We start from the raw sequence: 139,465 nt of genomic DNA, 5'->3' as shown, positions 1-139,465 counted from the left end.
ATTAGGAGGAGATTTTAACACTGTAATGGACGGGAGTATGGATTATAAAGGGCCAAACATATCAAACTCTAGGTTTAGTGCAGTTTTGAAAGAATTTTTGAATAAGTATGATTTAGAAGATATATGGAGAAAAAGGAATCCTAATGCTCGACAATTTACTTTTAGACAAAGGTCGCCTTTAGTCCAAAGTCGTTTAGATTATTGGTTTATATCATGCAGTTTAGAAAAATTAGTGAATAAGTGTGAAATCTTAGTATCAGTAACACCGGATCATTCGGGCATTATTCTACAATTTCGGAATTTGAAAGAAAATTATGTTTATGGAAATTCGTACTGGAAATTTAATAATAGTCTTTGTATGGATAAAGATTTTATTAAAGAGATGTATGATATTATATCTGAATTGAAAAATGAATGGGCACCTAGGTTTTCGAATAAATTAGTCTTTTGGGATTTCTTAAAAATGAAAATGAGGGAATTCGCTATGAAATACTCTCGGGAAAAAGCAAAATTACGAAAACGCGAAATAGAAACAGTAGAGGCTGAAATCAAGATTTTAGAAAAGCAGATACTCGAAGGATCATCGGGATCTGTGATTGATACAATTAAATTGAAAAAAGATAAGTTAAATGAATTATATAATTTTTCTCGGCAAGGAATTAAAGTTCGCTCTAGAGCAGATTGGTTTGAGGAGGGGGAAAATAATATGAAGTACTTCGAACAACTGTTAAAAATAAATAAGAGGAAAAGTGTTATTAAAGAATTAGTCATTGAAAATGGAGAAATTATTAGGGACAAAAATAATATTTTAAAAGAAATAAAGATTTTCTATGAAAAATTATATTCTTTGAAAAATGAAAGTTATTATGATAACACTTTATTTTTTAACGAAGTCTTAAAGTTAAGTGAACAGAACAGAGAATTATGTGAAGGTAAAATAACAAAAGAAGAATGTTTTAAGGTGTTAAAAGAAATGAAATGGAATAAGTCACCTGGAAATGACGGTTTTACCGTAGAATTTTATGATACACTTTGGCCAGTGTTAGGGGATTTGTTGGTAGAAGTATTAAACGAAACATATATAAGAGGGGAATTAACAATTTCTCAAAAACAAGGGACTATCACATTGATAGAGAAGGAAGGAAAAGATGCTTTATATATTAAAAATTACAGACCCATTACGTTATTAAATGTAGACTACAAAATATTATCCAAGGTTTTGGCAGCAAGGATCAAACAGGTTTTAAACGAAATAATTCATTATGATCAGGTGGGATACATAAAAGATAGAAATATTGGGGAAGCAGTTCGACTAATAGAAGATATATTATTTTACTCTAGACATTACTTGGAGCAAGGACAAGGATTTTTGATTGCGGTAGATTTTGAAAAAGCGTTTGACTCTGTTTCTCATCAATACTTATTGAAAGCACTCAATTTTTTTGGTTTTGGGGAGTCATTCTGTTCTTGGGTGAAAATACTATATAAGGATATAAGTAGTTGTGTTATGAATGGTGGGTATTCCACCGGTTACTTTAATGTAGAAAGAGGGGTCAGACAAGGTGACCCACTTTCGCCCTATTTGTTTTTGATTGCAATAGAATTACTGGCACATGAAATAAGAAGGGACAAAATTATTAAAGGGATAAGTTTGGGGGAGCATGAAATAAGACAGGTCTTGTATGCCGATGATATGACAATTTTTTTGAAAGACATGGATTCAATAAAAAGGTTGCATTATATTTTTGAAGAATTTGAAAAAGTCAGTGGCTTAAAGGTAAATATGGACAAGACACATTTTATGTACATGGGTAAGGAAAATGGAAAAACAAATGACCCTGTATATGTATTTGGCAAATATGTTAGGGAAGTTAAAATTTTAGGAGTAATATTTTCAGTTGACTTTAGATTAAAAGATGATCTGAACTATAAAGAAATATTAAGTAAAATAAAAAAGCTTTTAGGTTGGTGGAAACAACGAGACTTGACTATTATGGGAAAAATACATTTATTGAAAACATATGCATTGACAAAGTTAAATTATGTTTCATCCATCCTTGTTGTCCCCTCATGGGTGTATATAGAAATCGAGAAATTATCATTTGATTTTATATGGGGAGGGAAAGATCGTATTAAAAGAAAAATTATGTATCAGAATTATAATTGTGGTGGGGTTAAAATGATAAATTTTGAAATATTTGTTAGAACGCAGCGTATAATGTGGGTAAAAAGACTTTTGTATGGAGAAAGAAATCTGGGGTGAAAGTTATTTTTTGATTATTCCCCAAGTTCAGTGGGAGGAAGGTTAATTTTTCTATGTGATTATGAAATGAAAAAGATAAAAAGTAAGTTGAATATTCCATCTTATTATTTGGAAATGCTAGATGCTTGGCAAAAGATTGATAATTTAAGACATTTCAATGGTTCTAAAAATCCAATCATTTTCAATAATAAGAATATTTGTATAGAAAATAAAATGATATTTGATAAAGATTTATTAGAACGAGGATTAATTAAGGTTGAACATATCATTGACAATGGACATGTTAAACCAGTCGCATATTTTTTGAACCTTGGTATGGGAAGTGATCTTTTGTTTATAATAGGTGAAATATATCATGCAATTCCAAGTGATTGGAGAAATGATTTAGGTTCGATACAATTTTGTGAGATAGACTTAATTAATTATAATATAAACTTGCTTCTGTTGGGGAGGGAAATTAGCTTTAAGGAGGTATTATCAAGAAAAATATATGAATATTTTATTAAAGAATTGCAAAAGTCATATGATTTACAGATAAGAGATGGACAAAATAATTATAATTATACAGAGAAAGAAATTAGTGAATGTTTTTTTAGACCAAGAATAACATTATTAATTGGAAGACAGAGGGAATTTCAATTTAAACTTCTGCATGGGGCAATTTACACTAAAGTTAATTTGTTTAGATTTGGATTTGTTGAAGATAATCTCTGTTCGTACTGTAAACTGGAAACGGAAACATATTCACATATATTTTTGTCTTGCTTAAAGGTCAAACTGATATGGGAAACTTTGATACAGCGATTTGAATTAGATGAAATAAAGGACTTGAATTGGCGGGATATATTTGTTGGTTTGTCAGGCAATACAAATAGAATAAAAAGTTGTAATACTATTATCTTTATGGTAAAATATATATTATTTATATTTAGAAAGGAGGGGGTTTTACCAACCATTGACGATATACATAAACTTATTTTAGAATATAAGGATCAAGAAAAGAAAATAGCTATTAAAATGGGGAAATTAGGGCGGCACTTGCAAAAATGGGAAACAGTAAAATTGTGACAAGGTTAAGTTGTAAGTCTTTATTTACTTTCAATATATGTAATGCTTCTCCCGTGAGCTTGTTATATTCAAAATTTTTCATCGAATTGTTTACTTTTAAACATGATTTATTTATAATGAGTGTGAGCAGATCTTCTGGGCAGTGGTGTGTTGGGTGTGTGTGTGTGTGTGTTTTGGGTGTGTTTGTGGTGGGGGGGAGGGGGAAGTTTGGTCTTTAAGCATTTTTATAATAACTGATTTCATTGTTGATTTTTTTAAAGATATATATGACTCATGATTTTGTTAAGTTAGTGGAAAAAAGTGAAAATATGAAGTGTAAAGTATTATATATGATTTGAAATGTTAAATTGAAATGTTATGTTCATGAAATCAGAATAAAAACATTATTCAAAAAAAAAAAAGGCGAGAGAGAGAGAGATAAAAAGAGTGAGAGAAAACACATAGTAAAACAGTCAAAATGCATGACCAAATTTTTGTTAATTGTGGTGGTATAATGAATCAGAATATATTCCGAGGGTGACTATTCTTCATTCCAAGAAGTGGGCGTGGTCAGGCCATTCCACCCATTGTGACGCATCGATAGTAAATAATAAGATCATATAATATCACACTCTATAATGTATTGTTGTACGCACGTGTTTCTATGTGTGTTTTAATTACACTGTACACACCCGAATATTATTCTTTGCATTATGAAACTATGATACATGTATGACTAATTACGAACGATCATTTCTGTAGCTAGACGCATTTATAATTTATGATTTATAATTTATAACGAGGTTTTTTTTACCTGACTGCTAAGAAAGCATGGATGCATGTGAGCAAGCAACCATGGGACCAACGGCTTAAGGTCCTCTCCGAGGGACCTGGTAATGAGGATAAATGCCTTACCAAAGGGCACTAGCTTGGATTGACTCAATCATATTCATACAATTGCCGGACAAATGATAATGTAACTTAATGCCTAACAGAAAAGCACAAATCAGGTTGTAGTTACGAATTGACCGAAAGCAGGTTTGATAATTAAGCTATCGAAACTATTTGTATAATGTACGTGCTAAAGTGCATCTTATAACAATGCTCTCCTTCTGCACGCATACTTTCTATCCAGACAAAACTCCTATTTTATTTTGCTCGTCTTCTTTGAGGGTAGCCAGTTGAGTGATTGAAACACTATGTCAATCATATATATATATATATATATATATATATATATATATATATATACATACATACATACATACATAAAATAATCATAAGAACGTATTACATACAACACACATGAAGTCGACATTCTTACATTACAATACAGTTAAAAGAGTGAATGATTTGGTAGATTGAAAAAGAAACAGCATTGGAAATTAGCAGGAAATCTAGGAAATATATTTATTCATAGTTATACTATTTATATGTAACCTGCTTTGATTGGACAAATTCACTATATTTACGTATTTACATTATGTCTACTTAAAAAAATGTTTCCATTATGTCTACTTAAAAATACCCATTAACTGGCTAATGATGCTTAATCACACAAGCCAAACCGATCCAGGCCGATCAAAGCTAGTACGTTGTTTCCAACGGCATACTGTCGATCGGTTTGGAGTCGGTTTCGTTGGTGTGACTGCGCAGAGCAGTGCCCCCACCCCTCATCAATCATGCATTAAAGAATGTTAAACAAGTTATATTTGCCCACACACAAAAATCCCCACAGAAATATGTAAGAAACCCTAGTATGATTAAGGATGAATCATCTTAAGACAGTCGGGCTTGATATACCCCTTTCGGAAATTTTTGAAAGAAAAATATATATAATTCCAGAAATATGTTCATGTAAATGTATCAGAATGAGGGCGTCACAATTAAGACACCGACAACCACTACCACCCCCATCGTTTTTCTGGTCCTTTCATCTTCATTCGTGTGTGAATTTAGTGACCCTCCCCCTTTTTCTTAAATGAATACGTTTTTCTTAGTAGACCTATTTTTTTCATCAGAACCTTTCCACTTGTAGGTCTATGATGAAATCAATCACCGTTTCACTAATGAATGATGATCTTATTCTCATTAACGCCAGCTGTTGGTTAGGCGTTGTTAAATGACCTTTATTATGCAGATATTAATATACATACATAACCGCTTTACTATTCAGGGGCTTTATTATACAATGGAGCTGCCATTGGCTCTATGATTATGCAAGTAATTATGATCATACAAGCACTGGTATCATTTTAGCAACTATGCGTCATGCATTTGAACAATTATAAGTACTGATTATTATTTAGAGTTTAAAGAATAAAAGCCCATTGGTCGGCGGTTGTCAAATTCTTAAATGAGAGGAAATGAGCACTTTTAATGCAAGGTATTCACTCAAATTTGGCTAATGTTAACAACAGTCATATACGAGCATTTCTATGAAACCATTGTACATTATTCTCATGTGGTATTCGGAAACGATCTGAATGAAAATGATTTGTTTGATTTCTCACTCACAAAAGACAACCTTGCTTATATTCATAACGCTCCACCAACTGCAAACACAAAGCTATATTTATTCACACATATTGGCAAACAATGAAAAATGATTCACGGCCTAGAGTAATACACCACAACCTGTATTCAGCAGCCGATAATTTCATATAAAAATTTTTGTAGCCAGAAAGAAAAAGGAGGGGGATGACTAAGACTGAGGGAGGGGTGGGGGTAAGTGAGCAAGGGGGTGTGTGAGAGAGAGAGAGAGAGGGGGAGGGGAGAAGGGGGGGGGGGCATAAGAGGAAGAGAGAAGGGGACGGGGTGGGTGGTTGGGAGAGAGGGTAGCTATATCAAGTAATTTCCATTGTATTTTATAGTAAACAGGGGCGTTCCAAGGGAATTTGATGGGGGGGGGGGGCAAGGTGATTTAAAAAAATATATGGATTAACAGCCCTTCGTTGAGTCACACAATCAATACCTCTCTGATACTCTTCTTTCTCCTTCTTCCCTTTTCTTTCTCTTTTGTCACTTTTCCTCTTTTTTCACTACTATATTTGAAAAAAAAGTCATTGGTGAGGCGCCACACCCCCTTCAGCGCCACCTCTGACATGTCTGATACTGAAATAAAGGCTTTATATTATTGCTTGGGACACATCATCCAGATGTCTTATTACATTGCTCCGAGTTTAATTTCAGGAACGCGGCAATGAAAAGCTAATACAAAAAATAATAATAACAATAAAATAAATCTGCTGACAATTCATATTTGGGTTTGGAATAGCCATCGAAATTATATGGTTTCTTTTTTCTTCAAAATAGAGGAATACAGCAATACGAAAAATCCTATACTACGGAGAACACAGACTATCACACACTGTGTTTACAGCTCATGTTGGGAAATGTGAAAATGTGATCCCCACTGAGAAAATGCTCAGATTTAACAGTGTGATAGTGATTTCTTATTGTGTTCCACACTGTAGGACATTGTGTTATTGTGTTCCACACCGTGAACAAAATGTGGAGCATGTGTCATAGTGTTACACAATGTTAACACACTGTGTTCATGTCTTTTGTACTGTGAGCAAACCATGGTATACTGTTCCACACTGTGAACGCACTGTGGGGGTACTGTGTTATTGTGCTCCGCACTGTGAACAAACTGTGGGATACTGTGTTATTGGGTTCCACACCATGGGATACTGTGTTATTGGGTTCCACACCATGGGATACTGTGTTATTGGGTTCCACACCATGGGATACTGTGTTATTGGGTTCCACACCATGGGATACTGTGTTATTGGGTTCCACACCATGGGATACTGTGTTATTGGGTTCCACACCATGGGATACTGTAATATTGTGTTCCACACCATGGGATACTGTGTTATTGTGTTCCACACCATGGGATACTGTAATATTGTGTTCCACACCATGGGATACTGTGTTATTGTGTTCCACACCATGGGATACTGTAATATTGTGTTCCACACCATGGGATACTGTGTTATTGTGTTCCACACCATGGGATACTGTGTTATTGTGTTCTATACTGTAAATACACTGTGTTATTGTGTTCTATACTGTGAACACACTGTGTGCCACTGTAATATTGTGTTCCACACCATGGGATACTGTGTTATTGGGTTCCACACCATGGGATACTGTAATATTGTGTTCCACACCATGGGATACTGTGTTATTGTGTTCCACACCATGGGATACTGTAATATTGTGTTCCACACCATGGGATACTGTGTTATTGTGTTTCACACCATGGAATACTGTAATATTGTGTTCCACACCATGAGATACTGTGTTATTGTGTTCTATACTGTGAACACACTGTGTGCCACTGTAATATTGTGTTCCACACCATGGGATACTGTGTTATTGGGTTCCACACCATGGGATACTGTAATATTGTGTTCCACACCATGGGATACTGTGTTATTGTGTTTTACACCATGGGATACTGTAATATTGTGTTCCACACCATGGGATACTGTGTTATTGTGTTCCACACCATGGGATACTGTAATATTGTGTTCCACACCATGGGATACTGTGTTATTGGGTTCCACACCATGGGATACTGTAATATTGTGTTCCACACCATGGGATACTGTGTTATTGTGTTCCATACCGTGCACACACTGTGGGATACTGTGTCATTGTGTTCCAGACTGTGAACACACTGTGGGACACTTTGTTATTATGTTTCATACTGTGAACAAACTATGGGTTACTGTGTTATTATGTTTCACACTGTGAACGCACTGTTGAATACTGTTTTATGTTCCACACTGTGGGATACTGTTTTATCATGTTCCACACGGTGAACACACTGTGGTATACTGTGTTATTGTGTTCCAAACTGTGAACACACTGTGGGACACTTTGTTATTATGTTTCATACTGTGAACACACTATGGGTTACTGTGTTATTATGTTTCACACTGTGAACACACTGTTGAATACTGTTTTATTATGTTCCACACTGTGGGATACTGTTTTATTATGTTCCACACGGTGAACGCACTGTGGTATACTGTGTTATTGTGTTCCAAACTGTGAACACACTGTGGTATACTGTGTTATTGTGTTCCAAACTGTGAACATACTGTGTTATTGTGTTCCACACTGTGAACACACTTGGGATAATGTGTTCTTTCCAACAAGGAGTTGTGCCTGGTTAGTACCGAGCTGTATAGAATTTTTTATTTGCAAAAAAAATCTATATATTCGTTGATGTTACCATGGCAATCGGCAAACATCTTTAGGATAATGTCCCGCCTGCACCAGTCATACCCGGCAGTCATGCAAATTGCATATTCCGAGAATGGCGGGAGATTATCAAAGACAAAATTGAATGACGATTTCGATCATAGACACTATAGTGTACTTAACATTACTTTCACATTCGTCCATGGTTATATTTGGGAATCATTCATTTCCAGATTTGAGCCATAAAAATGTCAAGGAAGATGGATTAGTTTTCTGATGCAAGACCTCTATCAATAGGGCTCACAGGCCTAATTCATTTCCCATAGACTCTTGTGTTAAAGTGGCACTTAAAAAGAATTCATAAAAATAAGGAGGAAACTCGAGGGTTGAATGTTTATTACCCGTGGATAGGATAATGTCTGACATTCCATATCTGACCAGAAAAGGGTACTTCGACCGGCCCATTTTAAAAATAAATCAGCATTTATGACGACTACACCTGACGGAATCAAATTCATCACTTGAGATAGTAAAATGGCCTTAAATCTTCTGCCAGTAAAAATATAGTTCCATAGTGGTGATATATCTTTCCAATTTGGAAAAAAGGAAGTTCAGTAGGTACCCTCCCTAAAATCAGTGTTATTGTCAGTCATATAATTTTGGTCAATCAGCAATACCATTAAAAAATTAAATTATGGGTTGGCTCGAATGAATATCTTCGGCCTGGCAGTTGTAGTTCGGCCCGTGTATCCAGTAGTGTATACCAATGGCATGGTTTGCATGGACCTCCAATGAGAAGTATTATGTCCGACTTATTTTGCCTGTGCTATTTCAAAGGAAAATTCCCAAATCAAATACTTTTTTTTCTTTTTTGAAATAATCTTGACAACCGTAATCCTTGTCCCACTTGACAATCATTGACCAGGAGCCCTTTGTAGAAAGAGTTGCAATCAAACGCAACTCTAAAAATCATGCACAACTTCGTTTTCAACCAATCAACAGCACGTATTTTGGACTTGCGATTGATTTTTTCACTTGCGTTTAAGCGCAACTCTTTCTGCAACAGAACCCAGAGCAGTCATGATTAGCTCATATCTAATCTTGAATTTCATTGATGCTGTCATGCTGACGTAGGTAAAGAAGGAATTTTTATTGCAATTTTCAATGTGGTAGGGACGAGATAGAAAGGGGAGGAGAGAGAAAGTCAGAAAGAGAGAGGGAGAGAGGTGAGGGGGACGGGAGGGGGGGGGAGAAACTTAATAGAGAGTATAGGATGTTGGTATAATGGAAGGAGACGGAGGGGGGAGGCAAGGTAAATTTCTTAAGATTTTCTTTATCTGCTACGCCTCTGATACAGGCAATTTCAGATTTCTCAGAAATGAACTTGATTAAGTTTAACGACAAGGATTCTGTACTATAGTACCATAAAACTCTGTACATATTGAAATCCTTTATAAATGCAAATATAACTGAAATGAATTTTACATCGATCGTTTTGGACGGCATCGCATTGCATTATCTAAATGGTATGAATTACCCATAACTACTTTCATTTCATCTTGATATATGTCAGTATTTCCCCGGGGGGGGGGGGGGCAATTCCATTCACAATTGGATACCATGCACGACCATAGGGTCTCGAAAAGCACCCTAAACACGTAATTTCCATAATTATTCTAAAAATGCATCCCTTAACAAGTATTGGCGTGTGAAACCCTACCCTTAACACGTATTGGAAACAAAACGATACTCTTGGCAAATATTCCCTAAAATGAACCCCTAAACAAGTACAGGAATGTTTTATTGTTACGGGTCCTTCGGTCGTCGGCTTATTACCTTATTTGGTTTAGTACGATCCCAGCTTCTACACCTCGCGCAAATCGGACTCTAAACACGAAGTGTTGGGGCAAAAAGGACATCCAATATAAAACATTTAATTTTGTTTTATCATCCCCGCAAATTTGACCCTAAACACGTTATTTTCCTAGCGAAATAGAAACCCTTTTTTCATTATTTTGGTGTTTTTGACACCCTTATCACGTTACGTACGTAACGTGCCCTATCGTGAAAAAGACATCCTTTTTTTTTGGTCGCACATGGTATCCACTCGTCAATGCAAGTGGCCCCCCCCCGGGTATTTTTCCTATACCAACAAATTTACACTAGCATGACTAGTAAATTAAGTGAATATAATTTGCGCACTTATTTACATCCATCGTTTTGGACAGTATCGCATTGCATTATCTTAATGGTATGAATTACCCATAACTACTTTCATTTCATCTTGATATGTCAGTATTTTTCCTACCAACAAATAACACTACAGTAAATTAAGTAAATATGATTTGTGTACTTATTTGCAGCACTTAGATGTAAATGAAATAACTAAAATGTATTATCCCGACTCCTTTTAGTAACGTGTATCTAACTTTGCCTTATTTTCAAGTTACAAAGTTGCTTTTTCTTTCTTAACACCAACGCAATCGAAACAACGTAATAGCTTTGAAATCGGTTTAATTACTGTATTTTTCTTGCACTTTCACCCAAAATATGTTTTTAAACAAAGAAAATATGGGCGTAATAGCCTCCAATCATATATTTATTTTATAATGCGACTGTATCGTGTTACGACTACATAATATTTATGTAATTGGGTACTATGGAAACCAAGAGCAGTGTAAAAAGTCATAAAAAAATGGTTTCAGGATTAGATTTCAACTTAATTTCTTTCCCGCATCACAGGAAACGGCTGCAAAGCGGATAAACGATTCTAATTTCCAATTAATTCGTATTGATTAGGTCTAATTATTGTAGGTTTTGTCATAGAATTAATGATGGGAGCAATGACAAACGGCTATTCAATTATACAGTGCGTATCAAAAAAAAGTTTACACTTTGAAAAAGAGCTGGGAATTCAAAAATATACAACATGTGGGTAATTTTTTCACATATGATATTGATTTGGGTCTCATCTATCCAATGGAAGTAAAAGTTTTGACAGAATGTTACAATTGAGTGAGCACTGTCCATTTCTGTAAAGCTCGCAGAAATCTGTTTGCGCAGAAATGTTCGTTTTCACGCTGTGTCAAGGGGAAAGGGCAAAATTAAACTTACCCTGCGAAACATTTCTCATACATTTCCCTTGCACTTTAAGTCAACTGAAATAAAACGGATACATTCAAGCATTTTGTAACAATTTTGCCACCCAAATTGAAATTTCAACATAGTAAGCACAACCTTTACCCTTTTTGTGCCAGCTGGATCTGAGGACATAACTGAATCTGAAAAAAAGTTTATATCAGACATCTCCAGCATTTTTTTTTCAATTTTTTTAATAATTTGAAGTGGGTTTACATTTTATTTTTCATCTAATACTTGTTTCTCCACACTCTCCCCAAGCTTGACAATGATTAACAAAATTAAAATCAAGCCTAGGCCATTTCATGTAAATCACATCTCAGTGTAAAGCAAATAACGTCTCGATAGCCTCGGTGTGTGGGGGAGTGGGATGGGGCGCAATGTACTCTTTGAAGTGTTTTGGGCAAGGAAACAAGTTTAAAAAGGTAAAGGATATCTTCAAATCAATTTTAATAGCTAAATTCCACGTTTTCTTCATGATTTAGGTCTACTTTTATTTGCATAACTATTTCAAAGTTCTGCACAAATCACTTTTCACTAAATTTTCAAAAGCAAGTGGTGCTCACTCAAGCGGAAATATTTTTTGACAGTTATATCGTCATTTTCTTTAATGGACATGTATCAATGTAAAAATGTAGAAAAATCTTCAGGAAACTACAAATGTATAATTTTACAGGATTTTTTCAAAGTGTAAACTTTTTTTTGATACGCACTGTATATCCAGAACAGAAAATACTTACGCAAAGCCTTGAATATTGGGAGCAACTATAACAGTTGGACACCTCATTAAAATTTAAATTCATATACCAGGGGCACCAGAGCAATGTTTGAAAGTGGGCGGAAGGGGGGGGGGGAGAGGCTGAGCCAATACTCACATATTTGAGCACTTTTTGTACTGAAAAAATATATAAAAGGGATCACCTCTGTCAGAGACTCCCAGGGCTTTCTTTTTCCTCCTCTTCTTCGATTTTAGTTATCAGAAAATGTTTGTCCCTCGACCCAGGTGACGTTTTCCTGGTACCCCACTGCACAGCACCCCCTCCCCCATACAATACTCTAAATTTCCTGCTACGTGACTGTTGAAGGATCGATTGTCATGATTGTGCATTTTTTTCTTAAATTCATCAGAAAGTGAAAGTAAATCAGAATAATACTTAAACACGCAAGTAAACGAATAATAAAAGTCACGCCTCTATACTATACCGACAACATGTCTGTCCAAATGTCAATCGTCATCATTGTGCCACGATTTTTCATATTTTAGTATGATAAAATATAAGTTATTTTGAAAAAAAATGCTTATAATGAGCTTCATACACAAAATCTTTGGCTTGGATACTGGAGTTAGCGGAAAAATATGCGTATTTTTTTTTATAGGTTTTTGTTAAAATTTTTTCTGCATTTCTAATTAAGCAAGACTCTTTAAATCGCCAAAATAAGGTGGTTCACCAAAAAAGTGTAGGGGAAGACGGGGTAAGTTGATCGAGCCACCATCCCCAGTTCGATAATGAGTCAGACATTGTGGTGGTGCCATGTATTGATGACCCATTGCATAGCCCATAACCCCACCACAATTTTTCAACGTTGAAACAAAAAAAAAAAAATCAGAAGGAATAATACGAATTTCATTTAAAAAAAAGTATTTTAAACAAGGCAAAAGCGATTTTGTGTCTCGCCCACTGATGAATATAACGAGAAATATCGTGATTTGCGAGGGCAAACAACAGAATTGTATCGAAACTTCATTGTGAAATGACTACGATGGAATAACACTTGTCATAAGAGCCTTGCACGTAAACGTAAATGCTGACCTGAAAAATTACCTTTGACCTAACCATGTGACCTCCGGCTGCTGCATAACATGCAGGTCACGTAAGTACATCTACCATCCAAGTTTGGTTGAAAAGTGACTTACGGTTGTGGAGTTGGGTGTCATAAGAGTCTTGCGTGTAAACTTTAACGTTGACCTGAAAATGACCTTTGACCTTGTCATGTGACCTCCGACTTCAGCATTACATGCAGGTCCCCCAAGTCCATCTACCATCCAAGTTTGGTTGTAAAGCGACTTACGGTTTCGGAGATAGGTGTCATAAGAGAGTCTTGCATGTAAACTTTGTTGACCTGAAAATGACCTTTGACCTTGTCATGTGACCTCCGACTGCAGCATAATATGCAGGTCCCCCAAGTCCATCTACCATCCAAGTTTGGTTGAAAAGTGACTTACGGTTGCGGAGTTAGGTGTCATAAGAGAGTTTTGTATGTAAATTTTAACGTTGACCTGAAAATGACCTTTGAACTTACCATGTGACTTCCGACAGCAGCATCACATGCAGGTCTCCCAAGTCCATCTACCATCCAAGTTTGGTTGAAAAGTGACTTACAGTTGCGGAGTTAGGTGTCATGTAAACTTTAACGTTGACCTGAAAATGATCTTTGACCTTAACATGTGACTTCCGACTGCAGCATAACATGCAGGTCCCCCAAATCCATCTACTAGTCAGGCAGCATATGTCATGATTTACCGGCTACTTCGACAAATTGGCTAAGTCTGATTTTTCACTTTTATGTGATTGGTGACATCACAAGGAACAACTTCCAACTTGGTGACAAATTTCTAATGGTCATCTTGACCATGTTAGGGGTCAAAATGTGGTCGATAGGGGTCAATTTTTTAAATTGCCCCAATTCTGTCAAATGACACATCAAATTGTTTGTCTTGTTATACTGAACAAAAAAGTGTACACAATCATATACTCTTGACCTCCCGTTAAAAAGTTATGACCGGAAATGTCAAAGGTCAACGAACTTTTGTTCAATGGCAAATTACATTGAAGGTGTTAAGAAAGCTCATTTTTTCCGTGTTTTTATGCATGTGTGTACTTTTTTATTTTCGATTTTGATAAGTCCATCGTCAGAAGTCCTTATCCAGAAGATATAAAGGGTCAAGACAAGGTCAGGGAAAGGTCAAAAGGTCAACAAACTTTCATTGGAGGCCAAAATACACGTCTAATATAGCGGTTAGAAGTTAAGAAGTCTTATTTTTCGTGGGTTTTTTATTTTGAGTCTATATCTAAGAAGATATTTTATATACAAAGGGGTCAAATATGCTTATTTAGGAACAATATAGATAAACAAAGATAGACGTCAAATACATTCAGTGTGGTATGGTATTGCAGGAATACTTTGAAAAGACTTGACAAACCCTTATGCCCTTAAAATCTTATGATCTTCAAGATGTGATGAGTGCAACCAGGGTGTTTTTTATTTAGGAATTCATTCAATTCAAGTTCAGTTCATTTTCCATTTTCTAATCTTTGATATGTAAAGAAGTATTTCCTTCATTTGCTTTGTACAGAATATCTTAATTAACAGAAATTATTGTAATGTATTGGGGTATAAGTATAATACTATGTTAACAGAAAAAAACACATCGATTGATCAGTGCTCCCAGCTCCTAAGAAAGATGCCCAACATTTCATTTGGATTATCTTGCAAATAAGATAATGAGGTTAGGATTGAGGATGATAAGTTGGGCTCCAATTGCTCCTCAATTAATTCTAATGTCTGACGGTTATATTGTTTCTGACAAAGAAGCAACATCGTGTATGCATGCTCATTGTAGTCATGGATGTCCATTATGCTGATGTAATATATTCTGACCATTACTCGATCTCTGGAGTCAAGAAGGACTATATTCACATTTATGGTTCATGTGCTGTTCTAAGCTTATCATTGGGCCCTTTTGCATTTTGTAAAGTGAAAATTTATAAGGATTTCGTGCATACTTTTGGTCAATTGTATTTATTTTTTTAGTAAAAATGCAAGTCTTCACAATTTCTGGGGGCAGCTGCCCCCCCCCCCCCTTCCCGCTGCGGTATGGCTGTGGTTTACTTCAATTATATAATTATTCTTTCTAGTAACATGCAGGTAATTCAGCAAGTAGGAAAAAACAAGAACGACAAAAGAACAAAAACAAAATCGGCATCTTGTATTAAGTTTAGTTTCACGTTGTATGCTCTGGAAACACACACTTGATAAAATAGTACAAGCCGCGTTAATGTCAGCACATAATCAGGAATGTGTAGTCGTTGGCTCCAGAGATCGAGTAATGGTCAGAACATATCACATCAGCATGATGGATACCCATGACTACAATGATCATGCATACACGATGTTGCCTCTTTGTCAGAAATAATATAACAGTCACACATTAGAATTAATAGCAATTTGAGTCCAACTTATATCATATCATCCTCATTCCTTACCTCATTATCTTATTCGTAAGTTAATCCAAATAAGATGTTAGGCATCTTTCTTAGGAGCTGGGAGCACTGATCAATCGATGTGTCTGTTAAAATAGTGCACATAATTATATTCCCCATTACATTACAATACACTCTCTATTGATTAAAATATTATGTACAAAGCAAACTAAGTATTAAATGTATCTTTACATATCAAAGACGAGTAAATTGAAAATGAACTGAACTTGAATTGAATTCCTAAATCCAGAAACTCGGAAAGAGCTGGTTGCACTTATAACATCATGAAGATGATTTTAAGGGCATAAGGGTTTTTTCAAGTCGTTTCAAAGTACCACACTGAATGTATTCGACGTCTATTTCTGTTTATCTATTTTAAATAAGCATATTTGACCCCTTTGTATATAAAATATCTTCTTAGATATAGACTCAAAATAAAAAAACCCACGAAAAATAAGACTTCTAAACTTCTAACCGCTATATAAGACGTGTATTTTGGCCTCCAATGAAAGTTTGTTGACCTTTTGACCTTTCCCTGACCTTGTCTTGACCCTTTATATCTTCTGGATAAGGACTTCTGACGATGGACTTATCAAAATCGAGAATAAAAAAGTACACACATGCATGAAAACACGGAAAAAATGAGCTTTCTTCACACCTTCAGTGTAATTTGCCATTGAACGAAAGTTCATTGACCTTTGACATTTCCGGTCATAACTTTTTAACGGGAGGTCAAGAGTATATAATTGTGTACACTTTTTTGTTCAGTATAACAAGACAAACAATTTGATGTGTCATTTGACAGAATTGGGGCAATTTAAAAAATTGACCCCTATTGACATCATTTTGACCCCTAACATGGTCAAGATGACCATTGGAAATTTGTCACCAAGTTGGAAGTTGTTCCTTGTGATGTCACCAATCACATAAAAGTGAAAAATCAGACTTAGCCAATTTGTCGAGGTAAATGACATATGCTGCCTGACTATACCATCCAAGTTTGGTTGAAAAGTGACTTACAGTTGCGGAGTTAGGTGTCATAAGTGAGTCTTGCATGTTAACTTTAACGTTGACCTGAAAATGACCTTTGAACTTACAATATGAGCTCCGACTGCAGCATAACATGCAGGTCCCCCAAGTCCATCCACCATCCAAGTTTGATTGAAAAGCGATTTTCGGTTGTGGAGTTATGTGTCATTAGGTTTGTGACGGACGGACGAGGGATCGACGGACAACGTTTAGATCCCTAGGTCTCGCCTTCACCTCTGGTGGGCGAGACAAAAAGTGTGAAATAGATAAGCGCATTTTACCAACACGCATCGTTGAATATTGTAATAAAGACACAAGAACAATATTAATTGTTAGTGATGGTATGGGGATTCTTGTCATAATCTTTTACATGATGGATGCATAAAATATGTATGGATATGAAAATATCACAATAAGTGATCGGACTGCGGTAAGTTGAGCCAGCCAACATGGGGCAAGTTGAGCCATGGTAATTCATATGGTATTATATACATGTAGAAAAAAAAGAAAAACATTGATAAGCCGGGAATAAAAGGACCAAATTCATAAGACAGTTGTTTTACTTTTAGAGGATGTCAGTATTACTAAAGAATTAACAAGTGAAAAGAAAAAAAAATGACATGCTGGTTCTTGTCCCATACCTTCGGTACATATTTTTTGTGGGTCAACTTACCCCAGAAGGTGGCTCAACTTACCCCATGGGTGGGGCATGTTTAGACATTTTACTTTTTTTTCAAGGGAACGGTGAAATTCAGTGTGGGGGTAGAATGTTTATTATAGGTAAAACTGTTTCCCCAATAAATAAATTTTAAGGAAAGGTACGTATTTCCACAAGATATGAATCATAAACAAAAAAAATGGCCCAAATTACCCAGCCTTCTCCTACTTGGGTTGCGAAAGACTAGGGGTTGGCGTATATTTTGTAGCGTTTTGTGCAAACGAAACGAATTCGAACGAATTCTTCACTTACATCACATCACTTAAAACAAAGAAAGAAGAAAATATCCACTCTTATACGCCTTCCTGCACTTTTCAGGGTTCAAACTAAAGTGCCAAATAATATCATCGATAATATCGAGAGGTTTGCATATCTTCAATCTCAATTGGTAGTTGAAAGAGAATCTGAATTTCCAAGGCCAACGTGACAAAGAGAAAATGGATTGAACATACAAATCGTTTTATAAAAGGTTTCCTGTAAACATGATCGAAGCATCTATAACATGTGAATAATTAACTTTTGTTTCGAATATCAGTCAATTGTGCCTCATGTTATATTGTCCATTTATTTTTGTTTCTTTGTAAAACGTGAAACTGCTCTTTATGAGGTGTATAGAGTACGAAAAAAACTCTTATTGTATTGATCGTGATGTTTTTAAAAAGGAAACGAAGTCATGAATATGTGACACTAAACGGCAATAATGTAACTTTTAATAGCAATTCTCTTTTGTGACCATACAATGATAAAATTGTGTTTGTATTAAATTAATCTGAATGAATAGCCATTTCAATTATGAAACTGCTCTACTAGCGGGTTATATAAGCAAATTTCAACAATAAGACACTGCCCGTGCGTGGTTTATAAAATCGGGCTTGTAATAGTAGCCACGTTCACACTAGAAATCTTAATTTCGAATTCATCTCAACTTCGAAATTAAATTCACTACGATCGGGTTCACACGAAATTCTGACTTCAAAATTACGATGCACGCTGGCACAACACTGTATATATAGCAGAAGCTATTGGGTGCGGGGGTTAGGCCGGGGGGGGGGGGGGGTCGCCATTAATCTACGACAGTCGTGGTTAAAGGTCAAGTCCACTCCAGAAAAATAGGATAAATAGAGAAAATCAAATTAGCATAATGCTGAAAATTTCATCAAAATCGGATGTAAAATAAGAAAGTTATGACATTTTAAAGTTTCACTTATTTTGCACAGACATATGCACAACTCAGTGACATGCAAATGAGACAGTCGATGATGTCTATAACTATTTCTTTTGTTTTTTATTGTTTGAATGTAACATTATTTATTTTTTTTACAGATTTGACAATAAGGACCAACTAGTATTAAACAATGCTAATTCCACATGTTCAGGGAGGAATTAATCGTTGTTTCACTTGACAATGAGGAGAAAATTTCATATTTCATATAATAGCATACAAAGAAATAGTGAGTGGATGACGTCATCAGTGGTCTAATTTGCATACCGACTAGGATGTGCATACAACTGTTTTGTGAAATTAAGCGAAACTTTAAAAACTTTCTTATTTTACATCGGATTTTTCATTATTATGCTTGGTGGATTTTTCTCTTTTTATTTAAATCAACTTTTTGCAGTCAGGGGTGCACGGATCCAGCATTTTCTAAAAGGGGTACATTTTGTACAGGAAAAAATTGTCAAGCAAAATATAAAAAAAATGGTCCTCACTTGCGTATGCATTATATGTTTCCCTAAAAAAATATTTTTTGTTTGTGCCTCTCAAAGAGGTGGGGGGGGGTGGATGGGTTCAAGGGTAAGATGACCTAAGGTGATGTCATATTTTCTCCTCAACTGAATTATATGTCCCAGACCTCTCCCTTCTATAAACGTGTCAGGGGCGGATCCAGCCTTCGCCAATAGGGGGGGGGGGGGTCGGATTTTTTTTTTCAGCCACATTTTCCTTGATCGGCCGCTTGAAGTTAATTTTTGTTTGTTTCTTTGCAGTTGCAGGGGTCATCCTAATAGTCAATTTTAAGCTTTATAATGGATCCGCCTATGCGTGTTTTGATACCTTCTTCCCTTTTCTCCTTTTTTATTTATTTTTAACACCTCTGTATTGGGGGAATTATAGGGGCAGTCGTATCTCTCTCCCCTGAGCTAGGCTATATCATTATCGTATTCTTATCAAATAATATTTTCTTTAAATAAAACAACTATTTTTGTTGGGCCCTTATTTCACAGAAGGGAGACCTTTGAAGGACCTTTGTTAGACAAAAAAATGGCTCGGTCTGACAGCAGTCTCCAAGATCACTGAAATCTGTCATCTCCGTGGAATGGTCCGAAAGAACCCTCAAAGAACTCTGAAAGACTGATTGATACTTCTCGTCTTCAATACTGGGCTTAGACAAGTGTCCTATAGAGATCTTTCAATGATCTTTTTAGAGATATTTTATACAAGTGATATTTCAGAATTCTTTCAATGGATTTTCCTGGTCATTCAATTATCTTTCAATGATCATTTAATGATCTCTCACGAGTCTTACAGTGATCTCCGCAAAAATATTGAGAGACTGTCAAAAGATCATGGAAAGACTAATAAGAACTTTGAAATCCATCAAGAGACCGCTGCAGCTGCGACTCAGTTTAGAACCAACCAGTTCATTGTCATGACATTGTGACGTCACACTTCGGTACTCCATTAAGTAAAATATGTTATTCCTATGTCATTAATATAGAGACATGGCCATAACCACAAATACATAAAAAGCAACAACATATAACCCACACCACACATCAAAAAAAAAAATATTGCAGACATCCACTTGTGTAAATGTTTTTACCATTTTCTTAATACGTTGTTTAAGAATACACTAATACAATTAAGTGTACAGATGATTTCTTTTTAACAGAAAAAACTTAAAGAACATTAAAGAACAAATAAAAAAGACACGTTTTCCTAAAGCATTAACATCTGAATGAAAATATCCATCTGCCTGTAATTTCGATATAAAAACTTCCTCAATCAAAACTAAGAGCAAGATTGAATCATGAAGGTACATATAGCTTGCTATTCTTATCAAAGCACCAAACATATTCTTATCAATTAATATTTTCTAAAAAAAACAACTATTTTTGTAAGGCCCCCATTCCAGAGAAGGGAGACCTTTGAAGGACCTTTCTCCAAGATCACTGAAAGTTTGACACCTTTGTGGACTCGCTCCGTAAGGCACCTCAAAGAACTCTGAAAGACTGATTGTTACTTTGTCTTATACTGGGCTTAGACTGGTGTCCTATAGACATCATTCAATGGTCTTTCAGAGATCTTTTATGCAACAAGTGACTGATATTTCAGAATTCTTTTCATGGATTTTCCTGGTCATTCAATCATCTTTCAATGATCCTTTAATGATCCCTCAGGGGAAGACCAATGAAAGTTCATCAAGAGACCGCTGACTCAAGACTGCTGAAAGACCATAAAAAAAAACTTTTCCTGGAAGGCTGTTTTAAACGGTTTAAAAGGTTCTGGAGAATCATGGATACCGCAAAAAATCACCGAAAGATCAATCAGGAATTATGAAAGACTTCAGAGATCATCGAAAGTTCATTGAATAGACATCTGAAAGATCAAGCAATTTTCATAGTCTTACAGCGGTCTTTCAGTGGTCTTACTCGATCTCTGTCAGTCTGTGGGATGGAGATTTAAAGCATGCCCCTTGAAGAAATGGACCAGTGTTGTTTATTGATAAATATTTGACCATAGCTATTATTAGCATTATCAAAACAAAACAAATTTGTGCACATGATTGGACAAGCAGCTATTGTAATAAACTAACGTGAATCATAACATTACTGAACATATCTTGTCTGAAATGTTGATTAAATTCATATCAAAATTTTATGTATTACAATTTAATTGAGAGGGGTGCAATTAAGTTGTGAAAGTACATGAAAACGTTGAATAATCCACATGGCAATAGTCAAGAGGCTATCAGTTTGGATGATATTTCGGCAGCAAATGATGAAGACACGATAGCCACCTTGAATAGCGCCATCTCAAGGCCTTAACTGCCTCAAATTGTGAACCCTGCATTCTTATCATTGATATTTAAAAAAATGGATAGAACTTATTGTATGCTGTCTTACGTATGATCAGGAAGCTATGAAAATAATACTCCATAACACAATTAACAATACGTGGGGCAGGCTAACACACACACAAGAGAAAAAAGTGTGGAAATCTCCGGGGAAATCTGTGCATCCTTGACCTTTAAGAGCACTCTCAAGCGGTTCCAGTGCCTTCAAAATGGCGGGTTGTTGCTCTATCAAGTTTTTTTTTAAATATCAATCCGCATCCAGGATGCAATATATTTTTAAATGGTAGTCTGATAATACAATGACTAGTAATTTCATTCCAATTTTCACAACGTTCACACTGTGATATTTGAGAAATAATGTGCTTTTACATTATGCTTTCCACGTATTCCCGTTTTTAATAAAGATCACATGATCATCATATTTTTCTAACACTAAATTCACAATATATTTATGATTCTTTGATGAAAGGAGATATACATCAAGACTATCTTAAATAATCCTACGGAGAATCACTGTTTTTTTTTTAGTCCAATGCCCTTTAATACATCAAGACAATGTAAAACTGGTGAATTAGGAAAGATGAGGAAAAGAAAAACTGTACATGTAAGCGGATGAATTGCATCAACCCCTTGCACACTGATGCTGCAATCTTGCACAATCGTGCAATTAAATTCAACAATCGTGATGATTATTTTTTGCCCCTACCTTAAATTAGATCAGCTGATAAAAGGCAATAGTTCCAGGATAAAATCTATTTAGTAATAATAAGTATTAGAGGTACAATATGGAAATCTTGAATTAAGAAAACAACATGGAAACAATTGTCATTACTTAGTATCCCCTCAAAATTAATTCAGCGTGCAAAGAGTTAAACTACAAGCAAGATACATTCATGACTGGAAACAATAGATGGAATTAATACATAGGCCTTGAATGGGCAAATGGATAAACAGCGTGTTTGCAAATGCCATGTATCATAATCATCATCAATTTTTAGAGCGGTCCGAAGGGTTTAACAGAAACATTATTCGATATGAACGTGTATAAAGTGTACCTTTTGTTTTGTGGCAATGAAAAGTGTGTTATTAAATTATTTTTTTATATACCATGATAGTGCATTGTCTAAGGAATCAGGTAAAAATTATGCAATTTGAAGATTGTAGACATTGAATAACATATTTGGGATATAAATAAGAAACTAACTTTTTGATTTTTCATTGATCATGCAGGCATCCTGAAACACTATAGGATAATTGTGCCAATTAGAAATGTACACTGCTTCTAAAACAGGTTAATTAAAAATGGTTATTAAATGTGAAAAGCAAAGGTGCAAGTGTTAAAGGATGACATTGCTGAAAAAATTGGCTTTTTTCCTTGGAAATGGATTGACCACAAACATATTTTTGTTTATCTTAACCGAAAGATGGAAAATTCAAATGCAATTATATTTTAGAGTTGTGATATCTCAAAGCTTCAGTTGGTGTGCAAATGAGGGGTCTTATGGTGTTACAAACTCTCTATTTCTTTTGCATTTTGACATATCATGCTAAACATGGTCCGATTTCTTTGTCAACATGAGGAGACGTCATTGCTGTGAGATCATGCGATTCAATCAAGATGGTCATTATTGTCAAATCTACCACCGCCCCCCTCAAAAAAAAAAGGACAAGTCCAACCTCACAAAATGTTGATTTGGATAAAAAGAGAAAAATCCAACATACACAACACTGAAAATTTCATCAAAATTGGATGTAAAATAAGATATATTACTTTCGTATTTTATTAAGATGAAATATTCTTAATTTTCTCCTCATTGTCCTGTGAAACAAAGTTTAATTTCTCCCTGAACATGTGGAATTAACATTGTTTAACATTTTATGGTTTAGTCAAGTTGGTCCCTATTTTCAAATCTGTAAAAATTGAAATATTGTGTAATTCAAACAAAAATACCAAAAGAAATAGTATGTGAGGGACATCATCGATTCTCTAATTTGCATGTGACTAAATGTGCATATGACCATTTTGTGAAAAAATAAGTGAAACTTCAAAATTTCATAACTTTCTTATTTTACATCCGAGTTTGATGAAAATTTCAGCATTATTCTTGTCAGATTTTTCTCTATTGATTCAAATCAACATATTTCTAAGGTGGACTTGACCTTTAAAATTCATATATGATAACAAAAAAAATACGGAGTGTGAGAGGTCACCTGCTTGAGTGTGTTTTTTTTTTGGGGGGGGATTGTCAACTGTGTTGTGCGTATAACTGTTAAGAGAAAATAAGCAAAACTTTGAAATGCAGAGGCCAATTTCAGGGGGCGGGACCAAAAGACCCTTAATTTCTTTTTTTTTTTGGGGGGGGTGTTCGCAAAAGAATTTTTGATACAAATACATGTGCCCCACCTTCAAAATCTGCAATTCTGCAAATGAAATGTTGTAACTTATTTTACATTCGAATTTGAGTTTTTTTCTTTTGCTTGTCAAAAGAAATTTCGACAGATAAAGTATCCCCCTCCTACCAGGGAATCCTTGATTCTGCCTCTGAAATGCCAACAACTTTCTTTATTATTTTACATAAACTTTGATGAAATATAGAGCATCTATATAAAATGTAAGCTTTATTGTGATTGCAATGATATTTCATAATATGTAGCATTTGATTATTTTCCGTTTCATCTATCTCATTCTAACAGGAGATTCATTTTCGTCATCCTCTACCCATCATGAGCCCTCGCCAAACTTGATGTTAAGGATTAAATTCACACAATCATTGACTCCAAACTGACCGATGGTCAAGCCCAGCGCACACTATGCGACCCAATACGACACAATTTTTTAATAAAATCACATTTTGCATTAAATGTGAAAGTTCCAAGAAGAAAAATATTACTTTATTTGAAGTTTGGGATAACTTAGGAAAACAAAATCATGATTTTGCTTTGCGGCAAGCCCTGCTGTCTGAAGAAAATCAAAATCTGATTCAAGTCGGAACCGATGATGATGTCATTCTGATTTGGAATTGGATTTGCTTTTATCCCTTAAAGGACAAGTCCACCCCAACAAAAACTTGATTTGAATAAAAAGAGAAAAATTCAACAAGCACAACGCTGAAAATTTCATCAAAATCAGATGTAAAATAAGAAAGTTATGGCATTTTAAAGTTTCGCTTATTTTCAACAAAATAGTTATATGAACAAGCCAGTTACATCCAAATGAGAGAGTTGATGACATCACTCACTCACTATTTCTCTTTTCTTTATTATGTAAAATGAAGTTTCATTCCTCCCTAAACACGTGGAATTCCATTATTTTAACATTTTGTGCTTCAGGCAAGGAGGTCCTAATTGTCAAATTCGTAAAAATTGAAATTATTGTATAATTCAAACAATAAAAAATAAAAGAAATAGTGACTGAGTGACATCATCGACTCTCTCATTTGGATGTAACTGATGTAACCATTTTGTTAAGGGAGGCTCGAACTGGACTAAATTTAGATTTTGGTAGTCCTACCACTATTCTTATCTCTGATCGCTAAGATTTCATTGGTTGGAATGTACATATAAAATGTAATTATATTTTCTTTGAAAATCCGATCACAACGAATCGCATAGTGTGTGCCGGGCTTAAGTCATTGGTTGGTGATATATTTGGTCAATCTGTGGTCCAATTCACAGGTCAACCTGCCTGTGGCTTTATCAACGATGCAAATGAATTGAATACTTATGAAATCATCACAGTAATCTTTGAGCACTTTTCACCCAATTCTCATTCTCATTCGCTCCTTACCGCTACAGGGACACCAATACTCTTCGTTTCCGCGACCTTTGACCCCCAAGGGACAGTCTGGTTTCCGCCCACTGACCTATGACATTAGCTGGGATAGTATGGGAGAAGAAATAATATTTCTTGAATGGAATGGAAGTGAAATGTATGATTAGTCAACAAAAGTGAACTTTTATCATATAATAGAAATGTTAAGTGCATGTTTAAGAAATTCTAGCCCTGGAAGATGTTTCCTACAAAACTGCATGAATTCAAAAGAACAATTGACTGAACCTTTTCTACGTTCGACCACCATCATTCTCCAGTCTTAATTCACTTCAAAAACTACTCCAGCCATGATAATTTGAGAGCATCAAAAACTTTCATATGAATTAGAAAACAAGATAACATCATTACAAGAAGGTCTCCTATCAAGGACATGGACGTTTTGTGTTGCCCCGACCTAAATTTGATCCCTCATCAAGTCAGAGTTAATAAATTGCTCAATGAGAGAGAAAGAACTAATTAATAATATTATGAGTTGCCTGAAGAAGCAAAATAATAATTGGCGAAACATCGCTCTCCATCAATATTTCTAGCAGCTGGATATACATGTATAAACCATCAATTATCATATTCTTATCTATGAAAGATATGATTCTTAATAATAACAAATTAGTCTACATTTAGATTACAGCACTAAATTTATGTGCCTGTATAATCTAATAAATGCAATGCTGTAATTATAATGTAGAATCATAAAAGACTCGTTGAATCACAGAGATTTCGACAAATAATGGTTTTATTCTATTCACGATGCATTTTCTTTGAACAGGAGATATTCATGTATATTCTCAGAGAAAGAGAGAGATAGAAAAGCTCATAATAATGAACCCTTTGCAATAAACACATTTAATCTTTTCTTTATAAAAAAAAAATGAAGATAGGAGTGTCAAAATGCATGATGTTGACAGAAAGGAGCGTTCGTTGGAAAAAAAAGAGTTCATCATCACGAGGTTCCACAATCAAAGGGGAGCCTTTCATGAAAGCTTTGTCAGTCATTTTCACACACTAATTTGCTCTCAGCCACTCAGCTGCAAGGATTTGTAGTAGCTTATAACAACAGCCAGTGGAAATGACTGACTTGTTTCATGAAACACTCCACATGAGTGCATGGGATGCCCCTTTCATGAAGTAGGCATTCCTACATTCCCAAAATATTTTCAGGCATAGACGTCACCTTGAAGTGTTCAATGAATAGGCCTACGGTGGTGCTTTATTAAGGACAAATCCATCCCAACAAAAACTTGATTTAAATAAAAAGAGAAAAATTCAACAAGCATATCACTGAAAACTTAATCAAAATCGGATGTAAAATAAGAAAGTTATGGCATTGTAAAATTTTGCTTCATTTCACAAAACAGTTATATGCACATCTCAGTCAAAATGCAAATGAGGAACTGATGACATCACTCACTCACTATTTCTTTTGTATTTTATTATATGAAATATTTTCAATTTTCTCGTCAGTCAAGTGAAATTAAGTTTCATTCCTCCCTGAACACATGGAATTCCATTATTTCAACATTTTGTGTTTCAGGCAAGGAGGTCCTAATCGTCAAATTTGAAAAAATTGAAATATTGTATTATTCAAACAATAAAAAACAAAAGAAATAGTGAGTGAGTGACATCATCGACTCTCTTATTTGGATGTAACTGGCTCGTTCATATAACTATTTTGTTAACAATAGGTGCAACTTTGAAATGTCATAACTTTTTTATTTTACATCCGATTTTGATGAAATTTTCAGCATTGTGCTTGTCTGATTTTTCTCTATTGATTCAAATCAACATTTTTCTGAGGTGGCCTTGACCTTTAGAATGATAAAGATGTTTATTATTTACAAAGGATTTTGAGAGCAAATGGTGACTTTACTCTGGAATTAAGTCAATGTCAATGATTTAACTTGGGTCACCAGTCAATAGAAAGAAAATTCATGCATAACTTTGAAACAGCTGTTAGAAATGCTGCCCTGGGCGGTCAATAGGGTTGCAACTTGCGAAGCATGTTTTGTGCAATGCACAAATTACTATTTTAATTTCATATTTCATTTCATATACATATAATTGCATGCAATACACTACTTGAGTATAATGGTTCTGTACTTATTTGTTGAACTCTTTAGTTACGACATATATGATAACACCAGGGGGTATTTAAGGGGGGGGCAGGGGTGACTACCTACAACCCCCCCCCCCCCCGCCATTAATTCTTCATTTCTATCCAAGATTTTTTTTAAATTTGAATCCCATGATTTTGGCTTATCATTTTTACTATGTTATGCTTATGTTACATTAATTTTTTTTAAAATGATGATCCTTCAATGTCAGGATTTTATATCAATAAACTTTTGAATTTGAATTGAATTTGAATTGGTAGTTAGAAAAAAAAAATTAAGAAAGAGCATCAAAAAAGTAATGTCATGTACCGGTAATTCTTTATCATCCCTGCGATTCAATTAAAAGAAAAAAAGTTGTCTCCCCCACCCCACCCACGACAAAGTACCCTGGTGATGCCAATCCAGTAACCATTTAATAGTTACCGGTAACCTAGCGCAACTCGCAAAGGATAAACCTAGATCTATTCTCAGGTAACACAATTTTAATCCCACCCAAAACATTCCTTTACCTTGAATTAGAAACCGGTAATTTGGCTGAAAGTGAAAGTGTAATGGACTACACAAATATGAACATGTCTGTAATTCAGGATCTTTTAGATGGTCATAGAGTATAATATAGTGACTACATAGTACACTATATATAGCTTTTTCATAGCAATATCTTTCAGATACAAAAGTGATTTATTTTTCTAGAAAGTAAAAAATAAGATTTTTGATTTTTTTCTTCACAAATAGTAGAGGACAAATAGGACAAATAATTTCATACAAAAATATGAAGTATATAACATATCTTTAAATTTATTATTGGTAAACTTCTTTCAAGTATTTCATAATTTGGAAGAGTCCTTTCATATGCTAAAGGGGCACATTAAATGAAAATGTTTAAAAATATGTAACAAACAAAAAAACCCAACCAAACATTGTATCTAGGAATGAAATTGTGAATAAGTGAAATTATAGATCTAATAGTGTAACAATTATTGCTTTGACAAGCTGGAATGCAAATATCAATAATCATTCAATTTGAATAGAGCAAGTATTCATTCTTCAGAGCAAATCAGGGGGGGGGGGGGAAATTTCCCACTCTTTTTGGAAGGGGGGGGGAGACATTCCATCTTAGCACTTTTTGGGAGGACAAGTGTATACAAAATATATACTCCATGATTCACTAAAATTTATGAGATTGTACATTAAAGCTTGTGTATAGTTTTGGTAAATCCACCAAAATGCACCTATCACTATTCCAATTCATTGCTAGCTAATATGAATGGATATGCCCTATAACAGTTATGATGTGAAGGATATGAAATGAAAATGTGTTTTACAGGATAAATTTTGCGATTTTACATGGAAATTTAACTTGATCGGGTCACCCGATCAAATTAACATATCTGTGTGTTTTTGTCTTTCAATTAAATCCTATTCCAAATCATGGAATGGGCTGAAACTTTCAAGATATGTTCTTTGTAACTTTTGGATATCTAATCACTAAATTTATAAGATAAGTGCTTGAATGCCCATTTTTTTTAATTAAAAAGAAGCATCGCCGAGAGAGGGCGCTATATATCCAAGATTTGAATATTTGAAATTTTCTCAGAGAAGTGCAGTTGGAAAAATATCTAACGGTCTCTACGCTTCAGTAAGACTGTCATATTAGATGATATTCGATTATCAATCACATTATTGACCCTTTACCAAAGCTATACACAGGCTTTAATCGTCACTAGGATGGGATGAGGTGGGGGGGGGTGGGGGAGGCAAACTAATTCAACTTTACAAGAGTACATGCATTTCCAACAATCGCTGTTTCAAGGAATAAAGCTTTGTCATCAAATCTTTCTAAAATGGCTTTCATGCATTCCATAAGACTTGAAATAACTTGCAATAACTTTGCAAAAGTGAAGTGAAAATGCTTGCGCTAAATGTGATATCAAGTACCCTGTATGAAGAATTAAAAACATGAAGTGGAATTGCCATCTCTGTAAATGAAATGCAAATTTGTAACTGCCTTTTGAAACTGAGAGTAGTAGCGTTAGGCCTGTGAAGCATGTGATCAACATTTCATAAACATACTGGCCCGTATTCTGAGCTTGGGTTAAATTCAAACTCTGGTTTAAATGTAGTTTAACTATGGATATAGCCAATCGAGGCTGGTATCTTTAACAGTACAAGTTCATCTGTCAACTCATTTGACACTCGAATCATTTATAACTATCTGGAAATAATTACTGAAATAGTTCTCTTTGTCATTAAAACATGACAAAAGTGAAAACGAAAACTAGGAAATACAATGAAAAGAACAATGCAATTTCACAATTGTTGGCTCCCCATAATTTTAACACAGAGTCAGACCGGGGCATAAAGTTAAACTGGGCTTTAGAATACGGGCCACGATCCTCAGTGAGAAATACCCTAAATATTTGCTGAAATTTTGCTCTCAGCAAATCAACCACCAATATCCTTGAAGCTTAGAACATATCATTTTACCTCTTAATGAGAACAATGTTAAAGCCCTGGGGCCCGTCTTACAAAGAGTTGCGATTGATCCAATCAATCGTAACTCTATGGAAATCCATCAGTGTCATAAATTTTTCTACAGGAAATTTGCACAATGTCCTTTGTAAACACAGAGAAGCACAGTGAATTGGAGAAAACAGTTTATGTATAATTGTACATCGTAGCTAGAAAGTATTTTGAACAAGCATGCATTTTAGATGTTGACATTGCTGGCCGTCCATAGTTGCGATTGATTGGATCAATTGCAACTCTTTCTAAGAAGGGACCCTGGTCTACAATTTTTATTTTGTCAAAGACATCTTCTAAAACAAGACCAGCATAAGAATATCCTCTCCCTGTGTAAATCTATCGCTTAGGCTGCCCCTATTGCAGTGTATTCATGCGGAACACAATTGACTAAAGAAAAACAATGGCATTACATGCCTCAAAAAACAAAAAAATAATACAAGACACCTAATCTCCTTCATTTCTTTCTCTGAAGTAAAACAAAAAAAAATTGTAAAAAAATATTTTATATATAACATGGAGGTTTTGCAATCAACAGAGCCCTCATCTGAGGAAGTGGCAGGCTAAATATAATGCATCAAAATATTCTGATGTTATGTGCATGGTGACCAACATTTGCATGAATTAGCAAAACCAGAGAAATTATCCTCAGGGGGCGATTTCATAAAGCTGTTTGTAAGTTAAGAGCAACTTTAAGAATGACTGGTGAACCTTTCTTACCTGCTAAATAATCACCATTGAAGATTAAATGGTGAAATTCATTTACCATAAGAAAGGATCATCGGTTGTTCTTAAATTCGCTCTAAACTTACGATCAGCTTTACGAAACACCCACCTGGATTGCAAGAAGGTCAAGCCTTCCAACCAAACTTTTTTCCCAGACATAATATCTTCTCTGAAGAATGTCATGAGATGGAGTTGCTCCATCATGCAAAAAGGGGATGTTCATGTGGATATGCATTGTTCTTTATGTTACCATCTACCATGCTATCCTTCTTAAAATAGAAAACTCCCTAAAGATATCACAAGTACCTTATAGAAAGTCTAAGCCTCTTTTGACTGTGCCTTACAACATGGATCCTGGGAAGCATTTCATGAATAGTTTTCGTCAGTGATTCTCACCGACTTAACTTGCTTTCAGCCAATCAAAAGCATGGCTCAGACCTGCCAACCTCTGGGAATGAAAAATTGTATTCTGTGATAAAAAAAAATGTATTTCCCCCAAAAAATGTATTTCATGATAAAATGCGTGGCGCGAGTGCTCATCGCGGCGCTCAAGCGGCATGCAAGCTAAAATGCGCACTGCATCTTGCAGATGAAAAAAGACCATTGAAATATGTGTATATCTCACCCTGGTTGTAACAAAATGATGGTTTTAACAAAATGAAAAAAAAAAAACACAAGTTACCTGAAATTACATTAATCCAATAAGCATATTTGTGCAAGTTTCATGAAATAGAGACATATAGAGATTGTTTTCTCAATAAATTATAATTATTTTAATTTTTTTCTTTACAAAATCGTATTTTTTAAAGAAAAAACATACTGGTTGGCAGCTCTATTTGCGGTAGCTTGTAATATCATCGATGACAATCACTGACTAGAATTTTTATGAAACCTTCCCCAGCTCGGTGTCACTTTCCTCCAAATCTTCCCATTTCAGCATCTAAGACAATTGGTTATCGTCAAGCTGATGCCACTTATTGCTCGCAGCATAGCTGGCAAAACCTAACGGATGTACCAACCCATAGCATGATCGCCCCTTAAGTCACGTCAGCCGTTTGAGTGTCTTACTCCATCTAGAAAAACAAAATTAACTGAGAAATGATTCCCATGTTCTCACAATTCAATTGATGCACTTCTTGCTGCATCTGCCAGCATCCAAAGCAATTTGCTTTCGGACAAATAATAAAGTCTTTGGACACTGCTCTGTGTCTTTTCGAAAGCATACAATAAAGAAGTCTTAGGACACTGCCCTGTGTCTTTTTCAAAGCATGCTGCCCCCAACAACCAATCTCTTTCTCTTATCATGTAATCGCTCTACCTCCTTCTATTCCTTGGGCGGAGTTCTTCGGTGGCGTTTCCTCGCAGGAAGATGTAGTTCTTCTTCTGTGGGTTGTAGAACTCGTGTCCCTGCAGGAGAAAAAATATAGAGAAGAGATTCTTACTTGGTTGGATGTTTTAAAGAAAAAAATTCTTCTTTACACAATTAAGAAAAGCTATCAAACATGGGATTATATGATTTTATGACCCTCAAATAAACTGCCTATCAAATTTCAAAATAAACAACACTTAAATCTATTTATTATCAAGAGTCTCTTTCAGTGATGGTAACTACACGGCAAATTTACCTGAACTTGAGCCAGATCCAGAGGCCTGACTCCATCTTAATTTTTCAAATGCGTTTTGTGTGCATTGTCAATGAATGTGACTCGAGTTGCAGTTTGCGACCCGCATGATATTAAATGGTGACAACAGAAAACATATCTGGGGCCCGTTTTACAAAGCTGTTCGTAAGTTACGAATGACTTACGCACGACTGGTGACCCTTTCTTGTGCTATATATCCCTATGTAGCTGACTTACGTAAAATTATAAGAACATGTTCCAGTCGTTCGTAAAGTTGTGCGTAACTTTACGAACAGCTTTATGAAACACCATCCAGGACCCTGTCTTACAAAGAGTTACGTTTGATCCAATCAATCGTAACTCCATGGAAATCCATCAGTGTCATTATTTTTTTTTACATAAATTTTCAAAATGTCCTTTGCAAACAAAGGCAAACACACCAATTGTCAAGAAAACAACAAATGTATGACATTTACGTCATATCTAGAAAACATTTTGAACAAACATGCATTTAGATGTTGACGTTGCTGGCCATCCATAGTTGTGATTGATCGGATCAATCGCAATTCCTTGTAAGACGGGCCCCTGGTGAGCCCAACTTACCTTTGACCAATCGTAGCTGACAGCGTAGGCAAATATCTGGCCCTTGGCGTCGAAAGCACCACACGTGATCGGCTGTTCCATCTGTTCCGAGGTCTTCAATTTTGTCCTGGCGTCCTTGTCCCAGAAACTGAACTTGCCGTCGGAACCTGATGTGGCCAGTGTACCATACTCTGGGTGGAATGCTATTGAGTTAACCTGTCAATTATTAATGGTAGTATAAGTAGAAGTAGTGCTAGTAATAGAAGTAGTAGTATTAGTAGTAGTAGCAGTAGTAGAAGTAGAAATAGTAGTAGTAACAGTAGTAGCAGAAGTAGAAGTAGTAGTAGCAGCAGTAGAAGTAGTAGTATTAGTAGTAGTAGTATTAGTAGTAGTATTAGTAGTAGCAGTAGTAGCAGTAGTAGCAGTAGTAGTAGTAGCAGTAGCAGTAGTAGTAGTAGTAGCAGTAGTAGTTGTAGAAGTAGTAGTAGTAGTAGTAGTAATATTAGTAGCAGTAGTAGTAGTAATAGTCGTCGAAGTAGTAGTGGTGGTGTTGGTGGTAGTAGTAGTAGTGGTAGTAGTAGCAGCAGTAGTAGTAGTAGTAGTAGTAGTAGTAGTAATTGTAGTAGTAGAAGTAGTAGTAGTAGTAGTAGTAGTAGTAGTAGTAGTAGTAGTAGTAATGAAAATAATGATCATAGGCATTTATATTGCAGAGGTTATATAGATTTGAATCAGTGACAGGTCAAAATGCTATCACATGACAAGAGATGCAAAGATCACTTTAGTTATGCAAAGGTACAATGTTTTTATGAGCCTGTTATGAATTAACAAGCCCTCAGTTTGTGTGGACACATGACATTTTAATGCACATCGGTGGGCTTATTTACATGTAACCTTTGGTAATAGGCCTCAATTTAGCAATATGACAAAGATTTGTAATTATTGAATATTTTCTTTATACTGGTATATGCACTGAATTGAGCATACATGTAAATGCTGAATGAAATATGTATAAATCATTGTTTCAAACTACAGACTTGAAACCATATTTGTAAATTGATGCCATGGTGTCAATATGAATGAATGAAACCACATACAGGTGCAATAACAGGAACAACAGATTTCCAAGATTCCGTAACACAAAAGGTAGCAATAAATCATACACATGATTTTCCCAATTAATTGTACATTGAAGTCAAGCCAATCAATCGTAAAAAAAAGTTCTACAATGATTGCTAAGCTTTGTGTTACGGACCCCTGGTATTTAAACAACACTTACTGCATAGATGTCTTGGCTGTTATATGAGGTCCCATTAGTCCTATGACATTTGAAGGTGAAGTTGTCTTTCCTGTAACGAACAAATCATAATGGTACATGAATATTCATAAGTTATTGCTTACAGATATTTTTTATTTCATGATTTGTGATTTATTTAGGGTTTCACCCTTCAATGTACCAACTTCATAATATTTCAATCAAGGAAATATTTCATTAAGTATTTATTGTTGTTCAAGAAAACAATGAATGCATGAATATAAATCATACTTAGAAAATATTTTGATTAAACATGCATAATAGATGTTGATGTTGCTGGCCATCCATAGTTGTGATTGATCAGATCAATCACAACTCTTATTAAGAGTTGTTTTACTTTAGATTCCTGGAATTACTTACGGATTTGCTGCCTGGACAAACTGGATTGCACATCTGCCTTCGATGCTCCCCAAGGCAAACCCAGTCGGAACGTTCTTCTTGGTATCCTTGAAGATGGCAACACATCTCAGCTGTATCAGAAAAGAGAAATGATGATGATAATGAGAAGTAGGAAGAGGATGATGATGACAATGATGATGATAATGATAAGATGATGATGAAGGCTGTGCCGAATTCAAAATCCTCCTCCTTACTTTCAAGGCTGTGCATGGTTTAGCTCCAGGATACGTGACCTCCCTTATAGTAGGGGTGGGCAAATAAAACCTTTTTTGGGAAATTCAATTTCAAACGAGTGGATTCTGTTGCCATTTTGGCTGCTGAACACAAATCTAATAAGTATTTTTGTTTTAGAATACGTCTGATATTGGTTCCGAGCGATTTTTCAAAATGGCCGCCGAATTCCTCAAAAATCAGTGTTTTCACTTGTAAATCCTTAAATATCTGTACAAATAAGGGTTGCAACATATCTTACTATATGTTTTCATGGTCACTGAGCACAAAAATACATGAATGAGATGAGTTGGGTCATTCAAAATGACGTTTTGGGGTGAAAATCAGCATTTTTTGGTCATTTTTGGTAAAAATTGTCCTCAAATCACATTTTTTGTACATAAATCCTTAATTATTCATTCATCTGTAACTTGTTGCATGTCTAGCTCTATGTTTTCATGGTCACTAAGCACAAAAATGCATGAATCAGATAAGTTGGGTCATTCAAAATGACGTTTTTAGGTGAAATCAGCATATTTGGGCCATTTTTGGTATGAATTGCCCTCAAATCACAATTTTTTGACATAAAACAGTAACTATTCATATATCTGTAGTTTGTTACATATCTAAATATATGTTTTCATAGCCACTGAAGCCAACAATCAATAAATTAAATCTGTTCCGACATTTGTAAAGTTTTTTGGGGGGTGAAATCAGCTTTTTTTTATCATGTGGTGATAAATGATCACAAATCACTTTTTGCATTCATAAAAAACCAATATTCATGCATCTGTACCTATACTATAGTATGAATTGATATTTGTGTTCATGCTATTTATTTGAAAAATAGATGATTCATAAATGATGATATAATTTCATTGTCTCTCTAGAGAAAAATCCCAGAAATTGTCAGGCAATGGGGGGGGGGGTATACATGTATGTCACTTTGAAATATTTTTGGTGTACAATGTACATAACGTAATAGAACAAGTAGATGAAATACATGTATAGCTCCTATATTGCATGTTTTCATGATAAGCACTAGATTAAAGAAAATGAAATTCAAAGCAGGAGGCTATATGAATTACTTGTTAGTTATCAATGTTTTCCTTTGAGGATTTATATATTTCTGTTTTAGATTTGGGGTAATGCTTGGCTTGGTAAAATTTTTGCCAGATATCACCTTGATTTTAGTCAGAATTATAGATGTACTTATTGCATCTGTTACCAATATGCAGTATTGGGTGCAGTGATTTACAAGACCATCTCAACACTAGTAAAACTGGAACATAATTTTTGACTAATACGATTGCCTACAAGTACTCTGTGTCAAAGTTTGGGAAAACGAAAATATTTTGACAAATGAAAATTGTTTACATGAAACTGTAGAGTCTGAGCACAGAGTGTACTAATGTGTGTACATGTACGTGTATAATGAATTAATATATGAACTTTTTCATTCAGCAGCAGAGCATCCATTTTTTAGTCTTTTGGTACTCTTAGTGCATTTCTTATCAAAACTTTCAATTTCTCCACAGAACATTTTTCCATCTTGTATGTCATCTGATCCTTTCACACACCTATTTGACGAATGTCTGGAGTTACTGTGAGACAAAGATAGCCAACTTAATTCTGAAGCCATTTTCACTGAGATTTGTTAACATATCTAAGTTGTTAAGAGTCAGTGGGCCATTATGGTCTTTATATCTTTCTAAGATTGTTATGAGTTTTACAAGCTTTCTTCTTCTTTAACTCCTCGTTCTTATGCAGTGCAAATTTCTGTGCAGATACAACAGTTGCATTAAAGTGTGCTTCGAGCTTCTATACTGTGTTCACCTCTTCAGAACAGCGAGCCCACTTCCTCCTTTCCTTCCTTTCTTCTATACTCTTACTTTCAAATTCAGGGTGTACCAGAAGACCACCAGATGCCAGCAGATTTTTTTTCTGGACAGAGTCTGGACAGAAGAACTTCCATCAGTAACTTTGAATCTGTGCACTAGCTTTGAAAATTCAGTTTCACATTCCAAGTTGGTAAAAGGAGCTTAAATCATGCCATCAACATCCGATAAAGTAATCGGTCCTGGACATCTGGCTCTTCACTGTACTAATAACTTCTTCAATCACATCAGCATCTAGCCTATCTCTTCCCGATCCTGTTTCTTTTCTCTTTGTCCACCATAATTTTGTCTTACCCGTTTAGTTTTTCCTCAAGGAATCACCTGCCACGTTCTATCCCCAGCATTTTGCTCACCCATCTTGTTGATGCCCAGCAGTTCTTTCATCAGGAAGATGTTAAGATAACCTGTCATTGGGTAAATTTCTCAACAGCATGTGAACCACTCATTCTGAATGAATGTAGCCACTGCAAGAACAAGTTTGTAGTTGTTGGTGTCCACATCTGCATTGAAGAAAGCTTGGACGAATTCTCATCATGACAGGTACTCCTTAGCAAGTTCTGCAATTCTACCAAATTTATTGGCTACAAATCCTTTGAATCCTTGGCACTGAATATTGTTATTTTCCATCCAAGAGGGACACTTATTGCTGATTATGGCTAGGAGACAATAACTTGGAGATTGCGATTAACCCTGGTATGGATTGAAAATCCTGGAGATACAAATATCCCCTCACCTGCTGATACCTCCAGTAACTGGTGGATGCAAATCTTCTGTTCTGTTATGTTTCTGCACATCTATTGCATGATCTATATGCAAAATTATATGAGCGCAGCATTTTAGGATTTTAGTAAGGTCCACTCCAAGAGCCTGAAGAAGGACTTCTGTCAGCAGCTCGATCTGTCATCCAGAAGTCTTTTTCTGATTTCAATTCATCATCTGTGGAGTTGGCAAGAATGGCTATTAAGCACTTGAGCCTGAACCCATAAGCTTTGATCAGCCCCATCTTGACCACTATGCATCAAATTTCCCGCATAACCTGTGGTCAGGGATGTCCTTTTACCTGAATGTCCAGTTATGGTGATGTGGTCTGCTTTCATGTTATTCATATCAACTGTATGCCTATGTATTTTCAACATTGATTCATTAAAGCAGCTGGTCTGCAGATTATTAAATCTTTGATTTTGTTTTGTTTTGTTCATAACTACATGTATGATGATTTTTACTAAACATGAAATTCACTATTTGCATTTATTTTTGCTTACAATGTTGATCTTACCATTTATCACCATGCCTGTACCTCAATAAGTATGCATATATTTCAACTCAGTACCCTAAAAAATAAAGAGACACGTCGCACACCCCTTTTATGATGTTTAATGTACAAATATGGCCAAAAGGCCATTTTCCCGCCATTTTTCAAAAAATGGCGGGAAAACAACTTCATCTCACCCAGCCTATACATCTAATGTCCTATATGTATGTGCAGATATTTGAACTCAGCACCCTCAAACACATAAGACATATCACACAGCCCATTTTATGCTACTCAATGTAAAAAACATGGAAAAATGCCATTTTCCCGCCATTTTTCAAGAAATGGAGGGAAAATGGCAATTTTTTACCATGGCTATACATCCAATGATTTACATATTGAGATAATTGAACTCAGCACCCTCAAAAACAAAGAGAGAGACAAATACACACCCGTTATATGCCGTGATATATAAAAATAGGGCAAAAAGGGCAATTTTCCCGCCATTTTTCAAAAAAATGGCTGGAACCAATATCAAACCTCATTGGAGGTCAAAATGGTTGGCGGATTTGTGTTCAGCAGCAAAAATGGCAATAGAATTCACCCGTTTGAAATTTTTTTTTGTCATTTGCCCACCCCTACTTATAGAACAACGCCATATACATCCTGGCTTGCGGTCATCTGGTACTGGTGTCACTCGTCATGTACTCATCACACACCTAAGAGGATTTGGAGACCGTGCCTTTTCTACTATTGCTCCACATCTTTGGAACTCCCTTCTTCACTTCGTGGAATTGACAGCATAGAACTCTTTAAACCGCCTCTAAAAACTCACTTATTTCGGCAGATGGGTAGTGATTAACTTATTGGATGAGCCTGCGCCTATGATTGTTTTTAACAGATATATGGCTCAATATAAATGCTAAGGATCATCATCATCATCATGACGATGATGATAATGATGGTAATAATGATGATGATGAAGATGATAATAGTTAAATCAATATACCACTTAATACATGCTTTCTAGTTGCTTTACAGTTACATGTAGTTATTATTACCCCAGTGTATTGGAGTCATCACTGTTCTAAACTTAAATTGCGCTATTTCCACCAAACCAGGCAACCATTTTTCTAAACAGTCCACACTTGCCAATCCGATTACACTGACATTCTTATCCTACCAGTACTCAGTTAACACCTAGGTGGTGAGAGCTAAGTGTGAAATGATGCCTTGCCAAAGGACACATGGTTTATCATTTTATTGGACTCAGCATAAACTCATCTTGAAATCATTACAGCTGGAATTTATCTATACTACATGAACACAAGAGGGAGCCACATACCTGATATTTCAATGGTGAATCCATACGTCTGAATTCTGAAGGCTGGTTTTCAAGCTGGTAAATAATGATGTTCTTGTCCGCTGTACCCACCACCGCCATTGGATACATCTGAGTGGATTTTAAAAAAAAGAAGAAAAATTAATAATAAAGTTGTGGGGGATTTAATAATAATATTCCGCATTTATATAGCGCTTAACACATCGGAATGACGTATTTTGGCGCTTTACAGATATATTATTACCCCAGTCATCGGATCCTTGCATGACCGCATACAATGCATGAACCTTCTCGACTCTCTGGGGAGTATTCCAACATGAGTTCCAAGACTTGATTGCTAGGTATACTACAAAGGCTTTCGCATCCTACCGAGTGCCCATTTAACACCTGGGTGGAGAGTGGCAAATTGTGGATTGACGCCTTGCCAAAGGACGCTAGGCCATGGTGGAATTCGAACACACGACCCTCTAATTATAAGGTGAGAGTCAGAACCGCTGCACCACAGCACTTTTTATTTCTGGTATAAGATAAAAATCAAATTACAATAATATAACGTACATAAAATACCAGAATTGCTAAAAAAAAGTTAAACTTGTAAACAAGCAACCATCGACAAGTATGTGACCACTTAAATTTGTTGAAGCCTAAAAATCCCGGGGGGATCCCTCTGTTTTTTATGATAAATCTATAATGCAAAAAGCTAGAACAATATCGTTTCATAACATTTTAAACATTTTTCTTTCAAGTCTCATACAACTTTTGATACCAGATTCAGAATGCCCAGGTACACAGTTCTGAAATCATGCAACATTTCAGAAGTGTATGTCAGACCAAAAATCATTACTCTGATTTCAGCTTAAATGGAAGTCAAATGCTTGAGAATCTGTACCCAAGAATACATTGCATTTCTTGGTTAGGGTCAACCGCTGTATGGAAATAAAGTCTGATACGCTAAAAAAAAAGTTTGTAGAGTTCCTTACCACATCAGCACAATAGCACCTCTCAGGAAGTTGGATGCTGAGGATAGGGTTGGGTGTCCGGGTGTCCCAGAACTTGATCGTTTTATCCCAGCTGCCGGTCATGACGCAGGAGTAGTTGGGGGCTTTGATCCAACGGACACACTTTATAGGTCCCTCGTGCTGAAAAAATATATATAACATGCAAACATACCACGTTTTGTCAGGAAGAATAATTCCCTCTTTACTTTCACAAAAAATGCATTATACTTGTTTTACATCATTTTCTTAACAAGTTAGAACAATATGATTAGTCCCTGCACTGTTCCTTCATCAGACTTGGCGTCAGAGACCTCGCTGACCGGTACATCCAAGAGATTGCATGATCTGTGATGTCGATGATGGAATAGTGCACTATTCCATCATCAACACCATGGAAATGCAAATATCCTTCTTGGCCATTTCAACAGCATAGCTAGAATATATTTTGTCACATGATACTCCTTGAACCAATCACTATACAGGATTTAATTCATGTAGGATATAAAAGAAAATATTTTCATACCAAATGGTTATGTGATGATGATTCATAGTATCGGTATGGCACCACTTAATGATTAAACTGATGGAGGTATATAGTATTCATTAATTAAAGGTCAAGTCCACCTCAGAAAAATGTTGATTTTAATCAATAGAGAAAAATCTGACAAGCACAATGCTGAAAATTTCATCAAAATCGAATGTAAAATAAGAAAATTATGACATTTCAAAGTTTCGCTTATTTTCAACAAAATAGTTATATGAACGAGCCAGTTACATCCAAATGAGAGAGTCGATGATGTCACTCACTCACTATTTCTTTTGTTTTTTATTGTTTGAACTATACAATATTTCAATTTTTACGAATTTGATGATTAGGACCTCCTTGCCTGAAGCACAAAATGTTAAAATAATGGAATTCCATGTGTTTCACATGACAATGACGAGAAAATAACAACATTTCATATTTCATATAATAAAATACATGAGTGAGTGATGTCATCAACTCTCTCATTTGGATGTAACTGGTTAGTTCGTTCATATAACTATTTTGTTGAAAATAAGCGAAATTTTAAAATACCATATCTTTTTTATTTTACATCCGATTTTGATGAAATTTTCAGTGTTATGCTTGTTGATTTTTTTCTTTTTATTCAAATCAAGTTTTTGTTGGGGTGGACTTGTCTTTTAAACAAGATTAATCTGTTTTTATCCTAAAATTGGCAATAATTGCCAATTTTCTACTTACTTAAATACTTTTTAATTGAGTATGGATATAACAAGAAGGAATATTAATGATGAAAGCTAAATTTCTGCACTAAAATACAGACCATACTTTTACAGATTGGGTAATGATTTGATTTGTTGATTTCCACATTCCAATAACAAAAGTATATACAGTTGTAATCACTTTTTCTCAGCATAACATAATAATAAGCAAATGACATAATGAAGAACATATGCATACATACATTCTAACAATCAATTTGAAATATATTTATACCTGATATACCTAATAATGCACCTAATATTTCACATAACATAACCAAATCTCTCAAAAAGTGTAATTTTGGCAAACATGAAATGCACATGAACAACAATGATTTCCTTCCTTAGCACATACATACAGAAAGTCTCTATCTATAGACGGGTTCTATAGCATATGGACATTTTTTTTTCAAATGGGAGACAAATTTAGTGACCACTAAATATAGGCTTTTCACTAGACAGGTGGCCGCTGTTAAATTTTGTTTAATACACCAACGCCCTTTCTTCATGAGCAATATACATATATTCCCCCCCCATAACCCCATACACATACTTTAGGTGGGGCTAAATGACATGCTAGCCTCACCTACAATGTATAGTCCGGGGAGTAAGCTAAGTGCACTTTAGTGCAGGGTTACTGAATTTTGTGTGAGAAAAGCAAGTATTTTCTTGGTCAGACAATATGGCCTGTGTGATCAGGAGAAATCATATCGTGGGTATTAACTATGCTTTTGGGAAATACCCTTGTGAGAAAGTAAAAAAGATTATTTCAGTCAGTACGCATCATTTACCTGAGCAATTTGAATGGCTTGATTACTGTTGAGATCCCACATCTTGGCTGTATTGTCGCAGGAAGCAGTGAACACTTTGGTGCCATCCTGGTTTTCCCCAAAAACGCCAAAAAAAACAAAACAAAACGCAAACATCAAATGAAAACAGGATTTCAAGAACGATTTCAGCAAAGTCCATTGCATCAACTTTGCTGAGTGTCAGACTATTTCATAAGGTGAGGTATTCATGTTTGAAATGAAATGATGAGCTATAAAATGAGTTATTCTTGAACTTTATATCATCCCAGTCATTGGTTTCCGGCACAATCTCCACTATGGGGAGTATTTCAGCAATTAGCAGTCAAGGTGCTCCAATTGTTAAGCCAATAACTTTGACATTCACATCTTACCATGTACATCAGTATTCAGCAAACATATTTCTTTGTAAACTCCTGGTCCCAACCAACAACTCCCAATGCTACATTTTGATTTCAGCTTAATGTATTATTGAATATCATGGGAGCCTTTCAGAAAACAGTCAGTAATATTCTCTGGCTTTTGTTACAAGCTACCAAAATCCTTGAATCTAATTGGTCAAGAGCAAATTTAATAATGAAAATCACTGTCTATTCTTTCATAAACACTTCCCACGTCCATAAGGGAACATTTGCAATCACATCACAGGGCTGTCAACCTGAACAAGAACATTTCGGTATTTTAAATGCTGAAAAACAGAATCTTGGCGAGGAAATCGGTATTTTCATAGAACTGCCTTAGGACAACACATAAAACTGAATCTTTGGAAATTAATTTTTTCATGAAACAGTCAGCATGCTGAAAAACAGAATCTTGGCGAGGAAATCGGTATTTTCATAGAACTGCCTTAGCAGAGATGCCAACTTTTGGAAATCAGAATTAGGGAGGATTTGCAACCGCCACCAAATTATGTGCGCGTAGCGCACATCTCGAGCGCGGAGCGCTCGACCCTTGCGGCCGGGGTCCAGGGCCCGCCTTAGGGCCCTGGAAGCTCTGGGTTTCTAGATGCTCTCTGGTGCAATCTGACCCTTATTTTGGGGCATTTCACATGTTTTGAAATTAACATTGTTCCCACTTTTTTAACATAAAAAATATCAAATATGCATTTTTACATGTAAAAAAAATGAGGGGACAAAGTAAAAAAAGAAGTACCTGTTCAACTAATAAGGAGGAATTATCACTATCGGCTATAGGCAGGTTATGTTCCACTATAAATCCAGTAAAGAAGTACTAGTGGAGCTCGAAGATCTTGTCTAAAAAGTTGCAATGTCCGTAGGCATATGCCGTTTGTTCCCTAACGTTAAGTGCTTCCGAATTATCATCACGACCTCCCTGCTCAACTGAAATGTCCACGCTGCAAATTGCGCAAAATGCATGGTAAATTCCTCTTTCCGACTTCCGAACACACAGGTACTGGAGACTGTATTCAGTCTTATACTTCTGAGACCATTTCTTGGTCTTCTTTTGTTGATTTTCCGCCATTTCGTGTCAATATCAACCCATTAATACGCCGAAATCACACACCGGTATTCCACCGCACGACTCGACAAATCCAGTGGCCGCGTGCGCTCACGCCTCGCGAAGCTAGCCGGGCCTACCGGCCTGGTGCACAGTGGATTCCCGTTGGGCATATCACATGCACCAGCTTTTCGCTGCTTCTTATTTGTCTACCTTTCACACAGAATTTAGTAGCAGCGAACGTAATGGAGTTAATACATGCTAAAGCTAGCAGACGATACATGTACTTCCAATCCAATTTGATCAATGCAAAAAAATCGTAATTTCGGGAGGATAAGGATGGTAATCGTAAGGGCGGGAGTTGGGATGAATTTTCGGGAGCCTCCCGATGAAATCGGGAGGGTTGGCATCTCTGCCTTAGGACAACACATAAAACTGAATCTTTGGAAATTAATTTTTTCATGAAACAGTCAGCATCCTTTGCATAATCAGTAATAATAATTACTGAAAATAAGTACTACTTGGCAGCTCTGGGTCCCCTCTTACAAAGAGATACAATTGATCCGTTTAATCGTAACTATAGACGGCCAGCAACGTCAACATCTATTATGCATGTTTGTTCAAAATATTTTTTAGCTATGATGTGTATTCATGCATTCATTGTTTTCTTGAAAATTCACTGCACTTCTCTTTGCATACGAAGGACATTGCGAAAAATTTTCATAGAAAAAAATTATGGTATGGATTGATTTTCATAGTTACGATTGATCGAATCAATCGGTACTCTTTGTAAGATGAGGCCCAGATATTTATGTCAAGACATGTATGTGAAAAGTACTTACATCATGCCAATCTACGTCCATGACGGGACCTGTGTGGGTTTGTTGTGCCTTGGGGATCGTCTGTCCATTACTCTGGATCTCCCAGCAGCGAACCTGTAAAAGGATGATAAGGGTTTAATTCTCGATGATCAATTTTTGTACTTAATAGAGATGTTCACTCCAGAGTCAATGTGATTTATAGTGGAAGTAACATACTAACGACAGTTTGGCAAAAGTCTGTCAAAGTGTTTATTGCATTTTTCTAGTTTCGAATTTGTGATGTCTCATGCAAGTAGCTCCTGTTTCATGTGATATAAACTCTATGAAATCACAATTCTCATGACATGTCAAACGATACTACAGTGCGTTCAATGTCTCACCTGACAATTCAATTTTTTTTTAATATTTCTATGGAAAAGATGCTGTTTACTCATCATTGACAATTTCAAGAATTCATATTGACATAACGAAAATGCAAATACAACTGATATCATCAAAATCTGATAAGAAAGTCACTACATCTTAAATGTTTTGCTGAAAAGGTGTTACATACACTATATTTCTTGTTTCAAAAAAAGCTCTAGATCGGATTATTCATTTGGCGATTCTGCATTTTCATGGAGTAATCACACTACAGCATGTCTTTGTTTGAAGGTGGGACAAAATCATATTACACAAAAATGAAAATACAAAATAATTGGTAAACTATACAGAATATGCCATCACATCATTCATTCACAGACTGTCTGAGCATATCAAGCAGCAAGTGAAAAATTCCAAAATTATAGATTTTGAAATGTCAAAGTTTCTTCCTTGTACAGTCCTACCTCTCTTATCCTGACACGTTGGGACCAGCACCTATCCAGATAAGGGATTTATGCGGATCTGGGAGACCCAATATTAAATACACGCAGCTGCGTTGCCGGTTGCCTCCCCAGGCCAACGGCGGTAGCTACACTACTGTAGTGGGCATACAGACAGTATTCACTGCAGTGTCAGTGCATATTTTAGGCAGTGTTTTTACAGAAATTAAATCGATTGATGGCCAAAACTCTTGGATAATTTACCTGCTAAAATGACTGAGGTATACATCAGGCATACCTCGAAAGAATGACTCGATGGAACCAAGTTTTACAATTAGATCATCGCAGCTTCGCAATGTCAGCCATTGTTACACTGACTGTAGGCTCAAACATGATAGCTGGCGCTGTCCGTATTGAGGCCTAACGTTAGCTAGTGAGACAAGTGTTGTTTTTCCCGCGAAGAAGAGAAACGTGATGAAATGTTTGCGCTGCACCCTGATTTACTGGTTATTATCATGCCTAAGTTCTTTTGGTGATTTGGGTGAGATATTTAACTAATTTTGTTGCAGATTGATTATGTAATCAAAGTGAGTTTACGTATAGGATCGAGTTTAGATTGAAATCTCATTTCCTCACGTACTAGATTGAATTTAAAAAAAAAAAATCTTGGCAAGTGTGGGTCCGGATAATAGAGAGATCCGGATAAGGGGAGGCCGGATAAGAGAGGTCGGTCGGACTGTACATTCAATTGTTATGAAATATTCAGCTGCAAACTATTTAATATTTCTTTATACAAAATTGAAATAAAGTTACAGTTGATGCAGAAATGGACGCTAGTACTTTGTCAATGAAATGTGTCCGATTTCATAACATTTATGGAAACTTTGTCAAGATGGTAACTACCATGGTAACAGGGCTCAGCAGCCAATCAAATCAAGGTATCCATGGCAGTTACAATAATTGAAAGTCTTTATGGCACAAGGGTCCCGGACTGGTTCCTTACATTGTTATCCCAGGATCCTGCGATGAGGAATGTGTTGGGGATAGAAGCCGGGCTGAATCGCAACGAGCTGATACTGTCATCCGGAGGGGACGTGACTTCAATATCCTTCATCGGGTTGTGTGATCCAGTGTTGCTCTGGCCGAAAACACCCGAGGAGCTGGAGCCAAACGCTGTTGAGGTTCCAAACATGACAGAGGACCGGACGAGTCGACTTCAACAAGAAACTGAGAAGAGAGCATAAAAATCAACAATGTTACAGATCTACAGGTGGGTATTTCTTATAGCCTTCAAAGACAGTCTCCCATAATTGACAATGCAAATCAGGAACCTTGTCTCAGTAATAACACATTTCAATTGTGGAGGGGTTTCGCCTAGATATAAACAACATACATGTATGAAAAATTACCATCGCTGATCGCTCTCACTCTGGCCGATGGTACTACTACCAGCCTTGTAACAATGCTTTTCCTAATACTTTGACAAAATGATGATTGACATCTCGATAAGTCCAAGATTACATCAAGTTGGAAACATCTACTTCTTCCACAAGCTCTAAAAATATGCGTATTCCATTTCATAAAGATCAAATAGATCTAGATCTACATTTTTAGTTTGTTTTTAGACTAGGTCTACATACACTACTCAAAAAAAGTTAAGGACCACTTTTTAAAACGTATATAATTTTTTTTATACAAGGTGTTTTATTTCTGGAAATACCTCAGTACAACTGTCCTGAATGTCCTTAAACACGCTGTAATCAATTTCACGCATGGGTGGTTTCAGTTGTTGCACACCGTCGCTCTCATCACTGCACATCCTGAAAAGTGGGTTCACAGGGGTATCAACTATCGACATGAAGAGGAAAAAACGAATGTCTGAGTGTCTTTCAGGCAGCCTAGTATCGCGTATGACCTCCTCCTACAGCAATAACGGCTTCACAGCGCTGTCTCATGGAGCTAATGAGGTGATTAATGTCTCTGACGACCAGTGCATCCCATGCAGCCTCCAGAGCCACACCCAGCTGCTGCAGTCCAAGTGGATGGGCTTTGAGCTGCTGGATACTTCTCCCCATCATGTCCCAGACGTGCTCTATCGGGTTCAAGTCCGGGACCTCGCTGGCCACTCCATAAGCTCAATTCCATGGCCCTCAAGGAACTCGGTCACCACCCTAACTCGGTGGGGACGGGCATTGTCATCCATCAAAATGAAGTTTTCACCCACATTTTCAGCAAATGGCACCACAATAGGTTCGAGGACTTCATCCCTGTACCTCACTCCTGTCATTGCTCTCCCTGGGACCTCGTAGAGACGAGTACGGTTGTCATAGGTGATGCCTCCCCACACCATGATGCTGCCTCCCCCATAACGGTCATGTTCTGCAATACAGGGGTCAACAAATCTCTCTCCTGGTCGCCTCCAGACTCTCAAACGTCCATCATTGTGGTCAAGGGAAAATCTGCTCTCATCTGTGAACAGAACTCTACGCCATTGCTGTCTGGTCCATCTGACATGCTGCCGAGCCCAGTTCTTCTGTGAGCAGGGGTGAGTGGGACACACTGAGCTGGCCGTCTGGCATTCAAATTTGCTCTGTGAAGTCGGTTACGGATTGTTTGAGTGGAAACAATCACTCCAGTTGCTGTTGTGAAGTCATTATTGAGGCGGCGTGCACTGTGAAAGCGGTTGCGGAGACTGAGATTCGTCAAGTAGCGATCATCTCTAGGGGTTGTTGAAACTGGTCGGCCACTACGGGGTCTCTCAGAGTATAGCCCTGTCTCTCGGTGTCTTTCACTTGCTCTGCTAATGACACTGTGTGACACGCCCATCACTCTGGCTACTCTTCGCTGACTGAGGCCAGCTTCGAGCATCCCTAGGGCTCTGGCTACATCTGTTTCACTTAGGTGGTGTCTTGGCATTGCTGTTGTAGGCAAGTTGTTGATTTTAAAGACAGTAATTGCTTTGGAAGCCACTTTTATACGGGCCCACTGCAATGATGTGAGAAACATCGTGAAAGAACTGCATGTTTGAAATTGATTTCATTGTGTTTGAGGATATTCAGGACACCTGTATCCTGGCATTACTGTTGTCAGCAATTTGTTGATTGTAAAGACTAAAGACAGAAAATGCTTTTGAATCCACTTTTGTACCACTTCACAATGGGCCCGCTTTTCAGGATATGCAATGATGTGAGAGACATCATGCAACAACTGAAACCAAATTGATTACAGTGTGTTTGATGGCATTCAGGACAGCTGTATCTTGGCATTGCTGTTGTCAGGAAGTTGTTGATTGTAGAAACACCTTGTATATAAAAAAAAAAATTACATACGTTTTAAAAGTGGTCCTTAACTTTTTTTGAGTAGTGTAGTTGTTATACTCTAAAACGAGTTGGTAACCAACATTACATTATTTGAAACTTCTTGTAAAAATCTGACTTTTGTTTCCAAAATTTTTGGCAGAAACATTATCAATTATTTTGTCTGGTCTTGTCTTGAGGATTATCATGCAGCTTGCTGTACTCTGCCACTTTGTTGAAAAATTATCACTTTATCAAAAACATACCAAGACATAGATTTCTTAAGTGTAAGAATGAATGAATGAATGAATAAATGAATGAATTAATCTATTTATTATCCAATGCAATTATAATAATAATTTACAATTTAACAGACAATCAATTATGAATACATAGAAAAGCAAGGGTAACAGGAACCAGAAAATAGCATGAATGCTAGTCAAATCTGGCCCCTTCTAGTCCATGTAGTCTAGATGGATAGAAGCATGTTTTTAAGAATGAAAATCACGAGTCTATACTCTAGCAATGACTACATAAACAATTTAACAAAATTAGTTAACAGTATTTGAGGTGAGAGCAAGACAAATCATGTATTACAAATTGACTGATTGAGTGTGCTAAAATAAAAATAGATTCAGCAATCTTATTTTCTTTATGAGAGGACATCCTTTTTAACAAGTTCAATTCATCCTTGAACTTATTCCTGGTTGTATGATACGTATGTGCTGCGGTTGAGAACCCCATTTTCAGCCTAAATTAAATTCAGTTCAGAGCATCACTAATTCAGAAAGCCATAGATATTGCTATATTTCCCCATTCTGGAGACCTTCAAATTTGTGATTTCCTGTTCCAACGCACGCCAATTATGAACTACCGGTACTCAGCCAGCCAGCGCAGCGAGCTCGATCAGCACAGAGCCATAGGATGGCATGGTCATGCCTCATGGATAAGAGTGATCGATACAAACATGACAAAACAAGAAGAATCAAGACTAAAGTAAACATGGTAAAGAGCAATACACATAATTGGAGGAGAGCTCGAATCGAGACTTCAGAGCTCGGAGAGCAAAATCAAATGCGTTAAAGTCTCTGTTAGCTATATTTCTAAGCTAACAGAGACGCGTGCTCACTGCTGGCTCCGGCCGCTACAAAGTTTAAAGTGAGGAAAGGCTTCCATATGTCCCCTCCACTAATTTTTAAAAATATTTCTACAAAAAAACCCTTCTTTCGTAGTTTTTTCTTCTTACTTCAGGTGGATCTTGGATTCGAACCTCTCGCTGCAGAACGAAGCATATCTAGTCTGTCACCTTACTCACTGAGCTAGCAGGAATTGTTGAAAGCCATGGGTTTCATAACGGTTATCAACCGATATTATGACTAGTTTACTCTCCAAGAGTATTGGGTATTCTTTTTTCTGACTAAATAAACCGATGCCATTGGGAATTACACACACCTGCACACTCAAGATTTTGACAGAATAAAGCCATATTTTGTTATGTATCCAACTTTTCCTTCCTAAATCTCCTAGATATATGTTAAATTATTCTTGATAAACCTTCTCCATATTTGTTTTTTCAATTTTTATTTTGCTCCTTTGTAACGGCGTCCCAACAAACCCTTCCGGAACACCTATTTGTCCCATATTTCAAATTATTGAATGAAACATATTAAATCAATACATAGAAAGTGAAGAATTTTCATAAAATAACTAGCAAATAAATCACAGATGCAAAGGCTACTAGCAGCTAGGCATAGGATCAATCAGAGCAGATTCTCAATGGTGCATACATTACATACTAAATGATAAACAGTTTTTACACCAAAATAATCACAAAAATCAGCAGGAAATCTATTTGATAATATTAAGGATTCTCAGATTACTTATTTGGTGATATAATTGGAGAATGAAGGAACAAGTTATTGAGTTTTCATAACTAGATATAGTTGTTTCAGCTTTTGTTTTGGAGTCTTGTTGTGATCCACCTGTGTGTGATGCCGCGACGTTTGATCTAATTTTTAAGTTTGACAATGTTTCACTTTGAAATTTTATTCATTTCTAAAACATGTTTTCTAAAAATTTTGGAAATAAATATATATTAAAAACTCAAAATATTAAGATTTTTGCTAGATGATTAATGTTAGAATGTATTGGCTGCTTGAAGTTTGAAAGTTTTTCCTTACTTTCTTTCCTTCTTTCTCTAGTCTTAGTCTTACTTTCTTTTTTTACTTTCCTCTTTTATTTCTTTCTTTCCTCTCAATTATCTCTTTTCTTTTCTTTCTCTCCTTCATTCTTTTGTTCAATCTCCCTTCCTTTTCTTTTTACTTTAAGTTTAGGCCTCTATTTTTTTTAACATTGACATTTTTTATCATTAAAAAATATATTAGGCCTAGGGCCTAATAATAGTACTTAGGCCTAGGCCCTAGTCACCTAGCTTGGCCGGTCTATCCGCTCAGCCGTCAGCGCTCATTGTTGATCGTCCCGTATTTCATTTTGTGAAATCTGGTCACCCTGAGAGTGGGACATATGGAAGTCTTGCCTGAACTTATTTTCATTCTCGATGCCGCGATGCGTCTTCTGACTGTGCCGCCGCCGTAGCCCCCGGAGAGAAAGCAAAGCAAGCGCGCAGACCTCTTACCGCAGTGGTACCGGGTACCTGTACCGTACAAAGTGAGGTCCGTGTGCTCGACTCGAGCTTGGCGCGCGAATACGCTGAACTGATAGAAGAAATACAAAATATGCGGCATATATTGTCTCACTTTAATCTATACGGTAAAGCATCTCCATAACTGAAACCACACCTCAATCAAAATCAGTATTACAAATGTAGACCTACTGCTAAATCGCCGCTTCTTCTTCTTGAACCGTGAAATCAAGGCTGAAATTATTTTCATGAATCACTAAAGATGCGGACATTTTCCTCGATCGAACGCGGAGGGCGTAAACAGTAACACAGCAGCTGCGCTAGAGGAGAATGAAACCATGCATTGGAACAAGATAGCTTGTTTGAAAACAGAAAAATCAAAGAAACAGATCAACGAAAGTTTGAGAAAAATCGGACAAATAGTGAAAAAGTTATGAGCATTTGATATATTGCGATCACTAATGCTATGGAGATAGCAAATTGGCAATGCGACAAAGATGTGTGATGTCACTTGTGAACAACTCTCCCCATTACTTTAGTATATATTTCACTTGAATTGCCTCCTTTATCACATCTATCCATAAATCATTGTGTTCTTTCTACATGAGCTGGGGCATGTACAACATATTTTTTTTTAAGAATACATCATGGATAAAGAGTTTGTATCATCATTAGAAAATGCAAAAAGAGACATTTTGAGGGTATTTTATAGTCCACCAAAGGGAAATTTGTTGTTCATCAGTATGACATCACACTTCCTTGTCGCATTACCAATGGGAGGATCTCCATAGCATTAGTGATTGCAATTTTCAAATGCTCATAACTTTCTCACTATTTGTCCGATTTTTCTCAAACTTTCTTTATTCTTATACTTTGATTTTTCTGTTTCTACACAAGCCTATTTGTTCCAAAGGTTTCATTCCCCTTTAATAGATAAACAATTGAATGCCATGACTTAGCTCGAAACCGTGACAGTACATACATTAAATCATTTCTCTAGGGGTTTTTTTTGTTATAGAAGGGGAAGTTAATTCACCCTGACAAACAGCTTTATTGTAAAAATAACAGAAAGTATTTAAAAAAAAACTAAAGTTGGCGAAGGTTTGAGGAAAATCCATGAAAGAATTTTAAAAACTTAAGTTATTTAATTTAGAATTTTGATTATCATCTTTCCTACATATCATGTCATTTTATCAGAAAATTTAAATGATTTGTATCGTAACTTTAGTATATATCCACAAATCCTTTCACAAGTACGATGCCGCATTGCGTCATGGGGAATAAAAAAAATCCCTGAAACCCTTACAAGTTACAAAAAGGAAGTCAACATGCAGTAAATCAACAACATGGTCTGCTGCTTAATATATGCATACTTAAATTTGTTTTCGGCCAAATAGAACATATTGAATCAATATTCACTTTATTTCATCTTTATTCTTAAAATCAATTTGATTTGGTTTGAATTATATGCCATCGCGATATTTTTTTAATCTGTGTCACGGTCATATATAGGCTTTCATTGATCATGAAGTACTTTAGCACTCTCATCGATTACTACTTAAGAAATATTCTTTCTGAAGCGTGCCTACCAGCATTTACTCCGAATTATTCATCTTTATATTTGAAACATATCACTTCTCTTAAAGAAATGCATAGGCCTACCACATGTACCACCCCCTTTATTACAATTTGAGATTTTGTTGCGTCAGATCGAGGAAAGGATATTACTTGTAAAAACAATGTAATTCGACATGTTCGTCATTATTTATTCATAATACCCCCTCCCCAACACACACACTGACGGAAATCATCGGATATCGATGGATAGCGCCACCTCCACACCAACACACACACCCACCATTAAATCGGATTCAATTTTTACGACATAAAAATCAGATTCCATTTCCAATTAAATCCCCTTAAATCTCATTCTCAAACAGTCATAAAAATACACAAATATGCATAATTCAGATAGAAAACAAAAAAAAACATAGGAACCCCTGTAAAAACATGCAACCGTAACAATTTTTAAAACAAAAGGGATAAAAATGATGAAGTTTTTATTATATACGCCTATTCGATCGAATAGATGCATTATGGATGATGATATCACGAGCCCACATCATCATCATCATCATGCATCATGCACCACTCTATTATCATCATCATCATCATCATCATCATGCATCAGGCAGCATCATATCATCTTCACAGAACACCACCACCACGGATCAGCATCATAATCATTGTGGTCGTCATCATCATCATCATCATCATGCATCACTCCATTATCATCATCATCATCATGCATCATCATCATCATATCATCTTCACAGAACACCACCACCACCACCACCACGGATCAGCATCATAATCATTGTCGTCGTCGTCATCATCATCTTCAGGGACAGGGGCAATGGGTACATATGCTATATTTTCTAACAATAGAGCGCAAATCGCGAGCCGAAATTAATTCATGAAAAGGGGAATGTGAAGGTCAAATCATCCTCAGAAAAATGGTGAGAGAAAAGTCCGCCAAAATAATGCTAATTTTTTTAAAATGAAAATCGGATGTAAAATAAGAAACTTATTCATTTTTTAAAAAATTATTTATACAGGATAAAAACATGATCAGCACAGTTGATTAGTGATGGATCAGTACAATAAATAATAACGTCATCAGCATACAACTCTTCCAATATCAAGATCTATCGGGTTAATTATCGGGTTAATTCTATCCTTAAAAAAAGAGACATTTTAAAATTTCCCTTATTTTTTTACAAAATAGTTATATGCACACTTTAGTCACATGTCCCTCACACACCATTTCTTTTGCTTTTTATGATTGTTTGAATTATACAATATATACAGATCATAAAAAACAATGGACCAACTTGACTGAACCATAAAATGTTAAACAATGCTCATTCACGAATAAAACTTTGTTTCACGAGAAAATGAGGAGAAAATTAGAATTTCATATAAAAAAAAAGAAATAGTGAGTGACGTCATATCAGTTCCCTAATTTGCATACAGATCGACGAAAATAACTGTTTTAAAAATTTGGCGAAACTTAAAAAGTTTCACCATTTTTCTCTTTCTTATTTTACATCCGATGAAATTTGCAGTGTTATGTTTTTTTTTTATTTTTCTCTTTTTATGCAAATCGACTTTTTGTTGGGAGTGGACTTCTCCAAGTAGTTTTTAAAATCAACTTAGAGGTAATATAGGCCTATAAATATAACTCACTGTATGAAAAAAGCGTTTGCCATTTTCTTGTTTATTCACTAGCAAACAGAATGCTATATACTATTTCCTGCGTAAAATGTACCTTAACAAAAGTTCCAATGATAGATGGAATCATTTCCTGCGCGGAGCGCACGGAGCCTTTTTTTCCAAATATAGTTTACACTCTAATTGGCTAATTTGCCAATTTCTGTGTAACTTTAGAGTTTTATCTTCTTTTTGTACTTACGAAATTATTATTATTATTCATTTGTTTATTTTATTTATTTATTTATTAAATTTTTTTTGTTGGGGGGGCAAATTGCTGTGCTTGCCTTCCAATAGTTTCGATGGTGGGGCGATCACCCCCACCCCATCCCGGCCGATCGACGCCTCTGATCTGATTCAGGCAGCTCGAGAAGGAACATTGTTTTCACCAATTTGTAACTCTTATGCCCTTTTTACACAGGATTTTCTTAACCCCGGACTATCGCTAACCCCGTACTATCCTTAACCCCGTACTATTTTTTTTTCCTTTTCACACATGCCAAATTGTTATTGCTAACCCCGGATAAGGAATGCTTGCTTTTTACACACGAAACTCGCTAACCCCGGACTAGTGGATTTTGTTGATCATTCGTAGTACAAGTACTTCACTCGTACACTTTTTACACACGCTACAATTTCCTTAACCCCGTACTATAGGTGGGGCCAAATTGCCATTTAGCCCCACCTATAGTACGGGGTTAAGCTTAGCCCACTTTCGTTTTACACATGCGATCTTAACCCCGTACTATATTGCTCTTAGCACCGCAATTGGTGGGATAACCCTGCTTTTTTGCAGGGCCAAATAATCCCGTACTATAGGTGGGGTTAGCCCACTTTGCAAAAATGCTGTGTAAAAGGAAAGTGGGCTAAGCTTAACCCCGTACTATAGGTGGGGCTAAATTGTCATTTAGCCCCACCTATAGTACGGGGTTAAGGAAATTTTAGCCTGTGTAAAAAGGGTATTAGACACCATAGTAAAAAATGCGCTCCTTTTTCAGCAGCTGCTTTTCAAATATCTAATAATGGTCGCTCAGAATAAGCATTCATATTCACTTCACACGGTAGGTCGCTCTCATAAAGCGATCTTTAGCACGAAGAGGATATATCAACGATTGCATCAGTACAGAGAAGTTGGTTGGCCATTCAGGGCGTACACGTACACGTGCACATATAAATTACCTTAAAATTCTAATTTCGTCTTCATATCGAGCTTTTGAAACATCATTTCACTCTATTAAGTTGTAAGTATAAATTTTACATAAAATAATTATTTTCATGAAATTCGATTGTTGGTAGATTGTTCATATTGAGTACTTGATAATTGGGCGTATGGAAACGGAAAAAAGGATTTGTTCAGTCCCATTCATAGACATTTGTGTGTTGAAGCTCAAACTTAGGGGTAAGAGCTATCGAGCTTGAACTTGATGTCGATTCATTTGCTTGTAAAGACTACTAAAGACGTTAGTAAAGTGGCTGACATGACCGAGATTCGAGTCTTCGACCACCTCTGTCATGTCTGTCTGTAACTGTTAGGCACGGCCGTAGTCACTAGATGGCGCTGTCGCGGAAGTGCTCAAAATTTGTACGTAAGCTTCGTCCGCTTGTCAATGAGTGAAATCGCATAGCGATGCGATATCGTCAAAATTAAGCCCCTGTCAGCGCGGATGAATATGATATTTTCTCTTTGTGATTGTCCTCCCGTGCGATGAAAAATATGTCATCGTAATGCATAGGACTTTCGCGAGCTACCGAAGTAATTTTCGTGCCCCAAATTCCATGAAATCTTCCAAAAATAACCATGAAAGTGTCGGTAAGTCAAAAGTGTCGTGAGTTGCTCTCAATTCTTACCTTATTTAGTTGTATTTCTTGCAAAATGGGTCTCGAAGGGTTCTGGATTTTCCGTTGATTGTGAAACTTGAATTGATTTCCTTTCTGTGTCTTGCAGTTAAATTGCAGCGCGGGGAATCGCAAGGGCTGTGGAAGCCCTTCTCAGTGAGGTTTACAAGCTGAGCTGCCCTTGAATTTGGTCGAATTTCGAGCCATTTTAATCGCGCGCACGGGATGATTAATTAACATAACAATTAGCAGATTAGAGATCAAGATTACGTCACGTACGTGCGTACGTGTGATACACAGAAATGAAATAGAACTTGAATCACACGGAATCACAGTCAAGAAATGCTTTGTTTTCTTTGTTTGCTAAATGATTTCCTGAATTTAGAATCATGAATAAACACCAGAGTAATGACATGAAGGAGATAATCATGGTCATATGAGGAATAACTAAATATTTTCTGAAAACGAGTGAATATGATGGGGCAATAATGTGCATGCACTGGAAAATGAAGTACATTCACCTCACTGTCAGTGCCGTGGTGTCAGTCACTCAGACACAGTGCTTTACTGCCTTTTACTGGCATTTTCTTTGCACTGCCGCCGCCACTGGTTTTTCTTTTGCCAACTAGATTAAAACTCATTTATTAATATGTTTATTGCAATTTTTGAATAAATGGTAATACAAAGTGGAAAAAAAACGAAGATAAAAATAATTTGGACTAAAATATCCCATCACCCCCCCCCCCTCTAAAAAATACACACTATCTTGAATGACTCGTTTATTTAATTTGCATTGAAAAAATAAATAATTGTATTTATGCACTTTTTTATTTCTCATTCTTTCTGCCAGAATATCAGATGCCATCATGAATAACCTCACCTCCAGATTGAACTCCTAAACATCTTGACAATGACTATCTACTGAGATATCTTGCCTTCTTGAGATTGGAAGTTTTAAGTTCAAGTCAGAGTGACCTAAGGCCCTACTAACAAGAAGAATCCAGATTTACATAAAAACAAATCCCACGAAAGATACAAACTGATTTTACTCTTAATGTGTAGTGTGTATGTGAGACACTGTGTTTGTGTTTATTTTGAGGAGGACCTCCTGACTCTGTTTTTATTATTTTATTGACTGAATGAATGATCAATACCTAAAAGTGAGAACTGATTTTTGAGGAGAGTACATTAGTGTATGGTTTTGAGTGAATTTGATTTGAGTAACTGTTTTTCTTTATTATTTTTCTCATAATCATCATTTTGCCTTTTATTATATATTTTCAGTTATATATTGTCAGTTACATTAAGTTGAACTTCCAAATTTGATCAAAGTGTTCAATTCTTGGGATAGAATTTTATCAGGTAATAAAACTGAGTTTGATAAATCTAAAAAAGGACACTGAAAAAATATGAACACTTGGAGATGCTCACTAAGAAGAGGAAAAAACATGAAAGGAAATGGAACTTAAGTGGATGTTATAGCATGCCTTTCGCAGATCTCCAAGCACCAGGAATCATAGGCGGCGGAAGTGGGGGGGGGGGGGAGTATCCCCCTAAATTTGAGGTGGGGAGGGGACGATTCCATCCCCCTCAATTTTTTGTTGATAACCTTATTTTTTAATTTTTTTTGGCTTGTCAATTTTCAATTTTGTTTCCTGTGTCCCCCCCAAGATATTATTTGGTCACTATCTTTTTTTTTTCGGGGGGGGGGGGGGTCAAAAGATTTTGGCGGTTCCCCCCTAAAATTTTTGGCTTCCCCCACCAATGCCAGGAATGTTGATGTTCAACTGAGAGTTGCTGAAGTGGAATCTCCGTTTGTCTGTGAACTTATTATAGAGAATGATCATTCCAGGACAAGTTAGATGATATTACCCAGCCCATAGCATACATCCCAACAATGGAATGGAGGCAATATACCCCTGTAATACATGAAGTATCATATTATCTTTAGGTTGGTTTGGAAAGTAAGTCCTCTAGTCAATATTAATGTCTGCCCAACAAAATGGTACTATCTGGCAATTTGGTGGTTCAATCACAAGCAGAAAAAGTTTAGTAAATTGACACTAGTAAGACAATTAAACAAATATAATACAGCCAAACTGTCTGACCCCTTACTTGACTACTGACTTAACTAATTATTGAAAAATGACAAGGGATGCTTAGGCCCTTTGTAACCATTTCATTGGGCAGACTGAAGCAGATGACTAGAATTCATACTTTCATGAAGATGAAGGAACATCAAAATGATTATTACAATTTAGCAAATATGAATTTATAACACTGTCATGGTTATAAAAAATAATGAATTTCTATCAAGTAAAATGACAATACAATGTAAGACATAACTGCAATAAAGTAATTTCATTTCCAAAAGATATCTTACATAATTTAATAACCAAATTTCTCAAGATAATATTTCTTCTGCACAAATTGTATGAAATGCTCAGTGTAAATCATGCTGTTTATAAATCTCTAGGAATTTTTTTTTCAAAATGAAAATACATGTAAACTTAATCAAAACCAGGGGTGGTGGATCCAGGATTTATCCTGGGGGGGGGGGCACATTTTCAGGATGAAAATTTGTCAAGCAAAAAAGGGCCTTACGGGGGGGGGGGGGCATTCTTTGATGAAAATTGCATATTTTCATTACATCTTGACTGTAGCTCTCAAAGGGGGGGGGGTTGAGCTAGATGTGCCCTCCCCAGATCCACCAGTGATAAAAATCAGCATTTATGAAAGATTGCATACCTTATATTCTGAATTGGTAAATTCAATGCATATGTCTACAAAATGAAACTGACATGTTTGGATAAATTGCTTATTTTTGTTTCAAGAAAGAATTCATCAATAACAGCTTAGAGTTATTGAGAAAACATGAAGAAAAAATAATATTCTGATATGCAATAACTGATTCTAGGACATCTACCCCCTGGACATCTACCCCCCGGACATCCACCCCCTTAGGACAAGTTCCCCCTAGGACAAGTACCCTCTAGGACATCTACCCCCCGGACATCTACCCCCCGGACACCTACCCCCCGGACATCTACCCCCCGGACATCTACCCCCTGGACATCTACCCCCCGGACATCTACCCCCCGGACACCTACCCCCCGGACATCTACCCCCGGACATCTACCCCCTGGACATCCACCCCCCGGACATCTACCCCCCGGACATCTACCCCCCGGACATCTACCCCCTGGACATCCACCCCCCCGGACATCCACCCACTTAGGACAAGTACCCTCTAGGACATCTACCCCCTGACATCTACCCCCTCATCTTTAAATTGATTTTGAATTGATAAGATATATATTTTTGCTCATCTATGAGCGATCATAACGAACGAGCAATTTGACAAAAAAATGACAGGGGGTAGATGTCCGGGGGGTAGATGTCCTAGAGGGTACTTGTCCTAGAGGGTACTTGTCCTAAGGGGGTGGATGTCCGGGGGGTAGATGTCCGGGGGGTGGATGTCCGGGGGGTAGATGTCAGGGGGGTGGATGTCCGGGGGGTGGATGTCCGGGGGGTAGATGTCCGGGGGTGGATGTCCGGGGGGTAGATGTCCTAGAGGGTACTTGTCCTAGGGGGTACTTGTCCTAAGGGGGTGGATGTCCGGGGGGTGGATGTCCGGGGGGTAGATGTCCAGGGGGTAGATGTCCGGATACGCTTATATCTATTTTATATATGCTTTTTTTCCAAAAATTTAATCCTTGACATGGGGGGGGGGGCTGGTTTAGTAGTCAAATTCACCCCCCCCCCCGTTAAGTAAAATGCTTTATCAAAATAAGATTATGCTATCATTTACAAATTACTGCATTTTGGAGCCCATTAAAATTCAAAATGAATCATAGAGGGCAGTGCCACACCTTATTCACTGAAATTAAGGAGGGGCATGCACAGCTGAAAAACTATCAGCAGGGGCAATAATTTTCACTGCAATGTTAGATATCCTAAAAAAAATCCTGAAAACACATAATTAAATGAAATTAAACTCCCAGGAAGTGCCCCTGTATACTATTACAGCCCTTGACCTGTATATTCTCAAGGGGTTCAATAATTCCTTCTCTTCCCTTGTAGAGTCGGTTCGGGTGCGAATGTGTCTGAAAAAAAAGTAAAAAAAGGATCATTAGTAAAAATTGTAGATAGAACAGAACATATCATTTTTAAAAAATTTAGCAAGCAAAAACAAAGATTGATCTGGCATTGGAAAATAAAAGGAAATTAATTAACACCGCCCCCCCCCCCCCCCCCCGCTTCAACATTTTTTTGTTGTTTGCTTCTGCTTACAACTTTATAAATTTACCCGATACACCTTTCAAAACTTTTGGCTCCATTATCATGATTATGCCACTGTTCAAGTATTATTTATTTGGAAACCAATGCTAAAACTATAAGGTGAAATGAAATTATATAAAGAAAAAAATATATATTTCACAAAGTATAAAATCATAATGATGTAGGTCATGTTCAAATTAGACCCTGGACTGGACTCAAAATTAGATCAAGTGTAGTGTAGACCAAATGTAAATTAGACAAAGTGTAGACCAAATGGCAATTAGATTTTTTTTTAAACCAAATGGGTCAAGCCCATTTGGTATATGTATAAAGACTAAATACATGTATATGTATATAAGTTAAAAAAATATAATTAAGTAGCCTAGGTTGTGCTGAAATTAGACCAACTGGACATTTCACAAAATGAGAATTAGACCAAGTGTAGACCAAATGGGTTTAGCCCATTCGGCATTAGACTAAATGAGAAGTGGGCAAATTGCATGTGAACCAAATGAATATACATATTTACAATGTGGAACTGCATGATATAAAGCCAATTTTATGTACCAGTATTTGACAAAGTAAAAAAATATATAATTATGTAGGTTATGCTGAAATTAGACCAACTGGACATTTCACTAAATGAGAATTAGACCAAGTGTAGACCAAATGGCAATTTAGTTGACCAAATGGGTTTAGCCCATTTGGCATTAGACCAAATGACAAGTGGGCAAACTGCATGTAGACCAAATGAAAATACACCAGAAAACACATTTCACAAGTTGGGACTGATATAGAGAGCTGTAGCAGACGACGGAGATGGGTACATGATCTGCGTCCGCAAAAAACGCGCACGCATCTATGTACTAACATGAAAAACAGCATATGGGACGATCTGACTAAAAATCGCACATGCGGGGCTATTTGAGAGTCACAGCAGAGGACGGCTAGCAGACGCCGACGGGCGTGCGCATTTAGCGAGCACATCGTGATCGTTTAAACTATCGATAGTAAGGACAGTGCATTAACAGGGACCCGTGATGTCTATGACTTTTTCGACCCATGTTGGTGCTATGAAATTGCTCTTTTTTGCAGTTTAAATGAATTTTACGTAAGTTTTAAGTGGTTTCACATGACAAATTAGATATTAAGAAATTTTTTGATATCATTCTTGGGGACAACAAACACATTTTGAAATTCTTGTTGTCCTGCCTAGTAAAGTGCCGAAATATTCGACACTTGAGCTAATCCACTGTATTTATATTCTACTCAATCAATGTAAACATATCAGGTTTCATAACAAGATTATTGGAAGACGGTAAGTCATGAAAAATAGACGGTGAACTGGGGGGAGGTCACTGAATCTATTTTTAGCACTCTCAATTTCTGTAATTGCTGTCTTTGTCCCGCAGGGGGAAATGAAAAAAAACGTCCCCATAAACAAGGCCAAGGACAGTCTCAATTTATCAAGACACGATTTGTCTTGGTTTATGAGGATATCCTTGTTTTCTGGGACAATCCCAATTTTTGGACCAGCGCCTCTACTGAACATATGGCCATTGAGTCCCCTGTACAGATTGCGCTAGAACTTCGGTCTCTGTATTTGGTGAGTGAAGCCAACGGAGTTCAGCTGAACAACCAACATCACAGAGACTGAAGCTTTTGGTCTATATTTATTCATACATATTGCCTATAGTCTATAAAGTCTATATAGAGTAGGCTAACCCTCCCTTCATTCGACCGGCGCCGAGATTCGACATGGCAAATCTACTATTTTGCAAGCCTGCACACTCAAACACCAAAACTCACCCAAACACATTTTAATAGACACTATCACTTACCTTCAGAAAGTCCTCATTTTAACTAAAAATTAGTTTAAAAAGTCGAAATTTTCCCTCCAAAATGCCAGAATATGTGCCATATATCTAGAGCACGAGGCGGCTTAGCTCAGATTTAAGAAGCAGGGTCGCCGAAAACTGCACCAAAAACGAAGAAATATTTGGGCAAATTGGGCAAATAGTTTTGGTCTTTTCGAAACACTTGCCCGACTAGTCTTGAGGACGCAATTATGATGACTTTTTAAAGACTGTCATATACTTCTTCATCGTTGACGTCTTGACACTCTCCATAGTCTCATAAGCGAAGGACCAAAACAAAGATCCATCTTTGTTTTGGTCCTTTGCTTATGAGACTATGAGAAAAACTCTGACTTCTGTTGCTTGATTTTTCTGTGTGCAGCGGCATGTAATGAACCCTTGGCTTGAGTGCATCTCACCAGTGCAGTCTGAGTCACCCGTCTTTTGCTAATGCAGTTTCGCACCAGCCGACTTCGAGCAAATTTCCCCATCAAAAATGTTTACTACAGGCAAATGACATGTCCATGTTTCTCAGTCACATTTTGAGGTCAATAAACAATGATATGCCCATTGCTTGTTTGATCGCAATCGTGAACAGCTGTATGTCTCCGATCTCGACGCACAGCATCATCTTCGAATTCTCAGTCAGACATTGCTTCGCTTGACTTTGTCATTATTTTGATGCACACTGAAGTTAGCGATCAAAAGTTTTGCCTGCGACAGCTCACCCGTTTGTTTGCTGCATGTTCGCATGATTTTGGTCGCTATCTTCATCTTCCATATCAAAATTAAGCTTCAAGCGAAGCAATGCCTATCTGATAATCCTCTTAGTACCCTCCTTTATTTCAATATTTTTGTTGATTATCACTGTTTGATAATTTTTTTTTCCAGGTCTATTAACGTTCAGCTGATCTTTGAGCAGAAGCAGTCATGCCGCTTTCATGTCGATTCTACGAGCAGCTCTACCCGGCCGTAGAGGATGTTGTGATGGTGAAGGTGCGTTCTATCGCAGAGATGGGGGCGTATGTCCACCTCCTAGAGTACAACAAGATTGAAGGGATGATCTTGCTTAGTGAACTGTCGAGAAGGCGTATCCGCTCAATCAACAAACTCATCAGAGTGGATAGGGACGAGTGTGTCGTGGTCATCAGGGTGGATGAAGAAAAAGGTGAGTTAAGAAATCTCTTGTTGTTTCTGTTTTCTAAAGTTTTAAGCTCAATAAGTAACAAACTACTCAGCTACTAAAACCCTGATCCATTCGAGAATGAATTTGATCTTGAATCAACAAACTAAACTACACTACTAGTCAGCTAGCTATCTTAAAGTTACTATTACCTGTAAAAGCCAGAGAACAATAGATTCAGTGGACCAAATCTATTCTCTGTTTTTTTACAGGTAAAACATTGAGTTAAAGATAGGTGACTGGTAGTGTCATTCAACAAGTTTAATGCAAAAGTATTTTTATGTGCTTTGCCACCAAGGTAAGCAGAAAATTGTTCTTGCTTTATGCAAAATAACACCTTAAACTGCTACTCGCTCCATTTAAGGTCAAGTCAACCCCAGAAAAATGTTTGATTTGAATAGAGAAAAATCAAGCAAGTATAACGCTGAAAATTTCATTAAAATTGGATGTAAAATAAGAAAGTTATGACATTTAAAGTTTTGCTTATTTTCACAAAACAGACCTGCAAATAAGGCAGTCAATGATGTCCCTCACTCACTATTTCTTTTGTGTTTATTGTTTGAATTATACATTTTTAAATTTTTTTTTACAGATTTGACAATAAGGACCAACTTGGCTGAACTATATAATATTAAACAATGCTAATTCCACATGTTCAGGGAGGAATTAATCATTTTTTCACTTGAATGAAGAGAAAATGAGAATATTTCATATTTCATTTAAGAAAATACAAAAGAAATAGTGAGTGGATGACGTCATCTGTTTTCTTATTTACATATCAACCAGGATGTGCATATAACTGTGTTGCAAAATTAAGCAAAACTTTAAAATGTTATAACTTTCTTATTTTACATCTGACTTTGACAAAATTTTCAGTGTTATGCTTGTTGGGTTTTTCATTATTTATTAAAATCAACTTTTGTTGGGGTGGACTTGTCCTTTAAGAAATGTCATTTTGAGTGAACAAAGTAGAAAAAAAATCACTGTTTTATGTAGGGTACACTAAATTCACTTTTTCATGAAAAGTACTCTCTGGGATTGTCATCATGTTTCCACTCCTTCATCACAGGTTACATTGATTTATCGAAGAGGAGAGTATCGCCAGAAGAAATTAAAAAGTGCGAGCAGAAATATGCAGCAGCCAAAGCAGTAAGTTTTCGCTCCAGGGGCTCGTTGCAGAAAGAGTTGCGTTTAAACGCAAGTCAAAAATCTATCGCAAGTCCAATATGCGTGCTGTTGATTGGTTGAAAATGAAGTTGCGCATGATTTTTAGAGGTGCATTTGATTGCAACTCTTTCTGCAACAGGCCCCAGAAACCTTTAACATGAAGCTAATTAACTGATCAGAAGATTCATTTGGTGGGTTGTTTGCATCTATCATTATGTACGATTTATCATTTACATCAGCTTTACAGTTTACAATCAATCACCAAGTTTTATGGTTCATTGCCCGGGATGAAGTGTAATTAACAATAAATCAGATGTGTAATGAAATGGTAGTGAAATATTAAGAATTAAAATTCATGTAACTGAATACCTCATGTGACCTGACAACAAATTGAATACAAATTCATAGATGGAGGTACCATGCTTTATATAGTCCTTATTCTTTGTCTTGTGTCTATCAAAGTTTAACGAGATCAATCATGATGTAATTTAAATGTAAAGAAAGAGTATTTTTCTTTTATGAGATGCAATTTTTTTCCCATTTACTTTGTGCGAATTCCAGACCTTTCTATGTCCATAGGGTTATCCTACAGACATCATTATTACGTAGTCAAGCTGCTTTAATATTAAACACTACTGTAAAAACTGATGTCATAATCAATCATGTAGTATACATGTAGCATTAAACCTTAAAAGGAAAGCTGTTATTATGGAAGTAATGTACATCATCAAGTGAAGGCATGTTTGCTCAAAATAATTTCTAGATATGAATGTATATCCATAAATTTATTTTTTACAAAGGACATTTTGCAAATTTCCTGTAGAAAAACTGACTCTGATGGATTTCCTTAGAGTTAGAATTGATTGGATCAGTCGTAACTCTCTGTAAGGCGGGGCCCAGGTCATTAACAAATTTGCCTGTTAGCTACATGGAAAGTAAGTAACTGGTCACATGATTGATTTTAGCCAATCAGTTGATTAGGATCTAGATCATCATTGTATAATTCTTACTAATGCCCTTGATGATTTGTATTATTGTATTCCTTGCAGGTTAATAGTATCCTGAGGCATGTAGGTGAGATCCTTGGCTACACAAGCAACTCACAACTAGAGGAACTCTATTCCAAGACAGCATGGTACTTCGATCAGAAGTATAAATCCGTTGGTGACGGAGCATATAGAGCCTTCAAGCTGTGTGTAAAGTAAGTGCAAACGGGAGGCTGAAATAGTGCAAATCATAATTCACACATTAGCACAAAAGAGACCTTGACCTTCATCAATATACATGGAGTACAAGATCCCGTCTTACAAGCAGTTGTGATTGATCCAATCAATCACAATTAATCTCAACAATTAATCTCAACAATTAATGTCACAATTAATCTCATAATTAATCTCTCAATCTCATAATTAATCTAATAATTAATCTCACAATTAATCTCAACGATTTGGAAATTCATCAATGCCATATTTTCCCTCACAAAATTAGCACATTGTCCTTCTGTAGACAAGGAGGAGCATACTGAATGGTCAAGGAGACAATGTATGTATGACAATACATCATATCTACAAAGCATTTTGGACAAACATGCATTTTAGATGTTGACAATGCTTTCCATAGTTGTGGTTGATTGGATCAATCGTAACTCTATATAAGATGGAGCCCTGGTAAACTCTGCATATGTTAATTTTCATGGGACCCAAGGAAATTGTTTGACTTGGGGGAAATTGACTTTGAAGATTTTTTTTGCATATTCTGGTTTGAAATAATGGTGTGAGTTAGGTGATTATTTGACGAATGGAAGGTCTACATGTACTTAAAATGCAGTCTCCCGTATATGTGAAGCCTTCATGCTGTACGTAGAGTAAGTAAAGGAAAGGTTGTATTGAGGAAAACTACATGTACACTTAATACAAAAAAAGTCACTTGATCTTCTTCAAATTGCATGTAGTATAACATTTGCTTCACCTGCTTAGCAGGAGCAAGATCTTAGTATTCATTTATTTACTCTGTTTTATTTATCCAGGGCAGTCTTTCCAGTAGAAAATTGCTGTACAAGACAGCCCTGCACAGTTGAAATAATTACAATAAAAAGAGGAGAATAAAGTTTGTATACATCGTTCGTCTAATAATATATGTATTTCAATCCTTTGTCTTCTCCTGCAGAGAACCAGAAATCTTGAATGAGTGTAATCTAGATGAGAGGACACATAAAGTTCTACAGGAGAACATTGAAAGGAAACTCACACCCCAAGCAGTCAAAATTAGATCAGGTATTTAACCCATCCCTACCCAAGCCAAATGACCCATGTGCAAAGCCAATAGGAATAACAAATGATATGTGGGTATATCATCTATGACTATGAAGTGCTGATTATCTATTCAATGGTGTAATGTATTTTACCCTGGCTATGGCTATGATGTCTAAGTTGCATTTTGCATCCAAGGAATTAGTCCTCTGGATTCCCCTCACCTGGGTTGAGTGCAGCAAAATGCGGATTAATTTCTTGCTGAAGGAAATCGCGCCATTGCTGGGACTTAAACCCATGAAAAATCCCATTCATCTTCAATAATTTGCAAACACATTGGCCTGTATTCTGAAGTCGAGTTTAACTTAAACTCGGGTTTAAAGTATGTATAGCCAATTGTTACATAAATCACTAAAAGTAGAGATATCGTATTTCATCTCATTTGGCTCCCAAATCATTCATAATTGTCTAGGAAGTATAAATAGATGATTGTCTTCACCATCGATGAATCGGGAAAGAGCACAGTAAACACAAGAAACATACAACGTAATACGAATTTTGACACCTTTGGCTTCCCATAAATTTAGCACAGAGTTAGACCAAGGTCTAAGTTAAACCCGAATTCAGAATACAGGCCATTGAGTGTATATGTTTATTGTTTGGATGTCACATAAATATTGCTGTATCGTTTGAAGATTGACTGTACAATCCATGCATTGCTTTTTCTAAAATCCTATTGGTTAACCTATTGCTAATACATGTTTCCTTGTACAGATATTGAAGTGGCATGTTACGGCTATGATGGTATCGACGCAGTTAAGGATGCCCTTACGAAAGGCCTTGATCTGTCTTCGGAAGAGATGCCTATAAAGGTATGAAGAAGTACTTTCCTTTGTGATTCCTACAGCCCTCTTTATCGTTTCCCCAGACAGAATGCTTGACGATAACTTATAATGCAAATAATGCACAGTTGTCAGTGTGTTCGTGGCGGTCCAGTGCTCTTTAGGGGTTATACAATGTGCCCCAGGCTTGAAGCGCTTGCTCCGAGTGCTTTTGTATAATATTGTCAATACCTGACATGTCTGCATAGCCACTAACATCATTAATTCAAATCGATGCATTATTTGTTTTATGAAGCTGGTCGGCAAATATGAAATTAATCAAAACCTATCCAAATTTCCACCGATTGTGAGGAGGAAGAGGCCACATCTGTCTCCCGTTATGCCATCACAAGCATAGCCAGCATGATGCCAGCCTGAGTGAGCACATGAAAATCCTTACCACATATAACCTATTTTTGAAAGATTGGGGGTGCTTGTTATTCTTGCATCATTTACACTTAAAGTAAAGTGGTATAGCTACAACACCGACCAGAGGTAATGCATCCAACATGTATAGTGCTGCACCCAAATATACTTGGCGGGAGGTTTAGAATACAATTTGAAATATCAACAGATGACTTGCATACACACTTGCCAATGGCTACATCCTAGAACCCGTTTCATTCACTGTAAATGACAAAAAAGTTATTGAACTAAGTGAAGTTCCTTTGGGTCAGAAAAAGAATTTCAACAAAAATAATAACAATCAGATAATAAACAATGCTTTTTCTTCTGTTTGAAAACTAACAGAGATTTGTATCAAATCCCTACATTTTAGCATACCAAGCTAATTACCAAGAGGATGCTGCTTATGGTGTACAAAATACAGAGACAGCACTTCCGCTACCAAGGGTTATGACCATCAAGCCATTTATATCATATTGGAAGCAGTGGTAAAGAAGGTTCAGGGTCTTCTTTCATGCAAAGAACAATCATCATATTTTATCTTTTTCTTTCCCAGATTAACCTGATAGCTCCACCCCAGTATGTGGTCACTACTCAGACGTTACAAAGAGAAGACGGTGTGAATAAACTGAAAGAAGCAATCGATGCAATACAGGAAAGCATCATCAAGAGTGGAGGAGTCTTCAAGGTTATGATGGCGGTAAGTCCTTCATTTAGGATGTAGAAATGTCCAGTAACTTAGCTTTTTAGTATTATTCTTTAACTGGTTAAAACTATAGTGGTTAAATTGGATAAGATTAAAGTGGTCTTAAGTTAGTTGAATCTGAAGGAAACTGTTGATGCTTTATAGGAAATCGTCACTAAGAGTGAAGGAGTCTTCATGGGTATGGTGTTGTAAGTCCTTCAGATAGGATGTAGAAAGGTGGAATATTGGTGTGTTACTGGGAATTATGGGAATTCCAGAAAATGAATTTCATATCTTTGTCAGAGAGATAAAAAACGATTAAAAAAATTGCAAATGATTAACAAGTTCGACTAGCTGCCTATGGAAAATTTAGAAAAATTCTGGCAGAAAAGTGTTTGTTTTAGGTCATGAAAATCAAAGAAACTGATGGAAGTCTTGAACCGAAATTGATAAGAGAATCCCCCCGCTCATTTCCCAGCCCATCAGGAAATTTTGTTTTCTTGAAAAGTTGGGAACCCTGATAAGTTGAAAATGTCATTTGTTTTTATCCTGTATTATAAATGTGTGTATTAGACTGTGAAGCTGATTCAATTAATGTTCACTTAGAATTGTACTAACCACTTTGTACAACACTCTTTTGATGTGGTTTATGTTTTTAACTCACTTTATGAAAATCTGCAAGTCGGCTTTAGGCTGCTAAAGAACTCTTGAAATAAAAGTATTCTTCCTCTCTTTCAACAGCCTAAGGTAGTCACAGACACAGAGGAACAAGAGCTTGCCAGACACCTGGAGAATCTGGAGAAAGCAAACGCAGAGGTCGACGGAGACGACGACGGAGAGGAAATCGGGAACGAGGAAGACTAACTAGCAAGTGAACGTAGTTAGCCGGTTAAATTCAATCCTCATTTATTTATAATATATGCGAGAGTAAGAGCTGGAAAGATACCTCAATGATAGTCGTGGTTTCACTGTTTGTGGGATAACACAGCACCTTTCCCGGTCCCCAATTGCTAGGTCTATGCAGAGATTTGTGTGTTTCATAATACATGCGCCACCCAGTTCATTGTCACGAACGTCCTTCTTTTCCGTGTTGGTCAAAAACTATTTTCTTGATAGCATTCCCCGCGAGTGAGAATTGAAAATTCAAGAAATATTTAACTGAACGATGAATCTTCAAGTGCGTGAAATAATCCATATCAATCAAGAACTACAAGTGCAGTGTTTATAAAGTGAGGTTCGTAATAACCTTGAAAGCGAAAGATGGTGGTTGATGCATGGTGTTGTCACGCGATCTTTTGGGGTTAACGCGAAGGAGGGATGTCGCAAAGGCGCAGCTTGTGCGCATGTGGTATGAAATGCACAGATGGAAGAATTGGAAAGGCGAAGATGCTGACCTGCATTCCATCTCATGCCTTACTTAACTCGCAATTTTGTTGAGGTACTTAACCCACTGACTTCTTGATTCTAATACTGTCATAGGCTTTGCACAGGGACCAGCTATTTCTAGTGGTGGGAGGTTAAGGATACATGTAGATCGCAGCCCTGGTAGATCGGTGTTCTATCTAGACCCATTTTAGCGGTGGTTGCTATTTCATGCCATTACAAGGTTTTTTCAGGCCAAGTATGTGTTCTTAAAGCCAAAAAGTAAAGGAACATTAGCAGATCTTTGAAAATAAACTTATGTTTCTCAAATATAAGAATGTTTAATGTAAATTATGCAAATAAAACAAGATTTAAGATGGAAATGAACGCAAGTGCAATTCCTTGTGGCAGAGTTGGTTTTGAAACATTCATTTGGAATTAGTAATGGACGGAAGCAGTGTTTTTCATGTGCTGGTTAGACCCGACCGCTACTGTCCACTGTAGCTATAACACTGATGGAGATGTTTGTTCAGTCCTTTAGAAATAAAACAATGAAGCGGTTAACAGTTTATTTTTTATAGCACTGGGCGTATTTGTGACCATTTTAGATTTAAAAAAAAAATCATTCTGTAGTTGGTGTATGATACATTCTTCTTGGTGAATTACCAATTGGTCTAATTGTACCCGCTTTAATCTTCTTTTTGTTAGGTTTTGTCTCTCATGATTTAATCCTACTTCCAGTGTGTTGACTTATCATTTCATCTTCAATGTAATTGCCATGAAGCCCATTATGCATTTTCTCAAATTTCCACTTGTTCCTTAATACCTTTGTCTATTGTCCACTTGGTCAATCACCACTTAGTCTATATATTGTTAAATGAACTATTTTGTTTATGAAACTAATTTTCATTCTATAATTAAAAGTGTATACCTGTGCCGTCTTGGCTCTTTTGACCATGTGGATTTACATTATCCATGTGCCACGGAAGCCAATTTTGGATGTATGAGGTATAGTTAGCCCATGTAAGTTTTGATAATATGGTGAGGTTTATCAAAATATTGTGATGTGATTGCAGTACATGTACATCCACAGAATGGTTGCTTTTAAATCATACAAGTGTTACGTTTGTGAAAGTATTTGATTTATTTCTTGTGATAGTCGGGTTTCATGTCTTGCTCATTTAAATACATTTTGTCTCCATTTCAGTTCATAATCTTTGCTAGCATGCATGGCGGAGCTTCTGTAGAATGGCAGAGTTTTTATATTCCCAATTGTCACTTTGTAGTTTTCCTGATAATTGGGGTTTTCCCCCCATTTCTCCTATGCAGATTAAATCTATATTTCATTGCTATCTGTATAAATTCTGAAAATACACTGTTAGTACATGTATGTATTGATTCCTTCTTTTTTTTTTAAAGTAGAATTACACATATCTTCAAATATTCATTTTGAAAAATTGTATTTCGAATATTTCCAAAGCATTTCAGTCAGCAATCTCATTGCAAACGCTGGATCATGGAAGAGAACTCTACTGCCCAGTCTCATGTTTATGTACTATTGTAGCTCTGGTTGATTTAGAGTTCTCACCTGTTAATATCATGTACAATTTACATCAATAAATTAAATCGTACATCAATGAAATAGGGTTAGATGTACTTCGAGGAAACGGTGGGTTTTCGTCCTTTCAGATTTCTCAATAGGAAATTGTACATGTAACAGCTATCAAATAGCAACATTTTTCCATTTTGCACAGATATGCTTTACTGAGTAGTATATGGCAATCCCTCTAATTGTAAACACTGATTCAATAATGATTTTTGGAGTTGATTCAATAGTAACCCTTTCTGCAACTGGTCCCTTGCAAAAATCGAATGACTTGTTTTTCTTTACTAGGCTTAAGAATAGTCTAAAAATCATTCACAAAATGTTGTTTACAATCTTAATTCCTCGTTCTGTGTGGGTGTTGCATAGTAACGAACGACATTACAAACAACTGGTGTCCCTCAAGAACAAAATCAATGCCAACGTAATGGTGTGTACATTAGATTACATTACATTATAAGAAAGGCTAACTACTTGTTTGTAAAGTGGTTTGCAACTTACGAACAGCTTTATGAACCCCACCCACCGGATTGGTGTTTCTTAAAGTTATGCGTGACTTTATGAACGACTGGAACGTTATCTCCAGTGCTAACTCAATTGCGGAGGGATATGTCTCTTAGCAAAAAGAAAGGTTCACCAGTCGTGCGTAAAGCCATTCATAACTTACAAATGGCTTGTGAAATACTCACCTGGGGGCGGACTTTACGAAAAACTGGTGATAATTTCTTGTGGTAAATGATATTTTACAATTGAAATTGGTGATTATTTAACGCGTAAGAAAGGATCACCAGTCGTTTTTGAAGTCGCTCTGAACGTACAAACAGCTTTGTGAAACACCCACCAGGCCAGAAATATAAATGTTCATGATGGATGTCCACATGTACTGTGTAATTATGTATAGTTGTGAAAATACAAACATGTACTGTTTGGCAAACAACAAACAAAATAAAGAAGGCACTATAATAGTGTCAACATATTTGTACAGACACTGGATTGAATGGAATGTGTGTTAATTATCGAGTTCAACCTTGTAATTATTAATTGTAGTTGTTTACAAGGGGACATGCAGATGATTGATGCTACTTTGACAAGGGAATGACAATTCCAATTTATCAAGGTATATTTGTCCACCCAACTCTAAAGCCACAATAAGGCACCAGATTTGCTTCAAAGTTATGAATTAATGCCCAAGGGGGTTGACCATTTATCTTCAACATTAATGCTATCATTAGCATCATCACCATTATCATCCTCATCAACACTATCATCATCATCATCATCCTCATCAACACTATCATTTTCATCATCATCATCATCTTCACATCTTCATCATCATCACCGTCATCATCCTCATCCTCATAAACACCACCATTACCACCACCACCACCACCCTCCTCCCCCATCTCATCATCATCATGGCCATGATCACAATCATCATCACTACTGTATTACCCCAATATTTTGACTCGTCATTCAAATCATTCCGAAAAGTACATCCCAAAGGACGGACCACACTTCAGAATTACAAATCATTATATTTTTATTCTTATGATCATGATTCCAATGAGCTGCTCTTGAACACTGAAGCACATCATTTACTACAATCATCTTCAGGGACAGAGCCATGGCACAGAGTTAGAATCACAAGGCTTCTCCTATTGACTTTGTAAATTATAATATGACTCAGTCCAAGCTGAAGGCCCAGGTGGGTGTTTCATAAGTTTTTCGTAAGTTAAGAGCAACTTTAAGAACGACTGGTGATCCTTTCTTATGGCAAGTGGTATATTCATTAGCAATGGTTTTGCGCATAAGAAAGGATCACCAGTCGTTCTTAAAGTCGCTCTTAACTTAAGAACAGCTTTATGACAAGGCCCCTTGGTCAGCAGCTTGTCTGCAGGCACAGATACTTGGTTTTCACAATTGCATAGTACATAATACAGAGTCTGAAGCAATGAGACTAGATTCACTGTGTACTGTGGCTGATGCATTGATGAGAGTCTTAGGAGTCTAGTCTTTACTCTCAGACCTGTTATTGGTTCAAGTGTCAAATATGAGTCTTTGCTTACAGACTGGCTTGAGGCCTTGAGGATGGCTGAGATCATGCAGAGATTATTTTTCTATTTTCAAATGAACTGGTAAAGGTTAAAGAAACCTGGAGTTAAAGATAACTGTGGCTTTTAAAAAAAGTGTAATAAAATGTACTAAACGTAAAAAACACCAAAGTATTAAAAAAAAGTAGTACATGTAAAACTCGGGCAAGGAAGGCATCCATTAACTGATGGCGAGTATTTAAAATGTAACCACATCTTATAATTGTTTTTAAAAGCTTCCCTTAGTATTAGTTCAATTGCATTGAAGTTTATGTAAATTATTCAAATAATAAAAAATCTCAACACTAAACACGGCCGCTGGTTTTAAAGGCAAATGCCAGTTGTGGTAATGATATCAAAATGAGTTCGTACAGAATCCAATGAAATGACCACCAAAGTGTCTGTTTGTATGAATAAAAAATATGTGCCAAAGGATTCTGGAAGAAATTGTGTAATTGCTGAGGAATTAGCAAATAAGCACAGGATTTGGGTCAAGCGTCAGGCCGACATTCAAAGCAATAACAATACACTGTCCCACCTGCGCTTATCTGAGTTGGTGATCTTCAGTGTGAACATTTTTCAGCGTAGATTTCGATATTTCACAAAGTTCAGTTTATGTAACTGTACCAGATCTAGATCCTCGATGATATACTGACAATTAAGCCTGGTTTTACAGACTTTCTCATGAAATCAGTGTTTACTGCAACTACTGGCATTTCTCTTTAAAGCCATGGAACTGTTAAGAACCTCAGAATAAAAAAAGATGTAGAATGATGATGCTTCATATCTTTATCATCACTTGTGTTTCCAGTCAGTGTTACCGAAGCCATTTGATTGATTTGAAGAATATGACTTAATAATGTCAGAGTTCATTTCATTTTAAGGGTCTCATGCTTTGTCACAACTGCACTGCTTAAATTCAATCCTGGGCCCTATAATACATATGATTATCGCACGCAAGTTTGCACTCTCCACTTGCATATGGAGACAAAATAAGAACTTGTGTGTAAAAAAGTTTGTGTAAAAAGTCACAGAAATATCTATAAAGGAAACATTGATTCATACAGTAACAACTACTTGATAGAAAATATGTCCACTGTATAGTCCCATCACATGATCAAATAAGACTGCCTCCCAGGTACAACTAATTAATAACAAGAATAATAATATGCAACATTTATACAGCGCTTAATACAAATGTTTCTAAGCGCTGCATACTATTACCCCGGCTTAAGCACGGCTACCCTGATCGGGCGCATTGAGCATTCAAAGGAATTTCTTCCTACTGGGTACCCATTTACTACACCTGGGTCGAGAGTGGCAAATGTAGATAAACGCCTTGCCAAAGGACGCTAGTGCTGCGGTGGGATTTGAACCCCGGTCCTTGTGGTTCACAGTCCGGAGACTTATCCACTGAGCCACAACACCTCTACTGGACCCATTGCATAAACATTACCATGGTAACTTTAAGCATACAACGGTATATACCTCCAAAGGAATTCTTGTGATTGGCTGTTGAGGATCGTTACTATGGTAGTTAACACTGGATGATGATCTTGGGATTATAGTCAATCACTTTCAGGCTACGAGCCCCAGACAGCTCCTGAATACCCATACAATTAACCTCTTGAACACTGGAACTGGATGTTTCTTGTGCAACCCTATGGGAATGGAGAGTCCAGCACTGAATGGATTAAAAAAAAAATCAAAATCATGATCCTCCTACAAGCTCTCCATAGTAGGCTGTGATGGTTTTTATTTTCTTGTTCAAGAAGTTCTGCTCAATCTCCATGCGCCCTCCTGGTCCAGCGAGGGAAGCCAACTGTAGAGGGAGACAAACACACACAAAAAAAGGCTGTGATCCTTGATAAAATACACATCAGATACAATGGTGTCTTTTTCCTAGAGATATGATTAAAATCAACATATAAGGATCATTTTCTTTACATCGTTTGCTATGAATGCAGAGCTGCCAGCTTCAGCCTTTCTGGGAGAATTTACTGAGGAAACAAGGAGATCTTTCTCAATTACAATCCAGGGAAAGACAGCAATGTATGAATCAGGGAAATATTGAAAATCAGGGGTGGTATTCTAGAACACTGTCATAACTTTTGTCATTTCTCTCTGACATGTGACACTGAACATTGTCTTTTCCTTGTCATATCTCTCTAAATTCCCACCCATCTTTTCAGAAGCATACCAATCGAAATCAACATTAGTTCCCAGTGGGAGCCCTTCTACCAAATAGGAAGGCCCCATGGCAGGTAGGGCATATCCCCAATACAGTTGCTGGCATCGCGCAATTATGCGTATATTGATGTGCTTAATTACAAAGAGAGACGGAGCTGTGAAGGATTTTATTGAACTTAATTGAAGGTTTTATCATCATTTCATCGCAGTCAATGGCTGAATTGAGAAAGATTTACAAAGTAAAAAGAAGTAGAAAAAGAACAAGTGGAATGCCTCTGGCCATCTCACCTGCATCACGCGGTTCAATATAGCAGCAGTGCTGACTTTGAATACTACTCTAACTCGCACAAGATGTTCAGTGATACATGTGTCCACTTGTGTCCACTTTTTATGAACTAGACCAATAAACTTCCAGAGATATGATGGTTATTCAACAAAAAACCCCAACATGGCCAAAGTTCATTGACCTTACATGACCTTTGACCTTGATCATGTGACCTAAAACTCGAACAGGATGTTCAGTGATACTTGATTACTTTTACTAAATAGGTTCATTATTGCGGATTGAAATAATCGCTAGAGGGTATTCATTTGTCTCGCAATCTACTATGGTCAACAAGGAAATTCGTGATCACTCTCGCAAAAAGTGTTCACTGGCTTTCTAGGAAATTCGTGATCACTCTCGCAAAAAGTGTTCACTAGCTTACAAGTTCACGAGCTTTCGAGTGCCGCTGCAACTCTTTATCAAGTGACAAGGATTGTCCGATATCGTACTGTATTTATACTAATCTCCAAGACCGTACGCACAAGCGCGAGAACAACAGGTGGGCACTGATCCGTTGTGCGATTGGTCAGGAGTTATGCAAATTATATGCAAATACGCCGTGGGTCGGCAATATGCATTTGAGACCAAAATTGGCGGGCTCGCTAGTTTCCCGTGGGCGGGGGTTGACTGGCTGAGCGGTCCCTCGATCGGGGCCGGGAACGATCGGGTAGGCGTGCACTGCCAGGTAAGGGGGTATTGTGCTGTCGGATGGTTCGCATCCAGAAATCGGGGATGTCGATCCCGCTGTCTCTGTTGAAGTTGTTAGGACAAAGACGTATACTAATAGCCTCCTTAATCCTGCGTGTATACCAATGTCTTTCTTTGGCAATGCAATGTACACCCTCCCAATCTGGGTGGTGTTGCTTCTCCCAAGCATGTTCTGCCACCGCGGATGTGTCGGTTCGCTGTAACCGAACATCGCGCTTGTGTTCAGAAATACGTTCAATTATCGGTCGGGCTGTCTCTCCGATGTAAGACCCGTCACATCCCTGGCAAGGAATGTTGTATACTACGCCATCACGTCTGTGATCAGGGATAGGGTCTTTGGGGCGTACAAGCTGTTTGCGTAAGGTGGTGTCCGAGCGGAAAACCGTTCGGATACCGTGACCTTCTAATCGGCGTTTAAGTTGTTGTGAAAGGCCATCTATGTATGGCAAGACTGTACAAGTCTTGAAAACCTTCTGATCCCTTGGTGTTTGTTTTTTCTTGAAAGTGTTCTTGATAAAACGGCGTGGGTAGCCGTTGCTGTATAAGGCACCACGTATGTGTGCTCTTTCTTTCGGGAGTTCAGGCGGGTGAGTTATAATACGTGCTGCTCTGTCGAACAGACATTTAACAAGACCCTTCTTGACCGATTTGTCGTGATGAGAATCATATGGTATGTATTGGTCTGTATGAGTGGGCTTGCGGTAGACAGAGGTGGAAAGTTTCCCGCCCTCGTGTCTTTGGACTAGCGTATCAAGGAATGCTAATTTCCCTCCTTGTTCAGTCTCCAGAGTGAACTGGATGGACGGTTGCTGGCTGTTTATGTATGCGAGTAGGCTGTCTGCTTCGGAATTATTTACAATTATGAAAGTGTCATCGACGTATCTCTTCCACACCCGTGGGCGGCATGTGGAAGGACACTTGGGCAAAGCGTTCTGTTCAAATCCTTCCATATATAGGTTAGCCACAACCGCTGAGACTGGGCTACCCATTGCTGCTCCTTCTGTTTGCTCATAGAAAGAGCCTCTGTACAGAAAATATGTGGATCTGAGGACGAACTCGAGGAGTTCGGCTATTTGTTCAGGCATAAGTGTTGTACGTTCTGATAATGTGGGGTCGGATTGCAAGCGTTGCAGGGCCGTACTGCATGCGCCCTCTATCGGTACGTTAGTGAAGAGGGAGACTACATCAAAAGAGATCATGGATTCTTGTTCGTTAATCGTCTGCTCCGATGTGAATTCAGCGAATTCACTGGAGTTGGTAACCGTGTGTTCTGAGCAGTTAGTGAGAGGGGACAGGATGTCCGCCAGGTACTTAGATAGGTTATAGGCAAAAGAACCTATGCATGAAACTATTGGTCTGAGAGGTATTCCGGGTTTGTGTATTTTGGGCAACCCGTATATTCTAGGTGGCTGATTACTCTTATGTACAAGTTTCATGAATCAGATCCATAAACTTTCAAAGTTAGGATGGTAATTCAACAGATACACCCAATTCGGCCAAAGTTCATTGACCTTTGACCTTGGTATGTGACCTGAAACGCGCACAGGATGTTCAGTGATACTTGATTACTCTAATGTCCAAGTTTAATGAACTAGACCAATAAACTTTCAAAGTTATAATGGTAATTCAACAGATACCCCCGATTCGGCCAAAGTTCATTGACCCTAAATGACCTTTGACCTTAATCATGAGACCTGAAACTTGCACAAAATGTTCAGTGATGCTTGATTACTATTATGTCCAAGTTTCATGAATCAGATCCATAAACTTTCAAAGTTATGATGGGAATTCAACAGATATCCCCAATTCGGCCAAAGTTCATTGACCCTAAATGACCTTTGACCTTGGTCATGTGACGTGAAACTCATGCAGGATGTTCAGTAATACTTGACTAACCTTATGGCCAAGTTTTATTAACTAGGTCCATATACTTTCTAAGTTATGACGTCATTTCAAAAACTTAACCTCAGGTTAAGATTTGATGTTGACGCCGCCGCCGCCGTCGGAAAAGCGGCGCCTATAGTCTCACTTTGCTTCGCAGGTGAGACAAAAATGGAGAAAAAAAGGAGGAATTAATATGTACATGTTCATTGACCCCGAATGACATATGACCTTGGTCATGTGACGTGGGTCATATGACCTGAAACTCACACAGGATGTTAAGTGATACTTGTTTACTCTTAGTCCAAGTTTTATGAATCAGATCCATAAACTTTTAAAGTTATGATCGTAATTCAACAAATATCCCTAACTTGGCCAAAGCTCATTAACCCTAAATGACTTTTGACCTCAGTCATGTGACCTGAAACTCGCACAGGATGTTCAGTGATACTTGTTTGCTCTTATTTCCAAGTTTTATGAATCAGATCAGTAAAATTTCAAAGCTATGATGGTAATTCAACAAATATCCCCAACTTGGCCAAAGTTCATTGACCCTAAATGAATTTTGACCTTCATCATGTGACTTGAAACTCAGGCAGGATGTTCAGTAATATTTGATTGACCTTGTAGCCAAGTTTCATGAACTAGGTCCATATGCTTTCATTTTATGCTATCATTTTCAAAAACTTAATCTTCGGTCAAGATTTGATGTTGACGCCGCCGCCATCAGAAAAGCGGCGCCTATAGTCTCACTCTGCTATGGCGATGAGACATCTATTATTGATGTTATTAACAAAACTTTGACTGTCCTACTAAATAAGGACAGTTGGCACGAATGATGTATCAGCGGACCTGAAACTAGACAACTAGGGTAGTTTTACAAGGACTTAAGTTTGAGTTACTGTTGCACTCTTCCGGTTTGCAGTATCACCATATTAGTCATATTACGCTCACTGGATACAAGAGAATCACATTTTTTTGCAGTGACTCCTAGAACATAGATCTGATCCCTTACCTGGTCAACATTAGCATTCCTTGGAGCAAAGAAACCAATATTTTCTGAGATGCACCTGGCCTTCTCAAACATGGCTGCAGTGAGGAGGAGTTAAGGTCAACAATTGAAAGTACCGAGCAACTTTTGAAATCAGCGACGAGCTGCAGCTTATGCAGTTCTATAGAATTACACTGGAACACAACAGTGTCTTAAAAATGTTTAAAGCCTGACTAAATATTTGGTAGAGGATAAAAAAATATGAATCACTCTTGTATCTCCTGACAATCCAATCTTACAAATTATAATAATGTAATGATTGCTAAATCTATTCTTTTAACTGTTGATTATTTGTGAAAAATCGAATTTAGAATTATTCAATCTCGCGTCCTCTCTTGGCAATGCTTTAATTTTTCTTTAAAAAGTGACAATTGAATAATTTCTGCACAGATTCAAAAGTAAAAAAAAGTAGTTGCAGCAAACAATAATTTCATGAGAAAGTCTTTAAAATCAAGGTCAAATGTCACCATATTATCATGGATCTAATTCTGATACATTGAAAGAAACCTATATTTGTGAAATCATGAAATCTTAGCTGAAACCCGATAATTCAGATGATCACCAACACAGAAAAGCATATGTGGGAAAAATACCCAACACTTTATGGAATTCTGTGCTTATTTTGCTCATTAATTAGCATTTACAAATTTTTTGGCTGAGCCATTTGGCACTTCTTTATACATACAAACATGTGGCTGTTTTTATTGGATTCTGGTTGAACTCATTTTGAGATCGTTACCACAACTGGTACTTATCTTTAATGATTGGATGTCCAAAAGCTCCAGACAAAGAATACATAGTGAATGTTCAGCCTCATTTAAAGTGCTAAATTCTCCTTAAATCAACTGGAGTTCAACCTCTTAAGCAAAGGATATGTATCAATGTCCATCATGGTGAAAACATCAAAGACGTCGGACTTGAGGTACTTGGGCCCACCCCAGGGAGGGCTCAAGAACACCACGTCTGCTTTCAGGTCATCTGCCACCTTGAAGAAGTCCCCAACGATGAAATCGATGCGATCCTCCACCCCGTAGACCGCAGCGTTGTGTCGGGCTAACTCGATCTTGGCGGGGTCGATGTCTACTGCTATCACTGGTTAGAAGAATGAAATGGGGGATTCAATTCAATTTAATTCAATACAAGATAACATTATTTTTAGATGTTTCGAACAATGAAATCGATGCGGTCCTACAACCCGTAGACGGAAGCATTGTGTTGGGCTAACTCGATCTTGGCAGGGTCGATGTCTACTGCTATCACTGGTTAGAAGAGTGAAATGGGGATTCAATTACAGCTTTAATTTCTTCCAATATGTTTTTGTCCATACTGTATAAACTCATATCAATCACGCAAAGAACAGAAAGTTAAGAATACAGAGGAGTTTCATCACTCACATGGCTACATTTGCTGTTTGAATTCAAGACATTCAAAAGGGTAATTTTTCTTCATTAGTTGGAGCTATCTTTTGTATGCTCTTTTTTTCTGATTCCATGACATTCGAACCAGCGACACTTGCTCTGCTATACACTATCCACATGTCCGACTTCAACCCTGAATTTTACAATATCCCCTACCCTAGACCCAACATAAATTGCTATTGCAATCTTATCCTAACCTCATATCTTGGACCAAGACCGGAACAATTGTCGCAGGAGCATATGTTTTGTCACCCCTTCTTCTTCCTTCTTAATACCCCCGTCACACTTATTCGGAATCAGCAGGAATCGAGCAGAACCAGCCGGAATGAAAATTTTTCAAAATTCGAGCCACATTCGGGAGGGAATTTCGAATTGATCTAAATTTGTAAAAATGTTGTTCGATGACTTCAATGCTCCTCAGTGCTGACTGACGTTGCAGCAACAGCTAGCCGTGCTTTTATGCAATTCGATTCTCCCAGTCAGAGAGCAGTCAAAATGTACTTCGAATGTCGTTCGATATTTCTCCACTTCGAATGCACTTCGAAAGTTTTGAACATGAGCAAAACATTCGGGCCGGTCACAAGAATAGACCCGAATGTCTGGAATGCACTCAGAATGCAGTCAGAATTTTCAGAATGCGCTTCGAATATCTAGGAATGTACCAAGAATTTTCATTCCGGCTCATTCCGCCTCTAGTGTGACGGGGGTTTTGTCTCGTCTATTCTTGTGTACTACTTGAAATACCATAGTGGTGGGAGGAGTGGTATCCCCTGCCCCCCCTCCTCTTGCAGCACCATCCCTGAATGCAGCTCTAGGTTAACCTCAACTCCTTTCTCTCACATGTCAAGGTAAACTGACAGCTGTTTACCGATATGGGAGGGGGGGGGTAGATGGGAGGGGTGTTACCCCTGCCCCCACTCCTTGTAGCACCCCCACCGTGAATATAGCTCTAGGTTAACCCTCACTCACCTCGTTCACATGTAAAGGCAAACTGGATAGCGTTGCCCCCGGCCCCACAGAAGGCATCAACGATCAAGTCACACCTGCACCTTTCTGCTTGATGTTCAGCTATCCTCTCGGGTGTCACAGAATACCAGCCCTCTAAACAACAAAAAGATATCCAAAATGAGACGTTGAATTGCCATTGGGTCTCCACCTTTGTTGAATTTCCGTTAAGTCTCATCCCAAATGGTCTAATCCTTGATTTGTCAGTGAATTTCAGACTATTTTGCTCTCAGCCCAATCAGGTGCAATGATTTAAAAAAGCTTATATAACATTTGTCAGTGAAAATCAATGACTATTTGTTTCAAGAAATGGTTCTCTGAGATTGTCCTTGGCAAAAATGACCCCAGTTTCAGAACAGGATGCTAACTTTATAGCTGGCATAAAATGAAAAGTTTAATAGCATTATAGAACCCTTCAATTTTGGCTATAGAATGACTGAAAGAAAGAAGAAAAAAAGAGAAAGGAAAAGGGAGATAAAGACAAGACAAGGCAGAAATAATGGGATGAGAAGGTGGGATAGTGAAGGGAAGGAAGGTGTGGGTGGAAGAAGAGAATCACAGGGAGAGAAGAGAGAAAGATGAGGAGAGGAATGATATGATGGTTGGCAAGGAACAGAGGGAAAAATGAAGAAAATAGGAAAGGATGGAAGGGGAGAAGGATCAAAGGAGGGAAGAGAGGAAAGATGGAAAGGAAATGATAAAGAACATCAACGTACCTGCATCCAACTTGATGCCTTCATCAAACTTTGAGAAAAGTCTGTACCGCTGAGCCCAATACTTGTTCAGTTCCTTACTACCTCCAGCAATGTTATGCTTTGGAGCGTGCTTCCGATGTCTTCCATTCTTTCCTTTAGTCTTTTCTTCCGTCTTTGTAGCTTTTCTTTCAGCTATGTTCTCTGTTCTCTCAGATTTATCTGATATTGTCTCAACTATGCTTGATGTGTTCTGTTCAGGTTCCTTAAGTTCTTGTCGGTCTGTTGGTCCAGCATCTCCTTTTTCATCCACATTAACATCCTTAACATTTGATCCATCATCAATAGTCTTATCTACCTCCTTGTTGCAAGGGACACCTTTATCTTGACGTTCTAACAAAACGTCACCATGGCATTCGCTTACATTCTCAGAAGACAATCTCCCATCAGTCTTGTCTTCTGCCATATCCTCCGGTGAAGCTCCTATGTTTGCATCAAGATCTGATGCACCACTCTCACCACCGTCGTCTGAGTCCTCATCTTTATCATTACCATTGAAACTGACACCGATGTCATCCAAGTCTTCTTCCCTCTCCAGGAACCCCCTCACCTTGCCTAGGACATTGCTCATGCCAACCTTACAGGTGAGTTTATTCCTCTGCCCTCCACCCTCAACATCATTGCCAGTTCCTTCCTTTGAAGTTCTTGCATTTGTTCCCTCGTCATTGTCGACGTCTTCATACCTTTCATCGATGGAATCTTCATCACTGAATCTGATGTGGAGCGGCTTCTTCCTCAAGTTAAGGTCAGGGTCGTGACTCTCCTTCAGCCGTTTGTTGAAGTAGAGGACTTTGGCCTTTTGGAATGGCTTCTGACTCTTGAATCTGGAAAAGTGCAAATTAAATCAGAAAACTAATTTTCTTTGAAATGTAAGGAATTTTTCAAATGGGGGTTAAAGAAAATTCAGCATATTAGGCAATTCTGTGCACAGTGGCGGTTTGACTGTGGAGCAGCCTCTCTAGTGACATACTCCGGAGAAGCTTTTTGGCTGAATTCTTGTACCATACATGATGAAATAAAATAAATGTGCAGGATTGGTAGTCACACACGTACAAGTATATTGCAATTCAAGAATTTCTTCAGTGCAAGATAAGCTTCAGGGGGGGAGGGTAATGTGAGTTTACCTATGAGATGCAGGGTCACAACTGAAGCCTAGCTTCTGGAAGACTTTGGTGTATGCTGTACCAAGCTCATCTGCATCCAGCTCATGACTGTATCAGAAACAAAAAGAGGAACACTCAGATAATTTACAATTACTATAACTATTGCTCTGTTGCTTCATCTACTGATGCTGGGGTGGTCTGGTGGTTCCGACTCTCACCTTGTTGTGGTGAAAATTATTTGCCTAAACTATAGCACGTACATTGTATTGCTGTAATGAAGAGTTGAACACTTAAGAGCTGTCCATACAAGTACCTGATCAGTGATGGTTATGATGCAGTCCCACATGTACAGATATTTGTGTGTTTACTTTGTCAACATCGTACGGGAACCACAACCAAGGAGACATCTAGGTACACTGATAACATTTCTCTTACAAAAGAACTAAGATGCATTAATTCAGATGCAGAACTAGTCGTGATCGAGGGGAAAGTAAAAATATTCTGCGAGGTGTGCAAGGAGCACTTCGCAAATGGGTCGTCAAACAAAAGGGCCAACCTGAAAAGACATCTGGGCAGATCCGCTTATCTGTTAAACAAAAGCACACTCGAAAATGAGTCCTCAAAACTAGAAGCTGCTTTCAAAGACATTGAATAGAGACACAGCACTATCTTAATCAGAAACGGAAATAGAGCCGTCGGCGTTGACCGTGGGGAAAAGAATGGTGTCATTTCCCTCAGGAATCTGGCACACAAGGGAAATGCGAAGTGCCACATTGAGAGCCAACGCCACATGCAAAAGAAAAAGTACTCAAATTCATCATCACATAGAATATCAACCTTTTCTTTTACAAAGAAGCCGTCCTCTGCATCTTCATCTGTCCCTGAACTATGATATGGTTACTACAAGGAGTCGTACACATACAATAATAACCATGTAAACATCAGAATCCTTCGAGACGACAGTCTCTATGGTTAAGACAAAAAGAAAACCTGGTTCATAATAACCCCACACTGCTTTTACATTGTACCCAAAAGACAGCCCAGCTCGGGATATAAAAGGGACCTTCAGAAGCACTGAATGTAGACTCTTGGGTCACTGCACAGACAATATTTGTGAGAAATGTGAGGAATTCCAAGCTACAGTCATTTGAAAAGAGAGCAATTCACAGAAATGCTGTAACAATGGACGGAGAACGTGATACATCAAGAACGACAAATGACTGCTTGACCAGATCAGAGACACTCAAGAAACTGCAAGATCAGAGGCTAACCATTGAAAAATGGAACTCTGAGATATTTTTTCTTCAGAGTAAATCTGTAAGGAAACAGATACACTGTAGGAATTATCAAGATAAACTCAATGAGTATGCAAAGAGAGGTTCAATAAAAGCAATCTGTAACCAACGGGTGAAAGCTTCCAATAAAGGAAAACTCCACAACACGAACATTCTAATGGGATTACTAAAAAACAATGTTAGAAACTTCCATGTAGAGAGACAGGGCAAGAGATACAAAGCTTCTTTGAAGACTTTCTTTGAAGTAATACTAATCTGGGGAGGACCAAGGCTCGCCAACTTTGTGTCTCTAAATTTCTTCGGTCCATAAATGCACTTGATTTTTCGTTGGAGCCAGGAAAGCAATACGCATATGTAAGAAAACAGACTATAATTAACTAACTTCTTTGTTATTTAAATCATTACGTACAGTTAAACTTACAGATATTATCAAGATTTAAATTGCTTCAATTTTGCAATGATACCACACAAAAAGTCTTTCACCCTATTTAATGAATATGTTCTCAATTAATGCAAACATTCACAATTACTTTACTACATCATTTAACTAATTCCCCAGATGGACTTTTCCAAATGACAGACCTAAATGTTCAATACGACATACTGGCCCCACACTATGGAATACTTTAGACTTGTGTACATATAATATACAAATTAATAACACTTTTAAAAGACAATATCAAAAGAAATTGCTGTGCAATTATTGATTTCTTTGAACATGGTCTTGTATTGTTTGTTTGGTCGTTCATCTATTTGTTTTTGTTTTTTAATCCTTGTTATGTTTTGTTTTAAATTGAATTTTGCTTTATCTTTTTTGTTTAATGAAATGATGATTCGTATCTTTTATTCTTTGGTACTTGGTGTATCCAAACCATATACTGAATTTCATTTTTAACGATTAATACATCTTGGGTATGCGCGTTTTAACAAGCATTTTTGTGACTTTTTTGTGCATGCCCCATTTTCATTCAGTATTTTGTTCATCTACATGTACATTTTTACAATCATGTGCCAACCATTATTTCATCATAACCATCATTTGTTCTGGTTATTTTCTGTTGATACTTTTGTTTATGTTGTGATTTATTTTTCTTTGTGTATATATTTAATTTTGTTCTCATTGTGTCCTTTCTAATGAATTTGGAAATAAATACTTGAGTTGAAAATTCATGTACCATTGAACCAGGCACATCGGATGCAAAGTTCAGAAGTCTGCAGAATATCTACAGAGATGTACAAAACCGTAGAAATCTTCCAAGAGTCCCAGTTATGCACTCAGAAAATGAGACAGCGATTGTAGCTAACGTTGAGTACATGGCAGAGACGGATCAGTAGGCTTCTGTGAAAAAATGGAGCAAGACCACACATGTCTGCCAGATGATTTGATAGTTGTGGAAAGTAATGAGAAGTATGCGAACATCAGTGCTGCATTAAAGATCATAAGAATGGCAAGAGCACTGATCCTCAATCTACTGCACCCAGACCTATCCAAACTTCCCTTGCTTGTTCATCCAACGTGTAATAGGTTTTTGTTCAAAAGCAGTGGAACGATGTCCAGATATCATACCATCAGTGTCTTCTGGATGTATTGGGACCTCTCGTTTGGGCATGTTTCCCATGGCAATGCCAGCAGAAGAACACTTATGCTAAAGTCAGCAAAAGATGCAGCGTCCGAGAAATTCCAACCAACATCGATTGACGACGGATTTACTCTCACACCGTTCAAAGTCACGAATGATGATGGATCATGTACACTTAAAGATCTTCCTGATCAAGATTTCATTCATAACCATGAAAAACTCATCAACCATACGTTCCATGCTTCAAGGCTCCTATTGATGGGAAGCCACATCATTCACAGCAATCACCTGACATTTGTTCACAAGACGTTCTCCTTTGAAATGCACGGCCTGACAAAGGCAGACATAGAACGAACTGATCGACAAAATTGGCGTTCAGCTAAACAGGTGTGCTTCTTACAAGTTCAAGACTGTATTTAGCACAGCTGATCACTGGTGAAGGAAATCGAGGACAAGACCAATCTTTGAAGGGAATTTTGGTGTTCTTGAAGCTCGTGTGGATCTAAATCGACATTTTCTGCAGTCCAATAGCTTCCCTTTAATAGGGAACGGATGAAGAATGCTTGGCTTGTCTGTCACTTCATCTATGGAAAATCTTTATCGAGAAGACTTCCAATCAGCCACTCCACAGAAATTTCCTTTCAACGTAAACATACCATGATGTCCGACTGACAAGCCTTCTGGCTTTTTAGTACACTCCTGTTTCCCATTCATTTATCATTTATCTTTTGTCTTGTTTTGATATTGTTTCAATGATTTGGCAATAATACTTTATCACTTTCGTCTGTATTTATTTATGTTTCAATGATATACATGTTTTAATTTTATTGTCTCTTTGTTTGTACATGATCATGATATCAACTTGTATTTTTAATGAATTGGAAATAAATGCTGAATTGAATTGAACATGTCATATTGCTGTGAGCCTCATCTGCCACATGAGGGATGCCTACAGAGATTTAATAAATAATGTAGGCTGATTGTTTTAAATAGCATCATGTGACCAAACATATTCTCACTATTTTGTGATGATGTTGAAAATGAAATGCCCACTGATAAAAAATTGTGATTCTGTGACGTCAATATGGAATGGTGCACTATTCCATCATTGACGTCACAGATCATGACGGCGCAAGCACTAATGTGCGTTCCGAACGCTGAGCGCCAGGCTTCAGGAAAAGTAGATCAGTCAGCGCAGCAGGTTATCTTGGTTCAGAATAAAAAGGATGAACTACGAGTACAAGAACTAGATTATCAAGATCTATTGGTCTAACTTATTAAATTAGGATTTAAAATGAATATACCAGGCCTTTCCTTCAAAAGTATAGAGGGAATTATTCATCCTCGGTAAAATTATAGGTAAATTACTGGCAAAATTATTATTTTTCACTCGGGGCTTTGCAATTGGTGAAAAATAGTACATAATGCCAGTTCAACCTCGGATGAATAATTCCCTGTATACTTACTCAAAGCCTGGTATATCTGTATACTATTTTGCTTTCACTATGACAACTACCTTTGTGATTGCTAAAGCAAATTTTACTGGAATTTGAAAAGAATCTTACATCATGTTCCAGCCATTTTTGGTAAACATCATTCAATCAGAAGATGCATTGGTCATAAAAATGCCAGAGAAAAAAAAAGAATAGGCATCTTGGAATAATATTGACTCTGAATCTAAAGATCATGATCCTACCTCCTTTTTGTCTTAAATTGTGATTTTCCTGGAGGCTCATCCTCATCATCATCACCATGGTTACTGCTTGTAGATTGTAAATCTTTATTTACCAACATGGATGATGAAGTACCTGTAATGAACATCAATAAGACACAATACAGAGACACGTGTACTACATATAAAAAGCAATGGCCCCTTAAGATGGATGTTAAAGGGGAAGTTCACCCTGAAGAAAACTTTGTTGTTAAAATAGCAGAAAAAATAGTAAAAAATATTGGTGAAGGTTTGAGGAAAATCCGTTAAAGAGTAAGAAAGTTATTAGAGTTCAAAATTTTGGATTTGTGACGTCATAAACGAGCAGCTGCCCCATGTGTTATGTAATATAAAATGTATGAATTTCAAATTTTGTATGGTTCCTGATGACTTAATTTTGTTTTCTTTTCATGATCGGGTGTGAAATGATTTGTCTATTGATATACAAAAGTTACAGTGAAAACCATTTTCAATTTTCTGAGAAAATGACATTTCATTGATTTTTTACCATTTGCTATGTAGGAATGCTGCTCGCATATGACGTCACAAATCAAATTATTGAAATTCTAATAACTTTTTAATTATTTGATGAATTTTTCTCAAACCTTCGGCAATATTTTTTATTATTTTTTCTGCTATTTTTACAATAAACTTTTTGTCAGGGTGAACTTCCCCTTTAATAACTAGGTGGGGGGGGGGTTCATAGGGAAAATCAAGCTTGTTGATAAAAGAATAAGAAAACTTTTTCTCAAAATGAAAGGCAAGTTCCATCAAAACAAAGACAGATTGGTAGATCCCTACATACATTTAGATAGATATATAGCCAAACAGACAGAAAGGTAGGTAGGTCGGTAGGTAGGTAGATAGATAAATATATTTTTTTTAATTATTATTATTATTTATTTGGCCATAAAAACATACAAAAATTGTACAATGTAATTACATGAATACAATTTGAAATTGAATAAATATAGATAAAATAGAAATGAAAAAGAAAGGAGTAAGAAAACGGTTTTTCCGTGGGCCAGGGCTCGCAAAAGTAAAATTCAGTACTATTGCCCAGAGGCATGCGAGCCCTCATGGAAAAACCGTTGAGAGAATATTGCACATCGAATATATAAAATTGCACATTATTAAAATTCAAATAAAAGATATTAAAAACATTATTCTAAAAAGTATGTAACGCCAGGCAAGATACAGTAAAAGAAATAAAGACGGGTATTGGAAAGAATTTGAATACCCATGCCGGACTGATTAAGGAATGTTTGTAATGCTTAACATAATATAGATAATAGATAAACATACATGTATATTCTATGTAAGAAGTCCGCTTACCATTGGTGCTCTCACTGGAATCAGTCCTAGAATTCTTGGAGTTTTGTTTCCGTTTCTTCCCTCCACCTTTCATCTGCAGGGAAGAAAATGTGGCAATATTAAAAACACTTTTCAATTCATGATGTGCTATCGAAATCCGCTGTCATAAACTCTACTAATGATGATGATGATGAATGAGAATTAGACAATGGCCCGAATTCACAAAGGTGGACTAAAGTTATACCCGGGGTATAAAACGCGTCATTTGACGTCATTTTAATCCATGGACTAAAGTTAGTACCTAGGTACTAACTTTTGCGATTCACAAAGGTGGACTAAAGTTATACCGGGGTATAAAACGCGTCATTTGACGTCACGATTTAGTCAGCTCTTTGGGGTGGACTAAATCGGTGGATTAAAGTTAGTCCACGGTTTTAACCAATCAGAGAGCAGCATTGCGGTTGCAGAAAAGTTTGCTGCAAAAAAAAAGTTTTTTGGACGGAGACGAGATTCGGTGTGATCGGCTTATCTAAAGCTTAAAATTTCACGACTTCGACCGAGATTGTAAGTAAATTACATAATTTATTGGAGCTTAAATCATGACGGAGAATTCAGTTCCATCTGTAACTATCATTGATAGCTTTAACTTTCCAAAAAGTGTACTCGAAAACTTGAAATGGTATCTTAATCATTGTTATCGTCGCGTCTCTAAGCTGCTCAGTCCCAGCCATGTATTTTTGTGTGCGTTCTTGGTTATCAGATGAGCAGTGCAGTGCGAGACGCAATTAGCAGTCACACTCACAGGCGAGGTAGGCGTGATTGAAAGGCCGATACTAGTTATGCCAGGCAGTGATTTTGAGTGATTTTCGATTTTGTGTGATTTTCATGGAATTTTTGTTGTCTACGATACCCCTGCCAACACAATACTGTGCATCGAATTTTGTCTGAAAAGTGAATCAAGACCAAGGAGAGCAGCGATAAAAAAAAATAAAAAAAAAATCTAACATTACAAATACAAGAGCCGGTCTAACGTTAGACATTCTATCTACCCTGGGCTGGCTTTGCCTTGGCTTGGATAGATGGCCAGGCTTACCTGGTAGCCATGTTAGAGTTAGTCCTACAACATCGTTGGAGTAAAAAAAAAAATTAATAAGGGTCAACTCGAGTCTAAGGCTAAGCCCTGATTTAAATATTTTTGGAAAAAAATGTTTTAAAAAGATTGGGTTCCACTCACCACTGTTTACTCCAACAGCTGTATATGAACTTAATTTTAATATGACTTTGATTTTACTAAAACTAAGTTTTACTTACCTTCGGCATCGCATTTGCGATCACTTCTAGATTTACGGTGTCGTCAAAACAAAAAATAATGGAAATCCTAGGCCTAATTGAATAATTTGAGTAATTCTAACTGAGGTCTAACTTTGAAAATTCTATCTTTTGGGGGTTATTTTCTCTACCCCACTCTCTTTGTTTCAAGTATTTTTTTTTCACAAGGTGTCCTTCCAATGTTAAATCCACACGAGACCGCACATAACTACAAGTGCATTTGATCTTTAGTTCTAAACATTTGTAGTAGACCGATAAATAGGTTTATTTCTGTCAGAGATATGCTCCCCTGAGACTTCATGTGGCTCCGCAGCATCCCCTCTCACAAAAAAATCAGAAAATGTTGAAAGACTCCTTTGAAACAGCGGATTTTATCATTCTACAATTGTACCTGCTTTTTATTTTTTTCTTTGATATAAGGCCTAGTACATTGCAGTATGATTGATGAATAAATATTTTTTCATTCTTTTTTTTTCTTCCATATCAGAAACAGACCATACTCGGCAGATTGTGAGATTGTGATCAATCAAGACGACAAACATGGCTCACATTTTTGAACTGCTGTGCCTTCTTGCAACAGAGTGAGGTATGTCTTATCAATTCATATTGAAAAAAATTAGATATCATTAAAATGGCATTTTTCATTAAATGTTATTTCTGTGATTTGAATTCATCTTGTAATTGTTAATGTATCATGTATGTTACTTTTTCATTCTTGTCATAGTAATTGACAAAAAGGAAGAGGGGGGGGGGGGACCTTGCTTGTATGTTATAAGCATATGTGTACTGGTCACTAGCTTTTTTTTAAAGGCTTGTTGATCTCCAATTAATCCTGACATTTTGTTGAATATTTATTTAAAAGAGAGAAAAAAGCATAGTCAGTCTTATGAATGCCAGGGGGGGGGTGGATGTAGAATAAAAAGTTTAATGAGACTTTGATGAAGATTCATGAAAATATGTTATTCGAAAGTCACTCGCAAGCAATACCCTCTTTTTGTGTAAACAATGTTCCATAAAATTAGTGCCTTGCCTTCACTATTCAAGCCAATTGAAAGTGATTCAGCATCTCTTAGACGCGCATGGTTTGATCAATGATGATGATCAGCAACAATTGGCAGTTTTCTTTCTTCACATTTACAAGTACATGTAGGTAAATAGAAAAGCTACTCATGACAATTAGACATTTTTATCTTTTTTTAGGGATTTCTGTATAATCTTTGACATTCTGTTCCTCACTTTAAACACTTTTGAATTAAATGAAATTCAAAGAGTAAATTGCCCATTCATGATGACTCTTAAACACAATCTTTCAACTTCCATGCAGATTCAGCAACACATAGGAAGACCACAGCATGGATTAAGAGACAGGAAGAATCCATTTGAATGCTACAAGGATGAACCTTTCAGAGTGGGCTACCAACAGAGAGAAACGACACATTGCCTGACATGTTACATGTTTTGACAGGACTTTGTTTTTATGCCATTGGTGAGTTTGCATATGCGAACTATAAAGCAGAAGGTAATTGGGGGGGGTCAAATTATGTTCTATGAAAGCGATTCTCCAGGCCAAAAATAATGAGATTTTTATAAAGAAAAATTCGGCTCGCAAAAACCATCAATATTGGATGGAGAATTATGAATTGATTCAATTTTAAAGTTTTACATTACTTGGGGGGAAACAGTTCTGTGTATCCTCATGAATATGCAATATTCACATCCCCACTTGTTCTCTAGTGATTTGAAATTATAATCGTTCATTTTTTTCCTCCAGGAATGTAAAAATGTGGTTGACTGCTGATTATATATTTAAGATAGTTATTGTGAGTTCAGAATAATGTAAGGATCAAGGGTTGGAAGTATCTAGTCATGAAAATTAAGTTTTATGTTTTGCATAGCATGCAGATTTTCCATTAAGTAATTGTCGCCAGAGCAAATATCGTGGAACCCTTGTACATTCATGTATGGAAAATGTGTGGATGTGACATCATCAGGCCACTTCTTGCATATTAATGATAACATGCACATGGTTTACAGAAATAATTAATGCAAAACCTAATATAATTCATCATCCAAATTGTATGATTTTTGTTTCTGCTTTCAGTCAGGAGTACAGGGGAGGGGGAGTGTTGGGGTATTTCAGAGAAAGGTTTTTGTGGAAATGAAACATGTAACCCTTTGGGTTGCAAATGGGTGGGGATTTTATTTTTCTCTCATTTTTTTACAATGTAGCAACATTTTTTAATACAAATATGTCATTCAAGTGGGAAATTATCATGAAGGATGGTTTATAATCACCCAAAAAGAAATATTGGTATGTCATTCCAGCTTAAGAGAGATATTCTCCATTTTGCATGGATTGTTATTGCAGTAGATTTTTTTTAGTGAATCTAAGAAAAATCTCTTTAATCAGTTCCAGTGCATCATAAACATCAGCTCATAACAGAAGCACAATGTTTGCAAATGTAAATGGTAAAGTATCAATTGGCTTTCATATCAATAAAGCAATTACACAACATCACTTATCATTCATTAACTAAAGGTACCTTTTAGAAGATGCAAGCAGACAAAGCAACTATATCATAGTCATCCGTGTGCAGAATCATCAAAGATTTTTCTGAGGCAATGGCAAGGAGTAACAGTTAATGAAGTGTCCGATGACGAGAAATTCAAACCACCCAGCGACAATTTGATGATTGCTACAGGTTTCCAAGAGTCGTAGGTGCTATCGATTGGGGCCATGTCTACATCAGGAGTCCTGATGGGGAACAAGCCCTGTACTTAGCAGAAAGAACAGGTCTTCTGTAAATGTATAGGTTGGTATACACACTCAGTTTTCAATTTGATATTCTCTGTATTCAACACCTACTAGATGTATGTGATAATGAAGAAAACATATATTGGCCCCTAGTACTACATACTGTATTTAATCAAATTTCAATCTTGTTGGTCAAATTTTCTTGTAATTTTATACTCTTTATATGTGAAATAAGACAATTTTAAAGATTTCACAGAAGAAAAAAATATATAGATAATCTGCTAACTTTCATATTGCAGGAGAAATGAAAAATAGTAAAAAAAAAATGCATTTTGCTCTTCAGGTAAAGGGGGTATTAATTGCTTGATCAATGAAGATATATTTCCAGAAAGAATAACGAAGAGCAAATTTTTTAATATTCATTTTGTTTTGATCCTTATTGCAGGTATCCGTTGCTCCTCTCTTTGATGAATTCCTGCCTGCATTCTGTTGTCAATAGAAAAGGACCATGTGCTTCGGGTATTAAGCATTCCATTGGATTATCTGTGTATGAAAGTGGACACTTGTGATCACAAAATGGTAGCTTAGTTGATAGGATGTATTCATGCATTCCGATTTATCATTAGTGATCAAATGACCATCTTGCTTTTAAAAACCCAAATTCACAACATTTTTCTTGTTTGACAAAAGGTTTGGGATGTGAATTCCAGGAAATAAATGACACACACGATGGGCTAATGTATAAGCAGGGATGTGAGAGGTATAAGCAACATTTTGCTCATGCTTAACTAAGTTTGGCATGAGATGGTCTTGGTCATTCTTATGATTCAAGTCTATTTTTATACCATTTTTTAAAACAACAATCAATGTTTGAAGCCTCATGATTTCAATATCAAAACCTCTTTGTTAATTAAATGGTCATATTTCTAAGCATATGCAGCTTCCTAATTTATCAAATTTAAATTATATAATATCATTTTTGCTGAATATCCTTTTTTTTCCCACCTATTTTCATAGGCACTAAGATACATTTCTGTAGTAAGCACTATATATACATTGCAAGCTATTATCATTTGTTTGATATTACTATTTTATGATAGAATCATCCTTTAATTTCTTTCAGAAATATAATTGCCTAATTACCTGTGATATTCATGCTTTAGCTGTAGAGTTTAAAATCTTGACTAAACTTTTTTTAATCCATTGTTTATCTATTTTTATTCAGAGTTTCTGATGCATTGTTAAGAAAATGTAAACAGTCTATTCAATCTTCGTATCATTATGTAAAGAATTTCAATCTACTTTAAAAAAAAATAATGTACAAAATAAACTGCTCTGTCTACTACACATGTACATATAAGCTTTGATTTTAAAGGTCAAGTCCTCCCCAGAAAGAATTCGATTTGAATTAATAGAAAAAAATCAACCTAGCATAATGCCGAATATTTCATCAAAATGGATGTAAAATAGGAACGTTATGACATTTATAAGTTTGGGTTATTTTTCACAACACAGTTATATGTGGAGATCAGTGGCATGCAAATGAGACAGTCAATGATGTCCTTCACTATTTCTTTTGTTTTTGTTGTATGAATTGTACAACATTTCATTTTTTTACAGATTTGACATTGAGGGCCAACTTGACTAAACTAAATTATATTATTAAAATAATGCAAATTCCACATGCTCAGGGAGTGACTAATCTTGGGTTCACTTGACAATGAAGAGAAATTCGAATATTTCATCTAGTAGAATAAAAAGAAATAGTTTGCATACCGATCTGGATGTACATATAAACTGTTATGTGTGGTCAAGCGAAACTTTAAAAATGTCATAATTTAATATCTTTACATCAGATTTTGATGAAATTTTCAGTGTTACACTTGTTTGATTTTTCTCTTTTTATTCAAATCAACTTTGTGGGGGTGGACTTGTCCTTTTATTTTGATATCGTTTTCAAGTAATTGTGTCAGGAGAAAACAAAAATGAAATTCTTTTATCAATTCTGTCCATATGCTGCATGGTTCATCGTTCTTGCAGGAAGCAAAAAATAAATTTATATAAGAAAGACTGCAAAGGAGAGATTAATGTTATGTGTAAGGCAGGGGCGGTGGTAATGGTATGTTGGTTAAGGTTGTGTATGAAGAAAGTCAAGTGATTGCTTGCTTGTGCAGGAGGATATACTTCAAGAAACTTGTAGGGTATACTGCAAAATTATTTATAGTAAAACTTTTGAGAGAAAAGTATTTGGCACGTTAAGATGCACAATAATGTACATGTGATGGAAGCAAATGAGAAATGAAAGGAGTAAAGGTTGCTACATGTGTCACTGAGAGAATGGCCAGTGGTGTTATAGCATAAATCTTTGTTAAAAGTTATTTTCTTTTAGGGAAATTTAGTCCCTTCAGTTTGAAAGTATAGAGGGGGACCACTGACCATGGAAAAAAGCCCCTCCCCAAAAAAATCTTTATTACCAAGAAAAAAAGAAAGGGTAAAACATATTTTTTGAATATTATGTCAAATCTATCACAAAATTGGATATTTGCAATTAAAATTTTGAATATTTTTCCTTGCAATTTTTATTTTATTTTACCTGATATGCCATATTTAGCCCCCTCAAAATTTTGGGCTTAATACGTACACCACTGTTATTTCCCCAATTTCAAATATATCATTGATTGGGTGGAATACCCTTTACACTTATCCAGGGTTGATAAGTCTTTATTTTTCTGATAAGGAAATTGTGTTTCTTTTAAAGAAAAAAAAAATACTGCAAGCATGGTGAATAGCTTAACCCCCCCCCCCAAAAAAAAATACTGCAAGCACAAACTGGAGAATAGGTAAAGGTTGGGAATAATGCGATTGCAAGAGTGACCCGAGTGTGGAGGAGCTACCAATGAGTTTCTCAGCTCCTTTTAGAGATGTTGGTAGAACTGACTTACAGAGTGGGGGGGGGGGGGACTTGGGGCTCTTCCCCCCCCAAAAAAAAAATAATAATAATAAATTCATGACCAAGAAAAGAAAGATAAAAGAAATAAGGGTGAAATAGAATTATTCTTTTATATATATCATGTGAAAATCTAACAAAAACTTGGATATTTGTTAATTTAATTGTCAATTAAAAAAAATTGCTCGCTTAAAATTATTTTTTTAAATCCATTTATCGAGATACATATAAAAAGACAAGAATAAATAAATGAATTGAAAAAATACTTCAAATGGGAAAGTCAATTCTGAGGGAAAGGAAAAGGGGCACGCTTGTGGACGCGGGATCAGATCAAGGTCATGTCGCTTGGCCCCACGCGACGCTGGCCCCACCATACCATGTACCAATTAACGTACACAACCTTAACCCGGGACAAAACCCAAACAAAGATTCAATTCCATATTTCCATTTTCAATCAAAGCTAGCTCCGGGCAAAGTTCCACCGGACTTCGATAAGGTAGGTAGGATTATACAATAGTATCAGATTGGTTATGATTTATTTCAAACAAATCATAATGTGCACTCAATTTAACATTTAGATTTAATTGATGTGTAACGTTAGATATAATTGATGTGTAACGTTAGATTTAACTTCCGTAGATCTAACTTCCTCAAGCCTAAAAAAACGCAGTACAGTACTATTAGATAGATTAGGTAGGCCTAGATCCACGTCGTACTGCTGTGTTACGAATACGATGCCGATCGATATGGACTTCATACATAAGACCAAAAAGGCAAAACTAAAAACAACTTTGGTCTCTGTGATTGTTCCGCTGGACTCCGTTGCCTCCACTCACCAATTGAGAAATAAGAAATTGAAAAAAAAAAATGTTTACAACCCCCTCGAAACAGCCGGTTGCTGCAGCTGTCTAAAAAAAGTTATAACTTGTTCACGTTACCATACGGTGTACCGTATACATTGTGGTGAGCTTGAACTTCTCGATAGAGATACGGTACGATGCTGCAGGCGCAGCCGAGCTAGCTCGCACGCAGGTAGCGCTAGTCCGAACCTAAGTTGGCCAATATTAACAAATAAGTAATGACAATGTTCGTTCTCAACACCGCATTGCTAAGAAATTCAAGTGCATGCTGCTGATACATGATTTTTTGGTTGAGTTCTGCCTCCTAATTCATGTGATGGCGACGTTTCATACGGCCCTAGCAGACTAAACTCTCAAATACGGCTCTGAGCATGCCCAGTACTGCTTTATTACACTGAGCATGCTCAGTGCAGTGCTATAATAGTATGCTAGCTTCAGTTCATGATTTAATCCATGGACTAAAGTTATACCCGGGGTATAACTCAGCCGTGGACTAACTTTAGCACCCGGGTATAAAGTTAGTCCATGGATTAGTAAGTCCACCGTTTGTGAATAGCGCGGTGGACTAACTTTATACCCCGGTATTAGCTAACCCCCGACTAAATTTAACCCCGGTATAACTTTAGTCCACCTTTGTGAATTCGGGCCAATGGGTATTATACCAAGTGTAGTGTAGACCAAATAGCAATATTAGACTACATGTACATGTAAATGGCAAATAAACAAACTTGATAGCAGACCAAGTGGTTTTAGCCCATGTGGTATTAGACTACCGTATTCTGAACTTGGGCTTGAATTAAACCCTGGTTTAAAGTTATGGTTTAACTATGGAGAGCCAATTGGAGCACTAATCCCTCACAGTACACATTCAATTCATGAACTCAAGTGACACCTAAATTCTTTATAATTGTTTGAGAATGATAACTAAAGTATTTTCATTCGTTATGAATACAAAAGGAAACAAAAGAGTAAACATAAGAAATAGATCGAGCTATACAATATAAACAGAATTTTTCATTTTTTGGCTCCCCATAAGTTTAGCATAGAGTTAGACCGTGGTCTAAGTTAAACCTGACTTTAGAATAATTGCCATGTATTTGAGAAGCAGAACAACTGCTTGTAGACAAAATCAATACAAACCGCCTAGTTAAAGTGAATATCAGACCAACCTCTCTTCCTTGGGGCACATCCTTGCCAAAGCTTGATGGAAGTCCCATCTGTCTCATGACACCACTATCCTCTTCATCTGGGAAGACAATACCATTTTCTTGATCTGCATGTAGGCTGTGGCTTAGCTTTTCTTCATGCTGATCTGTCTTTGAGTCTACCTCCGATACCTGTTTCTCCTCAGCAACCAGTGTACTTTCATCCAGTATGTCTTCTGATGGACTTGTACCGGGTGATTGTTCCTGCAGAACTGTTGAAGCAAAATCCTTACTGGTGGACTCTGTGGCTGTCTCTATGGTTCTTCGTTCATTGGTCCTTACAGCCATGTGTACCTGATGATTAGGGGATGTCTGGATGGGGTTTACACCTACAACATCAGACAGTCCATTAGTGTTGCAAGATACCAATTCTGATGCCAGATTTAGTGTGGGATCTACTTCCTTCATGATAATCTCTTTTTCACCCTCTCCACAACTAATGGACATCCTTGATTCATCATGGCTCTGTTTATTGTTACTGCTATCTACATTGAACTCACTCACAGTGCAATCGTTGTCAGATAGCTTTGGATGATCTGATGTTATTGAAGTTTCAGCAGGCTCACAATCGAACATCCCATTGGCTTCAATATTGTTCCCTTGAGAAATCCTGGTGTCGCAGTCCTGTCCTTTGGTGCCATTGGAACCTACAATACTTCCATCTGCTTGGGCAACAGAAATTCTGTTTTCTTCAGGAATCCCATCACCTGCATTTTCTTTTAGGTCAGAGGCACTAGCAGGAAGAACATGTTCTTCAGCTTGAGTACAACTACTAACTTCATTAACATTATCTTGAGGAATCTCTTGAACTGCTTCACCCTCCCCTTGAAGCACTTCCTGCCAAGAGTGGAACCAGTGATGATAATACCAGTACGTCTCGCTGGAGTGCTTGTCCCATTCCTCAATCAATTCCAGAGTCCATTTGGAGTGAGCTTCAGTCAGTGCAGCATCCTGTGAGCTGTCACCAATTTCATCACCATTCAGGTTGGTTTCCTTGGCAGCATTTCTCTGACAACTTTGTTGAATCTCTTCACTTTCAGAGGTTGCGCTTGTTCCGTTACTTTGGGGCAGCGGGTGGATGAGGACAGTCCCATCAGTTTCCCCTAAAGTTATGCAGCTTTTCTGTGGAACAATGTCATCACTATCCAACACTCTACCACTGATGACTTGACCTGGCCTAATGCCAGCCAATGGATTGTCAAGTTCAAAGCTCCCAAAGTCAGAACAAGGATGCACATTTTCCTCTGATACCTCATTTGCTTGGGTGGGGATATCTTCATTTTGGCAAGGTGCAAGAAGCAGACAGACATCAGCATCAACATGCTCCTGAGGGCATTCATCAAGAACGTCTTGGCATTTCTTATTCTTTATAAGCACATCATCTACTTCTCCTGATATCTTCACAAGCACTCCATCGGGATCCTTCTCATCCTGTGCATCTGGACACCCCTCGTGGTTACTACAGGAAGACTCCGCTTCTCCAAACTCTGGATGAAGCTCTAGCCACCCTTGCCAGACAAGACCATGTCCAAACTTCTCCCAGTACTCCTCCCAGGTGGAGATATCCTCAGACACATCACCATGTCCAGACAAACCATATGCCTCACTGAATCCTTCCAGGCTTCTTGATGCATCATCCCCAAGATCACCATTTACGACTTCTGTGCCATGAGAGTTGCAGTTAGTACCGTTCTCATCTGGATTTTGGATATAGGAGGAACTGACTTCCTGGTGATCCTGAGATCTATGTTTGTTCCGGTGATTTTTCCCCTTTCTCTTACTCTTCTTTCCTTTGTTTGGTTTGGTCCTCAGCTTGAATGTGCCCTCGTCCTGTCAACATGTCAAAGAATGAAAAGGATGAAGCCTAAAATGGCGAGCAAAATGAACAACCTTACATGAATCCACAATAATTCTTTTCCCCTCATCATAAAAAAGATCCATGGACAGCCCCCCCCCCCTGGCCATATGAACTCCCAAAATTCTATGGCCCAGATAGAGTTAATAAGCCTGTCTTAAAATTTGGTAAAGGGAATGGAAATCATCTAAAACGATCATCTAACATTATAATCTTCCAAAATGGTAGATAGATACATAGACAAATAGATAGCTTGAATTGAAGATTTTACTTAGTGATTGCATATCAGAATCTGACAGAAGTGGGATAGATTATATCCTGAAATTTCATCCCATTCTTGCTTTAATAAGAAATGCTTTTATCCCCCAAAACAGGAGACAAAATTTTTGTTTAGGCGAGGGTGCCAACCAAATAGTAGCAATGGTGGCAACCTCATATTATCATAAAGATATTCAACTATGATAACCACCAAGAAACTTGATCATGGTTGGCTGCTGAGCCCTGTTACTACAGTAGTTACCATATAGGTGAAGCTTAACATAATCGCAAGACCTTTAGGAGATCGGTTCCATGTTGACCTTGATTCAGGTCTGACCAATAGCAAAGTCAATTTACATGTATGGCTTCTACTTACTGTAATGTAAAGAGATATACATAACATCATGACTTACCTCTTCTTCACAGTCTCTTGGTGAACGGACAAAGCTCAGAGGAAGTCCCATGTCCTTCATGACTTTCTCCTGACCTTCATACTCGCCTGTGAAGTTCATGAACGACACGTGGTATGGCCTAATCTCCTTTACCCCATCAAAGTCTTCAAAGTCATTATCCTCCTCAACTTTTACCCCTGAAACATCATGATCCGATCCTTCAGACAGGTCTCCAGTCAACGATAGACCTGAAACGTCTCTCTCAATGTCATTGGTAGTTGTATCGCTTTGTTCGTCAAAGGAGTCTGGATATTCCGGTTTTCCATACAGACCCCACCTAAACAATTCGCCATCACTGTGAAAAAAGAATTAAGTAATGAAATATGTCTCATACAGTACCCCGGTGTCATACTAAAATGGAAAGTGCAATATTAGTCCAGTCAATATAGGGTTTGACCCACCACTAATTGCAACACTGGATATTCCACTGCAGTGCTTTCCAGGAAGGTCCCCTGAACAACATACTAAAAGTCCCAAAAAATCCAAGCACTGGAAATTTATGAAATTTGCATATTATGCAAATTAGCCATAAAAAGTTAGAAAAATAAGGAAAATAGTCCAAAAATTACAAATTAAGCGTCCAAAACAATTTTATTTGAGCGAAAATTCATGATAAATCACTTTAATCAATGTTTTTAATCAAAAGTGCAAAAAAATCTACCTCATTTGCATAATATGCAAATAAGCATCCTTATATGGAAAATTGTCAAGATATTGTGAGTTTTCTCTCATTGACTGCTTGAAAATTTCAATAATGTTGAAATTTACATGCTGCTATCACTAAGGACGTTGAATAGATTCATATTAAGCTTAGTTTCTGTAGTGTCATTTGCATATTATGGAAATAAGTATGTAATAAATATTCAAGAAAACACACTGGTGATACATTCCTTAAAAAATGCAAGTAGATTATCTATTGAAATTTGAATATGGCAATGCCTTAAGTTACAGGAAGTTAACACCATATTAAAAGCCATTAAATAGACAAGCATAGGAAAATCACAAAATTTGCATTTTATGCAAATTAGCCATAAAAATTTGCAAATGAGGAAAATAATCCCAAATTTGGAAATCAAGTGCGGAAAACAATATAAATTGAATAGAAGTTCATGATAATCTTTACAAATTTAATAATTCTTCAAATAAAAAAAATGTAAATAAATCTACATCATTTGCATATATAATTATAAGCATCCTTGATGAAAAAACCCCCCCAGAAATTTGTATTTTTCTCATACAAACAGTTCAACCCTCATTCCAAAGAGACCAAAAGCTCTGAAAGACTGCTGTAAGACCATAAAACCTGCTTGATCTTTCAACGAACTTTTAAAGATCTCTGATGTCTTTCACGATTCCTGGTAGATCTTTCAATGGTCTTTGTGATCCTTGTGAGTCCAAAACTTTTTGAAACGGTTCAAAACAGTCTTTCAGCGGTCTTACAGGAAAATTGTTTTTGCTGGCCTTTCAGTGGTCTTTCAATGAACTTTCTAAGTTCTTATTAGTCTTTCTATGATCTTTCGGCAGTCTCTCGAAAATTTTTTCAGAGATTACCGTAAGACTCATGAGAGATCATTGGAAAATCATCAAAAGATAATTGAAAGACCAGGAAAAGTCTATGGAAAGAATTCTGAAGGATCACTTGATGCATAGACATCTCTGAAAGACCATTGAAAGATCTCTAGGACAGGTGTCTTTCAAAGTTCTTCGAGGGGTCTTTCTGAGCCATTCCGCAGAGATGACAAAATTCAGTGATCTTGGAGACTGCTGTATAAGACCTTGCCAATTTTTGGTCGTTGAAAGGCCCTTCAAAGGTCTCCCCTCTGTGAATCTAGATCAATATATGACTACTAAGAATGCCTAGTACATTAAATATCAGCTTAATATCTGAAGTGGAATGTACATATTATGCAAATAAGCATCCGGCATGTTATAAATAATCAAGAAAACTTGTGATATTTTCCTCTAAAATTCCACGTAGATTATATATATGTAACCTTGATGACCTTGCTTGGTTGATATTGACTTTTTTCATGAGCAGTTACCACCGGAGCAGATACCCCCTCATACTGGGCAATGACGAGTCAGTTCTACATGGGTCTTACTGTTTGAATGCTTCATATTTCTACCCAAGTCCTGCTCTCTCCTTGACTTGGTAGAGCCTTTGCGTTTCTTGCTAGTATAGTCCACGCTAGCATGCTCCTTGATTGTCAAGTGATCAGTGCAAGATCAGTACAAATAAAAGCTCGTTAGCTTTGAATATTTGGTCCTTGTAGCACACCACTTGTCTTGGTGGTGAATAAGAGTAACTTCCTTGGATCACGAGATCCCTGGGCATGGTTTATAAATACCAATGAGCATTTGCCCATACGAGCGACATGAAAGCCATTCATAAATTCATGATAAAGGCTTAAAGTGTATATAGACATCTTTTCAGATACAGGAATCATGATTAGACGTCCTTGCTGAATCCAGTTGCTGCTTCAGGATGAAGCATCCGTTTTCTGTTCTTTCCTCTTTGACATGTTTGATGAATCTCCTAAGGATGGCAACTACCTCCATATATTGTAGCTATAGTTTCTAAGCAAATCGTATGCAAATAATATCAATTTCCTGATATTTATGGCGAATTGAAATTCCTCAGTGAGACAATGAACAACCAAGTAGACGTTAACAGATGAAGGACTAAGCCAGATTATTGCCTTTCCAACAAGAGGACACAACATAACGGAACACCTTAAACATCACTATCAAATACCATCCAACATTGATTAAACAGTGTGTACCCATTCCAGGATTTGTTTGCCACTTTGTGTTACTCATTGGTATACCGTGAGGGTATACAGAGGACTAAACCTTTCAGAAATTATGGTACGACTAAGAATGTCTTCTGGAGGAATGCGGAATTTCATAGTGTCATGCAGATGTACTTTGGACAATCATACAACTCTCTGTACTGAAATCCGACAAGTCGAGCATAGGAGATTGAATGTCAATCAAGAGGACTTTGACCAGAACCAAACCATTAGACTTGTCTTCTTCCGACACAAGATGCCTCAATGAGACACTGGACATAAATTGTGTCGGAAGAAAAGTTTTATAGGAAGGCTTGCGCATGTTGAGCATCAGTAAGGTGAAGCTCAGAATAGCTACAATGCATGAAGGAGGACCATAGAATGGTTTGTAGACAAGCCTATAGTACATACTTTGTTGACCGGATTGGCAATGATCCAGGCTGTAACAACTAGCATGTTGGAAGCCCTTAATATCATGCGCTATGACTATATTGGAAGACAACAGATTTTTTAGTCTTAGTATTTACCACTAATCATGATGATGATGACGCTGCTCTTCAAGTCCTGGAACCCTGTTGTGACCCATACATGACCAGAGTCAAGCGGGTGTAGCCAAACTACTGAAGAAATTGTTAAAGAAAACAATCTGCATGATGCTACTAGGCCAGATGGAATCTCTGTTACACTTCTTAATGAGACTACTCATCAGATCTCACCTGCCATAAGTTTGCTTTTCTTGGCCTCCCTTCTGTCGTTCTCATCCATATAAGAAAGGGATGTCAGCTCTAACAAACTACTCACCAATTTCAAATAATGTGCTTTGTTCTTGCCAATCGCATCATCTTGTCGGACTAACAACATGGCTTTAGGTCGTGAAGAGCACATTTCCAATATTTCCCTTAAATACAAACTATATTAGGATAAATATGCATGCTTAGTGATAGCAGCATAATGATTTGAACAACAGTCAATGTGAGAAAATAAAAATATCTTGACATTTTCCATATATGGATACCTATTTGCATGATATGCAAATGAGGCAGATTTGCTACCTTTTTAGAATAAAAACATTGTACTTATTTATTCATCATTAAAATTTTGTTCAAATAAATCGCTTTTGACATTTAATTATATAATCTTTGGATTATTTTCCTTATTTCCTATTTTTAATGGCTAATTTGCATAATATGCAAATTAATTTTCAGGCATTGTGATGAATTCTCATGCTTAGTGATAGTAGCATATAAATGTCTACATAAATCAAATGTTTTCAAGCAGTCTATATGAGAACAATTACAATATCTTGAAATATTTCCATATAAGGATGCTTATTTGCATAATATGCAAACTAGGTAGATTTGTTTGCGCTTTGGAATAAAAATATTGAATACAGTTATTTATCATTACTTTTCGCTCAAATTAAATTGTTTTGGACGCTTAATTTGTAATCTTTGGACTATTTTCCTTATTTTTCTAACTTTTTATGGCTAATTTGCATAATATGCAAATTTCATAAATTTCCAGTGCTTGGATTTTTTGGGACTTTTAGTATGTTGTTAAGGGGACCTTCCTGGAAAGCATTGCAGTGGAAAATCAAGTGTTGCAATTAGTGGCGGGTCACCCCCCCTATTCTGGCTAGATTGACTGGACTATATGCAAAGAGGTTTGAGCATTACATGTAAATAAAGTTAACCAGTTAATTGCACTATGTGAAGGCCTGGTCCAACTGGCCGACGGACACATTCATAAACGTATAATAATCATAAAACGTATTCATAAACGATACAGTGGACAAGCAAAATTTCAGGGTGGCTCCATCCGTTTTCATCCGCTCCAGACAATGGACAAAATTGGCAAACAATGAAATCACAGTGGACGGATGCTCGATGAATATAGCATATATATGAAACACGTACGCAAAGAGCAAACAATGGATACATGTACATAACTTTTTCTAATGGATGATAAGATTTTTTTTCCGTTTATGATACCCTCTGCATCAAGTGTAGTGGGACCAAGCCTTAATTTGTGGAGGCATTGTACAGAGAAAACTGGGGGGTTCTTTCACAAAGATTTAGGTGTGACTACAAATTGCATTGGTCAGATCATGCTCAGAGAATGCGCACTACCGGGTGGGCGTTTCATAAAGCTGTTTGTAAGTTACAAGCATTTAAAAAAAAATCTGGTGATCCTTTCTTGCGGTGACTGATGCACAACAGATTTCCATTGGTGTTGAAGGATCACCAATCATTTAGTCACCCGTAACTTATAAGCCTTTATGAAACACCAACCAGATATTTTCATCTATGTTCATCTATGATGCTATGCATAAGATACCCTGTGCACGATGGAATTTGACTCTTTATGAAACATTCTGTCCCTCCACCTCCTTCAGAAAACTTCTCAAAGATTTCAGTCTGACTCATTGCATCCTTTAACTCTAATAGGCATGCAACATTTATAACAGGGAGCCTTATCAATTACTACACAGATGCACACACACTCCAACTACATGTAAGCATTATGAGACCAATTCGGTCATACATCACGCAACAAGGATTCATCAGCTACTTTTATAAGCTGTTCTTTGAGAAACTGTCCCAGGTGACTGTAAGCATTAGGCTGACTGAGATTTACTCTTCATGATTACTGATTTAAAGGGGAAGTTCACCCTAAAGAAAATTTGCTTTAAAAATTGCAGAAAAAATAATGAAAAATACTGCCAAAGGTTTGAGGAAAATCCATCAAATAATACAAAAATTTCAGAATTTTATTTGATATGTGATGTCCTTTGCGAGCAGCTTTCCTACATATCAAACTCAAAGCATGGTCTAAGTCTGGGCTGATATTATTCGAAGCTGTATTAAAAGAGTTCAAATTTCTTTAAACTGTATGCTTCTTGTGCTTACTGGGATCTTACCCATGTGAAGAAAGAAAACTATATGGTACATGTATTATTACAAGACAGTTTTTGATGTGCATATGTGATGTTAAATTGATCATTTAGTTACAGATACTCACATAACATTTTGGCTACCTATATTCAAACTACTATTTTATACCATGGTTTAAGTAAAACCTCGGTTGGAAATACAAGCCATCATCTTTTTAGAGGGGATATGCATGTATGTACTTACTCTGCAAATGCCCTGGTACAGCGGACTTGAATACTGATGAACGATTCAGAAGCTGAAGAGCAATCTTCAGAGTTCTCTTTTACTTGCTTTTCTGTAGAATGCCCCCTCGAGGCGTCATCACTCTCCTCTGTAACCTGGTTCACGAACCTATCTCTATTCTCTGAAGACTGCTCAGTGATGTCATCTGCCCTTTTAGATGAATGGTTTGATACCCCATCCATCTCCTCTACAGATTGGTTCACAACCCTGTCTCTCTCCTCTGCAGAGTCCTTTATGATTTAACCTCTTTCCTCTGAATACTGGGATGTGACCCCATCTCTCTCCTTTGTAGACTGGTTCATGATCCCATCTCTATGCTCTGGAGACTGGTTTGTAACTTTATCTCTCTTAACTGAATTCTGTTCCATGACCTCATCACTATCCTCTACAGACTGGTTAATGACCCCATCTCTCTCCTCGTCAGACTGCTTCACGAACTCATCTCTCACCTCTGAAAACTGGTTCACCACCCCAACTCCATCCTCTGCAGACTGATTTGTGACCCCATCTCTCTCTGCTGAAGACTCTTTCACGACCCCATCTTTTCCCTCTGCAGAATGGTTCATGATCTCATCTTTCCAGACTTCAGGCACCTCTTCCTGTTGACTTCCCACTACAATTTCTGCATCTACATGATCATGATGTTTCAGTGGAACTTTCAAACGAGTTGGGACACACTAAACGCACAAAATGAAAAATAAAGTATGAAAGTCAAGCAAAGTCAAAGGGTTTGGTAATGCAAAATATAAGAATGCTTTAATAATAAAGTTGCAGTTCTGCCCAATTCAGGGCTCCATTCAATCAAGTAGAGGATTATTTTTATTGAGAAAATCTCCACAATACATTGAAATCTACAAGCTCAACAAAACCTCAAAATCTTAAAGTCATACAGTAATAATAAGAGCGTAAAATTTATAAACTAAAAAAAATCAAGTCCATAATACAGCTAGCTTTATCTTTTTACAAAGATCCCTACCCCCCAAAAAAAAGAATCGACCCAGAAGGGCCTAGACGTAGAATAGTTTGGAGCTTAAGAGTGCAGTCTAATCAGGAAATATCATTCAAAGTGGCAAAAAGGAGAATTGACTACACACATCAGTCTGTTTCAAACATTGGTCAAGAAACAGATCCTCAAAATATTTCCCTTCATAAAACTTAATTAGACATAATGATTGGATTTTTAAAATGGTAACTCAAGCATGATTGCATTTTTTTTGTTCATGAGTCTGTGCAACTTATGAGGCCAGGAAAAGAAAATGCTTTTCTAGTTTGAATCTGATACATGGATATGATGCCTCATCTCCCACTGTTTTTGCTCACAAAATGTTGGTGAACTTTGCGCTCTTTTTTGATCAAGGCTTCAAATTAGAGACAAACCTTTGCTTCGTTCTGGACACCGTCACATATTTCTCCCTCTCTCCGCCAGTCCTTATTTTTCCTGGTATCTTGAATGATCATCTCAATTTCAGCAGCACAGTATGAGTACGCCATCTACAATACCCAAGCTGAAATTCTGTTGAAATAAAGATTCAAGTTCATCATCTGTCCATACTTTCATGTGCTTGAAAATAACAAAGACAGAATAGTAAAAAATACTATGAGATCAAAATATATTAAATTTTTGGCTGTGTGAAGATCAGGGCTCCGTAAAAAAGGTTTGCAATCAATTGCTAAATACTAATGACCTATCACAATCATCGTTGCATACACACTCTGTTTAAAATACTGACCGGGAACCAATCAGTGTGGTTCTTTCATATTTGTAATTCATCTCAAACCTTCATGTTACAGAGCCCAGATGACAAGATAGTCTTTGGTCTATAGTCTAATCGTTGTCTTCGTACACGGAGACTACAGGACCTCAATATCTTCCTCAGCCCTGTATCTGCACTCAGATGGGATAGTCTCTACATGCCGTCTTCTTGCTCAGTGTACCCTCTTCCATAAAATTAATCATCATCTAGTTGCTGTACCTTCTCCTCTTACCATTGGTCCGCCACACATATTGGGCGGCATGATCACAGCCTTAAATATGCTATCCCCAACGCAACCACTGATGCATACAAGTTCTTTCTTTCCACATTAAAGGGATCGTCCGGGCTGAAAATATTTATATCTTAAAACAAAGAGTAGAATTCACTGAGCAAAATGCTAAAAATTTCATCAAAATCGGATAACATAACAAATAATAAAGTTATCGATGTTAGATTGAGTTAGATTGGCTGATGTTACATCTCCACTTTCCGTTTTCTTATGTTATTACATAAAATCCTATTTTTTTCATTATTTCATACTTGTGTGAATAATATGTCTCCCTTATAAAAAATTAATATGTAATGCACTAAATCAGTTGTCAATCCAATTTTTCTAGTTCTTGGAGGAAAAAAATTTGAATAAACCTAATGTCATAAATAAAATACAATAGAACAAGTGGAGATGTGACATCATAAGCCAACCTAATGAATATTCATGACGACTGTTTTCACAAATTATTGCTAAACTTTTAAATCCAATAACTTTACTTGATCCGATTTTGATGAAATTTTCGGCATTTTGCTCAGTGAATCCTACTCTATTTATTAAGCGATACACACTTTCAGCCTGGACAATCCCTTTAAAATTAAGTCAAATTTTGGAATCACCTACCAGGACCTGTTGTAATAGGTAAAAACCCAGCTGTATATAGAGAGGCCGCACTACATTTCATCAGTGCGATTCAGCCTCCTGTGGGGTTGCTGTAAATGAAGAGGCAGTTTTTACTTGTACTGTGCACTCTCACTTTAAGTGAAATATCAAATTACTTCACCCATGGCACCTCGCACTGATGGCTGATGCAAAGAATGTTTTCATCCCGGGATAGCTTTGAAAATTGACCTGCTGAATGGAATTGTTCCAAGTTCAAGATTCAATGTCACGGCAGCTTTATTGCTAGACCAAAAGCTTCGGTCTCTGTTATGTTGGTTGTTCAGCTGAACTCCGTTGGCTTCACTCACCAAATACAGAAACTGAAGTTCTAGCGCAATCTGTACAGGGGACTCAATCAATGGCCATATGTTTATGTAATTAAGATCAGCTAGAACGGGGAAGTGAATTTGCGCGACAGCCGAGGTAATTCACTATTTTTGTTCCTTTTCACTTGATTTTTCTCCGTTTTTTGGCAATTAATGCCAAGAGGGAATATTAATTTGCATTTTAGTCGCTTTAATTTTCAAAATCTTTATTCATTAAAGACAAAAATTGAAGAGCACCGACGGGGGGATTTTGCATTGCAAGTCCCCTAACTTCCCTAAGGCTAATGGTGGCTGCACGATAGCGAGCCATTTGTGTACGTGGAGAAATTAAAAAAAAAGTGTTAAAAAAATCCTCGAAATAGACGGCTGCCAGCTGTCTACTTTATTGCCAGCATAACCCGATCTTTCATGAAAAGCCCGCCTCCCAACGTCCAAATCGAAAGTAGGCTAGGTCAGGCAATAGCACTATTAGATTTGTGCTGTAGATATGTGTCCTAAAAGTCATTAGGTGAGTTGACCTCAAATTTTCTTTCTATATTTTGAATTTGAGTGATGTGGAGCGACATCTTCACTTCACATTTAAATTTTAATTTCTGAAAAGTGAAATCTGACAAGACAATGTCGTGACAGCCAAGTTGATTATCCAAGCAAGGCTCGACATTAGCGGTGGCCCGGGGCAACCAGAAATTTACCTCTGGCAACCACTATTGAAAAATGCTAAGTTTTGGTGGCCCGAATCGGGTTAACTTAATCGCACTCGCAGAGTTAAGCTAACTTAAGGGATCGAGACGAGGAACATTATGAAGAGACATCGTAAAACTGTATGAATGGGACTGTACTGTCTGTACTCACTACTACTTTACTAGCGTAAAATTAAAAGGTCTAAGGTAAACTTTAACAGTCAAAATTCGTAAATTCTACGAATCATGAATAAAAAAAGATCCAGCTAAAATTTAAAATCGACGCTGAGCGTTTTAAAACTCACGTGGTAACTTGAACTATGAAGTTGAACTTGAAGTTGAAATTGGAACCGACTGGACCAAGGTAATCGTCGGTAAAACGTGTTTACGTTATAGTCTTCTTTCAGACGGCGTGGCATAATGCGCATGGCCGGCTGAGGCCGAGGAGGACCTACCTAAGCTTTCTTTATTGAAAATTTTTACAAAATTCACCAAAAGTTTGCAAGAAATTCTTCAATTCCACTTTAAAGAAGGCAGTGCCCCAATGGCAATTTTGAGGAGTTATGTTCGATCGAATTAATTGCGCGTGCATGCTGGAAAAATGGGGATAGGCCTACAGGTGATTTTTGATTTTTATTATTTTTTAATGTTTCCTGGTACCTGAACACATGAACAATGTGTATACAAAATATCAGAGTCTAAATTCATATTTAAATTAGAGATATGCAATATTGAATCAGGGCCGGGTACTGCCCCCCCCCCCCATGGCGGGATATTGGCCATCTCTTCATGTATCATTCGGAATGTTGGTTCTTTTGTAATATCATAGGCGAGGTGATCTTGTGTAGTACAGACATATAATTTCATACCTACACATGTTTGAGGCAAATACAATATAAAAAGATATTCCAAACATTCAAACACACTCACATCAGAACCCACACACACACACTCATATTACATGCAAAAACCCTTATGGAGACTATTTGCATACTATATAGTTGGTCATAGCGCGTAGTGGGATGAGGTTACCATGCAGATCCAATGATGGGGGAGGATATTACTTATATTTTTGGGGGGAGGGGCAGCTTATCATTTCTGGGGGGGGGGTGCCCAACCCCACATGCGCCGCAGAACATTTTCGAAAATGGGAGGGGGCTGTCCATGCCAAATATAAATCACAATCAAATGGCAATTTTGTACAGTGTAGATGTCTTTTCAAAAAAGTGGGGGCCAAAGCCCCATGTCCACCTCAATCCTGGATTCATTCCTGCCTATAACCCCCCCCAAAAAAAACCCACCTAGCTCTTTGTCCATTCTTCACTTTCTCCAAAGTAAAATATATTTTTTTTTAAATCATGCCTGAGCTTTGAAAAATAATATACACAAACAAAATTCATTTTTGCAAAACCAAGTTTTTTTTTCTGTGGCAATAAACAATAGTGAAAAGCTAATGCGGGCTACATTTCATAAAAAGAGACCAATCTTGATGAAATATCAACTTTCATTGAACGAGCGAATCAGGTGAAGCAGAAGTTTCACCGTCATGGCAGTTTCTTCATTCCAGCAAGGGATCACTGTACTATCAACATTTTATGAAATGGGCCGCAGTTGGTTTCTTTTTAGGGATTGGGTAGTCATGAAAATATATTTCACAAATTGCTACCAAATTATCTGAATCACTAAAGAAAAATTGGTTCTTTTTTGTGTGTGACTTCATTTAAAAAAAAAATTATGGGCGTAAAACTTGGTTCCACATATCAAAACGACAGGCATTATAGCTAACAAATAATCATAAATACACAGGTATCTGATCTTAATTTTTACAATCTTATTTTCCCTGTTACACTACACCCTGTACACGTGTGTAGTGGAAATGCGTTGTAAAATGCTGAATTAATTTTGGGCCAGGGCCTACATAATAATGTCAATTGTTTCTATGTTATTTTCCTCAATTCAAAATTCCATATTGACTATTTGATACTCACGATATAGATTTCATCATATAACTATTGCCTTTTATTAGCTTATCTAATTTGAAAATATATACTGAACTCACGATTGTTGAATTTACCATGCTTACTTTTACTAATGTGCAAGATTGCAACATCATGCAGGGCGCAAAGGGTAAAGAAAACAAAAGACTATTTTTTATAAATAGATTTTTTAAAAATCGTTTTCAGGAGAGGGGGAGAGGCAGTGGCGGACCGTGACCCCGAGGAGACAAAGCATATTGGGGGGAGGGGGGGGGGCAGGGCACGGCATTGTTCACAAACAATGCAGTGCACCCCCACTAATGCTTTGTGTCCTCCAGGTGACGATCCGCTACTGGGAAGAGGGCAGAGGGGTCTGTTTAATTTACTTGCCGATCAGTGGATGACTTGAACATGATTTTAAAAAAAAAGGTTTTGATGTTTGAATAATCTAGTTTTTATAGATCATGTCCGTCTGTGACTATTTGCGTGTACAATGTGTTTGGCTTTGGATCAATACGGGGATTTTTTTTCACGCAACGCTAAATTTAGACAATTCAATAAGCCGGGTTCGAGATACGTTGGATATCATAATATTTACTTAATATCCCACGCATTTTTTCAATAACTCATGGCCTTTCATTGTGTGGACAATGTTCAATTAATTTTTGAACAGTAAACAGTGGTAAATATCGTAGTATTAGAACGCGTACGTAGATTAATACACTTCCGTTTTTTTTTTTTTTTTGGGGGGGGGGTTACAATCTATATAGGCATTATAAGACTATGTATGTAAGACTAGTAAATAAGATATATACAACAAAACTTGAAGTTTCGGTATCTCTTATTGAAGTCGTACATTGTATGAATTTATTTCATAATTTTTACTGTGACAGAAAATACAAAGGCCTTATAACAGAAAGATTAAACCAATCATGCAAGTGAATATACACAGCAAAAAATGTGGTGTTAACCGGTGTACATAGAGGACCACACCAGTTATTTTACACCGGTGTTAAATTGGTGGTGTTAGTTTTACACCTATAGGTGTTATTACAACACCTTTTGTTGTTACATTTACACTCTTTAGTGTTATGTTTAATCTCTAGGGTGTAATTTTAACACCTCAGGGTGTGGTCCTATATTAACACCAATTGGTGTCAGTTTTAACACCGCAGTTTTTACAGTGTAGCTGTTATTGCAGGCATGCATTGTATGAATTTATATCATAATTTTTACTGTGACAGAAAATACATAGGCCTTATTAAAGAAAAAAATAAACCAATCATGCAAGTGAATATATCACTTATGATATATGGGCGAGTTCCGTTTTTGAAAATATTCTTTTGGACTTCCATTTGAAAATGAACTTGAACTTTTTACCTCTTTTGTTATATAGACTATTCAACTCACATGGAAATTATGAGGGATGAAAGAAACCGACGCATATGTAAACACTATTTTCGTCGAGAAAGTAACATTTCACCACTATGATGTTATATGCCTCTTTTCAATGTTTTGCCCCCCCCCCCCCCGAGCCGATTCTGCCTCTATAAAGAGAGAAAAAAAGCTTGCAGGCCTAATTATCACAGAGGGCCAATTATGATTTTTCATCAAAATACAAGGATATCAAAAAGTGGCCTAGATTTGATTAAATATCAAAACAATGCCAATAGACAATTTTGTGGTTCCTGCTTTTATTTCATTATCAAAATACAAGAACAAAAACTGATGCTCGAACCTGTTTTAATCACCATATACCTGCAGCTTGTAAACGTACTAGTGGCGTAATAGGCGAACAATAAAATTGAGTGGACCAGATAGGGCGTATCGGGCAAAATCTATCATGAAAAGTGGCGAACAAGCAAAAATATGAATATTTTCACCACAAAAATAATATTTGTTGATAGATTTCGAGATCCAGAAAATAGTGTCATATTTCACTCTTCTATCCTATATCTTTTTTCTTGGTCGTGATTTTTTTGTGGGGGTGCAAGAGCCCCCCTATTTCCCCATTGTACACCACTGCGTTTTACCGTCGGAACAATTCTATTACTGCCAGGGAAACGAACATACAAAAGTTTCAATACTTTTTTACGTATTACCTTTGATATTATTCTTAGACGGATAGACCTAAGACTGTATTGACTGTAAAAACCTAGCAGACCTAAGACTATAAAAAGAGTAATACCCACGAGGGCACTTCCATTAACGAGTGGATACCTGCAGGCGCGACCGCAATTTTGGTATCGAAACGCACCCATAACAATTACAGGGCCGTCGCCAGGGGGGGGGGGGGTGCGGAGGGTGCGAACGCACCTCCCTTCAGAACCAAAAAAAAAAATTTAAAAAAATAAAAAAAAACCGGAGGGGGGGGGGGGGTAAGCCAGTATCCTTCACAGACACCGAAACTGCATTGAGGAGCAATAGGCATGTTGATCAGTATGTACTTTCTATATCCATTCTGGCCGGCGGGCTATATAACTGCATGAAATTGAGTTAATACGTTGTTTTTTGTGTTTTTGTGTTTTTTTTTCATAAAAAGCACCCCCCTAGAAAAAAGCTGGTGACGGCCCTGCAATTATTTTCCATGTTCTGAAAAATGCACCCCTTAATGATATTGGCGCATGAAACCCCACCCTTAACAAGCATCGGGAACAAAATAGAACCCTGGACAAGTATCCCCTTTACTTTGACCCCCTAAACAAGTACAGCGATAGTTTAACAGCCTTAACATTTTTTTTAGTTATTTTTACGGCTTTCAGTCAAATTTGACTATTCAATAGCAGTATTTTTCTTTTAGGTGTATTGAGTTTACAGTTATATCAGAGATGTAACACACGATAAATTTCCTGGGAACGCCCCATCTCCCACATGACGCTAACAAGTAGTGTTGGTTCAAAAATTAAATCATTTTATAAAGTAGTTTAGTCTTAAGGGGGACTTGAGCGATTTTTTTTGCGGGAGGGGGATCTTCAGTTCCAAAAGTCCCCTCCTAAAACCGCGCCTGAAAATAATCGATCCATAAGGGAGATTGACTTAATGTAAAAAAAAAACAACAACGCTGTATCCTCTGTGTATTGAGCAAGCATGCGGTTTGACCTAAAGCCTTCAAAATATATTTCCTTTACTGTCTCTTAGGGCCATGAACAAAATTTGCAGGGGGCGCTGGTTTGGAAGAAAATTTTTACAAGAAAAAAGTTTTTCACTACAAAATGAAGGTGATTTTGATTCAGTTTCTTCTTTTTAGCTGGCCTGTTTCGCAGGAGCTGTATAGTGAATAACAAACGTACGCGTGCAAATCGGAGGGAGGGGGGGGGGGGGGGGGGGCGTGCTTAAGGACCCCGAGGGTTTATTGCCAATTCGTCTCATGCCAGTTCGTCCAATTGCCAACTCGTCTACTGTCATATGGTCTACCATCAGTTCGTCTACTCACCACATGGTCTACTTTCATTTAGTCTAATGCCATTCCGTCTCATAACCTACTAAGACTGTATTTGTAAATTGTGCCAAATGAATGAAAATGTAATGTATATTAGACTAACCGGTTATGAGACGAAATGGTGGTTTATATACGAAGTGAGGATTGGAACATAATGGTTAATGGGCTAAAATTGTTAGACGAAATGGTGATGGACGTGATGGCATTAGACTAAATGAAAGTAGACCAAGTGGTGAGTGGACGAGTTGGCAGTCTACTGGCAATTTACCACCCGAGCACCCCTATACTTCCCTGGGCCACGCGGTCTCTCGATATCAACTTTCACCTACCTTTTAATAATTTTCATCTACATGTAACAGGTATGAATTAATATCTAGCTTTTTATCATACAAAAATATAGTATAATTTGATTTAAAATGGTTAAAAGTGCTACTGTGAACCCAATCTGTTATGTATCGATATCCCAATAAAAACATCCCGTTCAACGGTACATTTATTGATTGCTGGTGGGTTTTTTTAGTGCGTAATTGATTTTTGACTAAATATCTTGGTTAAATTCTGGCCCATTTTCCTCCATTCACAGTTGAAAAATATTACTCTCATGCATGACTCTCGAAAAGCAGATGTTACACTCAAATCCACGATCATCTAAATTTAGTAAGTGATCTTCTTTTAATTAAGTACATGCTTCTTTGTCAAATAAGCGAACGGAAACAGATAGGCCAACTATTAATCAATCGATAATTTTGAAATGGGTTGATTGACACATGAGAATCAATCTCGAAAGTATAAAAAGGAGGGACTGATAAGGATAAATCACTGAGTTCTGTTCCTGAGTTCTCATCAGCAACCTACTCATTTACTTCGTGGAAAGTCATGTTTTCCTCGCTAAATCAAATCACGGCGTTTGTCGTCATCATCGGCCTCTTTGCTGTGGGTAAGTCAGCATTACCATTACAAGATTTTGTTTTCTGGTTCAATGTTACATTCTTAGACAGTTTAGGACCTTTTTGGTCCGCATATAGAACCTTTTATGGTTTTTCAAAGAAGCAGAGAGAAGCTGTACTAAATATTTTTTTTAGGGGGGGGGGTGGTGTTCTACGAGGAAATCCTCAAGGTTATCTCTACATTTGGTTCTGAAATGATGTAAACATTGTCATCATTTTACATCATGATTATCTATATTTTTTATTTCACAACTGTGTCTTTATTTTGTTTTTTTGTCTTCTTGATTTTTCAAATTAGCATTTCAGTAATTATTCCATCCATTCTGTTCACTTAATATGATTATGTTAATGTATGTTTTGGCTGCCATAATCTTCTCAAGCCTATTTCCGCAAGTGATTTTATGTTTGATGATGTATTTTTTTTTCTGATATATAGTTAAAACTTCTTTGTTATAATTGTGTTTTATGCAAAAGAAAATTAATAGTTCAAATCAAATCGACTCCCCCATTCATATCATGATGTACGCTCTAAAACCATTTTATGTTTCATCCTCAAAATTCATCTGCCTTCTTCGTTCCAGGTCGATGTGACGTCATATTCGAAGGGTTTGAACAGTTGGGTGAATTCAAGGTTCGGGACTATAGTTGCAATGGCCTGGCACCGTCCAACCCAAAGGAAATAGACACTAAATTTTGGTTGTATAACCCTAACACTGACGCAGCGGGAGAGGTAATGTATTTTTTTATTATTTTGTATATTTTTGCCATCGTAAGTACCAAAAGATAAAGGTTCCGAGGAGATTTCCATTAATGCAGTATTCCGATTTCTCAATTTGCAAAATAATTTCTTTTATAAGACTCATTTAGAAGCAGCCACGGTACATGAGCGAACCTATAGTATATCCATTTTATTTAAACAAACGCACACCTAGTTACCAATGATGCATACAGCACTTACCTTTATTTGAAAGCAGGATAAAAGAGCATGTGTAGATAATGCCTTGCTCCAGGGCATAGGTGCCGCGGCCGGGGATCGAACCCCGGTCGTTGGCGCCTCAGACCACTCGGCCACGGCACCTCCATAAGTTATTTGTATGAAACGATATGCAAAAGCTAACGATGGGGAGGGAGTTATTTCAGATGGTCCTCCAAAATGGAACCAAATGCAGAAAAAGAAATCGTTTCGTGATGCAATTATAGGAATAACGCATTCTCCGGAGTTGTTTAGCCCCGGTGTTTAGCGAGTATGAAGTGCACGAGAGGTTTCTTCTGAGCATGCGCACTCCACACGAGCCGGAGGCGAGTGTGGAGTGTGCATGCGAAGAAGAAACCTCGAGTGCACTGCATATCGCTGAAAAACGACGGGTAAAATGCGTTATTCCTTTTATAAGATGGCTAAGTAATTTCGAACGCAATTTTAAGCACCTTATATGAGAAAGAAATAATGAAATAGATCTAAATCAAATATAATTTTTTTTGAAATTGCACTTGCCGTGGGTTGGATAATTTGGGTGCGCGAAATTCGCACGGGCGTGCAGGGATAGACACTTTTCGCGAAAGATCACGTGGTACGCTTTGACCAATCAGCAAGCTGCAAATTATTTAGCCATCTTATAATTCTTTTTAAACAAAATTCGATGCAGATGGTTGACTGGATTGGCAGCGAGCCCATATCGCCAAACTACGATCCCAATTTGAAGACGGTGTTCGCGTGCCACGGATGGCGAGACAGTTACCTGAAAGACCTCTGGCAGGATCTGAAGGATTCGCTTCTACAGAGGGTAAGTTAGAACATGGACCTAAATTTGTAATGCAATGTTGGGCAAGCTTACAAATAGAAAAAAGAAAGCAAATATTGTGTAAAATGAAGGTAATCCTGGATTGAATTTCACCGATGATCATTATACATATTATAAAGGGCTACATTATAATAAGCAAAACGCTGCAGTAAAATTTAATAAAATGCTGCATATACAGTTTAAACAACCATAGAGGGGATCCACGCTCGACAAGCAATGCTTTTTTAGTGGATCCCCTCATTTCCATATCAGATTCAATTAACTTTTTGGCTAGTAAAGTTAAACCACTATTGTTTCTGCAGAGATTTCGTGAATTTTACAAATGTTTTGGAACTCGTAATTGATTTGAAATCATTGTTATCATATTTCATTGTATTTGTTCATATTCATGTATGTTTGATTTGTATTTGCTCATAATGTTGTTAGTAGAAATGGAAAATAAACTTGAACTTGAGTATTAAAACTTAAATATTAAAACCTACCGAAGTTTGAATTCCACTTGTTAAACGGTTAAACAACTATACACAGTAAAAAATATACAACGCTCTTACTATATGAACCTTACAGTAATTGTTTAACAAGTGTTTAAATATTAAGCAACAAAGTTTATGTATGTATTTGAGTTTTGTCAGACGTGTATCAATCAGATATGATTATTTACGTCTGGGACCGACCTTTAACGTCACCATCCGAAAGACGTGACCAGGGCTCGAACCTCGAACCTCTGCATCAATTTGTAACTTCCCCACAGCTTGGATTACAGGCGCACGCCACAACGCCCAGTTTAATTTTCAATATCTAATCTTCAATAAATTAAACATGATTGTTTAAACGGTTAAACAAATACTGCAAGGTTCATATAGTAAACAGTGTTGTATAAAATCTTGAACAGCGTTTTTACTGTGTACTGTACGGACAAGTACGGATATCTTGGATATAGGCCGAATAAAAATCATACTAATGATTATGTCGCCAGGAGCCAATGAACGTTATCTTAGTGGATTGGAGTGGAGGATCATCAAGTCTACTGTACTATAGATGTCGTGACAACACTCGAGTTGTCGGCAGGGAAATTTCTGCGTTGATCAAACGATTCGTCAACGAAGCTGGCGCCAATTTAGACAACATTCACGTCGTTGGCCACAGTCTGGGAGCGCACATCGCAGGTTACGCTGGCGAGGATCTCGCCAAAGCTAACATGATACTTGGAAGAATAACAGGTACAGTACCAAGAAATATATATCATTTGCTATAAATTGTTTAGATTGAAATAGATTTGCGATCAGGGACTAATCCAAGGTTGGACTGAAGTTCCCAATTTTTTTTTTGGCTAATAAAGATAAACCACTATTGTTTCTGCAGAGATTTCGTTAATTTTACGTTATGATGATTACGATATCCGTGAAACGTGACATGCTCTTACCCAGAAAATTGCGTTTTCATGACCCTCAAGCTGGGCGAATTCGCCATCTACTCATTTTGCCTGTAGGGACCAACGCTAAAACACTATAGCCACAACCATATCATTGTTACAGGAATTGCGTCCGTAACAAGCCCTCTTGGCTTTATTTATGCAGGCCTCCATTTCAGGGAACGATTTTTTGTTTCATATTTTTCTTCAATGTCTACTACATAAAGTTGCCATTGTGTAGTTTTTGCACATACGGGACTGTTCAGGACATGCAAACAAACATGTTAATCAAATTTTAGAAGTAAAATATTATTCCCTTTATTTAAATTTCATTTTGACTTTTGCTTGACCTGGCATGGTGGCTCAGTGGTAGAGCGTCCGCCTCATAAACGGGAGGTCGTGCATGGGTTCGATCCTTGGCCGAGTCGACATACCAAAGACTTACTTATAAAAATGGGACCTTCTGCCTTCTTGCTTGGCGCTCAGCATTTAGACTGGAGAAGGGTAATACTAACATATTATGTTATGCAGGACCCGCTGGAAGGGCAGACTTATGATTGAAGTGGCTACCCTGGGTAAATAAAACATTATTATATTTAGTATTACATGTCGAGAATAGAAGTGAATAGGCCTAGAATATATCAAACGAATGGGTAAAAGTACATTTGCTCTTTTTGTAATTAGGATTGGATCCTGCAGGTCCTCTGTTCGAGAATGAGGAACCTCCATGTAGGCTGAGTAGAGACGATGCTGGGTTTGTGGATGTGATACACACCGACGGTGACAAAATTGGTCTTGGAGGCGCCGGATTGATGCAAGAGGTAACATCGTACAACAGTGAATTTAGTGGTGAATTGTAGTTGTCACCAATGTTAGATGCCTTGCAACGTCTACTCACGTAATCACGTCGTGGCGAGCTAGCTATCACGTTTTGATCTAGCCTCTTGTCGAGGCCCTGGCCCTGCTTCCCGAGGGAAGCGAGGGATTTCTTAATTCGCGAAGGGGGATGTATTTTCAGGGGCAGCGAAAGGGGGGGGGGGGTTGCTGGGGTAGCGAATTATTTCTGGCGTCTCGCTGCGCTCTGCTTCACTTTCTCCCTTGCTTCGCCATGTTCGCTCGGAAAGCAGCAGACAGGGCTTCAACAAGAGGCTAGTTTTGATCCTATATATACTTTCGTAAAAACGCATTCGCGTATTGCGCGCCGTGACGTGATTGCGTAAGTAAACGTTGCAAGCCTTGTCAGGTAAGTTTTTTGAGCCCCCCAGAAATAGCTTGAAGTTGAAGTGGCTACCTTTGCATACCTGGGTTAATAAGAGTTTTTATTATTATCATTCATCTTTTTTTTTGCGAAAAAAATTAATAATAACCTATACTGCGGCAATTGATTTTGACTAAATGGATTTTTTGTTTATATTACTGGTTTCGTTTCTATTACAAAGTTTTTATATACTTCAAATAAGAAACATTTACAGAATGTAATTTGGGTATATCGAATCTTCTTCAAAAATTTGCAGTGCGGGCACCATGACTGGTATCCGAATGGCGGGAAGGACCAACCAGGATGCCCAGCTTTTGACGTCGCTTGCGACCACATGAAAGCCGTCGAATATTTCATCGACAGCGTGAAAGGGGTCAAGACATTCCTGGGCGATAAATTCGCCAATACCGTCAATGATTTGCTGAACCGCCCAGCCAAGTGCTTCACCGATGGGACTTGCCCGGAAATGGGCTACACCGATCACGACGACGCCACCATCGAGGGCCACGACTTCATGTAAAGGTCACACGAGAATCCTTGATGTTGATGGGACGATTATCTTCAGAATGGAACCTCGTGGATATACACAGCAAAAACTGTGGTGTTAACCGGTGTACATAATGTGTAGATGTACACTATTTGGTGTTACGTTTAATCTCTAGGGTGTAATTTTAACACCTCAGGTGTGGTCCTCTATTAACACCAATTGGTGTCATTTTTAACACCGCAGTTTTTACAGTGTAGATTATGTAGAAACGCTTTTGACATTAGAAAATCACCAACTTCGTTTAAAAATTTGATAAGGGTGTCATGTATAATCACATCATCAGGACTTTAATTGCTTCTTCATCAAGTGTTGCGATCATCGCAAAAACATCATGCCGGGGTGTTAGATACCTTTTTGGTGTTAGTTAACACCCATTTGGCTGGTCATAACACATTCTGTTTCCATTTTAATACTGATTTATGTTCATGTTAAAACCTCATGGTATATATTGACTCATTATGAGGTATTTTCAGACAAATACCTTTCTTTCATGACCTTGGGGGAACCATTTGAATGATTTCGTTACTAATTATACACACAATTCTGAAAATGAAAATTAAAGATTTTAAAACTTATTGCGTCATACATATTGATGAATAAAGAAATAAATAGATTTTTCTCCTACATATTGTTCTGTCCTGTTGAAATCATTGGCTTTGCATGCTCAGACTTTGATGATATGTAAATGTAAGTGCCAAATATATCGCCTCATGTCTCATTTACATTATTTCTCACAATCATATAAAGAAGTGAGGCTTTAAGGACTTTCTGGTACATGATTTGAAAAAAATTGGGTAATATACTGAAATTATTCGTATGATTCAGAACATATTAGGCCGAAACCCATCCTAACACTTACGTTATATTCTTTTTCTGAGAGGGGGAGGGGAGGAGGAGAAAAATAGAAAGAAAGAAAAAGATAGAAAGAAAGAAGAGAAAAATATGAAAGGAAGAGAAAAAAGAGCATAAGAGTGAGCGAGAGATAGGGAAAGAGTAACCACGAGAGAGAGAGAGAGAGAGGGGGGGATAGAGGGGGAGAGAGCGGGAAAGTGAAGAGAAAATGCAGAAAGATAAAAAAATTGAGGCAATGTGAGATAGGAGGAAAAAAATAATATGTGTGTGTGTGTGTGTGCGTTTGTATATGAGAGAGAAATGACTCGCATTCAGAGATAGAGAATGCAAATAGACTCTCAACGTGACGGCCTTCTTTTTAAACGAAATTTATAAAAATTGACATGTTATGTTAATTCTACATTGCAAGATGAATTTTTAAAGAGAAAATTCTGTAATATAATGTTTTGCATAATTAGTAATTTGTTTTGGGAAAAATGTTTGGTATACATTATAATATTAGTAAACATGGGAAATATTTAATGGAAAGGGTCCTATGCATGTTTTTAACTTCAATTGATCACAAATGCCCAAAATACTGTATCTCTTTTGCTCTAGAATCCAATTTTCTCAAAATTGTCCAAAGTGTTAACATTATGTAGGGAATTCAACTTCTTTTCTTGTGATATCAAATGCATTTCAATAAAATAAATGACCTCAGACCTGAAGGATTCCTTATGAATAACCATAATGGGACCCTTTTTAAACGCCATCTTGCACTTGGCGTCTTTAAAATGAATTTAACTTCCGGTACATCTCAGGTTACACGGGCCTAATCACTAGTGGCAGGCCATAGATATTCATTCGAGGCAACCCATTGCTATTTTCTTTATTTTGATATGGCTGATTGACAAAGTGTATGCATCTGATTGTCCATCTAACATTGATTCTATTTTTGGTAATTACTGAACTTCCTTTTTCCAAATTGGGAAGAAATATCACCGATTTTGGACTATATTTTCACTAGCGGAAGGAATAGGGCTATTTTGCTGTTTCTTCTTCTTCTTCTTATATTGGTTTGAGTGGCGATTAGTCATATTTGACTATTGTCGCCATTTACTCTACTAATAAAGTATTAATAAAATATTTGAGGTGATGAATCTGCTCCCCCCGAAGGTGTCTTCAAACACGCCAATTTATTTTTAAAATGAGCCGGTCGAGGGACCCTTTTCTGATCAGATATGGATTGCCAGATATATATCCTATCCACTGGTAGTAAACATTCGAGCCCCGTATTTCATCCTTATTTTTTCATGAATTTTTTAAAATGCCAATTTAACACATGAGTCTATGGGGAATGAATTAGGCCTGTGATACCCTCATGAATCGTGTTAATAATGTCAAATAAGACATGCACGTCAAAGTGACAATAATTATTTTCTATGTTTGAATCTGTCGTGCGTCATGGAGCATACTGCAAAACACCGGTGTTAATTCAACACCAGCCCGGTATCTATATCGGAATATACCAGAAACGTGTTGAAACAACATCATTTAGAAATCGAACCGATAATTGTTTTAACATTCATTGGTGTTGCTTATATCTGATGTTAGCCTAACGCCAAACCGGTGTTGTTTCAACACCTCTAGTCCCGCGGGGGGGGGGGCACTTCCATTCACGAGTGGATACCATGCGCGACCATGGGGTCGCGAAAAGCACCCTAAACACGTAATTTCCATATTCTGAAAGTGCACCCCTTAACAAGTATTGGCGTGTGAAACCCTACCCTTAACGAGTATTGGAAACAAAACGATACTCTTGGCAAATCTTCCCTGAAATGAACCCCTAAACAATTAAGTACAGGAATGTTTTATTGTTACAGGTCCTTCGGTCGTCGGCTTTATCTTATTTGGTTTAGTACGACCCCATCACTTCTACACCTCGCGCAAATCGGACTCTAAACACGAAGTGTTGAGGCAAAAAGGACATCCTTTATAAAACATTTTAATTTTGTTTTATCATCCCGCAAATTCGACACTAAACACGTAATTTTCCTAGCGAAATAGATACCCTTTTTCAGTATTTTTGTGTTTTTGACACCCTTATCACGTTACGTACGTAACGTGCCCTATCTTGAAAAAGACATATCCTTTTTACGTGTTTTTTTGGTCGCGCATGGTATCCACTCCTCAATGTAAGTGGCCCCCCGGGGCTCTAGTCTATGGTATTTTTCTGATATCGATACCTGGCTGGTGTTAAATCAACACCGGCGTTTTTGCAGTGCGAAAACTACATATTAACACCAGCGAACCCGGCCTATAGTACTCCAGATGGACAGAGACTGTTGCGGTATTTCCAATAAGTTACGTACATTTCGATGGATGGGTCCTTTTGTGACCGTCTAGCACTACCGTTTGTCGTTCAACAGTTAAAATGAAAATTTGGGATGACCTCGGCGTGCATCACAGATGATTGTCACAAGTTTCAATCCAGACCAGAAACCGACACGAAAAGAACAAAAGCAGAAAAACGTGACCGTATTTACATTTACGTCTAATTAAACATGATATACCCAATCAAGGTTCATAAGTTTCACAGCTAATATTTCTGAAATTATAGCCTCCACATTTAGTTATTTGTGAGGTGATTAACTGTGTAGTCCATAGACATGTTCTCAAACAGACGTACTGGGAATTTGATATTCATGCTTATCCAAGTTCCAATCTTACAAAGAGCTGAGATAAATTCAAATTGTACTCAAGAAAAGATTGATCTAAAATTGTCTAGAAAAGTAGATAATGAATTCGACGAATCTTAATTCTAACTGATGAAACCATCTTTGTAAGAAAGGGTCACTGTCTGACGTACACAGGTAATACCAGAAGAATGTTAGGCGTCTATAGCTGAAACTAATTTTCGGTTATAAACGATCTTGAGGTGCCAGAAAAAATCAGGACTGAAGGAATTTCGCAGGGAGGTCATTGCAAGTGTATTGCGTTGTGGCCCAGTGGATTAGTCTCCGGACTTTGAAACAGAGGGTTCGAATCCCAGCCATGGCGTAATTTCCTTCAGCAAGAAATTTATCCACATTGTGCTGCACTCGACTCAGGTGAGGTGAATGGGTACCCGGTAGGATTTTTCCTTGAACGCGTTAGCGCCTATTAATATGGCGGCTCAGCTACAGCCGGGGTAATAATATGATACCAAGTATCAAAGCGCAGTTGAGTATGCACATAGTAACTGCGCTATATAAATGGACATATTATTATTATTATTATTATTAAATCAGGTTTTCATGTGAAGGGATAGAGAAGGAAATAACGTGAAGGAATGAACACCAATAATGGTCATCGTTTCTTGCTGTGGGTTCTTTGGATTGGGGTTTCGACATCACTGGTCGACGGGCAGACTGAAGGTAAGTAAAACTGTGAACTGCACTGCAAACTGTTTAATTTGTGTAGGGTGATCATTTACGGACCCCCTCTACGGTGCGTGCGATGAGGTGGGAGGGTGCGTGATTGCGTGTGGGTCCTTTTTTGCATGCAGTTTTGACTTCATGTGTGACCCTCATAATATAATAAAATATAATAATAAGCAACATTATGAAATGGCATTTACCCTATCCGTCGCCTTTCAACGTGGGGGAAAATCGTTTTCATGTCACATACAATCATTAGTTTGAATCCTATGTTTTTACAGTCATTTCGTACGTAACCTAGCTAGGCGAATTCCGCAGAATCTGATAAGCTGATTGTCTACTTTCAACCACTTAAGCACAACAAATTTGCGTATTTAATGTAGTAAAGTCGACTATTCAGGTGATATGAAAATACTGCGAAACCGATAATGATAAACTACGATTTTCTTGATAATATCTTATTTGACTGTTTGCAGATCAACGTTTTATTGGATGCTTCACGGATAACGCTTTTGATCGGGTTTTCCCAGTTCGTATTAGCTCGACCATACTTGGGGCAAACGATTTCACGGTCGAAAAATGCATAGATCAATGCATTGCATTAATAAACATGGCATACGCCGGAGTGATTTACCAAGCTGAATGCTACTGTGGGGACGCCAGTACAGAATACGGTCGCCACGGTGAACAGAATCTGAAGAACTGCAGAGTATTCAGATGTCCTGGAAACCAGGAGGAATATTGTGGTGGATATGATGCAATTCTTGTCTACAATAGTAAGTTATTCAATACTCATTTTGGAATTGCTCTGTTCGTTAAAACACCTTATTGGTATGATTATTGTTATTATTATTATTACTATTATTGTTATCATTACTGTTATTATTATCATTATTATCATCATCATTATTATTGTTTTTATTATTAGACCTATTATTATTATTCTATTTTGCAAATAAATTATAGAGCAATTTGATAATTGGATGTATAAGTAGGGATATAAGTTGACTATCCGTATCTATGGTGATTTCTTTTCAGTAACAGTGGTGGTGACATCACAAAAAACTTCTACGGAGTTATCATCCACTTCATCTGGCTCGTCTACTCTAAGAACGCCTATTACAAATTCAACAGGTAACAAATGTACTTGTAATAAAGGTGACCAACATGACTAACTGACATATAAATAAAAAAAATTGAACTCCAAAGTCCCAAACTTAAAACCAGTCCAGATCACTCCGTTTTAATAAATCATTTCCATTATTTTGACTTTTGATATTATTGTTGTGCCTTGTTCGACATGCCTAAACAGCTATTATGCCTATAGAGGAATAATAATATGCTCAATATAGGTTTAGCATCGAAGTAACAGTTTCAGGTAATTAAAAAAAACACTTTATATGTGAAAATTTCCTTTCAGTAAACATGACAACACCATCGCAGTCAACTTCTACAGAATCATTTACTCCGACATCTGGCTGAACTACCTTGATAGCATTGGTGATCCCCGCTGCAAATTCAACAGGTAACATAGTAACAAAAAGAAATTAAACAATATAAAAAAGCCACAAGAAGTAGTTTATCACATGTCAGTAGGTATATATTGGTGCACTTCACCATATATTTTCTTTCAGGGATAATACAGAAGTTATGAAAGTCATAGTTGTGAAGCCATTCATGCCATTACAAAACGGCTAAAACGGCATGTACAATGAGTAGGCAGAAACTGAGCTTGAAATACCGGGGTATTCAAATATTCATGAAAAAAACTTGAATGAATAAACGAGGAGGAAAAACCGGTGAATACGACTTTAAAATATATTTACAGCAGGTATGAACCAATAGCACCATCACAAGTCTTCAACTACTCATACCTAGCCAGTTTCCTGACCCATAATGCTAGTGTAGTCTAGTAATGTAAACCCACTTGAATGATTACATGCTTATTAACTGCATGTACATGTACTCAGTCTATACCACAATAATTATGTTACCAAGCAGCAAAATGGTTACTTTTCCTTTCTTAAACATTTTACTTTCTCTATCATGTCTATACAAATACTATAGGGTTTTCCCGTTCAATTTCGTCATAGTTGCATTTTAATTAACTAATAGATATTCAAAATCGAAGGATTTCTGTAAACCCTCTCCTCTATTGATTCATTTTAATTTATGAAGTATTCAATTTCTGTTAAAATCATTCCTTTAAATTTGATAGAAATTCAATTTAGAGAGAAAATCATTTACATTCACGACCAAACGTTGTCATTTAATTTCGCACAAACGGAATGGCCGTTCGATTTCGCCCTAAATACCATTTTCAATTTCATTTACAGACATACAGATTTGCGCTGTAAACACCCAGATTCAGACATGTTTTTTTTTCATCATGTCATATTCTTTTTTTTTCAAACTTAATTTCATCCTTTTTTTTCTTTTTTCTTATCTCATCAATGAGATTTATTTTATTTCATGTCATATTCTTTCTTTTTTCAACCTTCATTTCATCATTTTTTCTTTCTTTTTAATCTCTTCAATGAGATTTAGTTTATTTCATGTCATATTCTCTCATTTTTCAAACATAATTTCATCTTTTTTAAATTCTTTTTTCTAATCTCTTCAATGAGATTTATTTTATTTCATAACTATTTTGGATAACTTTCACATGGTAATAAACCATTGTTTAATTATCTAAATAAGTGGGTGAATCATGTTTTCATGTTTACATATTGTTATTTATATCAGGTAGGGACAGGGATTTGATACATAGCATTGGGATATGCTTTCTTTTGATCATTCATTAATTCATCAAAGTCTTTCAGCTTCTTCATCCATCAATCTGTTGATGAGCCAGGCACCGTGGCATATATGTCTGGGAATGGTTGTACCATTGCGTACACTTGGCTGGTGTAATGGCGTCAATATTCTGCAGAGCAGCCTCTCTAAGGATGTCACCACGCCATTGCTGGAGGTTTACCCCTGCATCCAGAGCTGCCTGTCTGTCTCCAAAACGAAGCTGCCACGCTGGTTGAGCCAAAGTCCTCTTGACGCCGGCCTTGAAAGCCGGGTGAGCCATTTCCGTCATATTGAGGAAAGGGGAATAGGGAGGAAGAAGCTTCGTCTGGATGATGGGGTTAGCTCCATCTGGTAGCTGGGCGCGGACATGAGGTCTTGCGTTATCATATATTAGGTAGATAGGGTCGTCTGCCGGGAGCATCTAGTCACATTCAGCAACGGTCTCGGCGAGGAATCCCTCAAAGCTCTCTCTGGTCATCGTTCCGAATGCGATTTGGTGGTGCACAAGGCCGATGGCGGCGGAAACAGCGAAGGTCACGTTACAATTGCGACCTCGCTGGCCGTGAACCACCCTCCTGGCTGGAACACTACGTGGAGCTCTCCCGCGTGTACGCCTGGTCCAGATGTTATATCCTGTTTCATCAATGAAGACACAGTGTCTTACGACGCCGTGCTCGAGAAACCACTCGGCATATTCCTGACGCTGGTCAAGGACTCGAGGGGTGTTCCTTGCATCTGGGACATCCTCTGCCATTTTCATTGTCAGCAGCATCCCATCAAGTGCCCTGGCTATAGTGGATGTAGAGACTACAGGTTTGTTGGGGAGGTTCCGCTCAAGACTCTCTTTCATTTCACGAAGGGTTAGGAGTGGGTTACCATCTATGATATTCTCTAGATGGTTGCGCATATCCATGTCGACTTTCACATTTCGGGCTCCGCCCCTTGGTAGCTTGTGAATTCGTCCCGTGTCAACATACGTCGCCACAATCGACCTAGCCGTTGATCTATTTATTCCAAGAGCATTGGCAAGTTCTAGGTAATCTTGATGATTATCGAATGCTTCGACCAACCTGGCTCTATCGGTGTTTGAAATGTTCATGTATTCTCCTCGGGCTGCCGCCATACTGTAGTCGTCTGTAGGTAGGTATATCGTGGAAGTGGAGCGAAAATAGGCTGTTGCTTCGAGAGCGGTTTGTCAGAGGAATGAGAATGTTTCAATATGGTAAAGATCCAATGCAAAGTAAATCAAATTTGCATAAGTATTTCAAAACGGGTTGAGAGTACAGGGATCATGAAAAAGCAACAATGGAAAACACTGCCCAGATGCTATAAATGTTTGCATATTAATTAATTGGAATTCCTTACCACTTGTAAAGACGGTGCCGGTACGAATTTAAAAGCACTTCGCGTGCTCTTTTAATTTGATCGCCTTTTTCGCACGTTTAAGTGAGATAATCGAGAAATCGCATGCCTATGAAATCAAATTAAACTTACTGTCTGACAATTTAAATGTTGATCTCATCCCTCATTCCGAATTGAATGATTACTTGGTCAAACCGAATGAAATTTTGACGAATTTGGACGGGAAAAACCTATTTTATAGGCCAATTTATTCTCTGTAATATTAGTAGATATCTGAAAACGTATATTTTAAGACTATGTATTTATACACACAGTCAATAAGAGACCACACATAGTTCACTCCCACTTTAAAAACAAACCTGAAGTACGTTCAAATAGGAAGACTGATATCGCTCACATCTAAGCAGGACCATTTAGTCATGTTATTGTAGAGCTGAAACTATAAAACAGATGGACTTTATTTCAAGGCTTAATTAAAAAATATCAATACTGGATAATACTGGAAAGTGATCCTTTGAGAATAATTATGGTAACAAAATAATGAACGGAATTGACCCCCCGCCCAATAAATACGAATTTAAATTGTTTCATTTTCATATTTTTCGCACAATTTATCCAACTTTCAAACTTTTTTTCAAAAACAGTTAAAGTAAAAAGATATGGATTATGTCACACCCATTATAATACTCCTTTCTAACATGAACAGTGAAAATATATCAGTACTTGGGGATAAATTTGAAGCGCACAGGTAACTTTAGACATTTTATACAATAACTACGTAGTTTGAAGCAGTGAATACATCATACAAAAACAACTCAATAAAATAATCTATTGTTCTTGTCTTTTCATAGCTTTGTATGCTGGCCTTGGTGGTGGAGGAGCTGTCGCGATACTTATCATCGTAGCCATCGCTATCGTATTCAATCGTAGAAAGCGGTATTAACATGGTTTCTAATTTGTGTTCTTGTGTAATTATTTAAAGTTATCGCATCCAAGGTTTTAAAATTGTATTAAAGACGTTCCACTATCTTTATTTTGCGCGTCCCTTTTCTTACGTCATACCAAGGCAGTTTAATGTTCTGCTGTACGATGGTGCGCTCTCTACGGTTTAACTGCACACCAGATTAACGGAGGCTATTTGGCCGCCCGTTCTGATGTCTCTAGGTCTTAAGACTTTTTCATTAATAACCAATATTTCATCAATTTGCATTCATAATTTTCGTATATTCCGTACTGGTTGCGATATAATTCACATCGATGTCTATGTGTAAAAAAGGCAAAAACATCGCTCTGGCTATCTTCAATCAAAGTGAGGAGGATAGTCTTCCCTTGTTGGCATGGTGTTGGTTACTTCATTAATTCCATTGTTATACTAAAATGACCTCAAGCGAATGAGTTGATGGAACCATTATCACAGTAACATCAGCACCATTTACACCATAATCATTTCTTTTTTTTTTACTATACGGTATTATTTGAAAATCATTAGGAATGGCGTAAAATGGGTGGGGGCGGGGGCTTTCGGTCGATATCTGGTCTTCCAATACATCCACAACCAAGAAAGGAAAGAAAGAAAAATAAGCCCCCCCCCAAAAAAAAAAAAGATAGGAAAAGTGCTGGAATACTACTTTTACAACTTTCCGCTATAAAATGCCATATACTAGCTACTCAAAAAGCATGTTGTACCCCTCCATCGTTTTACCTGCTACTCCACTTGATCACTAGGTTTTCTTTTTTTTCAGGATGGTATCGTCTCCAACCAAAGTAGTACCACCAGAAAAGCCTTACATGGATCTGGAACCAACGAACAATAGTCTAGCACCAGCATATGAGTCTTTGGGAACTGGTTCCGTGTTAAAGGTCGAGGACGGTTCTTACGAGAACCAAACAGTAGTAAAACAGCATCAGTGTATCCACCAAATTACGATGGAAGACGAGCACCCGTACGAGCTTCCAGCTCTTTAAGAGCGACTTTATCCAAGTTTATCTTTACCATTATGTTGGTATAAAGAAGGGGATAAGGTAGACCTGTATCCAGTTCTTTGAGAGCGGTATAGTTCAAATTCAAATATGTTTATCACAGTGCTTGCTTGAAACGGTAGATCGTTTTGTTGAGTATGTAACGCTAGCACCTGTACGAGCCTTCATACGTAAAGGTGACAGTGTTCAAGTTTAAGTTAAAATATCATCATCATCATTCGGGTACAGATGAGGTAGAAACGTATAGATAGTCGGATTGGGTAACCCGATCACTTGTATGAGCTTCTGGATCTTTTAGAGCGATACTATTCAAGACGAGATTCCAGCTCTCAAGAGCTTTTTCTTTAAGCTACCATACCCTTTTCATCATGCTCATAAAAGAAGATGGAAAGGAATATCTAATTTGGCTTGAGTAACACGAGCACCTGTACGATTTTTTTTTCAGAGCGATATTGCTCAAGCGTATTAAAAAAGAGATTTTTTTGTAGAATTTTCTTAATTTCTTGTGTTTTAATTGGACCCCGTGGAAGAACAGTACTGTCTATGGGCAGAGCTGAACCGGGTGTCCTTCCGACTTCACTATTTCTCATGTCTATTTGATATTGTTGTTTGTTTGTATATATCTGTTCTTACTTGCTATTTTTTTTTTATATATCTTGCTTTTATATTTGTACACTTATGTTTTTATTGTGAATTTCGGTAAATAAATAAATACAAATGCAAATAAATGTGGGTGCTGTTAAGGTGGAAACGGTAGGATTGATGGGTCAAGTAAACGACCACTTATAAGAGCCGTAATTTACATTCTTTAAGAGACACGGTGGAAACCTTAAGATGTTGGGTTCGGTCATTATGAAAGTCACTCTTCTTTATTGTAGTGTAGATAGATGCGTGTGGTATTTTTCATATTCAATTTAAAGAGGTGTCTTTATGTTTGACAATTAAAAAAATCACTCGTATATTCTCAGTAGTTTTGAACGTTGATATAAAGAAGTAAGAGCATTATGTAGAATTCTAAATTTCTTTTATAAGATTTTCTTTATTCGGTAATGAGAATAATTTATCATCATTATACCTTCTAATTTATATTCTAGACAAGAAGGAAACGTGTTTTCTTTATATTAATTGAAAATCAATGAAGATAGGCTTTGGTAAACATTATTTTTAAAACTTAAAATTTACCTTTTTTCCGCGATTTTTTTTCTTGGAGTTTTGTTCCAATTTTAGAGAAGTAAGAAAGTTTTTATCTGATTATTAATTAGGTATTTGTGTCCTATGTTTCTGTTTTATTCGCGAGTTTTCGCTATGCAACACAAAACGAATTCAAGAACACCCTCAATAATGCCCGGCAATTCAGAGTGAGCAGCTAGGAGTTCTTCGTCGAATATCGGAGAACCGGAACATCGGTTCCGTCCTAAATTTCAGAGATGAAGAAAAATTCCAAATATGTCGTTTGTCCAAAGTCCAGGACAAAACTGCTGTTTTGAGTCGCAAATCTTCGACATAAAGATTTTTTAATGTTCTTTTTGTCATGAAAGTGATGACAATATATCTTCTATGTTCTTGAAAGCGTTCTGTGTATGGTGCGAAAACTGACTACGGCTCCATCCATTTTCATCCGCTCCAAAAAATGGACAAAGTTAACGGGAAAAAAATTGCGAAAACACAACGGAAAAGAACGGACATGGGTATATAGCGGGGATGTTAAATTGCTGTTCATCGGTTCAAGCCTAGCGGATAAAAATTGGGCGACAGCCTCGAAGAGGTAACAGGGGGATTTGAATACTTTATATCTGAGATACATACGCTTACATCCTTTCGATTGCTACTAATGATATATAGACTTCCCATGATGACCAGATGATGCAGAGAGGATACAGCGAACGCTTAACGGATGATAACGGACATGACACAATTTTGTTGCCCGTATGATGCCGATTTACATCGCACACCGCAGAAAGTTCATCGGTTATAATAGTATTGTGCAGCTTAAAACTTTTTGCGCAGATTAAATCACAGTGGACAGATGCTCAATGGTAGAGCGCCAAATATAACACGTATGCAATGAATACGGATAATTAGCGTTTTCGAACGGATGGCAAGATTTTTTTTGTTTACGTTTACCATCCGTCAGAGCAATGGGACCAGGCCTTAAAGTCGTGTGTAACTCTGCGAACAGCTTTATGAAACACTAGGTGCATTGGAAAGCATTCACTCCATCCCGTGAAAACCGTGCAGAGGCTTACCATTTATTTTTCAGATGATATTGATTCTGTAAAAAAAAGTGCAGGAAAGCTGATTTAAAGACGAAAAACTTTGTGAACACATTGGAATTGGATTCTACACACCTTTTCTTTTCTTGAGATGCAATTGCAACATTATGTACATATTGCGTACGAGAACTTTACGATAACAAAAATCGTGAGATAGTAGTAGGTCTGCACGTCAGAAGAATCCAAGGAATCGGTTCTTAGTGAAAATAGTTGATCTAATCCCCAATCAAACTCCCCTCAGACTGATAGAGACAAATGCCTTTGGTGTGAAACCTAGCATCCTTATAACAGCTCCTCCTCGAGTGCAATATTCAGCTATGTTTAGACTCTCGCTCCAAAACGAGGTGAAATCAACTCTCAAAAGATGCAATCCTTACTAGTCAGGTCCAGATTTAAAAAAAAATGTGCTCAGAAAAAGCGCTTTAGGCATTTTGTGTTATTGCTGATTTATCAATTGTTTTAAGGTTATTCAGAGGTGCTGAACCCAAAAATGCTGTTTGCCAAACTTGATTCCGGCGTTTTCATCCTCAAATCGGCAAAAAACAAAATGGCGGCATTTTAATGCAGTTTCCCATATTAGACGATTTTTATGGGTGATTATATTAAAAAAAAATTAGGATCTATGCGATATTTTTGATACCCAGGGTTGCAAACATAATGTGTCCGATTGATTCGTCAGCCATCTTTAATTCCAAGATGGCTGCCATGATTCACAGCTGCTGATTTGATAAATAATATGGCGAAATGTTTGATAATTTGGGGGCGATGCTGGCATATTCACATTGGATATCTTTAACGTGTCCGCCATTCCTCGCCTGCATAGCAGAAGCAAGACATGGACGTCGCTTTTCCGACGGCGGCGGCGAAGTCAACATCAAATCTTAACCGAGGTTAAGTTTTTGAAATTTCATAACTTTTAGGGTTTAGATGTCTATTTCATGAAACTTAGGCATGTTAGGATTAAACAGTCTATTGACACAGGTTATAATTACAAAACGTTGTCAAGGTTACCGGGAAATCCAACATAGCGTCCACAACGGCAGTCGTTGTACCATCAACTCCAAAAATTAAGTAAATCCTCATGATCAATAATAATATTTACGTGTATTAGTTATTATAATTTCTTATTCCATAACTGACACAGTGTGTAAAGCGCTGTGAAACGATTTTACATTGTTAGAGCGCTATATAAATGAACATATTATTATTATCAAAATAATCAAAAAGCTTTCAAGGCAAATAACGAATCAGGAATGTTACAAGATAGTGAGTGTGTCAGAGAATTCAAGATTACTTTCCAAAATGGCGTCTATAATGGACGTTGTAACTTTGAAATGGTCCAAATTCATATCCACCTGGTAGAAATAACTTTGGGGTCTACCGAGAATAAAATAAAACATATAGAAAATCATGATTCCAAAGGCAAAAATTACATTGGAAAAATTTCAAGGTTTATCAGTGGTGCTGTTTTGCCCCCCCCCCAAAAAAAAAAATATTGATGACTTAAAAAATAGTTGCTATTTCTTAAAAAAATCTGGCTGCAAAGTTCATATAATATCTACCTACAATGTAAGAACATTTTTGTGCCTTTCTCATGAGGGTCATATGATATAGGTGAAGACAGATTACAGGGAACCACTGTTGTCCATTTTATCAAAAAATTGAAGAACGCTCCAAAAATTACATTCAAATTGGCCACCATTGTTACAAAAATGACAATACTTCATATCCCATCTAGTGCCACTATTTTGGTGTCTCTGTTTAAGACTCATTAAAATATGTTTTACAAGAATTAGTGATATAATTAGATGGTAAGGCAACAATAAGTAAACATCCAAAAACAAACTTTAAAAAATAAGGTACACTTTCACCTAAAAATTTCCATAATTCACTGATAAGTATTTCAAGACACGTCATTTTTGTGCTCAGTACTATCCTATGGTTTCATGATTAGGGGACAGCAGTCATTTTCACGCAATTTTAGAAGTCGCTTTTGACTTTTTACGACGAAAAGGAAACTGACAATCTTTTTTATTTGTTCTGATTTATTATTTCAGCCTTCAAACCACAATACAAGTAGTGAAGATTTTGTTCACCTTTTGTTCACTTCTCAATTCAGCATTAACACGATTAGCCTAATACCCCTTTCATACTGCCCTCTTCATTTTTCACCGGTGAACTTCGCCGGCGAAGTTCTCCGCCTCGCATTCCTCACTTCACCGGCGAAGAAAAAAAATGTACCCTTTCGCATTGACATTTCTTCCCCGGCGAAAGTCAAAGGAAAGTCAAAGGAAATTGTAAACATTACTTCTTACCTTTTACAAAAAGGTATCAAAAAAATTAATTACAACATATTTTGGAAGTATTACGAGAAAAACAAACAATATCACCTTGTTTTTATATTTTAGCGCATTTTATACATGTAAAAAGTGCTTTTAAATAAATATTGTTAGTAAAAAAAATATGTTCGAGGGTATCTACTTGGCCATAGCATTCAGCTGAGCTTGCAACTTATCGCGCGCGGAATCTCGGTACAGGGGACTTTGGGAGAGAAAAAAAAATGACCTCTGACGTCATTAAACGAGGAGAAGTTCACCGGTTTGCTTTCATACTGGCCTTTTCACCGGCGAACTTCGCCGGTGAAAAGTTTCACCGGCGAACTTCACCGGTGAAGTTCTCCTGTGTACCTTTCATACTGGACACTTTCCCCTTCGCTGGCGAACTTCGCCGGTGAAGTTCGCCGGTGAAAAGCGCACAATGAAAGGCAGTCTACTTTTCTCAAATCTGGACCTGACTATACTCCAAGAGACCGGTCTTCCGTCTCCAAGGCGAGTGTGATTAGGGTTAGCAACTAGGAGGTGAATATCGAAAAACAGTTTTTAATCGTAGATATGTTCTGTTGTACTTATGTGAATGATTTTGTATCTTTGGGCAGTGCGAAACCCCCAAAGTTGCTTTTTTAACATTCCCCAGTGCTAATGATTATTGTCAATAAAAGATAAATGAATAAATCAAATCAATCTTTTGATCTATCAGGATATCATGGATCCGCCCTTATAAAAGTCCAATGTGTAGCGTAGAGTACGTGGAATGTTGCAGATATACATGATGTGTGATGTCAGAAATTAAGAGACAAACTATATAAGTGCAATTTTGTGTTCAAAGGTATTACAGGTGAGATAATAAGCATGTGAAAAAGTGATGAGTGGTAGATCTTGAACAAAATTATGTATTTTGTCTATAGACCTTAGA

The 139,465-nt window shown here is 37.1% G+C and overlaps 4 protein-coding genes and 1 long non-coding RNA gene across 7 annotated transcripts; 3 read left to right on the top strand and 2 right to left on the bottom strand.

Annotated features, from left to right (window-relative positions):
* Positions 1-25,248: 25,248 nt before the first annotated feature.
* LOC121430720 (mRNA export factor-like) lies at positions 25,249-51,933 on the bottom strand. The gene is made up of 11 exons (XM_041628087.1): positions 51,844-51,933; positions 46,718-46,941; positions 44,933-45,025; positions 42,618-42,704; positions 40,543-40,701; positions 39,566-39,673; positions 34,822-34,931; positions 34,426-34,495; positions 33,171-33,365; positions 32,264-32,352; positions 25,249-25,628 (listed from the first exon to the last, which is right to left on the bottom strand). Exons 2-11 carry the CDS (start codon positions 46,904-46,906, stop codon positions 25,625-25,627), a joined length of 1,104 nt encoding a protein of 367 aa, XP_041484021.1. The 5' UTR covers positions 46,907-46,941; positions 51,844-51,933; the 3' UTR covers positions 25,249-25,624.
* Positions 51,934-56,048: 4,115 nt separating this feature from the next.
* On the top strand, positions 56,049-73,418 carry LOC121430679 (eukaryotic translation initiation factor 2 subunit 1-like). Its single transcript, XM_041628024.1, has 8 exons — positions 56,049-56,165; positions 63,789-64,065; positions 65,150-65,229; positions 66,297-66,448; positions 67,414-67,520; positions 68,271-68,368; positions 69,339-69,482; positions 70,209-73,418. Exons 2-8 carry the CDS (start codon positions 63,828-63,830, stop codon positions 70,329-70,331), a joined length of 942 nt encoding a protein of 313 aa, XP_041483958.1. The 5' UTR covers positions 56,049-56,165; positions 63,789-63,827; the 3' UTR covers positions 70,332-73,418.
* A 2,511-nt stretch (positions 73,419-75,929) lies between these two features.
* On the bottom strand, positions 75,930-112,565 carry LOC121430451 (trimethylguanosine synthase-like). Of its 2 annotated transcripts, none has more exons than XM_041627718.1 (13): positions 112,481-112,565; positions 109,862-109,997; positions 108,446-109,161; positions 102,478-102,811; positions 99,916-101,781; positions 90,877-90,949; positions 89,527-89,638; positions 84,977-85,063; positions 83,817-84,676; positions 83,065-83,196; positions 81,553-81,769; positions 80,642-80,720; positions 75,930-76,344 (listed from the first exon to the last, which is right to left on the bottom strand). In XM_041627718.1, the coding sequence occupies exons 3-13, from the start codon at positions 108,664-108,666 to the stop codon at positions 76,234-76,236; spliced, it is 4,092 nt and encodes a 1,363-aa protein (XP_041483652.1). In that variant the 5' UTR covers positions 108,667-109,161; positions 109,862-109,997; positions 112,481-112,565; the 3' UTR covers positions 75,930-76,233. The 2 variants fall into 2 exon arrangements, with proteins under 2 accessions (XP_041483652.1, XP_041483651.1); XM_041627717.1 differs by having other exon boundaries at positions 109,862-110,045; positions 112,481-112,556.
* LOC121430452 lies at positions 91,061-95,789 on the top strand. The gene is made up of 5 exons (XR_005972037.1): positions 91,061-91,419; positions 92,672-92,770; positions 93,509-93,670; positions 94,724-94,997; positions 95,385-95,789. It is a non-coding gene; the product is annotated as an uncharacterized LOC121430452 (long non-coding RNA).
* A 5,635-nt stretch (positions 112,566-118,200) lies between the features above and the next one.
* LOC121431077 (pancreatic lipase-related protein 2-like) lies at positions 118,201-123,620 on the top strand. Of its 2 annotated transcripts, none has more exons than XM_041628557.1 (6): positions 118,201-118,247; positions 119,119-119,267; positions 120,181-120,318; positions 121,313-121,556; positions 122,432-122,568; positions 123,262-123,620. In XM_041628557.1, the coding sequence occupies exons 1-6, from the start codon at positions 118,214-118,216 to the stop codon at positions 123,523-123,525; spliced, it is 966 nt and encodes a 321-aa protein (XP_041484491.1). In that variant the 5' UTR covers positions 118,201-118,213; the 3' UTR covers positions 123,526-123,620. The 2 variants fall into 2 exon arrangements, with proteins under 2 accessions (XP_041484491.1, XP_041484490.1); XM_041628556.1 differs by lacking the exon at positions 118,201-118,247 and adding an exon at positions 118,415-118,527.
* The last annotated feature ends 15,845 nt before the right edge of the window (positions 123,621-139,465 follow it).

Source organism: Lytechinus variegatus, chromosome 17 (genome assembly GCF_018143015.1).
Source record: "Lytechinus variegatus isolate NC3 chromosome 17, Lvar_3.0, whole genome shotgun sequence".
NCBI classification, from domain to species: Eukaryota; Metazoa; Echinodermata; class Echinoidea; order Temnopleuroida; family Toxopneustidae; genus Lytechinus; species Lytechinus variegatus.
The sequence above is the reverse complement of the archived record's forward strand: the minus strand, read 5'-3'. Positions and strand labels throughout refer to the sequence as shown.

Coding starts and splice junctions, on each gene's coding strand:
- LOC121430720 (XM_041628087.1), bottom strand. CDS start 46,906: ATGTTTGGAACCTCAACAGCGTTTGGCTCCAGCTCCTCGGGTGTTTTC. Junction 34,932..39,565: donor ATTCACCATTGAAATATCAG/GTATGTGGCTCC, acceptor TTTCTGATACAG/CTGAGATGTGTTGCCATCTT. Junction 34,496..34,821: donor TTTGTCCAGGCAGCAAATCC/GTAAGTAATTCC, acceptor TGTTCGTTACAG/GAAAGACAACTTCACCTTCA.
- LOC121430679 (XM_041628024.1), top strand. CDS start 63,828: ATGCCGCTTTCATGTCGATTCTACGAGCAGCTCTACCCGGCCGTAGAG. Junction 66,449..67,413: donor GCCTTCAAGCTGTGTGTAAA/GTAAGTGCAAAC, acceptor CTTCTCCTGCAG/AGAACCAGAAATCTTGAATG. Junction 67,521..68,270: donor AGCAGTCAAAATTAGATCAG/GTATTTAACCCA, acceptor TTCCTTGTACAG/ATATTGAAGTGGCATGTTAC.
- LOC121430451 (XM_041627718.1), bottom strand. CDS start 108,666: ATGGATGGGGTATCAAACCATTCATCTAAAAGGGCAGATGACATCACT. Junction 101,782..102,477: donor CAAGAGACTGTGAAGAAGAG/GTAAGTCATGAT, acceptor ACATGTTGACAG/GACGAGGGCACATTCAAGCT. Junction 76,345..80,641: donor GGAATGCTAATGTTGACCAG/GTAAGGGATCAG, acceptor CTCCCTCTACAG/TTGGCTTCCCTCGCTGGACC.
- LOC121431077 (XM_041628556.1), top strand. CDS start 118,467: ATGTTTTCCTCGCTAAATCAAATCACGGCGTTTGTCGTCATCATCGGC. Junction 118,528..119,118: donor CATCGGCCTCTTTGCTGTGG/GTAAGTCAGCAT, acceptor TCTTCGTTCCAG/GTCGATGTGACGTCATATTC. Junction 120,319..121,312: donor AGGATTCGCTTCTACAGAGG/GTAAGTTAGAAC, acceptor TTATGTCGCCAG/GAGCCAATGAACGTTATCTT.